We start from the raw sequence: 144,179 nt of genomic DNA, 5'->3' as shown, positions 1-144,179 counted from the left end.
GTGCACTAGAAAAAAAATTGGAAGCCAAGATTCTAGACATACTGGAAATAAGGACCATCTCAACAATGAAGATCTGTAATCTGTACCTTGTACAATTCAAGAGATGGTCAACAAGCCAAAATATATGGATGAAGTGGGCAAAGGACTGTTTATTAAGAAAGTGTAGAGGCATTAACCCAACAGAGGTAAGTTATCTCCAACCTGGGAAAAGGCTGCCAAAGCCATGGGGATGATATCACAACAGCAAATTTGGTTTAAGAGAGAAGCAAAAATTGGTCAAATAATATTCATCTTTCAAAATAAAAATGGTCAAATAAATCTGAATATGGTATGCCATTCTAATGTCGACTGATGTAGGCTTTTGGGCCCTTTTTCTTGGGATGTAAGAAGGATCTTTTTGGTTCATTTAGGACCATTTTGGGGAATATCACAAATGGTTTGTTAAAATCTGCAGAAATTAGAACCCGGCAATCCATGCAATTGAGGAAGAGATCACGCCTCTCTGTTTGAATGCCTAAGTCCTACTGGCCCAAGGAAGGTGAGCTAACCCCATACTCATTTGTTAGAAGCCCACCTACATCAAAATTCTCAGTGTCCCCTATGTACCTCCTATCAACATCAATTTCCAACAGCCTAGAAGAGGGGGCTTCGAAAGAGAAACCTCAGTGGAAGGTTGCTGAAAGTCATATACGACCAAGTTTCCACTCATGAAGAAGGTCCAAAACAGGGATCCACTTAAAAGGCTTTTGAACCATAATCACTTCTATTACCAATTTGGTAGCTTTTTTAAAAGAGGGCTAGAGGAGTGTTTGTACTAGCATTGGAATGGTATGATAAAAGTTAATGTAACCTCAGACATGGACATATACATCCTTTTCAAACTCACACATGATGTATTAGACTCAGTGACAGTGGAAAATATGAGAAGCTATAGTGCCTTTACAGTCACATGATAATACCAAAAGATATGTGATTATATAGTATCAAGTTCATAAATCATAGGATATACTAGATAAAGTTTAAAAACTCAACTCAACTCACTCAAGACGACTCGATTCGATTAGATTTCATCGAGAATAAAACAAACTCGATTTGGTAAAACTTGGTCAAGACTCAAGAAAAACTGGACTCTACTTGACAAAACTCGGAAGAAAAAGAACCCAAAAAAACTCAATGAAAATCAACAAAGTTTGGCTCTCCAAGCCTCTACCATATTTGTATTATATTTCAAACATTTAAATCCTCACCGAGTCATGGTGTTCACGACTCGAAAAAATCAACAAAGTTACTCAACCCAACTTGCCTTCACAGATCCTTGAGTTTCAAAATGTTAAACCATGAGATAAATAGATGTACATCTATAAACAATACCAAAATGCAAGAAAGGGATTCTTTTTCTTTCTTTTCTTTCTTCTTCTTCTTTTTTTTTTTTCTTTTTCTTTTTTTTTTTCTTTTTCTTTTTTTCCTTTTTTTGCTATGTTCATGTCAAAGTGCATCTAACATGCTTGACCACAAAACTTTCATCTATCAATGTTGTCAAAATCGTTATCGTATAGCAAATCGTAGAAGGGGTTGAATCATATCGAATTGCAAATCGTATTGTAAGTCGTAAGATTTTTTGCTGATTTTAAAAATATACATATAAAAAACAAACGAAAAATTATAAGTAAATCAGAAAAGATTAAAAAACTCATTAATCACCCATTTCCCATCAACATGTACCAAAAAAGTAATACATATTATGACATTATCAATTGAGAAAATGTATATGGTATACATATCATGATATTGAAGGATTCTTGTCTCTCTTCTTTATTTTCTTTTGTTGTCTTTCGAAAAATTTTACCTTTAAAGACATACAAGAGGCCTTTAATAATTTTATTCTTTTACCTCTCTCTCTCTCTCTCTCTCTCTCTCTCTCTCTCTCTCTCTCTCTCTCAAAAGAAAAAAAAAAAAGAGGATATATTTAATTATAATAGGGGAGGCTTCTTCATGTTTTATGAGCAAAAGGGTACAAAGAAAGAAGAATAAAATGAATAAAAATTTAAAAAATATTTTTGGAACCATTTATGTAATCTACGATTATCTTACGATTCGATACGATTATCTTATGATTCGATACGATTATCATACGATTATTTGGGATTTGCGATTTGGGTTTATGATTCAAATCGTACACCCATACAATACGATATGAATTTGAATCATAAGATTTTGATAGCATCGAGTATACCTCAAGATATAGATAGAGAACATCACTACTTACCATATTCCTTTAGAACTCTCACTGCAAGTGCACTGAATCCACATTGAGGGGCATTAGGAACTCCTTTCATATAAATCATGACGGGGTTTTCCTTGACATCCTACACCATAACCTAACCACAATTATTAACTGAGGAACAATGAGAATGTGAGAATTTTCCTTGCTGCCAGCCAGACAAGGCAGAGCTCAAACATATACTCAACTGAGACTATGACACTGTACAACTACTTCTCACTAACAGATAACAACCATAACCTGCTCAACGACATCATGTGTGGAAAGGCCGGAACTCGCAAGTTTGTTGGTGGGTTGAAAATCTTCATGAGTTTCAGGATCACCAGTCACCGTTGTTGAATGTCCCATGCCATGTTGGTAATATGGTCCTGATATTACCTATTTCGACAATTTAGATCAGACCAAAAGAAAGATCATTTACATTGTTGAAAAGTTAAATATTACAGCACATTGACAAAATGTAGATACCAGAAAACATAGGAACCAGAATCCAATTTTTTTAAAAAAATAGCAAAGGAATCATAATAAACAGATGACTTTGAAGGTGGCTACTCGTCTTCTGATGTCCTTAGGAGGGCTATTTTGTTAGTTCGGGATCAGGGTCCTTGATTGTGGGGGTTTCTTTTTCTTTGTTCTTTTTTCTTTTTCTTTTTCTTTCTTTTCTTTGCTGCTTGTGTGTGATGTTCTTTGGCTTCTGTTCCTGTTCTTAATAAAGTTATTTGCCTTTCAAAAAAGAATGAAGCTTATTGTAAGAAATCGATTAACTATTGGATTCAAATCTGAGTGAATAAGAGAATCAGTATTTTCAATTTTTTTTCCTGGGGGGATTTAGCCTAACATGTGTAGAGAGGGAAGGATTCAGTGGCCCATGTGCAGTGGCTTCCTCCATGTTTTTGGCACCACTTGGCCATTAAGGGAAAGCTAAGGGAGATATTGATCAGTTGGGGAATGGCCTGTTCAAGGAAAGAGGAAAGGTCCTATATTAATTACTCTCCTCCATGCTTTGTTAGGAGATTTGGAAGGAAAGGAACAATAAAACTTTCAAGGATGAATCCACATCAACTATCAGATTCCATGAAAAAAATCAAGGTAAGTATCATTATTAGTGTCCTCAGTTCCCCAATTTTCAGGGGCATTATTAGCACTTCCAACTGATGCAGAGAGCGATCAAATATTGCGATGATCATGGAGATTTAATTTTGCTGGGAACTCAATTGGCAATCCCTGCCTGAAGGTGTTGATCATGTGGCAGAAGGCGGAAGTTCTGTTGTTAAGGGAACCTTTTTGTACCTTTGACAGAAAGTTCCAACAACAGTTTATTGTGGAAGGAGAGACATCAAATGTCAAAAAGCAGGCAAAAGAAGCAAGAATGGAACCTTGGGATTTTCTAATGAAATAAGATCTCTTGCCTCTAGGCGAAACATACCATCTAGTCATGTGGGGAGAGGCCAATTCTATTGCCAATGGGTGGGCTGAGGGTGTGAGCCATTTATCTTTGTGTATTGGCAATTCCATTTCCTCGGGCCTGTTTGAGAAGGTGGAAACTGTGGAAAAAGAATACTAATTCCCCTGATGTGACAGTTTCCTCAGTTTGAGAGACCAAAAATTGATTTCTCTTTCCTAGCTTTTCCTCGAAAAATGAGTAAAGCCATTTCCCAAAAGAAAAAAACCTGTTAAAGGTAGATTTCCATGGTTACAAAAGACAACTATCCCCATTTGAACCTTGGCCTTTTAACATTTCCATAGAAAACAGCACTCTAAACCAAGCAATGGAATACCATTGGATTCTGCAGTTTTCCATTTCTTGACGATTCCATAGGTGTTTTCCATGTCCACATTTTGGATTCTCCCAATCTGAACATGCCCTAGTTTAATTATTGTTTGATAAATAAAAAATTATTGCTTGATTAAAAATAAATAAATAAATTTGTTTTCTTCTCCAGAAAACACTGCCAAGAGAGGGGGAAAATAGTTGTTTGGGTGAGCAATCGCGAAAAGAGGATGAATCTCAGACTCCGCTCGTCGTTTTTGGACACTCCTATCTCCATATTCTAAATCTAATTTTGATCAATCTCCTCGATTGTCTCCTGCATGTTCGCAGAATGGTGAGAAAATGCTGAGAAAAACAACTGAAATGTGCAGAGTAAGCAATCTCATTCAATGATTTTTTTCGACATAGATAGGTTCTTATACCACTAATATTGGCAAAAAAACAGGCCAGCGAAGGCATCTTCACGTGATGCCGTGTTTTCACTCTTGTTCCAGCAGTAGTAGAAGGCTTCCTTCCACTGCCTTCCTTTCATTTGGTGAAGAATCAGACTAATTACACAAGTAAGATCGAACCAGCTCAGAAAAAAAAAAGGTTTTAGTTCCACAAAGTAGTAACATATTCACACAGGAGAGGAAGTGCACATCCAAAGTGTGATTCATTGCGGCAGCAGGACCTGGTTAGAAGGATTGCACAACTAAGAAAAAGCCATCCATAGACGATAGGATAGCTATCCCATAGGCCATAGCTACCAGTTTAGAACCTTCTTCCTGTCTCAATCTCATCTCCTGACCCTCACTCAAGAGTACCATAGTTCAAAAACCCAAAAACTCCACTCGACTCCATGTTCATCCAGGTTTGGTCAGCTCAGGCTCCGACTCGAATCTACTTAATATTTAATTATGATAAATTAAGACAAACTAGGTAGGACAATAAATATTTCAAACAGTTATAGTTAGGATGAGTAATAAAAGATAGAAAGCTAAGAGCACCACAACGCTTGCCTTGCAGGAAATCTGGTGTTTGAATCTCGCTAGTCACTACGGCGGCCAATTTATATATTTTTAAAAAACAACTTCACAATGCAAGTGACTCTTTTGAATCAAGTCAAGATGCATCGAGTCAACTTGACACGATGTCTATTCCAGTAAGTCTCCTAGTGACTCGGATCAAAATCTCACCAAGTCGGTGAGTTATAGAAATATAACTGCATCTTCTTCCCAACCCTAGGAATGGTAAGAGAGAAAATTCGCCTGGCCCATTAACAACCCTAATGCGGACAATATGGTCCCTGTGTTGGTATGGTAATGGGAGAGACATGAGTGAATGGGCCTTTTCTAACTTTGGGGCCGAGCCTTCATGGCCCAGGCCTTCATTTGCAAGCCCAAATGCACGGTCATATTAAAACACAGCCAATGGGCCTTTTTCGAAGCTGATAGTGGTGGTGGTGATATTTAATTTTTTATCCATCTCTAAAATGGGATAGTGTTTTTTTTTGTTTTTTTTTTTTTTTGGTTGACCTTTTTTTTTGTCTTCTTCTTTTTTTATTTTCTTTTTTTCCTTTTTTTTTTAATTTTCTTTTTTTACTTGCTTGTTATCTAGATAGAGATGTGTTGTTCTAAGCAGTGTTCGAAATATCGGTATCGCACAATGTATCGCACCCTTGGGATACAGATACGTATCGGTTATCGCACGGGATATATCGTTTGTATCGCATAGTTTATCACACTTTTTGGGAAATATGGGGAAACATCGGGAAAATGGTTGAATTTTTTAATGAAACTTTGGGGATTGTTAAAAAAGACCTCCATACACACTTTTAAATCATAAAATCTCAAAAAAGAATGGCACATAATAGGTTTCCTTTGTAGAGGGTCCTAAGCTCTGCGCTGTCCGATTGAACTAAGACAACTATATCCAGTATCCACCCCGTCTATCTATTTTTCTATATCATTTTAGGAGATTTTGCAAAAAATTAAGTAGATCCAATAATCAGGTAGACCATATCATAGGAAACAATGGTGATTGACCATTAGTGGGCCACTTGAACTTTGGATATGCTTCACTTTTTGGGCTAAAATCATAAAATTATATGGTAAAATGGATGGATGGAGCGGATAAAATACATGAATTATAGTGGCCCCACAAAGTTTACTCACTACGTCGTTCCCACCCCACGCACGTGGATCTCCTGCGAAAGCCTTTCGCATGGAGTTCCTGCGCTGGGAACCCAGATGGGGCCCACTGTGATGTTCGTGAGAAATCCTCCCCTTCCATCAGTTTTGTGAGTTCATTTCAAAACAATATGCCAAAAATGAACCAAGCTTGAGTGGGCCGTGCTAACGGAAAATGTGGTTAGGGAAGTTCCTACCGTTGAAACCTACCTGAGTTCGACAGTGATGTTTACGTGCCATCCATACCATTAATAACTTCATTCCAACATGGATGAAATGAAATCACAAATATTAGCATGATTCAAAACTTTTATAGCCCATGAATATTTCAATTGTGGACATTCAATTATCATGTTTTCGGCCCACTTGAGCATTGGAAACGGTTCATTTTTGGCATCGTGTCCTAAAATAAACTCACAAAACGGATGAACGGATAAGATTTCTCACAAACATCACAATGGGTCCCACCTGAGTTCCCAGTGCAGGAACTTAATGCGAAAGTCTTTTGCATGAAATGTGCGTTCGTCGCAGGCACTCCTCCCGCTCAGGTTGTCTGAACGATTCAAAGTGAAATGGGCCCCACAGTAATGTATTTATTATCTATATTGTTCATGCATATGGAGAGATCATTTTAGATCAAATGAGTAATATCCAAAGCTCAAGTGGACCACACCATAAATAATTGTGGGGACTGATTCTCACCGTTAAAACATTTGTAGGGCCCACCATAACGCCCACCATAACGTTTATTTTTCATCCAATTCATTCATTAGGTCACACAAATCTGGATAATGAGGAAAAATAAATATCATATCGATCAAAAATTTTGTGACCCCAAAAGGGTTTCAATGGTAGACCTTTAATCTTCCACTGCTTTTTTCAGTGTGGTCCACTTGATCTTTGGAACTGTCTTATTTTGTGGCTCAAGTCTTACGACGAGCTCACCAAATGGACGAACGGTTTGGATATAACGCATACCTCATGATGGGACCCACAAAATTGGGTGACGACGTCAACACACCCGTGGTGGTGTGCGGTACGGAAGCAGATTGCGTACTGAGCAACTCTGTACGCTAAGCGTACTGAGTAAATTCTGTGGGGCCCACTGTCATTTTTGCATTGTATCAACTCCGTACATCCACCTTGTTATATAAATTTAGGGCTTTCAACCAAAATTTAATCATATCCAAAGTTTAAGTGGACCACACCACTTGAAATGATGTGAATTGAAGTCTACCGTTGAAAAGTTCTTGGGGCCCACAGAAGTTTTAGATCAAGATGATTTTTGTTTTTTCCATTCATCCATGTCTATGTGATCTTATGAACGGTTTGGATGACAAATAAACATCACTGGGGGCCTTAGAAATGTTTCAACGGTGGAAATCAATATTTCCATTGTTTCCTTTGGTATGTTCTACTTGAGCTTTTGATATACTTCGGTTTTGGGCTCAACCCCTAAAATGATCCGGAAAAACGTATGGACGGCGTGGATAGACCACATACATTCAAGGTGGGCCCAACTGAGTTTACTCAGTACGATAAGAGTGCACCGAGTAACTCAGTACGCAATCCGATTTCATGCGGACACCACCCAATTCAAAAACCAGGGCCGGACGCCCTTTTTTTTCTAAGCAGAGAGGGTTCCGGCCCCAAAATCTTCGGATTCCGACCCCCAGATCTCCCAAATCTTCGGATTCCGGCGAAGATTCTCCAGATTTTGACGAGGATTTCCCCCGATGTCGCCCAAATACCCGGATTTCTTCGGATTTTGACGGATTTCTCTCCCAAATCGAAGATTTTGCTTGCACTAATCTACGAAAGAAGCTTCGATTGGAATGGCCCACCAAATAGAAGCTTTCGATGATGACGATCTCTTGTACAGGTACCGAAATCCAGTTTCTTGTTTTTTTTTTTTCGATTTTTTCGGATAATTATAGTTTCGATTTTTTTTTTCAATTTTTTTGAGGAAATCGCGCGATATCGTCAAAATATCGTGCGATATCGACGATATATCGGCCGACATTTGAAATTGGGATTTTTTGGTATCTTCCAGGGGTTATCGGGGGTGTATCGTCTCGCATGGGTGCGATAACGATAATATCGGCCGATATATCGGCCGATAGTATCGATATTTCGAACACTGGTTCTAAGGAATCAATCATTGTTTTTGCTATTAGGCTTTATCTATAGCACAACAAATCACCTATGTCTAGGGGATGGTCATGGAAGGAATTGTCATATTTCCAAAGGTGGATCCTAATGTGGTTTTGATTAACATTCGAATAAGATGGATGTTAGTGAAGGGCATCCATTATAATGGTTTAAACTTTAAAGAAGTGTCAGCTATAACCTCAGCAATGGAATGAACCCAGGCCAGTAAGAATTTTCAACAGCATTAAAAAGTCCTACTGAACATGCCTAGCATGTATAGAATCCAAAAGCTTAAGAGCGATATCAAGGAAATCTTTGACAAACAGGTTTGCCCAACATGCTTAGTTACTAGAGAAGGTACTGCCTGATAATCTTAATCTGTTGGAAGATACGTTCTACTATTGCAGAGACTACAATCTCTCGATTTGGCTTGAGATGCTTTGAGCTTGTGATCAGTTGTGGTTATCATTTGATCGTTGAAGGTGTCTCCCTCAACGTCATTCAGTGGGCCAAGGGGATGAACATTCCTTAAGAGGACTGCTGAGGAAATTGTTGAAACATTGCTACACATTATCAGGTGATTCATGATGATTAGACTGTTTATATCTCAAGATAAGCTTATTCTTCAAGCAATATTTTGACTAATCCTGGGGTCAGGCATCCTCACTGGAAGAAAGAAGGCATTGCATTGGGAGTTGGGATTTGGGACTAAATTCTTAGTTCAGAAAACAAGATTATAGTCATGTACAATTTAATGAATGTAATGACTTGTCAGGAAATAGAAGGATAAAGATACAAGCATTGAAGTCCTTGTTCTTACCGTTGTTCTCAAAGAACGAGTGGCTGGCAATCCTGCTATGCCCTTCAAGATTATATTGGATAATGACCTGGCCATGCTATTAGAGATGGCAAACCAACGTGCTTTAGGGTCACAGTTATGAGAACATGAAAAATCTATCAAAGAAATTTCAGCAGCATAATGTAACCAATACAGAGTGACTATGTGAGTTACCAAGAAAAGATATTACAGAAAAAAGCTAGCAAGTCAGTGGTGGAAGAATATAGATGTGTTTAGAAGGGCTTTCCGGTCAAGTCTTTCTATTCGGTCCTCCAAAATGTGTCTGAGCCACAAGCCAAGGATCCTACTCATCACATTTGGAAATATCCGGGACCTTTGTGGGTGGTGGCCTTCACTTGGGGCGTAACAACAAAATTCTTACTCTTGAGTCTTGACAACTTGAGGAAGAAGCATATGATTATGATCCTTTTTTAACAGATGTGTCTTCTTCTTTTTTCTTTTCTTTCTTTTTCTTTTTCTTTGTTTTTTTTTTTTTTTTCTTTTTCCTTTTTCTTTTTTGTGAACTTTCTTAACAGATTTGTCTTGTGCTTGCATGATGAGGAAACAATGGACCATCTTTTCATAAACTATGAATTTACCAGGGGATGTGGGAGAAACTCTCACATTGTTTGATGCCTCAAGAAGTGGGGGGTCATTTAGCTATGGTTATGTGGCATTTTGCTTGGTCGGCAAGGAAGAAGTAATTGCCATTCTATGGGCAACATGGCTAGAATGCAACAACAGGACTTTTTAAGGACAAGTCATGTCTCCAGAGCAGGTGTTCCACATGGCTAGATGGCTAGTTGAGGAATGGGCCAGAGCTACAAATGGATCTAACTGTAGCCCTGTGGAGTTATTTTAGGGTAGCTAGGGGATCTTTCTTCTTTACATTAGCTGGATGTTTCCTCATCATCCTTTTTGCATCTTTGTTTAAAATTTTGAGTTACATTCATAAAAAAATGCTAGATCATATAAAAAACACCAACTATTTTAGTAGTCATGCTCATTAAAAGCAACCACTTACCACTGTGAGTGATAAAGGCGACATTAACCTAAAATTTTGCAGTTTCTTGCAAACCATCTGAAACTATTATTGGAAAAAAAACAAAAAAAAAAAACGGAAAACAAAAAGAAACCCACACCTTTAACTGCAAACACGTAATGGTCCATCTAACTTTGAGAGAAAGAAAACATTAGTTCAAATATTAGATTGAGAATTCATTACCTTCCAATCAATAATCAATAAGTATGGTGGCATGAAAGCATCCTGGTCTTTATTTAGAGATTATGTCTCGTCATTATCCCCTCACATAGGATGACCACTTATAAAGTAACAACCACAGGTTCGTCCTACTACCTACTAGGTGGCCGTGGTATAACAAGGTACTAAGATCCATGACCCACAACTCTCCCTTGGTCAGTGACCATTGTGTGCACTTCCAAGTGCACAAGGACAACCAAAGGAATCCCACTCTTTAAACCAATGTTTACATAAAAAATATGGCAAAATCATATGTCCATCTATGACCCACAGTCATCATGATCTAAAGTCAAGATCATCAATATCATTGGATATCATCCATGCCATCAATGGATAAAATTCACATTGGATTCCAAGGGCACAACTCCAACACGGGATGTATTCGGGCAGACCTCTTTCAAAAGTCTCTCTCCATTTTCTCTCCCCTGCTCTCTTAACTGCATTACGTGACATGCCCCTAGTTTTAATCATAATTATGTATTTAGAGATTAATTTTTGGGTAGGGGTTAAAAATGTAACCAGCAATTTATATAAACTATTCTCCCTAATACGTAATTGTTGTTAACACAAATGAGTTGAATCCATTTTCAAGTGGCAACCAAACATGCCCCAAGAGAATTGCCGTTTGGCTTTTTACACTAATTACAATTCAATTGGTTAGAGAATCCACACACACCCCAAGTATAGAAGCAAGATGGTAGTCTCCAAACACATAATGAAGCAGACCAAAATCATTTGTAACGCCTATTTTATGCAGAGCATACAACAATAAAGCTATGTGGGCCCATCATGTTGTCTGTGGGACGTCCACTCCATCCACCAGGTGTTCCCCCTCAATGCTAGGCCCCGAGGACAAAAACAGCAGGATTCATAGCACAGGTGGAACACACTATAGGGAACAATGGGTATGGGACATGAACTATAGGTTTGTGTGAGGAGCTAGTCTGCCCAACCCAGCCCAGGTGATCTGGCCCTGAAGGACCAGGGCTTGGCCCAATAAATTTTGCTCGAGGGTTCGTGGTGGGCTAGGCCAAGGCCAATGATAAATAACCCGGCCCGGTCCAACCCTTTTCCTGAGAGCATACTATGTAGTACATAGGTATTGGAATTTGGAAGTGAATCGCCTAGTGACCTAATCACGAGGAATATCTCTGGCAACCCGATGTCTTGGGATTTGATTGTTAACGTGTCACAGTGAGAGATGGGCCATGCAAAGCATGTTTGAAAGTTGTTCACTGAGTAAGAACTCAACTAAGAGCATTTCTGACTCAAAACAATGAAGAACACTGCATAGATTCTATTTTGGTGGGCCGATTTGCATAGATTCCAACTTCGTCTTCTAATCATATCAAGAAGAAAAAAAAATGTTTATCACTCACAACTTGCAAATGCAAAATAAACACTCTTCCAAGGCACCCCACCTTTCTCCTCTTCCATGTATGGGTGTCTACTGATAGCCTCTAATGTAGAACTGAAGAATGAAGATAGTCTCCTATGGATTTCACTATCTATCAGAAGATCATGGTTAAATACACAATGAAAGATATTCTATATATCTCCATGCTTGCATATTACAATAGAAAAAAAAAAAAGGTTCATTCATAGATAATGGAAGGGTTTTGTTAACCTTCACTCATCAATGAATGTGCCCATCGAGCATTGATCCAGGCCATCCATTACAATGGCCACCTCTTGGATAGGTCATCAGCTCTTTAAGCTATATCTAATCCTATCTTTTCATTAAAAACTCAAATAACACAATCACAATCATCGGCTCCTTGAGCTATCTAATTCTAACTCCTTGTTTGCAAATACCGACTGCATCATTGATTCGCTCAGCCAACACTGCAAGAATATGAGCATCAGGCTTCAATTCTCCCTTGATCATCTCATTATAAAGGGAAACAGCTCTTCCTACATTCCCATTTTCACAATGGCTCGTAATCAACCAATCGTAAATGTGCATGGATGGCGTCAATGATCGATCTTCCATAGCAGTTAAAAATTTCTCTGCTTCCTTCACTTTCCCACAATGGCACATGCTTCTGATTAATGATGTATAAGCCATCACTCCTGGAGTGGGTCCCTTGAATTCCATTTCATGATACAACTTGATAACTTCCTGAGCATTGCCTTCTTTCCCATATCCATCAATGAGATGAGAGTATGTTGCTTCATTGGGGAGGAATCCTTTATCCAAAAGAACGGTCAAGATGCTATTGGCCTTCTCTACATGGCCCACTTCACAGAGCTTATTCATCATCTCATTGCAAGCAAGGTAACTAGGCAAAAATCCTCCACCAAGCATTTTGTCAAAAAAGATCAAGCCATCATCTAATCTCCCTGTTTTGGAGCACCCCACTATCAGAAAATCATACGTCTCATCGTACGGTTTCAAGCCATCAAGCAGCATTTCTTCCATCAACCTCTTCGCTTCCTCGATCTTCCCCTCCTTACAGTGTAAACCGATAAACAAAGTGTAAAGGAATGAATTCGCATGGTACCCTCTCTTAAGCATATCATCATATGACTCACGGGCCGACTCAAAATTCCCTGTCCTGCAATGACCATGAACAATCAGAGAATAAGCGATGTCGTCGAGAATCATGTTCTTCTGCAATATCCGCTTCAACAACATAATCCCTTCTTCGATTCTCTCATCTTCGAAGATCCTATAAACCAGCGATGTATTAACGATGACTGCAGGAGCGCATCTCTTCCCGTGAATTCTATCCAGAATATCTACGAATTTCTTCAAAGTCCCCTCCTTGCACAATGAGCTTATCATGGTTTGGACTGTAATTGCATTTGGGTACGTTCTCCTTTCAATCATATACTCGTATATCTTCCAGACGAACGAATTCCTATCGGATTTTTGGACGACATGGATCAGAGTATTGAAACTGATAAGACTAGAAGAGAATCCATGCTCTTCCAAGTACCGACAAACATCGAACGCCATATCGAACATCCTCAATTTCGCGTATGTCTGTATCAAGAAATCAAACAAAAAAGGGCCTGATTGAGTGCTTGTATACGTGCTTAGAAGCGAATCTACGACCATGAATTTCGAAGAACCAGCATCGGCATTCTTTCTGATAACTGATTCCATCAATGCTCGGGCATGTTCAAGCATCCGGGCTTGAACGAGGATTTGAACCATTATACAGTAAGATCGGACTCCATGTCCAGAATTCTTCTGGCGGGCTGACCAGTGGAAGAAACTGAGAGCCCGCTTCGCGTCGATTGGGTCCGTTAATTCGAGCAGAACTTCATCGATGAGCGAATCGGTTAACTCGACAGAATCTAGATCGGCGCTCAAACTATCCCAATTGCCGTCTCTCCTCAACAAGTCGCGGATCGCGATCTCAGCCGTTGATGCATTTGTGTGGACCATGCGTAGTATGTGATCTTGGATGTATGTAGTCCTAAGATGGTGTTCTCGAATGGGATTTTTGCCGAGCAGCCAGCGGACATGAAAACGATGGAAGGCGGAAAGAATGAGAGCCGGGCCGCTGCTTCGAAGGAGAAGGCCCATGCAGGGCACGTCTTTGGAAGGTACGATGATCACCGAGATCTGGACCAGGCCATTAACTCCAGCCATTTGAAGATGGTTGGCGGGAATCTAGAAGCATTTCGAAGTTGGAACTTCCAAAAGTCCATTTTGAAGTGCACGGTAAGTTTCGCACCGGCCGTTTCCGGATTTTGGGAGTGTGCGCACCGACCCCAAAGAAAATCACGAATTGTTTATTTCAACTTTATCGGGCTAGCAATTGAAATACAATTCGATAGTGCATCAAAACGCGCCCTAAGATTAGACGCAAGATTACAGTCTCCAAACAGCAAACAGATACGAATAACGGGAAAACAACAGTATGAAACGTAGAAACGGATCCGACATGACTCGAATTTGAACCGCAAAACGGAGAGTTGGGTTTCGGGCAGCGACTTACAGTGGATTTCGATATTAGCAGTGGATTGAAACAAACGATCTGGCGGTGTATGGTGAGAGAGAGCGAGGTGGCGTTTGGAGCTGCAGGTTTTTAGCGTTTGGAAATGGGGAGGAGAGACGCGAGCAGCAACCACCTATATAGCTGATGCAGGTACGTGTCGTGCGAAGACGAGCGCTTACGCTCCTCGAGCTGCGAGTTGTACGAACGGTTCAAAGGAGATCAAAGTTACATGGGACCCACAATGATGTATTTATTATATCCACACCGTTCATACATTTTTAGAGATCATTTTAGAGCACTACCAAAATAATTAATTATATCCAAGGGACCACACCAAAAATAGCAGCGGAGATTTTCACCGTTAAAATTTTTGGTGGGGCCTACCATAACGTTTATTTTCCATCCAATCGGTTAATCAGGTCACAGAGACACCTGGATGAGGAAAAACAAATTTCATATTGATCTAAAACTTCCGTGAACCCGAAAAGGTTTCAATGGTAGATGTTCAATCCCCTACTGCTTTTTGCAACGTGGTCGACTTGATCCTTATATCTGTCTTATTTTTCGTCTCCTACCTTAAGAGGATCTCTCAAAATGGATGGACGGTTTAGATATAACACATACCTCATGATGGGACCCACAGATCTTGCTAACGTCAATACATTAGCTATACAGCTAGTGTCTGGTACGTCAGCCAATCCGATTGTAACCTCTTCTTTCATGCGGAGTTATTCCTTACTCTACCCGACTATGACGCTTGATACGCAGGCACTCAGAACTTGAGCACGTAGGACTTATTAACTCAAATCAAACACGATTAAGTTGTAGAAGCCACTTCCTATCATTTACAGGCCCAAAATCATGTTGTTTGGGTGATCTAAATTTCTGATACGTGGACGCTTGTTTGTTGAAATATGACATTTGATATTTTTTATTTTTAAACTATCCACTAAATGTCCACCAATCTGATAGCGAGATAATCAAATGCCCTGATTTTTTATTCAGAGCAGGTCTAAAATGGAACTCGTAATTTGGACAGTTTGAATTGAATAACAATTCAAATAGCATGCGATCGTATGCAAAGTCTCCGTGCCTTTCTACCATCTTTCACACTCTTGGGAAGTTTTGCTCCTCTTTTGTAGTGATCTTAGCAGCATATAGTTTGCGGATCTGCCAAGGGGTTCTTCCTTGTTCCAAACCGTTCGGCTCTTGTATCCAGCGTCGTTAGACTGGACCGTCGGCTGGTAATGGTCTTAAGATCGGTGGCTCAAAATGCAACGTCCTGGGGAACCATCTTTTGCGTTGGGAGATAGAACTTCTCAACCACATGCACAATAATATCAAAATCAAAAGAAAATATTTAAAAAAAAGGTAAACTACAGTACATGAATTTATGTGATTTTCTTTTAGTACATTTACAAAGTCATACCAACCCACTATACTCAAAAGTAGAAAACTGAAAAAATAGTTATTGATACCATAACAGTTATTTCTCTCTTACGACGAAACATATATTATCCTCAAACTAGGGTTTACAAAAAAAAAATAATTGTGAAATTATGAATTAACCTTTGTATGAACAAGCTCCATAAATCCCAACACATCCACGGTGGCACTCAACCAACCATCCAATTAGATTACAAAACCATGAGCCCTTTTGAAATTTGAAGGCTAAATGCTAAAAAAACAATACTATTAAGAGTGTTTGGACATTGTTTGCTCCACTAGATACGCGAGCATGCCATAGTTGAAATTACGGCTTCAATTCAAACTGAACAATAATGACCTCAAGCACCAAGATAGGTAGACACATGGTGTATGACAAAGATCTAAAGAGATTGGTCGCCTATTCAGCTACTCACTTAATGGTGTAAAATCAAATCAGACGATATTCAGAGGATGTAGTCCATCCTCTGATGATAGTTTGCACATTTGCTTTTCATACCAAATGAATTTTCAATACAGACATAATGGAATGGAAAAGAAATTCTTATAGTCGATTGCGAAGAACAACTGCAAAACAATCTTTTGATTGAAGAACCGAGTCCAGCGTACGAGCAGAAACTTAAATTACAATTACAACTACACATTATTAGTTACTCGATTACCACTATGAATTACACTACGGGATATAAAACAATAGGCTTGGAAAGTAAACATTACACTATAAAATGTAAATTGCTCAATACGATAAGTAAAAGATTACATTATGTAACGTAAAATGATAGAACAATTGAAATAATAATTGAAAGATAAGCTTGGTTTGTTTGGATTGGCATGAGACGATCTTCCTTCTTGCTTTGCTTGGTTATTTATAGCTTTAATCCAATCATTCTGGATCATTCTCACGTCCTGACGGTTACCATCATCGTTCTCCATTTGTTGTTATATGAATGCTTCCCACGTTCTCTGGTTCCTTTGCTTCTTCCCTTACACCTGTCATGTAATTGTTCAAGCACGATCGTTTCTCCATCGGCCGCTCAAGTAGTACACGGCACGTCCCGGACACTTATCGAGAAATCTCATTCGTACACATGTGTAAATTTTCAAATACTCTATGCATATCTGTGCAGATCATACATAACTTCATCTAATTGGTCGTGGCAGAGTATGGTGATAATGGTGATGAATGGAGAATACCCCGACAAGGTGATATTGCAGCCCCTCTAAAACTACCAAACAAGTGCTCGAATCGCTTTTAACAATTATATATTGAAACCTTTTTCCCTGTGGAGAACTAGCCCCTCCAAAAGAGCACAAAATTCAGCATTAGAATTGGGAGCATATCTCAAAATAAGCAGAAAATATTGCAACTCATTCACATCTATCGCTCCTCACGGTGTTGCCACCACAAACCGAGCCTGGGTTATCTTATGATGCACTATTAATATTTAGCTTGAGTGTATTAGCACACGGTTTCTCTGACCCTATGATGATGATGATTTTTATACTACTGTGAGACTGAAAGAACTAACCTCGTCAAACTTCATTTTTGTTCAAATCCATGACCACTCGCCTCTTTCAGCGTTTCCCAAGAAAGAAAGCCTGGCACGAGCATGGTTTTAAGAATAAGGCAACTTTGATGCAAGGTTTTAAGACTAGAACGACTCTGATGCAACTAAGTCGAACTGCACACCATTGGACCAGTTCAATTTGATACCACGAGTCACCCTCCCAAACACCATTTGATTCGGGTGAGTCATGACTTGACTTAGGCCCGGATGAATTGGGTTGAGCCACTGAGTCTTTAAAACATGGGCTTGAGGCTCGGTGTGATTGGTGTCCCTATTCATCTTTACAAGAATTCGCTCGTGGAGTACGTATAAGACTGCACAATGAAAATATATAAGTTGTGAAAGCAAATCCTAACTTATTTCGTGATTATTTTATGAAGGATTTTCTTGCATCTCTTTGTCAATGTATAACTCGATAATGAAAACAAGCTCAGCAAGTTTAAAATATTGTATGAATGCCATCATCTTCTTCCTTTTTTCACACACCCACACCACATGTGTATTCGATCTCATGATCTCAGTATTGAAACAGAGTGTTTCTAACACTTATCCATGGAGTCGGACCTAATATGAATGCCACTTTGTAACTTATGGATTTGGTACACTTCAAACACATCCACACAAGTAATGGATTGATGACCTACCTAAGTCAAATGAGACTCGTTTGAGTCAACTTGAACTCGGTAGTCCAATCCAATTCACATGCACCGTGAATTAGTATCGAAAATAGGCCAAATGTGACTTAGATTAAACAAAATACTGATGTAGAGCAGGTCGCAGACAGTTACATGGCCAAGATGGATCAGAAAAGGCCCGGTCGACGAAAAAAGTGATCCGGACCATCGAACCTTAAATCGGGCGTATCTTGCAATCCGGAATGAGTTATCTGACGTAAAATATATGATTTTGGGGTAAAACGAGCTACTGAAGCCAACCAACCCGGCTATGCCGGGTTGCGCAGCCCGGAATTGCGAAAAACCCCTGGATCGATGGTCGTTTCACCGTTTTAATTTCGCTTTTACTATAAATAGTAAGTTTTAGTTTGATTATAACTCTTCATCCGTCGGGCTTTAGGAGTTGCGCCCAACGTGAAAAGAGCTTAGAATAATTAGGAGAAGGGTTTGGTGAAGCCAAATAGGACACTTACTATTTTTGGCCGAAAACCTTACGCACTAGTAGACGTCACGACCGTCTATAAATAGTAAGTTTACTATTTATAGTAAGTCGCGGATTCTAAGAGTTTGAGTTGTAGTTTGATTCTGATTTCTTTCTCATTGCTTGGTACCCCTATTTAAAGGGTTGTGAACTCGTTTTTATTCATCAATTAATCAATTTCGAATTTATTAGAATTTATTTCTATTTTCTGCTTTCTTTCCTCGTGGATTCGAGAAGTCTCTGTGAGGAGTCCAGAGAAGCTCCGTGGATTCGGAGTAATTATCCCCATCACGTTCATCCCTGCGTCAATTGGTATCAGAGCGAGGATTTCCCTCGGGCCGATGGCAAACAACGAAGGTATGAATCAAAATCCTGTGGACGGTGATCCAGGGATTCGTTATCTTTCGAAAAGAATGGAAGCTTTCCACCGGGAGAGTCAGTTGACCATGCAAGGGCTGCAGGCAACTCTCGACCGTCTTGCGGATGCGCTACTTCCGCCCCGAGCCCTAGGCGGTGCTCCACCACCCATGGTGGCTCCACCACCCATGGTTGCTGTACGACACAACCCCGATTTTCATAGAGCACTACCAGTGGCAAACTGTAAGGCTACACCAGATGATTCAAGTTCTAGCGATGAGGACCTTAATGAGGGTTTTGCTCGACGACCAATCCATGGAGGTGATCATCTGGATCGCACTGAAAGAGACTATCGAGGTATGGCTGAACTTCCTAGTTTTAACGGTTTATTACGTATAGAAAATTTTCTCGATTGGCTAGTCGAAGTATAGAGATATTTTGATTACATGGATGTGCCAGATCATAAAAGGGTAAAATTAGTAGCATTTAAATTAAAATCTGGTGCTTCTGCATGGTGGGAACAATTACAACTCTCACGAGTCCGCCAGAACAAGGCACCCATCTCATCATAGCCACGGATGAGACGTCTTCTTCGATCACGATTTCTCCCCAGTGATTATGAGCAGATATTATTCCAAGAATATCAAAATTACAGGTGCAAGAAAATCGAGATCACAGATTATCGAAGAATTCCAACGGTGGCCACACGAAACGATCTGTCAGAATCGGTCACAGAAGGTGGCGCGATTTATAGGTGGGTTACGACCGACAATTCAGACCGAGTTCGAGATGTACCCGATCGGGAATGTGGATGAAGCGATTCGATTGGCGGGTAGGGCGAAATACAACTTGCAAGAGCTCCTGCTCGTCCATATCCTTCAACTCGACCTCCCATGACGGGTTCCACGCAGAATCAGTTCTGCCACGAGGAAAAGACCCGACCTCAACTTCCTACAACCGCAAACCGTGATACGGGAGCGACTCATCCAGGCCTCAACGTACAACACCTACAACAGAGTCCGAGTAGGATTCCAAATCCTTATGCTCGGTCAAGATCGAACAATTGTTACCGCTGTGGCCAACCAGGCCACTTATCAAACACTTGTCCTCAACGTCCTGCAACACACTTGACTATAAACGAAGGGGGCACTGAAGATGAGGCCACCGAAGACGATCGCTTTGATGAAAATGAACAAACCATTGAAGAAATAGCAGGTGGCGATGAAATGACGGGTGAGGATCGTTGCAAATTTCTAGTTGTGAGGCGATTGTTGTATGCCCCACGAAAGGAATTACATCCACAACGACACAATATATTTCGTACTCGGTGCACCGTCAATGGAAAGGTCTGTGATGTGATCATAGACAGTGGTAGTAGCGAGAACATCGTTTCAAGAGTGATGGTGGACAAGTTGCGGCTACCAACGATGAAACATCCTTCCCCGTACTCAATTGGCTGGATAAAAAAGGTGAATGAAACCAAGGTGACTGAACAATGCACTATCTCATTTTCAATTGGCAAAAATTATAAAGATCAAATACTTTGTGACGTGGTCGATATGGAAGCTTGTCATATGTTACTCGGTCGACCCTGGCAGTCAGACCGTGATGCGACCCATCGGGGACGAGATAATGTTTACGTATTTGTCAAGGATAGTCGAAAAATAATCCTTGCCCCTATGGCACCAGAGAACCACCCTGAAGCCTCTAAAGTGGAGGGGAGTTCCCTCTTAACCATTCGGGATTTTATGGAAGAATCCAAGGAAACCGGCGAGGTATACGCTGTAGTGGTGAAAGGCGAGAAAGAGGAACCCTCAAACATCCCTCCAAGTTTAAGACTGTTGCTAAACGAATTCAAAGAAGTCTGGCCTGAGGATTTACCTGATGGATTGCCCCCCATGAGGGACATCCAACATCACATAGACCTCGTCCCTGGGGCTAGCCTGCCCAATCGCCCTCATTATCGGATGAGTCCGAAGGAGTGTGAGATACTTCAGGGGCAAGTGGAGGAATTGATCCGTAAGGGTCTCTTGAGAGAGAGCATGAGCCCATGTGCCGTACCAGCATTATTAACGCCAAAAAAAGATGGAAGCTGGCGCATGTGTGTCGACAGCCGAGCAATCAACAAAATTACCATCAAATATCGGTTCCCAATACCACGGTTGGACGACATGCTCGATATGTTAGAAGGGGCCAAGGTGTTCTCTAAACTAGATCTAAGGAGCGGGTACCATCAGATTCGTATTCGACCCGGTGATGAGTGGAAAACGGTACTCACGACCAAGGAATGCCTGTATGACAGGTCATGACATTCGGCCTCCCGAACGCACCAAGTACTTTTATGCGTTTGATGAATCAAGTTCTAAAACCGTTCACTTGCCGATTTGTTGTAGTATATTTTGATGACATATTGATAAATAGCCAGGATGAAGTGGAGCATAGGAAACATCTCAGGCAGGTGCTGCAAGTCCTACAAATTAACAAGTTGTACCTCAACTTGAAGAAGTGTAGTTTTTTAATTGACAGTCTGTTGTTTCTAGGATTTATTGTAACGTCCACAGGCATTCGTGTGGACGATGAAAAGGTGCGAGCTATTAGGGAATGGTCAATCCCAACAAACATTCATGAGGTAAGGAGTTTTCACGGGTTGGCGACTTTCTATCGTTGATTTATGCGAGATTTTAGCACCATAGTCGCACCTATAACAGATTACGTGAAAAAAGGACCGTTCCAGTGGACCGATAAAGCTGACAAGAGCTTTCATGAGATCAAGCATCGTTTGTCTACAACACCGGTCTTGGTGCTCCCTAATTTCGACAAATTGTTTGAAGTTGAGTGTGACGCTTCATATGTCGGAATTGGAGGAGTATTATTACAGGAAGGCAGCGGTAGCCTTCTACAATGAGAAGTTCAGAGGCCCGAAAGAAGTGGTCGACTTATGAGCTTGAGTTGTACGCAGTTGTTCGAGCGTTGCGACATTGGTGACATTATCTCGATTCAAAGAGAGTTTGTTTTGTACATCGACCATCAAGCATTAAAGTTTATTAATAGTCGACTAACGTGAATCGTGTGCATGCTAGATGGGTTGCGTTTTACAGAATTCACGTTCGCTCAAGCACAAGTCGGGCGCAGAACAAGGTGGCTGATGCACTTAGCCGTCGTGCATCACTACTAGTAACAATGAGCAACGAGGTAGTCGGCTTCGACTGTCTCAAGGAGCTGTATGCCGAGGATGAGGACTTCAAAGATTCTTGGATGAAGTGTCAAGAAGGTCACCCCAGTGACCTTCATATACAGGACGATTTTCTCTTCAAAGGGAATTGATTGTGCATCCCCCAAAGTTCTCTGAGGGAGCAGATTATTCAAGAGCTACATGGAGGTGGCCTCAGTGGACACCTTGAGCGAGACAAGACGTGAGCTCTTGTGGAAGAGCGGTATTCCTGCAATTAGCACGCGATGTGGGAAAAGCCGTACAACGTTGTCATGTTTGTCAGACCTCCAAGGGGCAATCTCAGAATACGGGCCTCTACACCCCGTTACCTGTGCCTAACGGTCCTTGGGAGGATTTATCAATGGACTTCGTACTTGGTCTCCCACGAACACAACGCGGCATGGATTCGGTGTTCGTGGTGGTAGATCGTTTCTCAAAGATGGCGCACTTTATCCCATGCAAGAAGACCCTCGATGCAACACACGTGGCGAATTTATTCTTCAAGGATGTCGTACGGCTACACGGGGTCCCCAAGACCATTACTTCTGATCGTGACACGAAGTTCATTAGCCACTTTTGGTGGACTTTGTGGACTCGATTCGATACACGACTTTAATTTACAGTGCTTACCACCTACAAACTGATGGGCAAACCAAAATTGTGAATAACACATTGGGAAACCTCCTTCGCTATATTTCAAGAGAAAAATCGAAGTAGCGGGATTTGACCTTGTCTCAAGCAGAGTTTGCATTCAACAACATGGTGAACCGCTCGACAGGGAGATCACCGTTCCAGATTATCTACGGACAAGTGCCTCGCCACACACTTGACTTGGTCCCTCTGCCCAAGCACCCAGGCACGAGCATTGCAGCAGAACATATGGCAGACAAGATCATGGGCATCCATGCAGAAGTGCAGACCAAGCTACATGCCTCGAACGAGAAGTACAAGGAACAAGCGGACAAGCATCGGCGACAAAAGTGTTCGAGGTGGGCGACCGCGTTATGGTCCATCTGCGCAAAGAGAGATTTCCGACCGGGACGTACAACAAGTTGAAAAATAAGAAGATTGGACCGGTACCAATCATCCGAAAGATCAATGACAACGCTTATGTTGTTGATCTCCCAGATGACATGGCCATCTCACGGACTTTCAATGTCACGGACCTAACCGAGTATCATGAACCAGAGCATGACGAGAACTCGAGGACGAGTTCTTTTGAAGTGGAGGAGACTGATGTAGAGCAGGTCGCGGACAGTTACATGGCCAAGATGGATCAGAAAAGGCCCGGTCGACGACAAAAGTGATCCGGACCATCGAACCTTAAATCGGGCGTATCTTGCAATCCGGAATGAGTTATCTGACGTAAAATATATGATTTTGGGGTAGAACGAGCTACTGAAGCCAACCAACCCCGGGTTGCGCAGCCCGGAATTGCGAAAAACCCCTGGATCGATGGTCGTTTCACCGTTTTAATTTCGCTTTTACTATAAATAGTAAGTTTTAGTTTGATTATAACTCTTCATCCGTCGGGCTTTAGGAGTTGCGCCCAACGTGAAAAGAGCTTAGAATAATTAGGAGAAGGGTTTGGTGAAGCCAAATAGGACACTTACTATTTTTGGCCGAAAACCTTGCGCACTAGTAGACATCACGACCGTCTATAAATAGTAAGTTTACTATTTATAGTAAGTCGCGGATTCTAAGAGTTTGAGTTGTAGTTTGATTCTGATTTCTTTCTCATTGCTTGGTACCCCTATTTAAAGGGTTGTGAACTCGTTTTTATTCATCAATTAATCAATTTCGAATTTATTAGAATTTATTTCTATTTTCTGCTTTCTTTCCTCGTGGATTCGAGAAGTCTCTGTGAGGAGTCTAGAGAAGCTCTGTGGATTCGGAGTAATTATCCCCATCACGTTCATCCCTGCGTCAAATACTCCCTCACTTGTTTGATCACAACTTCGCTCAAGATTAAGCAAGTTAATTATACTCATTGAGTCTTTAAACCATGCACCCAACGTAATTATTTATGCGTTTATTTTTTTTAATTTTTTTTTTCACCACTAGACATCGCCCTCTTGGCGCCATATACAACTTTGAGGTTATCTGGAGCACCATGCAGAAATGTTGATCATATTATCTTTAATTTTTTTTTTAGAATTTGCAATCCATCAAACCATTATTGACACGTGTGCATACCTATTCAATGAATTTTAATAAGGCTTTTCAATGTTTGAAATATATATGGATGTAATCGTTTCATGATAATGTATGCACATACATATTTGGATTGACCATTGTAATGCGATGTGAAGGTATGCATGATAAGAGTGATGCATATTGAGGTGCATGCACATATGAGAGATACCTTTGCCTTATTTTATGAGATGATCATGATGAGATCTCACACAAATTAACATATTGACTCTTTATCCAATCAAATCATGTAAGCACGCACAAACATGCACACACATATATATTGCACCAAGGATGGAGTGTTGGTCAATCGAATGAATCCTTCGTGATGATCGTGTTGATGATGAAACTTGATAATTCGCAAGGTATAAATCAAGTTATATATGCTGTGAGACTAATTACTACAAGCAACATATCGATTTTAATTCAGTTGTTGCATAAGTATGCTAATCTCATGTGTGATTTTCATGTCCTCATTACTTTATGCTAAACAAAGTCACGATGAGGTGACACTGCTTTGGTATGCATTCTCAAAGCCATGCACATATAGTTTCAGCTTGGTCAGAAATATGCTGAGAAAGTGACTAAATCAAGACTGTGGGCTAGATGAAGATTATAAATGATTACGCAATGATACGATGCACATGAGACTTATCTAAAGTGTCAGATCAAATGGACTATTGGATCTTATTGTAATATTTTTTGAAAAACATTTATATGTTATTATATTAATATTTTCAACATGCTTTGATCTATCAAACTCGTTTAGTTTCAAGAGTAGATAAGCATGCACCACAATTAGGGCATTGAATTTGCGTGTGTACATATATTGAATCAAAGCACGGCTCGAATTGTAAGCCCCGTATCCTATACCGTACCATTCCGTAGACTTCTGCGGTCTTCCCGGTCGAATTCCGGCAACCTTCGACCCTTAACCGGTCTTTGCGCGACCCTGATTCACATGCCATTAACCCGAGTCGACTCAACCCAAGACCTTTACCATAGCGACCGCGCCGTCGCCGCAGTTCCGATGCCGCGACTCGCGTGCCGAGGTGATACCCTGGTCGGGAGATGTGGGCCAGCATTCAGTGCGAGGAAAACGCCGCGCGTTGCAAAATCCAAGAGAATCTCTACGACTTATCACATTAATCAATCCCATCATGTCAAGTGCATGTCAAGTATACATCACCTTTCATCCATTCTTAAGCAACCACAAAAGTCAAAAAGTTCTTACAAGCCCATACCTTTCTTACACCATTTGCCACAAAAGTCAAAAATCTCTTACACACCCATCACTCACCACATCCATCACTCCATCACCCATCACTCTCTCTCCCTTTACAAGTCTCTCTCTCATTTTCAAACTCATTCCCAAGCAAGAGAGAAAACACCATACGTCCAAGCCCTTTCCAAGCATTCTCAAGCAACAAGTGTGGCCCACCTTCCCACCCTCTCATCTCCCATCTCAACCATCCAAACCTTATCTCTTCCGTTGGAATCAAAGCTAAGGAGCTAAGGAAGCCTACGGAGCAAGAAGGAACGGTGGGTGATCTTAGATTTTATTGTTCATTCTTTTTTTCTTTTTTTTAAAATTTAAGGGTCCATGTATGTGGGACCCACCTTGATGTATGTTGGTATGCAAGAGGGGCCCATAGTGGCGGGGCCCCTCCATACTTGCCGATGTCTCTCTCTCTCTCTCTCCCTCTCTCTCTCTCTCTTATGTATGATGGTTGTGGCCCACCTTGATGCAAAGGATCATCTGCCCTGTCCACCCATCCAAAACAGTGTGACCCACCTTGATCATGCCATTTAATCGGCGCCATTCACCCGTTTTATCTAGGCCATCCGATGGGCCTAGAGGGTAAGAAACACAGGTATTAAGATTAAGTGGGCCACGTCTATGTGGAACCCACCTTGATTTATAGGTGAACCTAATCCGTCCAGCGTCCCTGGACGCTGGACGTGTTCACGAAGTGTAGCCGACAGTGAGGTATACTCACAACAGCCATTTAATTTTTTTGGCTTTTGGGTGGCCCATTGGTACAGGCCCCACTCTGATGTGAAGACTCAATCCATGCCATTCATCCTTTTTCCCAACTCATTTTAGGTGTTGAGCCGAAAAATGAAGTTGGTCTGCTAAACAGGCGGGCCATACCATAGAAAACTACGTTTCCTACCACTCAAGGTTAGTAGGACCCACCTTTATGTTTCTACACGCCAGACATGCCGAACATTGGACTTGTTGGGCGTGTTTTGGGCCCTAGAATCCATTGAACGGAGTGGATTCTCAAGAAGTGGGCCCCACATGTGAAATATCGTGGAACAAAAATAAATAAATAAAAGGGATGCAGCAGCAGCTGTGTCAAAAGGCAGCAGGCACTGCTGTGTAGCAGCGGACGAACGGACCGAGCAGCGACCCACGGCCCCAGCCGTGGCCCCACCATGATGTCTATTTTGCATCTACACCGTTCACGAGGTGGGCCACTCCCTGAAGTGGGCCCACTCCAAAAATTAGCTTAATCTAGCACTCAGGTGGCCCACATCATAGGAAATAGTGGGAATAAACGTCTGCCCTTAGAACCCTTTTTTGGGCCACAGAAGTTTTGGATCTAGCTGAGATTTGTTCTTCCTATTCATTTGGGTCCGTGGGACCTTATCAACGGATTGGATGGTATGTAAACATTATGGTGGGCCCCACGTGGAGCCCACAGTGATTTATGTGTTTTACTCCCACCGTTTAGGCGGACGGTGGAGCCCACTGTGATATTTGTGTTCTATCCCCATCGTCCAGGGGACGGTGGGTGTGTGCGTGTGCGTGTGTGTTTGTGTGTGTGTATATATATATATAGTTATATAAAATATTATATTATATATAATATTGTATATGCTATATATAAATTATATATAATATACTGGGTGGTGGGCCTTCATGTGGACCCCCCCCCCCAACCATGATGCAAGTGTTGCATCCAAAACCGTCCAACTATCTTAGAAGCTCGTTTTATGGCATGAGCTAAGGAATGAGTCAAATCTATAGATCAAGTGGACCCCACCTTGTTATATGTATGGGGCCCATCTTGAGTTAATTGTGGCCACCCATTGGGACCCCACCTTGATATATGTATGAGGCCCATCTCAGTTTATTTGTGGCCCATTGAATGTGCATGGGGCCTAATTGGTGCGGCTCATTTGATATACATAAGGCCCATGTGATTAGGCCCATTGTGATGTATTTTTAGGCCCATGGGCTATGGCCCATTGCAATGTACATAAGGCTCGTTGGTGAGGCCCATTAATGCGGCCCATTTGATGAATGTAAGGCCGATGTGATACGACCCATTTGATATATTGAAGGCCCAATGGGATGTACCTAAGGTTCATTGCAATGTGTGATCCCAACATAGTTTATGCAATGATGTTTACGACAGGCTATGCCTTAAGAGTAATGTTGGTTTGACGTCCACATTGCAAGTATAGTGTTGGTTAAATGTTCACATTATGACTCTCCCTAGGGCTCATTATAGGCCCGTACATGTAATGTGTAGGCCGTCTAAACCCATCTTCGTTATGAACTACATCCATTACCATATAACATGCTTAGTATAGTTCCATGATTCACGATCATATGCATCATATATATGCTTGATATGAAAAGTGACTGATCATAGCATATGCCCTCGGGCAGATTGTTTATGGGCTCCCGGATAGGCGGTGCTGCCCTACATGAGCGCACGATACGCGCAGGACTGCTGCATGACTGGATAGTATGATTCATGCATTCGCATTGTGTGATATGGTATTATACGCCCTAGCGACATCAGGGCCGTAGCCTCTACAGGCATATCGTGGTTGGCAGGATTGGATACCGAAAATCTTGTTCTATATGGGGTGCTATAGATATCCCTGAGCGAGGTTGTTCTAAACCCTTATGGTACCAAGAGGTTGTTCCAACGTCTAGACCGAATGGGTGCATGAGCGCTGAGTGCCGATTACCAGACGGTTGCGCTTTCCACTATTCATGGTTGGTTGGAAGGGGGTGCGGCCTTACCCCCCGAGAGGAGGGGGCAAAGCTAGGCTGAGTTTGACCAGCTCGAGGCATGGGTCTACTATTGACGAGCTGAGCCCGATATTGGCAGGCAGATAGTGAGGTTTCTTCCACTCACCTTATTGCACGCGATGGGGTGACAATCTGGTTGGAGTGTACTAGACCTCGGTGATATTCCAGATTTGAGCTGTATTGATATGTGGACTTAGATGAGGATTTGTATGCTTGAGTTGCATTTCGCATTGTATGGCCTTGGTATGACCGACATCATTCATGCTTTGCACCGCATGGCCTTGGTATGGCTAATGGTATTCTTGATTTTCATCAGCATGTTCCGCATTACTCTGATACTGTATAACTGCATTACCACATTGAACACACACTTTCACTACCCTCTAAGCTTTCTATAAGCTTATGCACGACCGTTGCGTGCAGGTGATGTTGGATCGCAGCAGCGCTGAGGCTTGAGCACGTGGCAGATTATTTTGGAGTTTTGTTCATCATCATTGTATTTCCCTTTATGCTCATTGTACTTGTAAAGTTTTTTATCATAGTGGAAATGTGATGGAGTTTTTGGTTGTTTTTTGTGGGTTATGCCTTTGGTTATGCTTATTACGAATCAAACTGATGTTGAAAATCCTCCTCGTAGCATCCCAGGATCGGAACTTGGCGAATGAGCGCTGAAAGCCGAGAATGGGGTTCTACGGAGGTTGTCGGCGCCGGATTCGGCAATAGAAAATTTTGTGAGCCCGGTTTCCGAGTTTGGGGCGTGACACGAATGTAATGAGATCAACAAGTTATGATAGAGTGGTTAGAGATTGGGACAAATCATATATAGTTAACTTCTTGATTTATATGGTGTCATCCCCTGGGGAGGATTATATTCTTAGAGGTCTCGTACCAGATCGATATGAGTAAAGGGTGTAATTTGAATATTCTAATTAGGATGGAGCGTGATGATTCCACATATCATGTTATCACCATAACTTAAAAGATGTTAGTCTCTAATTGGGATAAGGTTTTATAAATATATGTGCAAGGCTTCAGCTAGAAATATGTCTCTTTTCTCGTAGCCTTATTCATAAAGAAATTCCTTTCATCTTATAAATTCCAGTTTTCAAAATCTACCACAAGATCCAAATATCCTATAGTGTTTATAGTGTTGTATTTTACTGGTGTATGAAAATCAACATACCTGATGGGTCTTCCTTGGTTTCCATATTGATTTTATTGTAGCAAAAAAAGATCTTAGTCAAGTATCTAAGGTAATTTTCTTCATGAAAAATTCAAATTGACATAATTTGTGCGTGTTTATGCTTATAGAATTACACATGGCACAATGATCTATGATGGATGCTAGTATTGTGTTTGTCGCCACATGGATTCACTGAGGTAGAAATACCTCATTGACCGGATGACTTTAAACATCACATTGCTTCTTACAAATGGTGAAAAAGAATACTAACAATGGTTACTATCCAAGATCATCCATGAAAGAAGAAGCCGGATCCTGATTCATTGCTTGCTGCAATGTGATTGGTCCACATCATCACTGACATTACAATGTGATTGGTCTGCGTCAAATGACCTAGCATTGTTGCATTAAATGCAGTTAGTGGTAATGTGGCCCAATCACATTGCCACAAATAGGAAATTCCTCATTTTGGCAAGCAGAGGATCCAAACTCTTGAACGAATTATCTAACTACGATGGGCCTTACAAGATGAATGGCGCAGAGCAGGTTTCTCATGCGGCTACAACAAAAGGGTCAGGCCTGGGCCTCAAAGAGGTCCATGGTTAGGTATAGAACTGATTTGAAGCCTGAATAATAAACAGGCCAAGCTTGGGCTTTTGTGAAAATTTCTATTAAGGCCCAAATTGGGCCTGAAAACTGCTCTATTTCTAATGTTAGAGACATAGGGATTAGGCCAGCAAAATCAAAGGCATGATCACTAAATGGGCTAGGCCCAAGCTGATTTTAAGCTCAGCTAATAATCGGGTTAGTCTCGGCCTAGAGGTGCTACGCACGTAGGGCTAAACCTGAAACTTACTGGCCCAACTACATTTTAGGTGTTGGGTGTTGGGCTTGTTTTGAGCCCTTGGGCAACCTAACTCAACTTGAACCCAGCCTCATATACATACATGAATTATAACTAGCATACATGTATATAAACTAAGGTTCATAGCCATCCAACCATCCATAGAAATGTGGTCCATGATTGGAATAAGGTGTTACTTATTTTAATAATAAGATATTTTATTTTTTTTATGTATTATTTTATAAGTTGTAGAGTTTTAGAATGATTCGAACCGACGTAATCTGACCTAATTCAGATTATATCGGGGTTGATTACCCAACATCTGTGGTTAGGCTTGGATTGGGATAGGGCCTGCTCTTCACCTGCGTAATATGAGCCCAACCGCACTGGCTCGGTCTTGGTCGGACGTTCGCAAGCCTCCACGGAGCAGAAGCGCTGACGAGGGAACGAAAAACCACTCGCGGCGGCATACGTGCTAACGTGGCATACTTGCGAGAGATCCACACCAGTTTCCAGCTGTCGCCCACTTTGGGCATGCCGCGAACCAAAGTCAGCCGTCCTTTTACCTGGTGGGCCACGTTAAGAAAAAGACGGCAGTTCTCCACACCAAGCATGCACGTCACTCCATCGGATGAGTGAGCGGCCTTGATATGTGGGCCAGGTCAAGTTCATGGTGGTCTCATGTGAAGAGTGGCTCCAATCTCTCGCATGCGTGTAATACCGAAACGCATCCGGGTGATCGTTTCTTCGCTCGGATGCGGATTGCGTCCTACCCCGCCCGTATCTGGCCACGAACGGACAGTTCTTCTGGCGGGCCCACCGTGATGTATCTGTTTATCCACGCCGTCCATCCGTTCTCTCGTATCATTTTAAGATATGAGCACAAAAATGAGGCAGATCAAACGGTCAAGTGTACCATGCTACATACGACTCTTGCATTTAATGCAACCTGCATTCAACCAAGTTTATTATTTGGTGTGGTCCAATTGAGCGTTGGATCTGTCTCATTTTAGTGTACATGCTTTAAAATGATATGATAGAAGGGATGGACGGCGTTTATAAATAGATAAATCACGGTGGGCCCACCCGCAGAATTGCCCGTTCGTGGCTAGAGACAGGCGGGGTAGGACGCAATCCGCGTCCTCTTCACTCTTACCGTACTTGATTCAGTGTACAAGTGCCAAGGTGGCATACGTGTTGGATCCGAACCACTCATTGGGCGAGGGGAAAGATGGCCAAAACGAAAAACGTCCAGTCACCAGAAACGTGTAGTATCAAACCGTCGATCATTTCTTCCCATCTGGCACACGCCAGCACGTGCGCACGCGATCCGCAAGTGCCCTCACTGTTATCTCCTCGCGCGAATCGCTCTAATGCTGCCGTTCTAGGGATCCTCGCTCTTGAGAGAAGCAAGGGGGCGAGAGAGAAAGAGAAGCAGCAGACCAGAAAACGCAGAGAAAGAAAAGAAAACAGAAACCAAAACACGAGAGAGGGAAGAAGAAGAAGAATTTAAGGACGGAATAGGTGCATCCCAGCCGTCGAAACAAGATGACTGAATTCATGGATCTCGAAACCCAAGACGGCATACGGATGCCCTGGAACGTGATCCCAGGATCGAAGCAAGAAGCCTCCAACTGCGTCGTCCCTGTCTCTGCCATCTACACCCCTCTCAAACCCAACAATTCCAACCCTGTCCTCCCCTACGCTCCTCTCCGCTGCCGCACGTGCCGATCCGTCCTCAACCCATTTTCCACCGTCGATTACCTGGCCAAGATCTGGATCTGCCCCTTCTGCTTCCAGCGCAACCATTTCCCCCCTCACTACTCCTCCATGGCCGAGGACAATCTCCCAGCCGAGCTCTTCCCTCAGTACACCACCATCGAATACTGCTCTCCCGTAGAGGCACCGATTCCCACGGTCCCGCCCGTCTTCCTATTCGTCGTCGATACCTGCATCATCGAGGAGGAGCTGGCATTCCTGAAGTCCGCCCTCTCCCAGGCCATCGATCTCCTCCCTGACAACTCTCTCGTCGGTCTCGTCACCTTCGGGACCTTCGTCCAGGTCCACGAGCTTGGCTTCGGACAGATCCCCAAATCCTACGTCTTCAAGGGCTCCAAGGAGATGACCAAGGACCAGATCCTCGATCAGATGGGCTTCTTCTCAAAGAAGCCAAAGCCCGCCATTGGCATCGTTGCGGGCCTGCGGGATGGGCTCTCGAGCGAGAGCATCTCCCGTTTCCTCCTTCCGGCCTCCGAGTGCGAATTCATCTTGAGTTCGGTAGTTTCCCTTTCTCCATCTTGAATTTCGAGATTCATTGCCAGTCTTTTTCATATGGAGCTGAGATGGAAATTTATGGGTTTTGTGGGTTGTGGTTTTAGGTATTGGAGGAGCTGCAGAAAGATCCATGGGCAGTCCCGACGGATCAGCGATCCACGAGGTGTACCAGCACTGCACTGAGTGTTGCGGCTAGTCTATTGGGGGCTTGTGTACCGGGCTCTGGTGCGAGGATCATGGCCTTCATTGGTGGGCCATCGACAGAAGGACCGGCGGCTGTAAGTTAGTCTTTCATTATTGTTCAGTATTTATTTTCCTGCATTTGACCATATGACATTCATAAAGGGCACGTTTTGGTCTCCCAAATCCCAATTGAGCGGATCCAGGGATTTTTCTCAAATTCTAATTTAAATAAGAAAAATGTCTGTTTGTCTGGGGTGACATGCTTCTCTGAATTTGAGGGAAAAAGGAAAAGAATATTGAAGAATGAAGAATGCATTTCCCACTTGAATCCATAGCTTCTGTTTTAGGTGGAAACATCTGGTCTACCTGTTTCATGTCAGCTCACATGTTCTCTAATTGAACTAGTGGGAACCGGGTTTCTTACTTATTTTCCTAAGTTCTTCTTAATATTGTCCATTCAATAGAGAGTATCAAGTGCAAGTCCTTCCGAGCTTGTTGCTATTCCAAACTGTTGTCTTGATCACAATGACAAATGCACAGGGATTTCAATGTCTTGATCTTTACCTGACATGCTCTTAATGTAATGAAATGATTGCAGATCGTGTCAAAGAATTTATCTGATCCAATTCGTTCTCACAAGGACCTAGATAAAGATTCTGCTCCCCATTATCATAAAGCTGTTAAGTTCTATGATGGGCTTTCAAAGCAGCTAGTGAATCAAGGGCATGTGCTGGATTTGTTCGCCTGTGCTCTTGACCAGGTTTTTCTCTCCTTATATGCTGATATACTCCTATTTGATGTTTTTTTTTTTCTTTGAAAGATTCCTTTTTAATGTTTATCTATCCTTTCAAAGAACAAGACTTATATTTAGTAGTTCTCAATGAATGTGGGTATTGGTACTTTCAGGTAGGTGTTGCAGAACTTAAAGTTGCAGTCGAAAGGAGTGGGGGGTTGGTTGTGCTGGCGGAAAGCTTTGGCCATTCTGTTTTTAAGGATTCTCTCAAACACATTTTTCAGTCCACTGACTATGACCTTGGTCTATCATTTAAGTAAGGCATTGTCTCATAGTGAATTCATATTCCTGATTGTAACTTAGCATTTGTTGTTATCTGGTATCTGTACTAGTTTTATTTTTTCTGATTCTGTAAGGAATCACATCTTGCTGTGTGATATAGTTTCTCCAAATGCATCCTAACATAAGCCTGGCATTGGTAGTTTTGAAGAAAATTTCTATTATTTGTAGATTGGCTAGATTTCATTAGCATTAAACAAAAGTATTTATGTAATTCTCAAAAAAAAAAAAAGAAAAAAGTATTTATGCATTTCTTTTCTTTTTACTTCATGGGGCATTTCATCTCACTTCAGCAGTTAGTCACCTGTGGTGTGCGGTCAAATCTTTATTTTCTACTGCCCTTTCTTAATACAGAAATTGTCAAATTCTTGTCTGCAGTATTTGAATTCAAAGACAGCTGTTGGTCTAGAACTGATTTGTGAATTGCCTGTAAGAAACTCTGAGTATTGGCTGATAATCCCTACCTTATGTAAGAACTTTGAAGTTGTTAGCATTTATTCTTTCATCATTTAAATTCAGAAGCATTGATCAACTTGACTGATGGAGGTTGAAGATTTTAAAAATAAAGTTAATATATGGTTGGAAGCACAATTGACTATGCCATTTCTGTTATAGTAGTTACTGATGTAATGTTGGTCACCGTCGCACATTTGTGCATTATTTAAGTTTCACCTGTCACATAAGATGTTCTATTTGGCACTTTTCAAACTTGTATTGCATAGCCACTCACTGAAATATCCTTTTCATTTTTATCGTTTTAAAACTTTCTCCAAGGAGATAAAGAGGGCATTTGTGGATCTATAATGAAAGGGCGGACAATGAAAAGGTGGAAGATAAAGAGGGCATTTGTGAATCTATAATCAGTTTCTATTATGATCTATGAGCTTATTGGTTCATGGGTGGAACAGGCTGAGATTAGATGATCTCCCTTTTGATCAAATTGAAGTGTTGGAACTTTGGAAGCTGCTTGGTAGGAGAGGACTTTGAGGAAGTCTTTGAAGCAAGTACTAGCCTTGGCCAAGATAGGGCCCCCAGTCCAGATGGTTTCCCCATGGTGGTCTTCTTGACATATTGGGAGGTGCTAAAGGTTGACCCAATGGCGTATGTGGTGGAATTTCAGGAGCGCGGAAGATTATCCAAGGACTTGGGAGAGTTTCATTGTGGTAATCGTAATCCCCCCAAAAAGAAGGTATTGAGAGTGTAAAGGACTTCCATCCTATAGGTCTGATAGGGGGTCCCTAGAAAATCCTAGCTGAAGTTTTCGCTTCCAAGATTAACAAAGTTCCAAGCAACATCATTTCCGAATCACAAGGGACTTTTGTGTATGGGAGGCAAATTCTGGATGGAGCTTTGATTGCTCATGAATGTATTGACTCGTAATACAAAGAAGGGAAGTCGGGTATAATTTGCAAATGGACTTGAGGAGGAGCCTATGATCATGTGGATTGGAGTTTCCGTTGTTATTTGATGGCCGAATGGGATTCAGTCCAAGGTGGTGCAATGGATCTGGGAGTGCATTAGCACAACTCACTTCTCGGTTTTGGTGAATGGTTCACCCAAAGGTTTCTTCAGAAATTTGAGAGGTTTGAGGCAAGGCAATCCCCTTTTCCTTCCTATTTGTGATAGTGGCATAAGCTTTAAGCACAATGATCAAGGCAGCTAACAATCACAGCTTGATTAATGGCTTTGAGTTTGATAGAGAGGGTATTTGCATCTAGTATCGGCAGTTTGCTAAAGATATTACTCTTTTCTATGATGTAGGTTGGGTCAAGTTGATAATTTAAGAAAAGTTGTCCAATGCTTTGCGGTGTCTGGGCTGAAAATTAACTTTTATAAAAGCGAGCTGCTCAGCGTTGAATAAATGAGGAAAAGGTGAGGTCTGCCTTGGAATCAGATGCAAATTGGGCAGTCTCCCTTCGACTTAGGCATCCCTCTCTGCATTTGGCAAGGCAACCAAGCATTTATGGGATGCGGCATTGAAAAGAATGGAGCAAAAATTGTCTCGGTGGAAAAGTAGGTATTTGTTTATGCTCATTAAACCTGCTCTCGCTAGCATGCCAATTTATTTATGTCAATGTTTCAGTGCCCGATGAGTATAATAGTTAAAATAGAAAAGATCGAGAGGGACATTTTATGGCAATCTCAGAGTCCAAGAGCAAGTTTCATCTAGTCAGCTTGTATGAAGAGTGCAAGCCTAAAGAGGATGGCAGGTTGGGTATAAGAAATTTGAAGTCGCTGAATTCTGCTCTCTCATGCAATGGCTTTGGAGGTTTGGGGAAGAGGAAGGGTGATTATGGAATAGTGATGTTTGTAGTAAATATGGGGGCTTTATACCTGGGGAGGGAACTCAAGTTCGGTTCTAGATTGACTGATAGTGTGGGGATCAACCTCTTCCATTATCTTTGCTGAGGCTTTTCACGGCTACTTATGTGTGTGTGTGTGTGTGTGTGAGAGAGAGAGAGAGAGAGAGAGAGAGAGAGAGAGAGATCTTGTGTAGTTGGATCGGGATTTGAGAATGTGGAATGCAGGTGTGTCTCGTTCTACTTGGCCATAGTAGGAAGGAGTCCTGAGCTCCCCGTAAACCTCATTTCCTGCATTTAGAAGTACAAATGCCCCCTTGGGTCCTCGCGTTCTCTTGTTTGGTGAGTGAAATGAAGTTTCTAACCATTGACAACCTTAGGAAGAGGGGGTTGCGTGCTACAAATGGGTGCATCATGTGCTTGAAGGGCGGAATCAGTGGGTCATCTGCTCTTTCACTGCCCCTTTGCATCTGATATATGGGAAAGTTTCTCTCTTTTTGAGATATTGTGGACAATGCCATAAATGTGGGAGAGCTTATGGAAGCCTGGGATGGGGGCAGAAAGGGAAGCAAAAGAATATTGGAAGTTTGGCATATGGCTTTGGTAGCTATCCTGTGGAGGTCTGGTTGGAGCTCAGTAACTGGATTTTTCGAAACAAGATGAGCTACCATAATGCTGTTTTTCTTAGAGCCAAATGCCTTGCAATGAATGGGCAAATGTTTTTAAGGTTGATTTATATTTAAGGGGTGGTTGTAAGGGGCTCTTTGAGTGCTGTGTTTTCTCCTAACGGGGAATGGATGACACCTTGTCGTACTTATGTTTTGTTTAACAAAATTCTGTTATCCTTCACACACACACACACACAAACTGCAAAGAGTGATTCATTTTATTGGCTTTGGAACAAAAGTCATCATGGCTTCTCAATGTTAGTGTACCTGCAAGAGCTTGTATTGGTTTTCAAGTGGACCCTGGACAGCATTATTAGAGAGGCTTAGATGATTTAAATATAGGAGATATCGCATATGCTTATGTTTCATGCTGGGATGACAAGTAAATTAAAATATTGGAACCTTGATTCTAGGTCTAGGAGTGAGTGAATTGAATCATTTGTCCCTGTGCAAGTTTTTAGAGTCATGGGTGCATGGTCTGTTGTTTTTTTGTGTCACATGCCCAAATATATGATTTCTGAAACCAAAGAACACTTGTTAGCTGTCTGATTAACCTTGTTTTGCAGTGGTATATTCGAGATTAATTGCTCAAAGGATGTCAAAGTTCAGGGCATTATTGGTCCTTGCGCATCTCTTGAGAAGGTATTCTGCATTGCATGTCAGTCTTTTGAACTTTTCAACCCCAATTTCCCATATTCACTTATTGGTGATTTTGAATGCACAGAAAGGTCCTCTGTGCTCTGAAACAGTCGTTGGCCAGGGAAATACATGTGCCTGGAAGATGTGCGGTCTTGACAAAGCAACAACTTTGTGTTTAATATTTGATATTGTGAAAAAGGACAGCCCAGATGCCATCGGTCAGCCCACGAGCAATCAATATTATTTCCAGTTTTTAACTTAGTATGGACTCTTGGCCTGTATTATCTTGAATTCCTGCCATAAGTAATGTGCACTATATTATCATGTGGTGTCTGCCACATATGGATTTCATCTTACAGGTTACAGATATTGTGCTGCAGTTATCAGCATAGTGATGGTCAAATGAGACTTCGTGCCACAACACTTTCCAGAAGATCTGTGGTTGGACCAGGATGCATGCAGGCAAGTCTGTGCTGTCCAATTTTGTAGCATATAATACCATGCCATTTGGACACTGTTCATTAATGACATCCTTCTTTCAGCACAGTTCCTTTTCATGGTTTGGTGTTCTTCAAAATCCATTTTGACACGTATACCATAAATGGTCCTTTTAACTGTAGGATTTAGTAGCTGGATTTGATCAAGAAGCAGCTGCCGTAGTCATGGCACGATTAGTTTCTTTCAAAATGGAATCTGAGGTACAATTCCTTTGTTCTACATTGTTTCTTAATCTAGTCATTTAGAATTATTGAGGGATTAATATTTGAGACTGGGAAATATGGACTAGTATATCATATCCGAGTTATGTTACAAAATAAAAGCAAATGGCATTTCTATTGAGTTCTTGATCCCTACTACAGTAATCCTTCATCACTTGAGAATGCGATGCTTGTTTGTGATAAGAGTGATATGGCATATGTGCAGGCTGAATTCGACCCAATCAGATGGCTTGATAGGTCATTAATACGCTTATGTTCTCGGTTTGGAGATTACCAAAAAGATAGTCCGTCGTCTTTTGGCTTGTCTCCACGTTTCTCAATCTTTCCTCAATTTATGTTCCATTTGCGACGGTCTCAGTTTGTCCAGGTATGATGCTGTGAAGTTTTTTATTGGCTTCATAAGTTGAGATTCGTTGGAAGAATTAATTCACAATTTGGCGTATCACTTTTTTTTTTTTTTCAATATTTACCGTATGTAACTTTGCCGACAGGTTTTTAACAACAGTCCAGATGAAACTGCATACTATAGGATGATCCTGAATCGAGAGAACGTAAGCAATTCAGTTGTGATGATTCAACCTTCATTGATATCTTACTCCTTCCATTCTATCCCAGAACCCGTTCTACTAGATGTGGCGGCTATTGCTTCTGACAGGATCCTCCTTTTGGATGCCTATTTTACGGTTGTCGTATTTCATGGGGTTACTATTGCTCAATGGAGAAATGCTGGGTACCAAAATCAAGCAGATCATGAGGTAATTTTTGCATGCCTATGCAGCATATATTGATGATGAACTTTCACACTTTCTTGACAAAAGATGCACCAGTCTTAAAGTCATTTCTGTTCTGCCTTTTACCTAGAATGTTGAATCATTAGCCATGCTACTTATTAAATAAAAACGTGAGCTTGAACTTAGGTTTCTATTATTGATGTCTTATATTTTATATTTTTGATCCAGTTTTTATTTTTAGCATTGACCGTACACCATTCTTATCATAGCTTTGTCCCAGCTGTTTGGAGTCAACTTCAGAAATCCTGTTTCACCAATTGCAATATTCAAAATATAAATTCTGATGATTGCTTGGCAGAAGTTCAATGACTGGCTGCCTACCTTACATCAGCCGCCAGGTGATATGGCACATGTAATGCATGCAAAGAGAGCGGAAGTAGCTTGCAAGACATGGGATAGAGGGGAGGAGAAGCGGATGTAAAAAGCAAGTCTCTTTGATGGAGAGCTTCACTTAGCATACTGTTTCATCTCGTAAATCATGTGAAGGCCCATTATTGTGGTTTAAAGTCCTGTCTTTTCATAATTGGTTTTAAACCCTTATGCATGCTTTCTCCAAATCTAAAAACCATGTCTAGATTCTTCATCTTATGAAATTGAAAAACCAATTGTGTGCAAGCTTTTGGCCTTGGCAAGTCTCATTATATGTGGTAGAGATCATCAGTGACTGAAGATTATGAACAGAAAGGAAAGACACCAGTAACTGTGAGATCATTGTTGAATACTATGATCGAGATTCAAACTAACATATGGAGAAATTTGATCTTACAACCATATTCTCAATTCTAGAAACCCTAAATCATAAATCTCTTAAACCCAAAATCTAAAATCCTAACCTGAAACCTCCCAAAACCTCAACCCTAATGTTCCAAACCCTAATTCTTCTAAGTCTAGATATCCCAAACCGATTTCCCACATTCCCTAGCCTTTAAACAGCCCTAACACGTCAAAACTCTTACAAGAGACATGATTTTCATTGAATTCAGATCTAACCCTATGCTAGGATGGGGGTTCTATCTCCCATAGGTCCTAGTTAATCAGTAATTTATGAGATTCACATTGCGGGATTGTCGTGGGCTTGAATTTGGACATGCCATGAATATGAAATTTCTGAATTTATGATAAATTAGGTTTATTTTATCGTTCCATTGCTCGAGTTAATCTATCTTTTAATTTCATAGCATCATATTAGGTTAGATCATTCCATCCTGCATCACTGTATCAGCCCATTACTGCCCCTTATTGCGTAACAGGGTCCACTGTTACCGTTACGCAACGGTCATTTCTTAACCCTTTTTTAATACCATGGATGTAAATCATATAATAGTTTATCGTTAAATAATCACACAGACATTGATGAGTTGGACACTTAAAAGCCATGTCTGATATCCCCGACTCATGCCTGACACCAATAAATGTTTCCGTCTCCAAGTAACAAAATTTGGAATTTGTCAACAGAGGAATTTCTTTGTATGCTCTGATGCAGACCTAGACCACAGGTTACAGTCAGTACCTGTGCAATGTGATACCTGTTTGTGCTTTTGGCTGAAGGGAGTGATCGTTGTGATCTAGTCCACAGCCATGCCTTATCATCTTCTCATTTCAATATGAAAAGGCTGCTCAGATTTGAACCTCATACATTTTAAGTAACATGTGGATCACCAGTAGGGTTGAGTTACCAACACGCTTGTAGTTTTTCAAGAAACTGCAAGAATCACTTGCTTTTGAAATTAAACAAAATAGTTTTCTCTGGTTGGCGAAAATGAGTAACGGACCAACCATCGACTTGAAACATCACAGTTACGTGTAGGTACAACTTTTTGTTGAACTGTTCAAATCATATAGTTTGTTTTGTGATGGTTTTATAGAGTTTCCACGTAAAGGATGATTGCTGATCATCATCATCTTCATCATCGAAGCCTTATACCAATTAATTGGGTTCAGCTACACGAATCCTGTTCTGCTGTGTCAGGATCCATCATAGAAGTGGCATAAGTTTCATGCTAACCGCCAACCTGAAGCAACCCCCCTCTGTCTGGCTGTGAGCAGCAATGAGAGCACAAAAATCCCACAGGCGTTATTTGCATGGACTGGCAATGTAGGATGGATGAAAAAGAAAATAAGAAGAGGAAAACGGATTCTTGAACACACTACACAATCCAAATGGGTTGATTTTTTATAGGGTTTCCTTTGTCAGCAGGAGAATGCTTGCTCCATAAACTCATGCTTTTTTTTTTTTTCCAACCTTCATTCATCAACTCTATCCCATGCTTATGGCCTTAGAAGTCTTTATATGTGCGCAAATACAAAAGATAAAGACGTAAATAGATCTTTCAAATCTAGACTTTACTAATTTTAGATCTAGACCATATCCTAAAGAATGACACCTAAATTAAAATCTTAAAAAAAAAGGAGAATTAACAAAAGGAAAAATACTCTAGTGCTATCAGAGGACTATAAGTTGTGTTCATAGTTACATTAGTTCACTTGGAGAGTCAAATGGATCAATCTAAACTGTTTAGTAAAGTGTAGAACACATTTCCTGAACTGCTGTGCAAAAAATTGAATTGATTGGCTGATCCAACTCATCCTTGATTTGGCCTATTTTCTATTCCAACCCATAGATGGGATTGGCTACAATTTCCTAGGAAACGTGATTCTTTAGAAAATCATAAACAATCCATGATGGGCCCCATTGAATAGATGGAACAAAAAGTTGAATGGACCTATGTTCGTGTAAACAATCATCACCACCACCACCACCATCACCATCTAAGCCTTATCCCAATTAATGGTGGTCGGCTATATAGATCCTATTCTGTCATTCCACTCTATCAAGGGCCAGACCTTCAGTTAGACCATAGGTCATGAAGTCTTTTCTTCTACTTCCATCCTTGTCCTTTTAGCCTTCTCCGTACTCTTTTAGAGCCTTCAACTTGTACCAACTCACTCCCAACCGGCATGGTTCTTGGTATCTGTTGCACATGACTAAACCATCGAAGTATAGTTTCATCTTATCACCGAGTGACACTGCTACTAAGTTCCCTCAAATGCATTCATTTCTAGTTCTATCCTTTCTCCTCTTGTCAATCACCATCTCAACATCCACATTTTAGCTACATTCGTCCTATGAACACATTGATCCTTAACTGCCATCCGACAGTTGGCTCTAAGCTTACGTAAACAATCTTGATTGATGATATTAAAGGCGACTGGTCAAATGGTTAATATTTGTCAGATTGGTTTGATGTTTGCATGGTAGCCCATGAAATGTGTGTTGGACCTAATCAACAGTCTGGATCAATGGATTAGACTATTTAAGTGTTCCAATGCAACTAGCACAAACAGTTCTCTTTAAAAATATTCTGAATCTTAAAACATCATTCCAAAATAGAAAACTAATAATGTCTTAGTGGTACATAAGTTCACTTTTAAAGATTCTCGAAGACGCAAATCTGGATAACAAAAGTATCCTTAGTGTGGGGTATTTTACATGCAACCCCACAATCAAAGTCAGTCCATCTGATGGTGATGGATGGCTGGGATGCATCAATTGGCCAACATGGCTCTCTTTAGCCTAGAGCTACATATTAATACCATTGATCAATTTATGTTTCTTTTCCTCTTTATTTATTTATTCTGAAATCAGGATTCCTGTATTTACGAGATTTTGGCTTTGCTAGTTGTTTTTGCTAATTTCTGTATTGAGGTGCAAATTGTTTTGCTGGATTTCTTTACTTGCTCCTAACTTGAGAATGTGTTTCCAACTGAAACTTGATGTTGATGTGTGCCCTATTGCCAGGCGTTTGCCCAGTTGCTGCGTGCTCCTCGTGATGACTCAGATGCAATAATCAAGGAGCGTTTTCCTGTTCCTCGCTTAGTCATTTGCGATCAATATGGCTCGCAGGTCATTACCATTTCACTAGGGCTTGTCTTGCATCATTCAAAATTGACATCTCCTTGAATTCTTGAAATAAAGATATGCTGTTGTGTTTGCAAAATATTGCTGACAGTTCGATGAGTGGAAGTCCATGCTGTATATGCCAATACGTATGCGCTTGGAAGAAAGTAGTGTTTTTTTTTCTTTCCCTGTTCTGGGGTTTAGATGACACTGCTGATTACCTGAGTCCATGTTGTGATTGATGCAGGCCCGTTTCCTCTTGGCAAAATTGAACCCGTCAGCCACCTACAACTCTGACGCTCCACCACCTGGAGGGGATGTCATCTTCACCGACGACGTAAGTTTTCAGGTCTTCATGGATCATCTCCAGAGGCTGGTGGTTCAGTAATTGGTATGACACCGACCCCAATTTTGTAAAATTTCATTCCTTTTCCTGTACAATGAGGTGTACGTTTGTTCTTGTTTGCCATAATTGTGTCCTCCATTTTCACTTGTTATTTTATTTTTTCCTATTTAGGCTCCATCCATCTTTATCTTGTACAAAAAAGGCTCATATTTACCGGAACTAGCATGCTTATATCGATAATAATTATGTTCTAGTTTTGTGCCACCATCAAGGGGGTTGCAGACACTTTAAATTCTCATTTTCACCCACAAAATTCACCGGTGAACCCTATTAAAAGCTAGAATAAATCTCATGAGATACATATCTAGAAGTCAGTAATCTGGAAGATCTTTATGTTAACCAGTGTAATTCACTGTTTCTGGTAAAATCTACATGTAGATGTTTAAGAGGAATAACATCAGAACAGTGAAAGGACAGAGAAAGAGGTAAGGAGTGCTAGTTAGGGGGTGGCAACGGGTGAGTGGCTTTCTTGGCTGGGCTTTGGACGTATTAACCCTGCCTGTGGGCTTGGGTGTATTTTTTGGGTTGGGCATAGGTCACGTTAGCCCGTCTCAATGCGTACTGGCTGTATTTGCCCGTTACATGGGCAATAAGACCCCATGTAGGCAAAAAAGAAGAAAAAAAAAGGCAGAGAATAAGAGTATCTACAGTGTTTGAAAATAATCTGGGCCATGATTTCTATGGTTAGAAAGGAAAAGAAATTCAAAGCCACAAATGGTAACACAGGAAGACAGCTACCAGCGGCCAGTATCATTTGCCTTGTCCCTGTCACGTAATAGGGAGGAAACTTGTACCTGGTCCACACCGTCTATCAAGTGCGCCACTTTGTTTTAACCATAGATCCAAATATCAAGACCAACTAAAATCCAGTTGGTTCACACCATGTGAAACAATTGGCACTGGGATGCCAGCGCGGCTTGGCTGACTGTGGGCCCCACCGAGATGTACGTTCCCATTGTGACAGCTCATTTTAGGTCGTAATCCAAAAAATGAAGCACATCAAAATCTCAGCCGGACCACACCACAGGAAAAGGTGGTGATTGACCATTAAAGACTTCCTATGGGCCACAAGTTTTGGATCAAGCTGATATTTGTGTGCGCTCTTCATCCAATTATTTTTTTAACCTTATCAATATTCAACAGGTAAGATGGAAAATAACCATTCCGGTGGCCCCCAAGAAGTTTTCAATGGTGGGTATTCAATCACCACTGTTTTCTGGTGTGGTTCACCTGAGATTTGGATCTGATTCATTTCTAGAATCATGCCCTAAAGTGAGCTAACAAATAGATGGACGTTGCGGATTTAAGGAACACATAAATGAGGGACCCACAGTCAGGGATCCACATACCTCGGTGGATCCTGGGATCCACGGAAGCCACGCCCCCGGGATGCGTACATTAGTTGTATTTGGCTGCGGATTTCCTGCGACCCTCACAGGAAGGTACTGCGCAAGGAATCTCGAGATCATTTTAGGAAACGAGACCAAAAATAAGGTTGGATCCAAAACTCAAATGGGCCACGCCAAAGGAAAAAGTGGGGATTTAGTGACTACCGTTGAAATATTTATATGGCCACAAAAGTTTTGTTTCGGTCTAAGTTTTTGGTGTTTTCACTTCATCCCAGTGAAAATGACCTTATAAACGGTTTGGATGGCAATTAAAGATCAGGGAGGAGCCTAGGAGGGTTTCAACGGTAGGCATTGCTTTCCCCACTGTTTCATCTCGTATGGCCCACTTGAGTTTTGGATCCTTCTCATTTTTGGTCGCATCTCCTAAAATGAGTTCTAAAAATGGATGGACGGGTTGGATTTCTCACAAACATCGCAGTGGGCCCCATCCAGAATCCTTGCGCAGGAGAAATTGGCGTCCGTTGTGTTTGGGGTTCGTGTTTGCATGTCATCCAATCAGTTCATTTATGCGCCCTATCAGGATCAAATCCTAAAATTATTCCCTGCAAAAGTTAAGGTGGTCCGCAAAAATTAGGCCATTCAAAAGTTAAGGCAGGCGGGCCCCATGTTTCATTCCGGATCCTGAAGTATTTGTTATGGTTTGGTTTGCATGAGTTCTTGATCGATCCAGTTTTTGGAATCGGGACCAAATATAAGGCGGCCGATCTGATGAACGGATTGGATCTCATGCATATAAGTCTTTGCCCAGCGTGGGAGGTGGGCAAACCCACCCACCACCATACTCTACAGCCCATACACCGTACACTTTGCATTACTCATTTGAATAGACGCTATTGCCTGATCAGATGATATTGGGGCCACATGCAATCCACGATAATGCCCTCCTATCCAATGGTACACCGTGAACATAGTTGGGTCCACTTGGGCTCCACGTAGGTAGGTAGATTTCAAAAGAGAAACTTTGATACTCTAGCGGAGTGTGACGGATGATACACGGGCTCTTAAAAATTGTGTGCGTCTCATACAAGTCAAATGTAACTGTCCAAGTTATGGTTGTTGGTTCAGATGTATCGTGAACCAGAAATCACGCTTATGTGTTGATCTGACTACCTGGTTGGTGGAGAGTCATTGGACGGTTGAAAATGAATAAAAAAATTTCCAATGGTCCTATTTCAACATAAGAGCGTTAACAGATCAGAGGTTACGATTGTTCAACAATTTAGTCGGTTTCAAACTTTCAATTAGACTTCTTATATGACACGTGTACCTTTTTTTTTCTTTTTTTTTGGTGAATTCAGTAATAGCTTTCAGTGCTGTTACTGACATCACTAAATCATGGGCAGGTGAGATTCAGCACAGTTAGAAATATTCGTTGAGGAATTATATGATACTCTGGCTACGTATGGCGGTTGATACGCAGGCACTCAGAAATTGTATACGTGGCATATATCGATTAAAATAAAACCAAACAGAATGTGTAGCCCACAATCACCAAGTCACAAACCCAATATCAAATTTGTTGAAGAATCCTAACCTGTGATTCGTGGACACTTGTTTGTGTAAATATGCCATTGGATATTTTTCATTTTTATATATCCAATAAATATCCATCAATCTGGTAGTCAGATAATAAAAAAAAGCTTGAGTTTTGGTTAATGATACATCTACGCTTAGTACCAGCATTTGAAATGTCTAATTTGACAACTTTTGATACACGTTTTTAATTTTAAAATAATTTTTAATTGCCTGCATATCATCCATCATACTCTGCCCGAGTATCAAAGTTTTTTGTAATGTTCGTATGAAATTCACGAATTTCAATCCTCTTTGCCCCAAATCAAAATTTATTATTAAGCTGAACATGACTGCACCATCACGGTATCCTAACGGTACAAGTAACTGACGTGGACGAGATCCGACCATTCATTACTTGGACCCAACAGTGGATGAGCCATAGACAAAACTTCGGGGTCAAACTGACCGGATGATCTAGAGCAATCTAACCCTTTAGTGCATATGGCTGTTAAGAGCAGATTCTCGCAACGGTAGGTATTCAAGTTAATTGATGGACGAGGGCCCATCACAGAGAATCAATGGTGGATCTGACGTAATGGTTGGCTAGGATCATCATACACCTACCACAGGTATGGGTGCATTGAGGTGCACGCTAATTGAAACATGGGATCAGTAGTAGATCTCAGTGCTTTATTATAAGGTTGTGGTGTCTCATCTCCAAACACATTGCATCCATTACCACAATCCAGACCGTCCAAACTGTGGATCTCATCAAGAATAGAGAGGAGCCCACAATTCTGGGTGATTGAGCGATCTTAACCATCCAATTTCTCTCGCAAGTGAACATTTTATGTCAACGGTCAAAGGGTTAAGATCATTCGGTCACTATGAATTTCGATCTTTGCTGGGTCTGAAATTTGGATGGTCTGGATTAAAGTTCAGGTATCCCATCCTTGCAGCGGATAGAATAGCTCACCTTTTTAAAAACGAGCTATATGATACTCGGGCAGTGTATTAAGCGAGATACTTATGCGTTCAAAAATTGTATACGTGGCATACATGAATATAAATAAAACATGGAAATCACTGTCTCCGGATCACATTCCCAAGATTAGATTGTTTGAGTGACCTCTGATTCCTTAAAAAAAGACCATCGGATGTTTTTCTTCTTTAACCGTCCAATAAATATAATCAAATCCTATAGTCAGATGATGACATAAGAATACTTTTTGGTCCATGAAACGTCTAATCTGGGGCCCGTATTTTGAACAGTTTAAATTTGTTCATTTGTGTTCCATTTATGCAATTTATCAGCGCATGCGTATCATATACAACACTCTACCGTAGTATCAAAGTTTTTCTCTCATAAAAATGGCAGTTAGGTGGGAAAAAATAGTTTTTTTCTTTTTTATTTATATATATATTAGTCCTCGTTGAATCAGTATTTACAAAAAAGTACCTAATTAAATCAAGTTTTCATGAAGATACCTCACTAATTAAGCTTTTCTTCTAATTAAGCTTTTCTTCATCCAGGTACCTGCCCTTAATTTCTCTAACACTCTTGTGTTGAGTAGGCCTTTTCTACGTGGAGGATGAATATAGCCCTCTATATAAAACAACTACAAATTCCTTTTTTCTCCGCACAAATAAAGCTAGTTGAGATGGTTGAGAGAATACGTTCAGATCTCAAGGGATGCAAACCTCAAAACAAGCCAATTTATGACTTAGGTGGGCCACAACAAAGATAATACAAGGCTTAATGATATGTGGTTTAGATATCTAGTCTCTTCATTGTGTGTGTTGCGTTTAGAGCTAGGCAGAATCCAACCCAATTCGGTGAATCCAACCTAATCCGGTGAATCTGACTTGATCCGGGCCGAACCGAAGGCCTGGATCTATGCGGATTGAGTAGGACCACTTCTATCCGATCGTACATCAGATCAAGTTCAGATCGTGGTCAATTCGGACCAATCCGATCCGAATTCTAAACGAACCCTAGCCCCTCTTTCTTTACCTAAAGGAGGCGCCGCACCCACCCATCTCTCCTCACTTCTCTCCCGATTTCCTTCCTCTCATTCCTTCTCTCATCCTTTCTCTCCTTCTTTCTCTCCCGATTTCTCACATCTCCTTCTTTCTCTTCTCCTTTCTCTCCCTCTCTCTCTCCCTAGACTCAACTCGATCCGACTCGATTCGGTTTCCCAGACCAAGTCGGACTCGATTCAGGTCAGGCTAGCAAGGACTCGGATCGGATCGAGTCATCCCTGCTGGACTCGGTCCTGGATCGGATCGAGTTCGGGTCAGGTTCTTAAAAAATCGAATCGAGTCAAGTTGGACCTAATCTGGTCCGACTCAACTCGATGCCCGCCTCTAGTTGCGCTTGGACGAAAGTCCCTAAAATTTCATGCCATTCCAAAACTCATATAGGCCCTAATTAGTGCTTTTAGATGTTTTAAGCATTATTTCACATATTTTCAGATGATGTAATCACTAATTTTTGGGACACTCATAGCTTAAAGGGAGCACACCTAATGTATGGATGTATGGTGTAGATGTCCCACATAAGTTTCTGAGTGCATGTGTATCAGTCATTGTACTCTGTCAGAGTATAGAAGTCTTTCCAAACGTAGACACCTACTACTTGAGACTAGAGGTGTACACGAGTCGAGCCGAACCGAGCTTTGCCTAGCTCGTGCTTGGCTCGGTCTGCTCGAGCCCCAGCTCGTACTCGGCTCGGCTCAGGCTTCGAGCTTGGAGTAGTAGCTCGTGCTCAGCTCGGCCGAGTTCGAGCAGATTTCGATCCGATTATCCGGTGATGTTGGTGAAGCCGATGGAGAGAGGCCCACCAGTGAGCTCTAAGCTTCCGAGCCTGCCTAGGCAGAGGAAATTTATAGCAGTGATTGGCAGAACCATGCTCTAGAGATCTTTCAGCTTCTCTACAACCAGAAAACAAAGGAAATGGAAAACACCAAGATGAGATTTTCATGCGGTGATCATGACCATTGGTGAGGTGGACCATCACCTAGAATTCTTTATCAACTTTTCACTTGAAAATAGACAGTAACAGTATTGCTATTCTGATACCTGAGGATAAACTGATGTGCTCGGGTGGAATAAATGAGGGTTTTTAGTGATTTTACCTGAGCCAGGGAAGGGTATTGTCACATTGAATTAGGTTCTTTTTCTGCCATTGATGCAAGAAAGAGAAGAAAAGACTCGAAAGGGAGAAGCAGGGTGGGATTCGAAGAGATTTTTTAAAAGGTTTTATAGGGAGAGAAGAAGACCCTTTGTCACTTTCAATGACCTAGGTCGAGTATATCTTTTGAGGTTTTATACTTTGTACCGAGTTACCGAGTCGAGCCGAGTTTGAGCAGTATTCAAGTCGAGTCAAGTCGAGTAGAGGCAAGCTTGAACTCGGCTCGAAATCATTTCGAGATCCAAAAATCAGCTCGAACTCGGCTCGAGTCAAGCTTTTTCGAGCCAAGTTGAGCGAGCTACCGAGCTTTTGCTGCTCGTGTACAGCTCTACTTGAAATGTTGACAAGAGATTGCATTTATCCTTATAAAAAGAAAAGGAAAAAGAGAGAGACGCGTGATCGTTCATACTCATCCATTCACATATTACAAACATGGAAGACATAAAATTCGAATCCAGCCGTCCAGCACTTTGTACAATATAATTAACTAACATGTACCATGAGAGATTGTAGATCACGGAAGCGTAGAGCTGTACACAAACTGAGTTATCTCGGTTAGCTCGCTCGACTCGACTTGAAAAAGCTCAATTCGAGTCAGTTTGAAACTGAGTTCAAGCCGAGTTAATCTGATTTTTTGAGCTTGAAAAATTTCGAGCCGAGTTCGAATGTGTCGGAGCTCGACTTGACTCAACTTAGATCGAACCCCAATTCGAATCAAACTCGATGACTTGGTTATTTTGATATTGATGTTGCTCACCAAGTATTTGATGAAATGACTCAATGAAGTGTCGACTGGTGGTGAGAAAAGTATGGAAATGAAATAAATACCCTTTGTATCTTAATTTTTATGTTGCCTACGAAGTGTTTGATAAAATACCTGTAAACTACAACTGGTATTTTACATACCGTAAAAAATTGAAGGTGCACTATATGCGTTTGAGAAAATGCCGTAGAGGCTTGATTTTGTGTAACGTCTTGGATTTTTGGTATTTTCAATTTTCAAAAACTCTTAAAATTTTTCATTATGATTAACTTATGTTGTCACTTACTAATCATTAACACTTAATGTTAGCTTATACATGGGAAGTACCAATAAAGAACTGTAACTAAATAAAGACATGCCAAAAGCTAAGACAACTAGGGGTCAAATCTTAATTAACAAACTAAATCAATCCAGTTACTCATTTAGCCTAAGAATTAATGGCTTAGACTGACTTTAACTAAATCATCATTTTTCCTAATTGTGAATGGGCCACACTACAAATTTAACTAATCCAAACCCTAATAATTGCACAAAGAAATCTAGATACCTAATTCATTCCAAAAATGCCTTGATTATCCAAACAAGTCTAAACCGCTCGTTAATGGCTCACTAAACCCGAAACGATAAAATAATGTCTATCTCACTGGGCTTGACGCCCATCATAGGTGGTAAACCAAGATAGTGCCCAAAATTACTCAACTTGGTTTGGAATTTAAGTACTTCAAATGCGTGAATCCCCTAGGTTGAAATCTGAAACTTAAGTGAAACTAGTTACTTTGTTCTTTCACAAAGTTGTGATTTTCATACCGTCGATTCATGGCCAAAGTCGGGGTACCGATTAAAGATATTTCTCCAAACATATTCGTATAGCCGCGGCCTCGATCGATCATCAATGACCGTTGAACAGACTTATAATCATATCCATCGATCAGCGCATCCAAATGGCGAGTCAATCATATCCATACATAGATCATTATTATGACTAACTATCATACGGTATATATCAACCCCTACACCCCATAGTGAGTCTCAAATGTTAGAAACAACCCCCTCAAGGGTTAATATAATAAATAAAGGGCTATTAGGGCCATATGCATCAAATCTGATGCTATAAATATGGCATTTGGGGGCCTCCTTTGCTTCCATACGAATTTCATACCTTATGAGAGAAAGAGAAAAATGAAAAGAGAAAGAGAAGAAGAGAGAAAGAGGAAGAGAGATTGTGAGAGAGAGGGAAGGACCTTGGCTTGGGGGTTAGTAGCTCATCGATCAAACCCTTTAACTTACCGAATCCTTTGCCGAATCTGCCGCCACTTGCAAGTAGATGTAAGATTTACTTTCGACCCTTCAATTTCACAACTTATATCTACTTTACTTGTGATTAACAATACTTTCTTGCTTTATATTAGGAATTTGTGATTTTTCCAAAATTTTTAATCTTAGGAGCTCAAGGATTGGAAATCCCCTCTTAAGATACGGACCATTATGCTCAGGTTTCCATTTATCGACACTTGAGGGTCTCAATTAATGATTTCTTATGGTGAATAATTTGTAAATAACTAGTATGTTCATATTTTGTATTTGATTATAATATGTGTCATTACTTGTTTATGTATGCTCACATGTTTGATAAAATGCCTAAGTGATTAAACGTGTTATTCTAATGATGCTCACATGCTAGATTGAATGCTAGATTGAATGTGTTGATTTGTTGATGCTCATGTGTTTGATAAAATGCTTCAGTGAATGTATTACTCTATTGAGGCTCACATGTTTGATGAAATGTCCAAGTGTTTACATTGTTGAATCTATGATTCTCATGAAACCTCGCAATGATTGCATGATGAGTTGCTAGGTCCGTAGTGATATTAGAATTGCTTACGATATTGGGTCAGTCGGCTAACCGTCTAATTTAAGGGGAGGCTCGAGTTAGGTTGGCCACCATAGGCTTGTTTGGTTGATTTGGGTCGAGCATGGACAATCAACAGTAGCTGGACTACATAGGATGCTCGCACCCAATGTCGATTCACCGGAGTTCTCCAAGTCAATCGAATTAACTCAATAGTCGATTGATCATGTGTGATCACAATGTATGACAACGACAAATAGAATCTATGATACTCACATTCCCATTGAATGAGTTTACTTATAACCATTAGTGATACGATCCATAAGACTCATGGGCTGGGCATGGTGGTATGGGACACCATGTCCGAGTTGCCGGCCTACGCTGGGGTGACAAGCCTCTCCGTAATGACCAATGAGCAACCAAAAAGGCTATGAGCTTAGTACATCAAACTTTAATGATGCAACGATCGCTCCACATTTGTATTTGGGTGACAACTCTTATATCATTTGTAAGCGCCCTCCACCTGTCGATGGGCCACCTAACCTTGTGTGTCCGAACTGTGTCATTCGAGTCCTTGATATGGGATCGGCCAGGCCAGTTGGTCGAGCTCGTGTTAGCCTCGCATTGATTGGGGAGTTCTCATCTGGGTAGTAAATCCACCTGTTAATGGGCCGCCTAACTTTGTGCATCCAGACTGTGTCATCCAGGTCCTTGATGTGGGATTGGTCGGACCAGTGTTAGCCTCACATTAATTAGAGAGTCGTCATTTGGGTAGTAAACCCGAATATGGATCAAGTGACACAGGTGAGGAGTCGCTTCGGCTGCCCCAAGCCTATTGATTTAGTTAAGACCACGATAAAATAAGGGTACCTTAGCTTCCCTAATATGCTGGATGAATGAAACTTAATAATTACTGGACTAATATAAACATTCATCACATTAGTTTAGGTTAGCGACTCAGCAATCGAGGTCACATTGAGGGAGTGTTGGTCATACGCGAACGTATAAATGGAGTCGCTTGAGGGAGTGTTGTTTGAAAAGAGCATGCATCATGTCATATCTTCATATGCGCATTTAACAAGAGTATTTAAGAAATGCTTGTTTGGTTATTTATCATTAATTGCACTGATTGGGTTGATAACACGTGTAACTTAGAACTAAATGAACCATTGAGTTAGCTACTCACTCCCACCTAAGACGGTGTTTTAAAACACCAACCAGGCGTATCATTGATGCAGGTACCAGTGAGACCTCGAAAAGGTAGGCTTATATCAGGTTGTGCCAATGTCGTTATGTTTAGGAGAATTGAACATAAATTGAAAGCTTTACACTTTAACCATCTTGGGTATATATATTGTGGATTGTGGCTTGTATATTCTCATTTTGGGTGATCATCACTATTGGAATTGTATTTTTGACTCTTAGCCCTATATCTCTGAATCTTTTGTTATTTCTACCTTGCTTTAGGTCCGCTAAGTGAATTATGTTACTCTGATTATCCGTGCACGGAATGAATGTGAATTTAAATGAGGTCACATGTGCATTCTCATTAAGTTAATACCCGAGAACTCGGGATTAAGGTCTTTGTACTCAGGTGTCGATTTTCGGGACATTACATCTTAGCTCGAACTCGACTCCAACTCGCCCGAGCTGCTAATCAAAATGAGACGAGTTGGCTAGTTAAGCTTGAGGATCGAGCTGAGTTGAGTTGTACCAAGCTTGACTTGGTTCAACTAGTGTACAGCTCATGGATTGTATCTTATCCCTGGATTGTGTCCTATCCCAATCCGGTCTCTAGCCATGAGTGGGCAAATCTACGCGGTGGCCCACCGTAATGTACCTGTTTATCCATGCCGTCCATCCATTTTCTTAGATCACTCTAAAGAATGAGCCCAAAAATGAGGCATATCTAATGCTTAAGTAGACCACAAGAAGGACAACTCTTGCATTTAATGTTTTATGCATTTAATGCAACCAAAGCTTACTATTTGGTGTGGCCCACTTGAGCGGTGGATCTACCTATTTTTTGGGCCAATACTTAAAATGATATAAGAAAATGGATGGACGGCCTGGATAAAAAAAATACTTCACGGTGGACTACCCCACATATCTTCTTGTTCGTGGCTAGAGACCGGCTAGGGTAGGACATGTTATACTCTTTCACAGTACCTTCGTGATTCCACCATACGTTTGTTACAGTAAATACCCACCAACTCCATGGTCACGAAAGACTTGTAGCCAATGGTACTAAAAATAATTAATGTTATCACAGACTTTTCTAAAATCTCCAGATAATACTTTTATTGGTAAATAAGTTAACTAATATAGGTTATCCTGAGAGAAATTTACGACCGTGGACCCCACCTTTTATCCATTGGATATTCTTGAAGCAATACAAACTTAACATACGCACTTAGACCTCCTCGTACGGGCAACAAATTCCATGACGAAAATACCCCTCCTTTTCACGGAAACGGATTGGGTACTCCCCCTGCCACCCACCAATGACGGATCGTTGGTGGTCTGTGGGCCCCACCATGATGTATGCTTTTCATCCATGTTGTCCATATATTTTTCCAGATCATTTTATGGTATGAGACCAAAAATGAGGTATATCCAAATCTCAAGATACCACATTACAAGAAACAGTGTTGAATGAGTGACAACCATTAGAAACTCAGGTGGGGCCCACTGTGATGTTTGTGAGAAATCCTCCGCATCTAAGTTCATCCATAGGGTCACAAAGACCTGAATGAAGAGGAAAAACACCATGCATTCTATTTGTTATCACTTTATGATATCATGGCCAAAGGAAGGTTCAATCTAGAGTTTGATTGAAGTCTGTTTTCTGGAATTCAGAAGTTTTACCATTGCTGTTTAGTGAATAATCATCTTCTCATTTCTATGGCTATCTCATATTTTTATTGGTTGAACTGCTATTGAATCCTCACGTCAAGTCTAGATTTAGCTATAGTACTGATATTTATAATTTTCCTGTTTCATTGAAGCGTGATACTAGATATTTCTTTGGTGCATTTTCCTTCAGGGCTTGTTTGGATTCATGGAAAAACAAAAGGAAGAATGTTTTTTTTTTTTAATTTTTTATTGAGTGATACCAGATTGTAGTTTCCTTCCTTGGCATTCTTATTTAGGATGGGTTTTTGAATCCTTATATTACTTTGAGTGTTCTTCCTTTCTTTCATTGAGTGTTTTGAGTTTGTCGATTGAATAGGCACTATCCTTAGATTTTTTGAGTTTAATTTATCATTTCCTTTGTTTGAAACAGGCACTATCATCGCAACAATCATAATGCCTAAGGATAAAAGAAAAAAGGCTATGGTTGGAGAGTCATTTAGGGGGGATTGTACGAAACTCCGATCAAGACATAGATCGGAAGGGGTAGAGGAACGGACTTCATTGACTGAATCGCCGGCTAGGCGAGCTCGTACTCAAAGGAGTGCTCAAATTCAGGAACCCCCTCCACCAATTCAACCACAACAATTGATCCCACAGGCTCCTCCTCCTCCTGCGAACATGTACGATAAATATCGCAGCCGAAAAATAGTATATAAGAAAAAGGTCGATCGAGCGTCATCCAGCAATTTGGGATTCCACAGATTTTGGAGAATGTTGGGTGGAGTAACCTCTTAGAATTTGGAGGGACGGTTAGAAATGAAAAAGTAATCATATTTCTATCATACTGTCACTAGCCGGTAATGCATCCTCCTTCATTCCAGGTGACCATTGGAGAGACCTTCACCACCATTAATATTGGGGTAGTTGCACAACTTTTAGGGATTCCAGCCACAACTCGAGGCTTAATTGATCATGACATTGATAACCCAGATGTACAGATAGAAATGACGAAGTATTTTTGTAACGGACAGAATGTTCCGTGGCATAAGGGTAACGCACTAAGAGCAACGCACCTAGAAGACAAGTAGAAGGTGCTACACAATATCTTCTACTTGAATGTTTACCCGAGGGACACGAACAGGTTTGACATTACTTTGTATATGTTAGACATTCTATACAGCATCTATCATGGTATTCCTCTGTGTCTACCCACCATCATTACTCAATTAATTGCCGACTGCATAGTGACCACGAGAAGCATGGCCATTCCATTCCCACACCTATTATGTTTACTCTCCCACCATGTTGGCCTGATGCCCACCACTGACCGACCCAGACCCGTGAAAATGTTTACACAAAACAACATCAAGCGCATGAAACTGGGGATGAAAGGGGCATCGGCATCAGTGAGGCGCAGTGAAGTTTCGATGGGAGAGACAGAAGCAAAGGTAGCGGAGTCAGAGGCTGCAGAGACGGACGCGGTTGAGACAGAGGCAGCCGACACCTATTATCCTATGGAGGGGAGTAGCATGAGGTGCCACCACCCTCATATGGTCATACTAGTCGAAGGATGCCATACCGCAACCGCAGGGCATATATTGTTAGGCATATGGATGAGCAGGATAGATGACTAACACGACTGAAGCGGCTTTCTGAGGCCATCCAGAATGGTATCGATCGGGTTGAGCGTAAAATTGACAACCTTATTGTCACAATCACCTATCGGCGTGATGATGTCGCTCCACCGGTTGGCGATCCGTCCAGCTAGACTGGATTTAGTCATGTCTGTTTGCTTGTGCACCAAGTATCTTTTGGGGATGTCAAGCTTATAGGATATTATTTTCGAACTGTTTCTTTAGATCATGGGGTGAATTTTACTTTGACTAATGAAGGGGTCATTGATTTTAGTGCCCAAACTTGGGATACTTATTTTGATTACAGTATGTGGTGTTATTCTAAAATTTATTTATGCACTTCATGTTATGTTGCATGTTCTCAATTTCGTTTACCTTTCAAATGTTGATGGATTTCAATGGTGTGCATTACGTCACGGCAAGCTCGCACCCAGATTGAGCGATATGACGTGATGATGAAACCTGATTGATTAAGTTTTTCTAAGTTTGTATAATATGATTTAATTAGACAGTTTTGCAGTTTTCTCATTGAAAAATTGTTGAACTAGGGGTGTTGAATTTGCAGTTTTGCAGTTTGTTGGAAATTACTCATAAATTGAATATGTGGCACAATTACAAACTACGTATCATCCAAAGTACATAAATTACACGATATGCTATACACTGGGTATGAAAAACTTGCACGATTGGTGATTATGCCTGGTTTGTTTGCATCGCCCACACTTGACTATTTTCAATTCCTCTCCAAGTGATGAAATTCTAAGCTTTTTGGGTCTTCCAGCTGACCTCCTCTACCTTGGGGGTTTAATCTGTACACAATACTCCTTCATCCTCACTGAAATTTTTCACTTGCTATTGTCGCATACTGGATACACCGATTCGCTATACGTGGCCAGGTAATTATGCGCCGTGTAGAATGGGGAGTAGTATGAGTAGTGAGGAAGATTGTAATTTATGCAGGCTGACAGGACATGCATATAAGGGTAGCCCTTCACGCCAAACTCACGATATGTACATGAAAACTCACTGAGCTTCACCGTATCGTTATAATCTCCAACAACATAGTACTCATATCGAGAAATAGCATGGCAACAAAGATCTCGAGCCTTCTACACGATATCCTTTAACTGTTTCTCTGTCCATGGTGTCAATGGACCAATAAATGATGCCGCAGATTCTCGTCTCTTGTAAAACAATTTCTGTATCTTTAACATTATAGCCTCTATCAATTTCGTAATGGGGTATTCGCGTGCTTCTTTGAAAAGGGTATTAACGCACTCAGAAATGTTTATTGTGACCAAGTTGAATCTTCGGTCTGAAAAGTGCGAAGATGCCCATCTCTCGTACCCGATTTCTATCAGCCATGCATGTACTGGGGGATTGGCTTCTCCGATATCATGCATAATTTTTTCAAATTCAGCCCTCGTGCAAGTCTTCATAGCCCTCCAGTAATACATCTCCAATGACTTGTCCTTAAAAGTGTCCACCAAGTTTCTGTAGATGTGGTACGGGCAATACTCATGGATTGCACACGGGAAGACTTGGGAAATCTCTTTCATTAGACCTTTATGTTGGTTGGATATAATGACAAGACCCTCCACAGACCCTAACACATCGTTAAGGTAGGTAAGGAACCAATTCCAACTACTGCTATTCCCCGATGCCAAACACAACTGGAAATATATGATTGTCCCCATTTAAAGCCGTGGCGATGAATAGTACACCCTTGTATTTGCCCTTTAAGTGTGCTGTCAATGGCCAATACCCTCCACAGTGATTTTTGAAAACTTCGAATGCATTCTCCAAGAGCTATAAAATATCTCTCGAACCTGCAAGTATGTTGGTTAACAAGCACGACAGTAACTGTCCCTGGGTTGGCCCTTCTCAACTCATGCAAATACAACGGGAGTTGATTGTAGGAGTCTTCGTAAGACCCCATCACGTGATTAATTGCAAGCTCCCTAGCTTTCCATGCCTTCCAATAACTGATATGAATATTATATTTCTCTTGCATGGCGAGGATAATATCACGTGGCCTCAACCCTACACGTTGTTCAATGCGGCTAATAACCAGATCACACGCTAGCTTACTGCTGGCTTGCCGGTGATTGCTCTTCATTCATGCCATGCCGCACGTGTGTTTTGATGTATAAGTCCATATTTTGAATATACCTGTATCATTCACCCAAGATGCATGAACCCTCCATTCGCATGCATCTTCAAAGCACACCACAGTAAATCTCCTAGAATTTGAGTATATTACTCTATACTGGAAATTATTCCGAATTGCAAATTGGCTCAACACATACTGGCACCGACTCATCCTTAAATGTTTGCCCAACAGCTATATCGATCGGTCTGCATAACAAATCAGTATATTCCAGCATTTTTGCATTGGTGAATGCATCATCATCAAACAGCATGATAACTTGACGAGTCATGAGGTTTGATGTTTCGGGAAGGTCTGGAAGCGGAATGTCGCTTACACGCACAGATGAGATGGTGCATGATGATGGTAGATCTGCTGTTGATGCTAACGGCAGTGTCTTGTATTCATAATTACTGTTATTGTCAAGTGCACCACTGACTTGGCTAGTCACGATGTTTGATGTTTGCGGCGGCTCGGGCAATTGATCATAGCTTACTACCACTTGTAATGGAGAAGGATTGTATTTGAATTCCACGCCATACTCCTTAGCCACACTGTCTACATATGTTATGGTGTTGATGTGTTGCATTGTTTCGATGACTAACGGGATGAATTTTTCTGAATGCTCAAACTGGTAAGACAAGAACTCTCTGACGTCATCGTCATCTTTAATTTCAATTGGAGGCATTGATTTGTTAGTGCAAGGATTCAATATTTTTATCCTAATATCACAATCTTCTGGTCTGCTCTTAATAATCTTGTAAATTTTAGATCGAAGCTCCTCGTACGTAGTCTCCAGACATAGCGTCATTTGTTTTGATGTTCCACCCATGTACGAGTATCACTTGTTTTCAAATTCTAACTCCCCACCAAAAGAGCACATGATTCTTGCAGCAATTATGTGAAAACCAATACAATGACACATTATCAGTGAATCATAAATCAATGGAACCTTACCATATGACAAAACTCAATTAAATAATGAAGGACCAACAACTCAGTTTCTATTATAAATGAGGATGATAAAGAGCTTAAGGAAATGAACAGTAAGCTACGTGTTTATATTTCAAAAAAAACAACCAGATCTTATACAGATTAGGCCTTCGTCGTTAACGAATGGTTTCAAGTGGTATTGAGTTGGGCAAACGATAAATTGAGCGAGCATATCATGATATTGATGTGGGCAAACAATATTTCAAGCGAGCATAGCGCGATATTGAGTTGGGCAAACATTTCTTCGAGCGAGCATAACATGATATTGAGCGGGGCAAATGATAAATTGAGCGAGCATTGCATGGATATTGAATGGGCAAACTGTAAATTGAGCAAGATAGGATAATATTGATCTAGGTAAACAATAAATTGAGCAATCTTAGCATGAAATTTATTGAGGCAAACATTAAATTGACATTATCTACCATGAAATTAAGCTGGACAAACATTAAATTGAGTGATCCTTGCATGAAATTTATCGAGTGGGGCAAACTGGAAATTGAGCGGGGCAAACTGGAAATTCAGCAGGGCAAACATGAAATTGAGCGGGCCAAATATGAAATTGAGCGGGGCAAACTGAAAATTGAGCGGGGCAAACATGAAAATGAGTGGGGCAAATATGAAATTCAGCGGGGCAAGCATGAAATTGAGCAGGGCAAACAGGAAATTGAGTAGGGCAAACATGAAATTCAGCGGGGCAAGCATGAAATTGAGCAGGGCAAACTGGAAATTGAGCGGGGCAAACATGAAATTCAGCGGGACAAGCGTGAAATTAGAAGTGAATGGTGACCTCAAGATGGGCCAAATGAATGAACAAATGTATAATTGTACAATTGGAACATCTGAAATTCAAAGGAATGACGAAAACAACTGATTTACTAATCATTGTACTTTTTCCATATTGCTTCAACATGTTGTCATCCACTTGTTGGAGCGGGGCAAACAGGAAATTGAACATGTTGTCATCCACTTGTTCCAGCTGAATTACCTAAAAAGTAAAAAGTGTTATTTGGGCAATTTGTTCTTTAAGAGAATATTTTTAATACCCTATATGATAAATTCTACTAATTACTAGTCCTTACAATTGCAGCTGCATTGAATCACAGAGACATGGATGATTTTCTTGCTTTGAGAATGATTCTCTGTGGAATTCCTCTTGATGAACCGTATTTGAAAGCTCACTTGTCAGTGCTAATGAGAGAAGAATTGAAAAGTCTCAAGGGAGGAAGGCTTCCTGCCAGTGAGTGTTACTATTTTATGGGAACTGCAGATCCAACTGAAATGCTAAAAGCTATTGAAGTTTGTGTTAATTTGTTTGTAATTTTGTTGTTATATTACTCTGTTTATGTGATTCCTCTGATTGTTTTAGACTAATGTGATATGTTTGCATTTGTTACCTAATTAACATTTCCATGCTTTATTTCTCACTAAAATACTGAGAGAATCGGCAAATCTCAGGAAATATATTTGTATACAAGGCTCCTGGACTACACTTTAGAGATATCCATGTTGTCACTGCGACTTACATCGGGGATTTGATAAATGTTGTTGGAAATTCTAAATATGCTATTTTCTTTCCAACCAAAGGGCCGCGATCATTGGCAGATGAGATGGCGAATAGTGATTTTAATGGGGACATGTACTGGGTGTCAAGAAATCTAGAGGTTCGTAACCATTCCCTATTAGTTTATTAAGTAACATATGTTAGCACAAGTCTTTCTCAATATCACTCATTTTGGCACTTGATTTTTTCATGTCAATTAATTGGTGGACATGAACATGTTATTTCATTAACAATTACATGAGTTCCTCACTATATTAGTAAAATATTAAGTTTCCTCATATGTCTTAGATAAAAAATGCCCAATTGTTCTGGTCTCAAGTGTATTATTTAGGAATCTTTTTTCTTTGGAAGGATTTTCACAAGAATTAAGACAAGATCTCGGCTAACATAAAGGAGCGGGGCAAACATGAAATTGAGCGGGACAAGAATGAAATTAAGCGGGACAAACTAGAAATTGAGCGGGGCAAACATGAAATTCAGCAGGGCAAACTAAAAAATTAGCGGGGCAACCTAGAAAATCAGCGGGGGAAACATGAAATTAAGCGGGGCAAACTAGAAATTCTGCTAGGGAAACATTAAATTGAGCAGGGCAAACTAGAAATTTAGCAGGGAAAACTAGAAATTCAGCGGGGCAAACTAGAATTTTAGCGAGGGAAACTTGAATTTGAGCGGGGCAAACTTGAAATTCAGCGGGGTAAACTTGAATTTAAGAGGGCAAAATAGAAATTCAGCGGGGCAAACAAGAAATTCAGCTGGAGAAACTTGCATTTGAGCGGGGCAAACTACAAAATCAGCGGGGTAAACTAGAAAATTAGCAAGGCAAACATGAAATTGAGCGGGGGAAATATGAAATTAAGAGGGGCAAACAAGAAAATCAGCGATGCAAATTTAACAGATAATTTTATGGATTGAGCCCAAAAAACTAAACATATCCAATGTTCAAATGGACCACACTACATGAAAATTTTGAATTGAACTTCTCATGTTAATCATTTCTTAGGGGCCACAGAAGTTTTTGATCAAGCTTATAATTGGGTTTTCTATTAATCCATGTCTATATGATCTCATGAATATGTTTGATAACAAACAAACATTGAAAAAGAAGTCCTGATAACTAAGTACCTTACATTATGTGAAAAGCATGATAAGAAATGTTAAACAAATCTTGAAGCATTGATCTCAATGAGGCCTAAGTAGAGAAAAGAGGGAGAGCTAGTCTCAGCCCCAGAAGAAAAGCTCCAAATGGTTTTAGTTTCCCAGGAGATACCCCAAAAGCTGGACTCTTCTCCAAATGGTTTTAGATAGCTGAAATCATTTAGTTGTTTGCAATCTAATTTTGTTTTGTGAGTCTTTTTTAAAATTGGTATAATGCTGTTTGGTTTGTGCTTGGTGTTTTTACGCTGGGTTTATGGGGATGGGACGGTTTGAGTGAGGGTCATTGTCAAAAGCCATCTATTTTGGTTGTTGATTCTGAATCTGATTTCTTCGGTGGGCGTGTTTTAGAAATGTTATTTCATATTGGGTTTGTTTGGTTTTTGATATGGGATAATTCTTTTGATTGCTAGGGACAAGCAAATTGAGTCATGTTTTCCATTTCTACATTCTGAATTTAAGGTCTTCTATCTTTCTAGTCTCTCTTCTTTTGGGTTGTCTTTGGTTGCATTATCCAATTGGATTGCAACCATCTGTCAAATAAAGTGGAAATAACTAGATTGTAGTTTCCTTCCTTGGCATTCTTGTTTAGGATGGGTTTTTGAATCCTTATATTACTTTCAAGCTAGACATGATAGGGACAACTACAATTTGAGGGTCATTTCCCCATATGAATACCATGAGAAGCAATTAACTTTCCCATTCATCTTGATTAAATTGAAGGCTCGCAATTCAATTCTATTATGCATCTAAATGAAGCCTCAGCTCAATCAGTATGTCTGGAATATGTTAGTTGACTATGGCAAGGTTTCTTGTTGGGGTTCCAAGATGATTAGTTCTTCTGTTATTACTTTCTTTTATTGAGTGTTTTGAGTTTGTCGATTGATGTCGGGAGTTGGGACAAATATTAAAATGATTTGCATGATGAGAGCTGTTTGGACTTGAGGTTTTTATTAACGAGGCTTAACTGAGATGTCCTTTACTGTTTCTGACTGAAAGATGTCCTTTGCATTATAATGTGCATGGACAGAAGAAACTGAGCTACTGAGATTGCAAAAAGGGGACATGCATCAAGCATGACTCTTAATAATTTTCAATGAGACTGCTAGATTCATTTTATGCTTGTGTGAATAGATGTGAATGGAGCTGATTTCATATAGAAGTGGCATGTTCGTATGAAGTATGGTATGGTACCACAAGTTGTGCTACAATTGCCCATGCAGAGTTCTTCACTCAATCGTTAGATGATTTATATAGATACATTAGTTCACTGTTCAATGATAAATCATGAATTGGTTAGATATATATAGATTTTTCGAGTTTAGTTTATCATTTCCTTTGTTTGAAACAGGCACTATCATCGCAACAGTCATAATGCCTAAGGATAAAGGAAAAAAGGCTATGGTTGGAGAGTTATCCAGGGGGGATCGTACGAAACTTCGATCAAGACATAGATCGGAATGGGCAAAGGAACAGACTTCTCCGACTGGGGCAAACATGAAATTGAGCGGGGCAAGCATGAAATTGAGCGGGGAAAACATGAAATTCAACGAGGCAAGCATGAAATTGAGCAGGGAAAACTGAAAATTGAGCAGGGCAAGCATGAAATTGAGTAGGGCAAGTATGAAATTGAGCGGGGCAAACATGAAATTTAGCGGGGCTAACATGAAAATTGAGCGGGGCAAACTAGAAAATTCATCGGAAAAATTCGAAACATTAGCGCGGCAAGCATGAAATTGAATGGTGCAAACTGAAAATTGAGTGGGACAAACTATAAATTCAACTATGCAAGCAAACATTAAATCGATAGAGCATATCATGATATTGAGCTGGGCAAACAATAAATCAAGCGAGCATATCATGATATTGATGTGGGCAAACGATATTTCGAGCGAGCATAGCGTGATATTGAGTTGGGCAAACATTTCTTCGAGCGAGCATAGCATAGCATGATATTAAGCGGGGCAAACATTAAATTAAGCGAGCATTGCATGTATATTGAATGGGTAAATTGTAAATTGAGCGAGTATAGGATAATATTGAGCTAGACAAACATTAAATTGAGCGATCCTTGCATGAAATTTATCGAGACAAACATTAAATTGACCTTATCTACCATGAAATTAAGCTGGGCAAACATTAAATTGAGCGATCCTGCCATGAAATTTATCGAGGCAAACATTAAATTGACCTTATTTACCATGAACTTAAGCTGGGCAAACATTAAATTGAGCGATTGTAGCATGATATTTATCAAGACAAACATTAAATTGACCTTATCTACCATGAAATTAAGCTAGGTAAACATAAACATGGAATTCAGTGAGCCTAGCATGAGATCAAGTTAGCCCTAACATGGAATTGAGTGAGCTTCAAATTGAATTGAGCGAGTTTGACATGGATTTGATCGATTAATGCATAAAATTGACTAAGCCTAACGCATGAAATTGACTAAGCCTAACGCATGGAATTGATCGAACTTCGCATGGTTGTACAAGTGTATCATTTTTTTTCAAGATCTTTACCTCTGACTACCGCAGTATCGGTCAAATGCAGGTTGAAGAGAGGTGCTTTAGAGTGAGAGAATATTTTGAACCTTTTCAAGGAGATGCAACCAGCTCATGGAATTTCACGTAACCCTAGTCAAGATGAAAAATGACAAATGTAGAATGATGATATCTAGATGATTCATGGAGTTATCAATCACGAAAATGAGAAGAAAACCCTTCGTACTTCAGTTCTTAGTTCCAAGAGAGTTTAGGTCCAGAAGCACCTGTTGTTTTGTTGAGGGGAGTGAAAGCAATGCAAAAAGCAATGCGGTGAAAGGAGTATGTAAAAAGAAGGGATATTTTCATCTTGAAATGTAGTCTCCGCACGTGAAGGTCTAAGTTGCAAAACAAGGTTTGTCTTCTTTCATAAAAACAGCTGGATAAAAGGTGGGGTTTATAGTCCTAAATTTCTCACACCTAATCCCCTCCCTTGAGTCGACTGGTATCTGCATTTCCCCTTCTCAAATGGTGGCGACTCTTCCACTGTACACTTGGATTACATCTACTTAAATCGGGACCGTCCGAAATGTGTAACCGAATTAGAATGAGCATGCCAAAAAAATGATCACTGATTTTTAATCATATGATGTTGGTATTGAATTTGGATGGTTAGATCGTTGATGAATTTAATTTCTCCCTTCATGGTGGGAGCTGGAGGCGGGGCATTTTGGTGCCTCCACGTGGTTTCTTAACACTTGGCATATATGAACGAGATCTAAACCGTTGATTTAGTTTTTCCCATAATGGTGGCCCTTGGTCGAAAAAATCACAATGTTTAGATGATCCTAGATGGTAAATCCCATTGATGTGAGAAAACCATTTGTTGGATGTTTACGAAAGCCAAATTAAAGCAATTTTGGTATTGGGCCAATCAACGGTGGACCCCACGGGACGCCTTGTTCGGATCATCGAACGCATGTGCCACGTATATGGTACAGAAATTGGATGCACGAAAATGCGTGCCTCGAGAGGCAGGGAATCCGCTTCATACACAATCCGGGCCATTCATATGGACGTACAAGTGTGCCGCGTGTACGGTAGATGAGTCACCAGCGTCGAAAACTGCAACTGCAGATGCACACGTAGTAACGCAGCAATCTCCTCTACCTACTGCACATGCTCGTAGGAATGAGCTCATGCTAACGCCAGCACATAACGGAGCCGGGTAGACAGGTCAAATATCCAAGCCATCTATCTACCAGAAATTGCCATTCCGTATAATCCGCGCGCGGGATCCGAGGTGGGTGGATCACTGTCTGTGGGGCCCAACGTGATGTATGTGCCTTACATCCATGCCGTCCATCCGTTTTGATAGCTCATTTTACGGCATGATCCCAAAGTTGAAGAAGATACAGATCACAGGTGGACCATACCACAGGAAACAGTGGTTATTTACTATTAAAAACTTATTGTGGGTCACAAAAGTTTTGGATCAATCCGATCTTTGTGTGGTCCCTTCATCCAGGCGTTTTCATCTTATCAAAAGGTTGGATGGAAAATCAACGTTCTGGTTTCCCAAGAAGTTTTTAATGGTGGGTATTCAATTATCACTGTTTCCTCTAAGATGGTCCACTGAATATTTGGATTTGCTTCATTGCCTAAAACGAGCTGTCAAAACTTTTGGACAGGGTGGATGTGAGGCACATACATCATGGTGGACCCCACAGTCAGGTGCCCACCGAAGCCGCGCGGGGTAGATTCCCTGCGGAAAGAATAGGGACGGTCGACTAGATAGGCGGGCCGAGAAAGGATTGGCTACTCCCCCCAAGCCCCGTGGCTGGTGGTCGGTGATCTTTGAGACCCACCATGATGTATGTGTTTCATTAAAGATTATTTTAGGCCATATATCAAAATTGAGAGGGATATAAATCTCAGGTGGACGACTACAATAGTGATGGGATATCCACCATTAAAATCCTCCTACTGGCCACTGTACTGTTTATTTGAAATCCAATCCGTTAATTAGCTCATACAGGCACAGATTAAGGGAAAAAACAAATATCAGATTTATCCGAAACTTATATGGCCCCCAAGAGGTTTTTAATGGCAAACGCTCATTGAACACTGTTTCCTGTAATGTGGTCCAATTGAGATTGGTATATACCTCAGTTTTGGATTTATACCATAAAATGATATGGAAAAATAGATGGACGGCAAACTCGTAAATCATGTAGGGGGAGTAGCCAATCCGCGCCCAGGCGGGCCACACTAACCTAACAAAAGCTGTACTACGGTTGTGAAAAAAAACTAATAAAAAATCAGCAAAAGCTTTATAATCCTTTAACTTGTACTTTTAATGTCAGGGCACACCTAACGTCCTTTATCTCTGAGCGGTAACAACTGCACGGTGAGGTCCACCTGATGGATGGCTGGTATATTTCACGATTCTGCGAGGGCATATGTGGTGGCGGACGCAGATTGCCTGTGCCTTGCGGTCGGAAGTTATGTACAGCTCACAGAGATGCCCGTGAGAAATCCAGTCCGTCCATTAGTTTCTCAACCTCATGTTAGAGTAGGACTCCAAAACTCAAGCAGATCTAAAACTCATGTTGGCCTTACGACAGGAAACAGTTTGGATTAAACGGCTACCATTGGAAACTCTTGGGCACAGAAATTTTGAATCAGGGTGATATTTGTGCCTAGAGTTTATCACAGTGTTAATAACATTATGATAAGTTTGGATGGCATATAAGCATCATGATGGGTTTCAAGAAGTTTCAACGTTTGTGTTTTCCTTGCGTCATGGTATAGGTGACTTTATGAACAGGTTGGATGGAAGATAAACATCACGGTGGGCCCTAGGAAGGTTTCGACGGTGGCATCATCGTCACTACTGCTTCATCTGGTGTGGTCCACTTGACCATTGGATCTGATTATTATTTGGAAATATCTCTTAAAATAATATGAAAAAAATAAATGGACGGTATGGATAAAAATACATACATCACGGTGGACCTCTCAGAGCCGCAGACTGTGCCGAGTCCGGTACAGCAGGGTAGTGCGGAACCCGCATCCCTGAACGCGAAAATACAGCGCACTAAAGTTACAGCGCACGCTGCACTGCACGATGTAGTGGTGACTTCTTTTGCTCCACTGCCTTTCATAAATTTTGATATTTTATTATATTCGCGCGCATGTGTACGTTCGGATGCCAGCTCCTATCCATTTCTATGGCCCCACGGAAGCTTATATGCCATACCACATGAATTCAGATGTTTTAGGCATAAATCTTTTGAGGTGACCAATCTGAGTTTTTGATTATCCTGATTTTTGGGACCAGGGGTCAACAAGAGGTGGGGTACGTGATGGACGGCGTGGATTTCATGCACTTTAAGTCGTTTCTTCGACATTTGAGAAACCCCGGTAGGTACCTAGCGTGAGGTACCCAAGTGTTTTCCGGCAGGAATCGCCTTATGAACAAACGGATTGGATGGCATATAAACATCACGGTGGGCCATGAAGATTTCGACGGTGGGCGTTTCCATCCCAACTGAGATTTGAATCTTTTTTATTTTTTGAATTGAGTCTATAGTCGTGCGGCAAAACGGATGCGCGGAGTGGATATCGCATGCACATCTCGGTGGGCCCTACAGATGGAGTCGCATCCTGCCTCCTCTCTCTCTCTCTCTATATATATATATTATATATATATATGTGTGTGTGTGTGTGATCAGAGAGAGAGAGAGAGAGAGAGAGAGAGATAATGGGAAAGAAGAGCAAGGTTCTTGTAGTAGGGGGAACGGGGTACATTGGGAAAAGGATCGTTAAGGCAAGCTTAGCCGAAGGTCATGTTACATACGTCCTCTACCGGCCGGAGATCGGCACGGACATAGAGAAACTTCAGATGCTCCTTTCCTTCAAGGATCAAGGGGCCCACCTCATCAAAGGGTCATTCTCCGATCACCAAAGCCTCGTTGATGCCGTCAAACAAGTCGACGTGGTCATCTGTACCATCTCGGGCGTCCATCTCAGGAGCCACCAGATCCTCCTCCAGCTTAAGCTCGTAGACGCCATCAGAGAAGCTGGAAATGTAAAGGTACGCACCTACTCACCTCTCTCTATATGCGTACGCTAACTTACGCTAATTTGCGTAATGAACAAATGCTTGGATTCTACTACCTCCCTCAACAAACCTCGAATTTGCGTGGGGACTGTAAATGGTATTACTGTTTGAGCCGGGTTCTTCTACAAGAATTAGCTTATACTATAGGTACATGTGTGGGGTCCACCGTGATGGAGGCCCCACATCCAGATCCAATCAGCCCATAAGGTGCGCCCGTTCAAGTTCACCAATGGATTTTCTTACCCATGGTAATCAGAGGATCCGGATTCATGTCCGACATATCAAATCGATCCAAAAAAGAAAAACAGGCGTATCTGACCTGACCCGACCCGGAGCGGGTAGTCGGGTAGTATAATTACTATTTTTACTCTAAACCTTAACCCACTCAAAATCGTTTTTACCCGCTCTTTTCTTACTCTACCATCTCCTACCCCAACTAACGAGCGCTGCCCTGCCTGCCTATCTTCTTTCTCTCCTTTTCTTGTTGTGTCTCTTAGCTGCGTCACGATTTCGTCGATATCTCGCGCCAATTCCTCCCAAAACTCCTTTAGCCAGGTGTCATCATCTAGGACCTTAGATCTCCTTCTCCGTCCTCGCATCGACGAAGATCCGCAGAGAAGAGATTTGGTAAGGACATTTTATCTCTCTAATTAAATTAGGCGGAAGCGGCACCGTCCCCTGAATCTAGCAGGAGAAATGATCAGATGCAGTGCCTGTACCATTAGATATGGTAAAGTCATTATTTTCCGCCAATATGTCTTATAGACAGACTATCTTATCCGTAGAAAAGGTGAGCCACATTATCGTCATTGGTCCTTTGTAAGGTAATCTGATAGAAACTTATGGTGGGACACATAATTGCTGCAGACCATTGATATCGATCATTTCATGTGCTGATGTGGCGTACCCAATACATATATAGTTCTGATTTTCACGGGAGAAAATCATAGTACTGTTTCTCATTTTTGTACGGATTTGATATTTATATCAATAATCACCTGATGACGAAAAGATGGATGTATCTTAGGTTACAATAAGGCCACCGTATCTTGATCATTTCTGTATGTCTTCTGTAATACCACTCACAAGTTTCCTCTTCGGTTTTTAGCCTAGACTTTATATGCTCCTCGGGAGGACCGAAACCTTATATGCTTCAACGATCAATATTCGTCCGATGCCCTGCACGCCTTGTGAGCCACACGCGAAACCTGAGAGATAATAGGGAGAGCTATTACATCTGGACCGATCCGTACCATGCCAATTCGATCCGTACCGTTTTTTCGACCGAGTCAGACTCGGATCGGATCAGGTTCGAGTAACGTGGCCCAAACTCGGTGTACGGACCAGGTGAATGACATTTCTGATAGGATCGGGTTGGACCTAATCCGATCCGACTCGTCGGATGCCCAGCCCGGTGACTCCACATGCCATTAAAATCTTCTAAACGTAGTGTGCGGCCTACCGTGTTTTTTAAATGCCATCCAAACCATTCATTATGCGCCCCACTAGGATTAATATGGACATTTAAAATATCAGTCCATTCTTAAACCCAGGAATGCATGACATCCACTCCTTCCATCATGTGGGACCGCTAGTGTTCTCCTTTCATCATGTGCATGGATCCCCCCCTTCTATTCAATCTTATCATAAGATGCGACCCACCAGGATGAATGTACGGCTTGAAAATCAGGCCATTCCAAAACCTAGGTGATCCATGCTGCATGATTAAAGTGTGGCCCACCTGAATTTTGGATGGTCATGAATTTTGGTCTGCGAGGAGAACAGTAGGGGGTAGACATGTTGGACGGCGTGGATATCATACATACATCAGGGTGGTCCCTTTATTTCGTGGTAAACGTAGGCCATTTGTATGATGGGATCCTGATTCCTGACAATCTATTTCCACGTATACGGTACAGTGTGCATTAGGTACAATTCACACTCGCTAGGTGGGGAACGGATTGGCTACTCCCTGCCACCTGCCAATCGCTAGGTGGGCCCCACCATGATGTATATATTTCATCCATGCCGTCCATATATTTTTCCAGATCATTTTATGCTATGAGACCAAAAATTAGATATATCCTAATGTCAAGTGGGCCACATTACAAGAAACAGTGTTGAATGAGCGTAGATAATTAAAAACTTTTTGGGGGCCATAAAAGTTTTGGATCAAGCTGACATTTGTTTTTTCCCTTCATCTGGGCCTGTATGACCCAATCAACATATTGGATGTCAAATAAACAGTACAGTGGGCCTTAGGAGGATTTTAGTGGTGGATATCCAATCACTATTGTTTTCCTGTGGTGTGGTCCACATGAGATTTATATCCATCTCATTTTTGGGATCAGACCCTAAAATGATCTGTAAAAATGTATGAAAGGAATGGATGAAATACATACATCATGGTGGGGCCCACAGAGCAGGGGGAGTAGCCAATCCGTTTCCCGCTAGGTGATGCCAAATCATCCACCGTACAACTGGCATTCATGTATTCCTATTCCAACCGTTCAGCTCCTATGCCCCATTGTGTATGGTGCATGGCCACGAATCGTGTTGACTGGAAGATCTTAACCATAGGGTGTCTTGATCACGACCATTTTCTTTCTGACCATTCGTTTGATAATGACCACAAATCAGTTGGTTAAATCATCTAATTGGTTTAATATTCTGCATTAACGATCCTGACCGTTCATTTTTAAGGTTATTATCGGATGTTTACAATCCAACCACTCTGTCTGATATTTGCAAGGTAATTAACGGCTGAAATGTAGCCGGTCTGGATTGGATAGTTTGAGAATGGACGTACGCGTGACACGCTTCACATGTAACGGCAGCACCGCCTCTCCAAAATCCAATCCATGCATCCATTAGGAATCATCAAGACAATGGAACGAACCAAAACTCATGCTAAGAAATACACAGGTGGGCCATAAGACGTGAACTCAAGAATTTGAAAGCATGATTTTATACCACTCTCAGTGGTGTGGCCCACCTGAGTTATGGATCATCTAGATTTTTGAAATCAACTCCAAAACAGAGTTTCACGCCTGATGGACGATATGGATTGAATTTACATAAACTAGCTCCCCCCTAAATTAGCAGTAGGTACGCCCCATATGTACCTAGGGCAGGTACGCTCGCTCGTGTTTAAAAAATAAAGAAACATGTGCACGCTGAAAAACAAAAGAGAAGTCGTCGCGTAAAGTCACAAGTCGGTTGAGTCTTGTCCATTTTAATATTAGAATGTTAAAGAAATAATAAACAGTAGTGGAAAATAAAATATGTAATCTACTACATAAATAAAATCATCAATCCAATTGTTTATTATTTATTTTATTTTTATATAAAAAAAAAATTGTAGCGGTTCTTGCCTTCGGAATTCGGGATGGACCCGGCACAAATGGTAGATGCAATGGAACCTGGAAGAGTGACATTCGACGACAAGATTATAGTTAGGAAGGCCATCGAGGACGCCAACATTCCCTTCACTTACGTCTCCGCCAATTGCTTCGCTGGCTATTTCGTTGGCGGTTTATGCCAACCTGGCCATATCACCCCTTCAATGGATACCGTCAGCTTCTTAGGCAACGGTAATCCCAAAGGTATAATCTCTCTCTCTCTCTCTCTCTCTCTCAATCATACCCGTTTGAATTCATGATCAGATGGTGATTCTATTTCAGGATTAAGGTCGAGATGGCAATGGGCCGGCTCATGAATGAATCGGTTAGGCCCGGTCCAGCCAGACACTATAGATTCGAGACCCGAACCAGCAGCCTTTCACACCAAGACCAAATACCAGCCCCAAAAAAATAAAAATAAAAATGGTTGGGTCCGGGCTGAACCCGAGTAACCCAAGAAATTGATTAATTCCTATTTTGAAAGTAAGATGTTCCTAGTATATTCCTCACTTAGGTGGGCCACATATTAACAAATAAAAAGAAAATGAAAACCATGGTTTACATGTATTTTGCATGTGTATATGAAAAAAAAAAACACATGTAGATATGAAGTTGGGCGAGGCCCGGCTAAAATGGAATCTGGTAGATAGAAGGTGTTTCAACATTGGGGTCATGAGTTCGAGTGCCCATGGGGGATTGTGTGAAAAAAAAGGTTGCGTTAAAGCATCCTAACCCCAACTTAGCTCAAAAAGACAAGCACAGAAGCCTGGCCTGTCATTTGGCCCAGGCCCACTTAGGATGGGGTCTAAGGTCATTTGGCTTCCACAGCTCTCTACTTACAATCTTTCTGTATTCTATGTCAGCTATTTATGTGGATGAAGATAACATTGCAACGTACACCATCAAAGCAATCGACGATCCACGTACGCTGAATAAAACGCTATACCTACGGCCACCAGAAAACATCTTGTCGCAGAGAGAGGTGGTCGGAATCTGGGAGAAACTCATCGGGAAAGAACTCGAAAAGTCTACAATCTCAGCAGAGGACTTCCTTACAACCGTGAAAGGTAATGCCAGACAGGATGGTTCACCCATATTTTAACTAAGGGGCTGAGCCCAAGGGCTAGACGGCCCGCTAAAATGATGATATTGTGGGCTTCAGCCCAGCCAACTGACAGTCCTACATAGAACTTGTACAAGCACCTACAGACCTAAAACGAAATAGTGTCCTGACGTGTCCAGTACGTACAGGTGGGTCCGATGGGTTTGCCATACATGGGCTGATGGGCCCCACAGTGGATTGGGGATGCCTCCAACTTCTCCCGGTTGGGAGATCCAAACCCTTCAATTCAGGATGGTTAAATGATAGATATTGGAACGGCTTGGCAAGGAAGCCAAGAATTGGAAGTCCAGGATCATTTTGATCCGACAGATTTTTGGGTAATTCCCCATCCACTGCTGGAGCCATCCGATCAACGATCTAGATCATGAAACCATGGGTCCCACTTGTACCAACCAGGCGTATCACCAACAACTGGTTGGAAAATAATGGGTTGTAGGTGATCAATTCTCTTCAAGGAATGAGACCTACAACCAGTTGTATGGTATCATCCAATTTTCTTTGCCTACTCAATTTTTTATTTCCACTTTGTCCCTGCATATTTTCATAGGCAAAAGTTAGCCTACAAACAGTAGCTGGTCGGTTGTAGGGCGACCGTCCATCTAGTTTCCTGCAGTGTGGATGGCAAATGGGTCAATATATATATATCCTTCAGATGTTCCTAGCATCTGGTCACTGGCCTTCAAAGAGACGGTGGTAGTAAACAGTAGCAGTTTATGGTGGGCAGAAAAAGGAAGCAAACTGACGGATAGGATTGTTTAAGTTGTGTAAATACTGCAAAATAGACCATCCATGCCAGTTATCATGAGATGAACAGCTTCGATTGATTCATCACCGTGCCCTTTGTAATGTAGATGACTCCATCGGGCCCACATGCAGAAATGGTCAGGTGATCACGACCGTCCATGTTTTAGGTGTCACCCAAGAGGGCTTAAAAATAAAACTTTTAAGCTGAATTGATGATTTGGCCATTGATATGTGTAGTTAAATGCTGACCATTGGCTCACATTCACCTCCACACATCATCAACGGTGGGGACCATTTTTTTCAGAGCGATTAGTTGATTTCAAAAGAAATAATAATAATAATAATAATAATAATAAAGAAAGAAGAACAAGGAAAAAAAAGGCACGGAGAGGATAGGTGCTTATCATCATCCAATCATCTTTGCATGTGGGGCCTACGCAGCAACCAATGAAATACAAAAAGGTCCTTGTTTTTCAACCGTTTATTTTTATGACAGGGATGGACTACGGACAGCAGGTAGGGTTAACCCACTACTACCATATTTTCTACGAGGGCTGCCTCGCGAATTTCGAGATCGGGGAAAACGGAGAAGAGGCGTCGGAGCTGTATCCAGAGGTTAGGTACACTCGAGTGGAGGAATATCTCAGGCGCTACCTGTAGAAATATTTCTAAGCTTCGGTTTGCGATTGGACGGTTTGGATCGTATGCATGTTGCTAAGGGTCCATTTAACTTTGCTAAAATAAGTGATTTTAGACAATTTTATTTTTCAAAAGCCGTTAATTAATTGTTCAATACGTTTTGATGGCCCCACAAAAGTTATGAACATTTCTCAGTTTCCTTGAGAGGGGTTGAGCTTCAAGTCCCGGTGGGGGTTTGATCACAGCGTCCATAGGGTCGTGTCGGTCCCAACGTAATGTGTTTTTGAAATCTACTCCGTTCATAACTTACGGCCCTTCATGTCCATCTTACATCCAAAATAAATAAATAAATAAATCAGGCCAGTCCATTACTCAGGTGGGCCAAGCCATAGTGAGCAATGTAAAATCATGCATAAACCTCAAAATTCATATGATGTGGCCCATCTGAGCATTGGAATGACCTTATTTTTGGTGTACCACTTCATCCCTGTGGACGCCTCTGATGAATGGTTGGATGGCATATAACACCATAGTGGGCCCCAAACACTAACTGGAAGGTTTTAATGGGTCCACCTGCATCCCCTCCCAGCTATTCCATGCATCATTGCCCACCTGAGCTTCCAATCGGCCTGATTTTGGACTCCATAGGATGGCACTCTTGGTGGTCGGTGGTTGTCATGCATTCATCACGGTGGGCCCCATTTGTCATATTAATATTATGTTAAAACAAATTTAAAGCTCTGGATTTGCAAACCATTGTGGGGATTACCTGGGTCTCCACCATGAATGGTCAGGATCATGAGACCATCATGGCCATTGATCCAACAGACGTGACCCAACTCAAAAACATGTGATTATTATTGTTCAATCCAAAACCAACCCAACTCCATTCAGGTGAATTTTCTAACCAGAACCGAAACCAAGGGACCTTGACTACTCTATCGAAACTCAGGTTGGGTCAGTGTGGATCAGGTTGACCCAAACCCAAGTTGCAGCCCCACGGGAACCTTGCCTGTATGTAAAAGAAACCATTTCACTTTACACAGTTTAGTTCTGGGTGTCCAGCCTAGAAAACTAACTCATGGTACTTGTTGATGCTGAAATCCGGGAAGCCTCCTTGGACTGCCTGTAGACCTACAAAAAAAACAAGAAAGGAGACCCAACCACCACTGGGGACCCTCGGATGCCAAAGGCTACAGTAGACTAGGTTAAGTAGAACATAGGGTTCCTGGTACATATTTGTGCATACTTTTCACCGTAAGCCAGGTTCTTATTTATAGTGGTTGGGTGACAGTGACGTATATGGTTATCTCTCTATTTGATGGGTACATATTGTAGAGGGAATCTCCCTACGAGCATATCACAGCTGTCTTCTAAGATCCTTGGTAGAGATTTGGAGAAATCTCGAATTTCTTCGATAAGATCTCTACGTGATCGGGATTCAAGAAGATCGAGGTAGGTGGCCGATGTGGATCTCAGGGTCACAGGGCCGAGGCCGTCCTGCAGATCGGAGGGTCGAGATCGATCTTCCAGAGTCGAACTGTCAATCGTGGTCAAACCTTCTTTCGAGGTAGGACGGGTCGTTCCTCACGGTAGTTCGTTGGTAAAGATAGGCAAGAGATCGACTAGAGCTGAGCCCTTCGTTAAGTAGTCGGTTCGCAGAGTCATGGTCGGATATTGGAACCAACTATTTTCCTTGAAAATACTTTTATGTTTATTCCTCGTTATGATCACTCCTGGTCAGTTCATTCTCACACATAACAGTACTTAAACAAAATAATTCATGATTGAAAGCCTTCATCTTCCAAAGGATTCACTCATAGTGTTGGAGCCTAGTAATTCGGACCCAGAAGCCACAGATGAAAGACATCCAGAATTGCCTTCTGGGGTCCGAGTTTACAAACTCTACTAGAGAGGTCTTTAATTTGTAAGAGGTTAGGGCAGCCTTTACCACTTGTTGGTGTTTCTTTTTCTGATGCCTGGCTTTTCTTCACCTCTCCAATGCCATTGGCTTACACATAATGAGAAAATGCAGAACCTTCCCTAACAAAGCCGGATTTAATTATTCTATTAGCCCGATTGTCATGTCTAAGCAATAAGAATAGGTTACCTCCGGATGGAGCTGGACTGCCACACGATCTGCTAACAAGGTCTTAACTCCCACACACTAGTGGTTCCTTTCCATTTCATGTTTATCTTTGGATTCTTGCACCGAAATCATTTACTGTTTCCTAATCTCCTAGGAATCCATTCCCTCTGTGCCTCGGAATTTATATATGGGCATGCGTCGATTTACACGAATGAGGAATAAGTCAAGCAAGCATCCCCATGATCTCATTAAAAACACCTGAAATGAACGATCGAAAGAAGGTTACTATGGCAATTTATCAGCACCGTAGTGACATAACAGTCTAGTTCATAGGTATGCACTAGGATTTATTAGCAGTGCAACTATCTTAAACCTATAAATTAAAAGAAGTGAATGAGACAATTTCAAAGCTCAATTGGGCAGTGGGGATTGAACAAACTACTGTTGAAATCTTCGTAGGGCTAATCGTGAGGTTTATTTGCCATCTAACCTATTCATAATGTCACACCGACCCGGATTAAGGTACAAATATCAGCTTGATCAGAGCCTTCCGTGGCCCCAGGAAGTTTTCAACAATAGGAGTCCAATTTCTATTGTTTGGTGTGGTGTGGTCCACTTGATATACGGATCAACCTTGTTTTTGGGCTCATATCCTAAAATGATTTGATAAAAAGGAAAGGACGGTTTGACAACCTAAGAAATACATCATGGTCTGGCACGTAAATTTCACACGTTAAGATGTTCCGTTGATGGCTGTGCAGCACATTCGGGGAAGAGAGGAGAACAGGAAGTGTAAGCATGTAGAATTTTCATGGGCCCTAACATGATGTGTGTGTGTCAAATCCACACCGTCCATCCATTTTTCCATATAATTTTTGAGTATGAGACCAAATATGAGGTGGATCCTGGTCTCAAGTGGGCCACACTACAGGAAACAGTGGAAATTGGATGTTATTGTTGAAAACTTTTTAGGGACATAGAAGGCTATGATCAAGCTGATATTTATATTTTCCTTTCATCCAGGTCCGTCTATCCTTATGAAAAGGTTAGATGGTAAATAATCGTTACGATGGACCCTAGAAAGGTTTCAATGGTAGTTGTTCAGTCCGCACTGCTTCATGTGGTGTGATCCATTTGAACTTTGGATGTGTCTCATTTTTAGGCTCATCCTCTATGTGATCCGGACAAATTAATGCAGTGTGATCTGGATGCGGATTGTGTCCTACCCCCGCCTGTCTCTAGCCACGAATGGGCAGTCCTGTGGGCGGGCCCACCATGATGTATCTGTTTATCAACACTGTCCATCTCTTCTCTCATATCATTTTAAGGTAGGTGCACAAAAACAGTGGGATTGGACGCTTGGCCGTGAAAGAAGTATTGTATCAGTATGATATTTGTTCCGAAGTTTATCTGAGTGGTAATAGTTCTATGAACGGTTTGGATGGCATATAAACATAATGGTCAGCTCCAGGAAGATTTCAACGGTGTACATTGCTGTTCCCACTGTTTTGTAGGTGTTGCCCACATGAGTTTTGGATATTCCTTATTTTTAGAATACTGCCCTATTGAGGTCTTTAAAAACAGATGGACGGAGTGGATTTGTCACCGACATCTCTATGGACCCCACACAGCCACATGCAATCCGCTCCCTCCTACAACACAAACGATCAGCGCTCTCAGGAAATGAGCTGTGCAAAGGATAAGCCTGTTAATTTAAATATTTTAAGGTGGGCCATTATAGGTTGATAGCCATAAAGGCAGGCGGTTATATGGAAAAACCTTTCAAAAAAAGTGGCTGAAGGAAGGAAAATGTCCATATCTGAGGAAAACCGTGAAAACAAATCTTAAAGGAAATCTGATGAAAAGGAAATTGATTTCCACCGTACTCTTGTCTTTTTCAAACAATTGAAACCGTCTCGTATGAAGAAATCAATTTCCTTACCTCAGTCACTTTTTTATTTCCATCAATCCAAACAGGCCCTATGTGAGAACTAGTATGAGAAATGATAATGAGGATCACCTTGATGTTTTGATAGGGCCGTAGACATACTTGAAGAAAAATAGAATTTCATCCAACTCCCATACAGAACACAGCACATATTTGTTGGGAAGCGCGGAAGGTGAGCCCTCAAGATCTGACGGTCTACACGATGTTTGAAACCTTTACAAAGCAGAAGAACGGTACTCTAACGGCCCGCCTATCTACTACTGGAGCAGATGGAACTATTCACACTTCTGATCCTACGGTATATAGTAGTCCCGGATTGCGATCTATGGATCAGATCATCCCAAGGAGAAGCTAAGATGGACAGACTCTCGTGCACAATGTTTCTCTCTCCGTATACTCTTAGTATTTTGTATATTTCATTATGCGAGAGAGAGTGCATGCCTTTTTATGAGAAAGGAAGGGAGTTTGGATGAGACCATATCATCCGGTCTTATCCCTATCTCCTATCATAAATCAAATTTAATTTTGAATTTGAAATATAACAGAAAAGAAGAAAGGCCGGAAGATTCCTAAATATGTGGGACCCATCCACTAGTGATTGTTCACCAGTGGGCCCCACCGGCCTACGTCCAACAATATTATGGGCTGCTGCAGTCTGCAGATGAAATAACAATCTAAATCAAAGTTGTTTGGACGAAGAAAATGATAACTTCTTCCAATACAAATTCATAAACATTGTGATTAAAGATTTAGAAAAATCTATAGGGGCCATTTGGCAGCTTAGATTTGGAATCCCTGAGATTTTCATATTCTGTCAGTTGCGTTTGGCAACCTAAAATTTCAATCTACGGAACTTAGAACTTGTGCTTTGCAACTTGGATTTGGAGGTGTGGAGAAGGCATGTGCTCTCTTTAATTAACCAAATTGAAAAATATGAATGTTAGAGAAGATTTCAAAATGCTCGGATTTTGCAAGCCAACTTTTAAATAGGAAATGAAAAGTGGACATATTTAGGATTTCAACCCCCAAATTCCTGGGTGCCAAACACAATATTTTGGCCTGGATTTGAATTCCAATTCGAAATGCCCAAAAATCCAAGCTGCCAACAGCCCCTACAAGTTCAAAGATTGGAATGCTTGTAGGAATTCTTGTTAAGAGTCTCACCTTAGGCCATCAATCAAATACTTCCGTCCTGTTTCATTGTTGAAGGACCTCCAACCATACTTGAATGAAACCCTGTAGAAAAGAACTATGTATGAACAAAGAGAAGCTACATGCAATAAAACAGTGTAAATAGATAAAAGATGCAAGTAATGACTTGGTGAAGTGAAAAGGAACATCACCGCATCATTCTGAACAACGAACATGAGTTCAGTTGAATGGAGACTAGAATCTACAATTTAGGTCTGACAGATATCTTAGAATGAGAGACGGGGAACACCAGCTTCAGTCATGCTAGGAGTCGTTCAAAGCATATTTTTTGGGTGGGAATGTAACCAGCTTCCCTCATCTGCCAGCGCAGTTCCCCTAACATTCCATATATCTCATTCGTTTCCTGATGTGATCTATCTTTGACTAAAAATACATGGACCTTGTCCCTGATCTCGATCCAGCTCTGACCAGGATGCTTCCTCACACCCCTGCTTTTCATCAGTTTCCTCAGCCTCTCAGCATCATCCCAATTTCCTGTCAAAGGATAGATATTACAGAGCAAGACATGAGCTGCTGAATTGGAAGGGTCCAACTGCAAGATATTTTCCGCTGCTCGCTTTCCAAGCTCCAGATCTCCATGTGTCCTACAAGCAGAAAGGAGTCTTCCACATTACAATATCAGGATCACATGGCATTTAATTAATAAATCTTTCAGCTTCTCTTAAGCGACCAGCACGGGCAAGCAAATCAACCATGCACGAACAATGCTCCCTCGTCGGTACCATGCCATGTTCAGCCTCCATGGTTTTGCAGTAACAGAAGCCTTCATCTAACAAACCCACACGGCTACAAGTGGAAAGAACCCCAACAAAGGTCACATGATTAGACATAATGCCTAAATATCGCATATCACTAAAGAGTTCTAGAGCTTCATTCCCATACCCAAAATGAGCATACGCCATAATCAAACTGTTCCATGAGATAACATCTGGATTACTCATCAGTTTAAACATTTTCTGAGCATTCTTGAGGCTCCTGCATTTTGCATACATGTCAATCAAATCATTCGTGACTGAAAGGTCAACCTCAAGCCCCATTTTCACAGCACAGACATGAACTTGATTCCCCATTTCTAGAGTAGCCAAGTGGGCGCAAGCACCACAGATGTCATCGAATAGCAATATCTAAAACAGTCCAGCAATCAACTAAGTTTCTTTTTTTTTTTGTTCAAATTTTCTTGATGAGATCGAACATTTATCGATGGCATCAACATTTACTTGATGGGAACGAATGGTTTGTCAATAGTATCAACATACTCTGTTACAGAAAAATTCAGGACATCAGACAACAGTGAGCACCACTAATCTCCACTTCACTACCTTTTAAGAAAAAAAAGAAGAGGACATTTAGTGATTTCCTCCAATGCATTTTCATGGAATTTCTAATCTCGCTCATGTGATAAGATACAATTCCTAAGGAATTTTGTGGTAAAGATCTCTAATTACTATGAGATTTTTAATAGATTGGTAAATATTAACTATAGTAAGAGATTGATTAATTAAAGTGCTTAATTAAGATTACATAGTAAAGAAAAATAGATTAATTATGGTAAGAGACTGATTAATTAAAATATTAAGTTTAAGGAGAAAGAAGAGAAGGAAAAAAAGAAATAAAGAAAAAAGAATAGCTTGATACTATAGCGAACTGTGATGGATGATACACAGGCGGTAAAAAGTTCTAAAAAATAAAATAAAATTGAACACGGGCATACAAATGGTCAAACTAAATTATGAAAACTATGATTTGCAGTTTAGATTATCATAAATAAGAAATCACTCCTTATTAAAGACATCCAACAGCCTAACTGGCTAAACCGTAAAAAAATAAAAATAAAAAAATCGTCGCCTGAGAGATTCGAACTCTCGCGGGGAAACCCCATGTACTTAGCAGGCACACGCCTTAACCACTCGGCCAAAGCGACTGAGATGTTTATGTTTCTCTAAATTCTAGTATGTGTATATAATCAAGGTAATTCAATTCTCAGCCTTTCCCAAATAAGCTGTGGCACTGACTTGTTACATGTGTAGGATATCTCAGCCATCAAAATGAGAGACTTCCAAGGTGATGAACCCTGATTTCCTATAGCTGTTGTAGGGAGCCCGTGCAAGAAAAAAGCTCCGAGGGCCTACCATGTAAGTATATACTCAGCTGGCAATGCTGGGAAAGGGAGGCCCACCACTGAAACCTTCTTTAGCCCACCAAAAGTTTTGGATAAGGCTGATATTTGATTTCCTATGGTACTTATCTAATGAACTAGTTCGATGGCATGTAAAACATCAAGAAGGTTTCTATGGCGAGCACATCCCCACCGTTCCCTGTGGTGTGGCTCACTATCTTGATTTAGCTAGTGTAAATGATGAACGAAGTAGATGTCTCACACATATCACAATGGGCATTGCATAGGGTTTTTTTTTGTTTTTTCGCAAGGGCTCGTAAGAAATTTTTTTGCCATTGTCATTGTCACCTGTCTAGACAGTGAGGCCGATGTATTCATTGGTTGGGAGGGAGACATCTGAAGGTTTGAGTCCTGCCATTGGTTGTCTCCTTCTTCTTCTTCTTATTTATTCATTTACTTTCAAAACTGTGGGGCCTGCCTATGAATCTATGGGCCTGATTTTCCAATGGTTAACATCCAACAGACATGATCCCAACGCGGCCCATTGGATTTTATTTCCAGAGTTCATTTTGCCTCTGTCAGGACTCAGTATCCAGCATGTGTGCCGTCGGCCATTGGGCCCACATGCTAAAGTGGCCCATATGGTTTGAAACACACAACACGGTGGACCATCATAAAATAAAACCCTCAGCATGGATCTAGTCTCCCAACCATTCAGCATGTGGGCCGAAGTATGCCTAAAAACATGCTTGTTCCTACCCATGTGTTTTTGCAAACATCAAGGATGCCACTGCATGGTGGAGATCTTCACATCAATAGTTTGTATTAAATCCTAGTCCCTACTTCCTAGGGAATAGGGTTACTTATATGGGCCAGATCCCGGTAGGTATGAGGTATATAATCAACATGGCTCTCAGAAGTGGAATCCTCTACAAATCGCAGCATGTTTTGTGCGGCACTTAAAAAAACCCAATTTCTGTGCGGCTTACCACATTCATTTGGTACATGGGACAAAATATCTTTGATGTAAGAGTTAGATAATCTCCTGTAATTCCTTATTTGATTGACTAAAAAGATGATATATGCCCATGAAAAATGAAAAGGAAGATATATGCGCGTGAAAATTGAAAAAGATAACCCTGTAAATAACCCACTCATGTGTCCTTTTTTTAATTAGGCCACGTCTGTAGTTAAAGACAACTCCCATTCAAATACTAGCTAGATACATGAGTCTCAATTGCTCTTGATGTGTCCTACTAAACAGCCTCACATGCAGCAATCAAATATGGGATGTGGGATCTCTAGTAGAAAGGGACACAAATCATGTGGTGTGGTTACCTGACCCTATGGAGCCCACAGCGATGTATTTGTTTTATACAGGTGGTCCATCCATTTTTGCGAGTTTATTTTCGAGCATGAGGCAGATCCAAAGCAACAGTGGGGATTGAACGTTTACCATTGAAAGCTTCTTCGGGCCATTATGTTTGTGTTTTTCAATCTTCCAGGTCTGGTTGACCTTTTAACCAGGTTGGATGGCAAATAAATATCATGGGGTGCCTAGGATAGGATAGTTTCAACGGTGATCGGCCATTGTCCCCATCGTTTCCTGTTGTGTGGGCCACGACAGAGTCCAGTCTCAGCCCAAACCCAGTCCAAACCGCGAGGCTCCTGTTGCCTGGACCTAGAGTAAACCATTCGAACCACGTGTGGCGGGAAGCCGGTAGAAAGTTTAAATTCGTAGACTCCCAACGGATAACGCGGATTTTCGTTCGCTCTCGTATGCTCCTCCGCATCTTGAATCCCCCAATAGAACGAGCCATGGCGTTTTCTTCTACCACGATTTCTCCAGTTTCCACCGTAAATCCCCAACATCTGCCTTTCGTTCTCCACAGGCTAGAATCCTGCAAATCCATGGATGAGCTCAAGCAAATTCACGCCTCCGTCGTCAAGACCAGACTCCTCCAAACCCAACTCGTCCTCAGCAAAATCCTCTCTTTCTGCGCTCTCTCCCCCTCCGGAAACCTCGACTATGCCCGCTCCGTCTTCACCCACATCGAAAACCCGAATCTGTACCTCTACAATGCGATCATCCGAGGCGTCTCGCATTGCAAGAGAAACCCGGAAGATTCCATATTGTTTTATCGAGAAATGTTCGACAAGGGGCTGTTTCCTGACAACTTCACCCTCCCTTTTCTTTTCAAGGCCTGTGCGCAGTCTCAGGCGTTGAGAGAAGGGGAGGAGATCCATGTCCATGCGATTAAGGCCGGGCTTGAATCGGATGTGTATGTGAAGAATACTTTGATGAGGATGTATGCTGTTTGTGGAGAAATCACCGCTGCGCAGAAGCTGTTCGATAGGATTCCTGGTCGGGATTTAGTTTCTTGGACTACATTGATTTCTGGGTATGCCAAGTTGGGTTTCTCAGGGGAAGCAATCCGGGTGTTCCTTGAGATGGTTGACGCGGATTTCAGAGCGGATGAAGTGACTATGGTGATAGTGCTTTCTGCTTGTGCTAAACTGGGAGATTTAGATTTGGGTAGGAGAATTCACAGGTATATTGATGATAATAACGTGAATTCGGATGTGTTTGTAGGGAATGCGTTGGTGGACATGTATCTGAAGTGTGGGGATGTCGATTTTGCGTATAAGGTGTTTGGAGATATGCCTGAAAGAAATGTGGTTTCTTGGAATTCTATGATCTTGGGACTAGTCCAGCAGGGAGAGTTCAAGGAGGCGTTGTCTGTGTTCCGACAGATGCAAGGGAGAGGTGTCAAACCAGATGATGTTACTTTAGTCGGCGTTCTCAACTCCTGTTCTCATATAGGGGCGCTCGAATTGGGTAAGTGGGTCCACATCTATATTGATAGGAATCGCATCAAGGCAGATGGCTTCATAGGAAATGCATTGGTAGATATGTATGCGAAGTGTGGGAGCATTGATCAAGCCTTGGGAGTATTTAATGGCATGAAATGCAGAGATGTCTACTCGTACACGGCTATGATAGTGGGGTTCGCTATGCATGGGAAAGGAGAGAGGGCATTGGATCTCTTCTGTGAGATGTCCAAGGTTGGGATAAAACCAGACGGGGTAACATTCGTTGGTGTCCTGTCAGCGTGTAGCCATGTGGGGTTAGTGGATGAGGGCCGTCAGCATTTTCAGGACATGTCCAGATTGTACAATCTTAGGCCACAGATTGAGCACTACGGATGTATGGTTGATCTACTGGGTCGAATAGGTCTAGTAGAAGAGGCGTATGAGTTTATTAGGACCATGCCGATTGAGCCAGATGCCTTTGTTTGGGGAGCTTTGTTAGGGGCGTGCAGGATCCATGGAAGAGTTCAGCTGGGTGAAAGCATTGCGAAACGACTCTTGGAATTAGAGCCAGAGCGTGATGGGGCATATGTACTAATGTCAAACATATACGCATCAGCCAACCGTTGGCGGGATGCAGTAAATGTGAGGAAGGTGATGAAGATGCAAAAGGTGAAGAAGACTCCTGGGTGCAGTATGATAGAACTGGACGGTGTGGTTCATGAATTCCGCATGGGAGACAAGTCACACTCTAGAACGAGAGAGATATACCAGATGTTGGATGAGATTGCTAGCCGTTTGAAAAATGAGGGTTATGTAGCGCATACAATGGATGTATTTCAGGATGTGGCCGCCGAGGAGAAGGAACTTGCATTGTGTCAGCATAGCGAGAGGTTGGCAATTGCCTTTGGATTAATCAGCACTAGCCCTGGGACACCATTGCGGATTGTGAAGAATCTTCGTATGTGTAGCGATTGCCACTCTGTAACGAAGTTCATCTCGAAGATTTTCGGCAGAGAAATAGTTGTAAGGGACCGCAATCGCTTCCATCATTTTAGAGGAGGATCATGTTCATGTGGAGATTTTTGGTGATGGTACAAGCTTCTTATGAGTCCTGACTGGACATAGCATGGCAAGTGATTTGTGAAAAGAGGGCAGCTGGTGCCATCCAAGCCATTGGACATGTAGCACTAGTGTAGCAATCTAGACCATTGATCTGGTAGGCCACCACGGTGATAGATCATACCCAAAAGGCCAAAAGGGATGGCATTGGACTATTCTAATAATCTGATCTATGGACTTGAAAAGGAGGGTTAGCTCAAAACCGCGCAACAGTCTACGTTCAACCAGCAAAACTCATAGCTAGATGGTCCAATCACTTTTAAAATTTCACCTTTATCAAATCCACCATATGGCCCACAAAATCGACAGTCTGGATCACTCAAAATGTCTCCCATAAACAGATATCAAGGGAAATAGGATTGCGTACTGAGTTGCTCCCTAGGCTTTGATCGTACTGAGTAAACTCTATTGGGCCCATCGTGAATGTATGCGGTTTATCGACGCTGCCTATCTGGTTTTTCACTTCAGTGTAAGGGTCAAGCCCAAAATTGAAGCATATCCAAGCTCAAGTAGACCACACCATACAAAAAAGTGGGAATAATGATTTTCACTGTTGAAACCTTGCAAAGGCCCATGGTGATGTTTATTTGTCATCCAACTTGTTCATAAGATCAGACAGACGTGAGTGAATGAAGGGAAACACAAATATAAGCTTGATCCAAAACTTGTGTGGCCCTCAAGAATTTCTCAACGGTAGATGTTCAATTCACACCATTTTCCTATAGTTTGGTCCACTTGAGCTTTGGATATGCTTCATTTTTGGGCTCAAGGCCTAAAATTATCCGTTAAAATGAATGGACAGGAGTGGATAAAATACATAAATCAAGGTGGAACCCAAAGAGTTTACTCAGCACGCAATCCAAATCTATATCCCACTCCTGATATGGTGATTTGCGAAAATTGCCTAAAGCTTGTTTTTTTTTTTGGGCAGTTTTGGTCCAAACTCCTCTCACACGTAACTAGATGCTATGTGGTGGTAGTACAACTAATAATCTGCACGCCGTCCACCTATCCAACAAGTTGGCCCTACCATGACAAAAATCGGGCCAATCAACATCACGTGGACCATGCATGGAGTGGTCTACATGATGATTGGTTGGAATTATGTTTGCAGTACACATTCTTCAAGGTGGGACTAATATTTCGGACAGGTTGGTTCAGTACCAGTCTTTTGCCAGCCCTACGGTTTAAACCGGGTCCGATCCAACCGCCCAGTTAGCTGTGTACATCCCTGCTATCCAAACCCACCTTGTAAGTGCATGAATAGTGCTATCAACTGCTGGGCCAAGGCCGACTGACCCCAGCTAGCAAAGTATCACAGAGGCCTGAGTCAGGCCTGCTTTTGTGTGAGATCTGGGTTGTTCATTGGGTGCACCGTTCATTGCTGAAATCGATAAATCTGCCTTTGAATCCTCAAATGGGCTGGACTGATAGGTTTTTAGGTAAAAGTCCTAGCCTAGAACTATAAAAATGGACCTAACTTTTATGATCTGACTTGACTCTTGGGCCTTATATTTCAACCCAAGCCCGAAACCTGACAGGCTAGCCCTGCCCTGGTTCCCACTGGCAGCCCTCTCAGCAACTGCCAGAAGTCGTTGTATATCTATATTCAATTATTTGGAATGGTCTACCTGAGATGTTGATCTGTTTGATTTTTGCGCTCATCACTTAAAATGATCTGGAAAAACGGATGGACGGCATGGATATAGCATACATACATCATGGGGGTCTCAGGAGATCTGATTTTGAGGTGTCCCACCTGGGTAGGCCTGATTTTTACATCAACTAATAATCATACTGGTTCTAACCTTTTGCACGGCTCAGATATACTGCAAATGTGACAAATTGGCGGGAAAAAAAATGCAGTATGGTAAGTTTATGTTACTGAGCCGCTCCTTATCCTTGTTTTTGTATCTTCTTTCGTGGAAGCGGATTTCCTAGTCACCGAATCACCATGATATCCCAGGTGACCTCATGCGGCCGGATTTGATTGGGGTACATCACGCGGTTGAGATGTCCCAGTGAGTACGTCCTAGATGGAACAAGTTTCAAACGTGGACAAACCAAAATCCCCCACGCCCACCAGCAATCTGCTACCCTCTTGAATTCGTGCGATCGGAGGCATTACAAAACAATACATCGCAACTCATTCCTTTGAATTTGGATAATCTTTCAGTGATCCGAACCGTTTATATGATAAGTACGTGGATGTGCAACAAATAAATTCTTTCGATTTTAATATTTGAAACCTTCCATAATTTCTCTCCTTTACTTTGAACATGGACGATCATGATATAAATCAAGTGGACAAAATATTTATTCAGAGAGGATTTTTATACATCCTATATCTAAGTTGAGTCCTGTCAAATGAACGGTTTGGATCCTTTAAATAAGAAAGTTCCAACTACAACTGATGGATTCCCCAACACGTCGGATGTGATGTATCATACCTCACAAGGTAGTATATGATCATCGTCGGGAGGATAGATGTTTGCAATCCTCATCGTACTCGATCCTAAAAAAATATTCTCCATCGTACGATCCTAACCGTTAGATAGGATGGCTGCGCGATTCTCTTAAAGATGCTGGGCGCTACATTCGTTCAAGTGGAATAAACAGCTTCATGTGGGTGAAATCCACCACGTACATCAAGCGCTCCACCCAGCGTAATTGAGTCCAAAAATCAGTCTGATCCAACACTCAGCTGTGCTAAACCACGGGAAACAGTAGAGATGGGAAGTCCCACCTTTAAAATCATCCAGTTGTTTGTGTGTTTCGTGTGTACATGCCGTCTAAAATGTACTTTGTGGTGTGGACCACATAACCGTTGTATTTGACTTACTCTTTAAGATCAATAATGAAAATATGACAGACCACCTAATGGACAGAGTGGATCTGATGCATCTTGGTACCAGTTAGCAATTAGCCTGTGGAAGTCAGCCCACGCAAAGGAGCCTTGCGCAGCCCTAAATGCTGGGGTAATGTCCATCCACGCTGCGTCCTATCATGTAGGCCTGTACTATTCAAATCAGTGGGCCGCGTCAAAAAGTTGCGTGGGGAGGGATTGGGTACTACCTTACCCAGTACCTGGCCAGAGAACGAACGGCCCTGTTAAGGGATCTATTGGTCCCACTGTCATGTATGTGTTTTATCTAAGCCATCCATCCAATTTGAAAAATCATTTTAGTTGATTATCTTAAAAATTGAGACAAATCGGATTCTCAAGTCGACCACACCAAAGTAAACCATAATGATTGAATGTCTATTGCTTTAAACCTCTTAAGGGCTACGGAAGTTTTGGATCAAGTTGATATTTATATTTTCATTCATCTATGCCTAATGTGATCTTATGAACAGGTTCGATGGAAAATAAACATTCCGGTGGGCTCGGGAAAGGTTTTAACGGTGGGGATCAATGAAACCACTGCTTCCCGTGATGTGATCCCGACGAGCCTATAACATTCCCGTGGGCTGTAGGAAGGTTATATCTTCTTTCTTTGTGGCCAACGCCCAAAAATGATTTTTCAAAATGGAAGCACGTCTTTGGATATGACACATATAATGCGGTGTGACTCATGGAGTCTCTGTCAGGACCGTCCGTCTGGACGCGGATTGCGTACTACCCCCGCCCGTCCCTAGCTCCGAACGGGCAGTTCTTTGGGCAGGCCCACCGTGATGTATCTTTACATCCAAGCCGTCTATCCCTTTTCTTAGATTATTTTAAGGCATGAGCAAAAAAATGAGACAGATCCAATGCTCAAGTGGACCACACCACAGATGACTCTTACATTTAATGCTTGTGGATTTTAATGCAACTAAGCTTGTTATTTGGTGTGGTCGACTTGAGGTTGGATCTGCCTCATTTTTGTGCTCATGCCTGAAAATAATCTGAGGAAACGGATTAACGGCTTAGATGTACAGATACATCACGGTGGGCCCGCCCACAGAACTGCCCGTTCGGAGCTAGGGACGGGCGGGGGTAATACGCAATCCGCGTCCCGTCCGTCTCCACTCAGGTTCATGCCTAATCCGCGCCGAGCTCCGTGGCGTGCCACACAGCACCCACATCGGTGATGTGTTTACGTCACCAAGTTAAGTGCCCCTACGTGATGGATTTATTATATCCCAACCTACCGTTCATTGCAAGAGATTGTTTCAGCGCTCGAATCCAAAAACAGTCGGATAGAAAGCTAAAGCAGGCTAGACTACATAAATCAGTGAAGATTGAACCTCTACCGTTGGAAGCTTATTAGAGTTACGGAAGTTTTGAATTAATCTGATATTTGTTTAATACAATCTGATGCAAGTCTGTGTGACCTTATGAGCAGAATCGATGGCAAATAAAGGTCACGGTGGATTCTAGGAAAGTTTCAACTGTGATAATCATTGTCCCTACTGATTTACATGGTGAGGCTCTTGAGCTTTATAGGTCTCTCGGTTTTTTATCACATCTTAAAATGATCTCTCGAAATGAATGGGCGGTGTACATAACATATACATCAGTGTGCGCCCCGTAGATATTGGCGATGTAAACAGACCACGTGTTGTGTGGCACGCTCCGTCTTAAAAAGGAGTCGGGATCCACTGTCATCAGGTCAACAGAGAATTCCTGTTACCCTATGGCGTCCGAAGCTGTTTTTTAATTTTTTTATTTTTTTAGTGAGTGGTGACGTGGACCAATGAGAATTAGGGTATCAGGATTTCTCTCCTGAGCTGATAACAGAGGATCCGGACTCCTTAAAAAGTGAAAGCCGAGGATGGATTACATGTCCTCGTCAGAGGATCATATAAATTCTTCGGCAAAATCTACCCAATCAAAGCTGACATCCGTGGCGTGAAAAAAAGAAGATAAAGCAGTGGATGCCGAGGCGGATATCCAATGTCCTTATCTGTTTATGTAAGAAAAACGTGTAGCAGATTAGCTATGGCTCCCTCCTGTCCTAAGATATTTTGATTGTATATACACGCCGTCCATTTCTACATCATTTAGGGCCTGTTTGGCCGGGCAGATTGGATGGGATTGGATGGTATTAGAGTGGATTGTACGGATTTCAAATTAATGATAGCTGCGTCGGTGAATTAGTGCAAGATATATGGGATTGTTATATCGGGTCTGTTTGGCAACCCCCCTAATCCTGGGATTAAACCTTCGAATTCCTTTCAATCCTTAGAACCAAACAAGTCCCAGGCAATTTTGAAGAGAGTAGGGTAGATTGGATAAAGGTAACGATGGTGATGTCAGTGGATTATCTTAACATCCATGGGATTGCTATATCCCAAGATGGATCCCGTGTCTGTTTGTCACGCCTGCCAATCCCATGATCTATCTTCTAATCCCATCCAATCTGCCCGGCCAAACAGGCCCTTAAGTACATGGTACCAAAGATGTAGCATATACAAACCTGAGTTCACCGTGCTATAAAAAAAAATGGTGGCTCAACGCTACTCCTGAAAAAACTTCCTATGTGCTACAGTAATGTTTATTTGTCATCTAACCTATTCATAAGACATAAACTTCTATTAATAGAAAAAACAAATATTAGATTGCTCAAAAACATTTTATGGCACGGAAAAAGACTTTAGTTCCCAATATTTACAATTTCCTATAATATGGTTCACCAAATTTTCGAATATGCTTCATTTTTTTGCTGATGTTCTAAAATGTGATTTGGCAAAACGAATCTACAACATAAATATAGAATATATATATATACATGTCGGTCCGATGGTAGGAGCCGCACCTTAATGGATGCATTTTGGCCACCGACTACACCTGGTTGGCAGGCACCAGAAATAGCTGTCTTCGCACTATTTTAAGTCTAATTAAACTGACAAAAACTTGGAAACCACCTGCACAGTTGATTTGAATCAAGTTTTGAAACTTTCATAGGCTTAATTTAATTTTATTTTTCAACAAAAGCACTTACACCACTGTGGGATTTTACTCAGCCAGAGTGTTGAAATTCTTGTGAGTCTACCACGGGGCATTAACAAGGACCAGACGTTATTTCTTACCACTTTGGCCTCGTTGGAGAAAACGTAGACAGTAAAAAGAACCGTGTGGGTTAACATGGTAACCTGTGGGAGTATCGGTTTTTCCAAATAAATAATTTTATAATTATAAAATAATAAATAAATAACTACTAATAAAATACAACTAACTCAAATCGTGGACATTTACTGGACGGTTGAAAACACAAACATTCAATGATCCTAATTTAACATGCATCCGCAAATCAAAAGATAAGGTTGCTCAAACAATATCATTTTAGAGATGAAATTTACGGTTGGAGGGTTCCACAATCTAATTAGCTTAACTGGTATTAATATATGCCACGTGTAGAATTTTAAAGGGATACGGATTGCCTATTGTTTATGCTTTGATTTGACTCCGTGGAATGAGTCAAATCATGATTTCACGTTGCAAAGAAATTTTGATGAGAAACAAACAAAAAATTTCTTCAACCGTCCTGACATGGGAAGAAAATTAGAATTCTAAAAATTATGAGCAACCCAAAACAGATAAATCTAGCTAGCTACAACAATGATACATGTGTCATGTATCTCACACATGTAGCAAATCTAACTAATTATTTGAACAACGCAGACATGGCTTAAAATTAGTCAAATTAAACCGTCAAAATTTTGGTAATCAATGTAAATGAAATATGAACAAAGAATTAGGATTATTTGATTATCCAAGAGTCGGATTGATGAACATACATTATATGGTTGAAGGTGACACTAAAGTAATGCCATGATTCGACCGATTTTTTAAACGGCGCGCTGAAGAGAAATTTAGGGATTCAATTAGGAATTCAGATAAGTTATTGCATTCAGTTTGAATAAGTCCTAGTCTTTAGGGTACTTGCTTAGTGTTTCTAGTTGCACTTATCACGTTGATTAGTTATAAATGTGAGCTATTTTCTCTCATTCTGTTAAACTTGTAAAGGCTATTATAAGCCTAGAATGCTCAATAAGATTATGTCATTTCCAGAACTGTTGTGTATTATTAATTTCTGTATTTCGATTCTTAACACATGCGTCACGGTGTCAAATGAAAACTTGGGAAAATTTGCCCAAGTTGTGTTAGGCTTTCAACCCAGTACGTCTACACCAGTTTTGGCTACGTGCAACTCGAAAAACAGGTAGACTGGAGCCAGTCCCGAGTTGACCAGGACGAGTCAGCCAACCTGCTAAAACACGTTTCATACAGCTGCATACAACACACAAGCTTTATGGTGCCCACCATGTTCTATATATTAATCTGCTCCGTCCATCAAGTGGAAATGATGCTTGTGTTAACTACAGATACAAAAGATAAGCCTGATGAACGTTAATTTCAGACCAGGCTGATTTTTGTATTTTTTATATTTCATATATATTTTTTTTTTATATTCACTTCATCGTGGTGAAATATAATTCAAAAGATGCGCTGCGGTTACCCCCCACAAACATGTGGTTAGCATTCTATGACCATTGTTCTCCTGGTGTGTGGGCCACTTTAGTTGGAGATCTGACTGATTTTTAGTCACAGGATGTAGAATCGATAGAGAACCTGACTGGTTTTTTACACGTAAAACTAGTGGGGCCCATAAAACTCGGGTGTTTTACATGGTGTTGCAGAGGATTCCGTCCGTTTGGTTGTTAGATTTTATATTTCTTGATTCCACAATACTCAGTTATCCACAGCACAAGTGGCAGACAGATGCCTCGATTAGGGCTGTCCATCCCTCTCTCATGTTTTGAAAATCACACCTATCACACAACCAAATCCGTCGTCGTCTGTCCTCACTTACTCTTGCAGAATCTCTGACCTCTGTACTGTATCTACTTTGTAGGACGCCACTGATAAGATCTTTATTTTGAACTACTTTCCATTTACAGTAATGTCACGAAGACGGACAGTACAAAATGATATATATACCCCGGGAACTTGTGATCAACCGTATTCCACTACATTGCCCTAGTACATTATGTTACTGATCATCTAGCTTTCTATCATACACAAACGAGGTCCATTGTGAAAGCCACCACACTACGCCAAAATTGCGACTTTACGACGGACCAAAGCCGTCGTAAAACCAAATATACGACGGATTTCGTCCGTCGCTTGGTCCGTCGCTGTTTACTGGGTCGTTTTTCTTTTTCGACGGATAAAATCCGTCGTCTAATATGCGACGGATAAGGTCCGTCGCATCGTAGCGACGGATAAGATCCGTCGTAAAAAATAAAAATGTCACAAAAAATGAAAAAAGAAAGCGTCGTAATTAAAAATATTTACGTCGTAATTAAAAATATTTACGACGGATAAGGTCCGTCGCTAATATGAGGAGAACGACGGACCCACATCCGTCGTTGATTTTCAACTCGTTTAGAAATTTGCGACGGATTTGGTCCGTCGCTAAAATATCTGTAAATTAAAAAAAATCAATTAAATAAAAATATCATCAAATTTGTTTTTGGAATCTTACACCTGATAGTCATTCAAAAATAATTCATGCGATTGTTTAATAAGAATTTTATTCACAAAATAAATCCTATTCATCAAACTAAAAGGTCCAGTCATACTGAAAATAGACTCCCAAAGCATTATATGATACCTCATGTGAAAAATATATGCACATAAATGGAATCATATTTGGAATCCACTAAATATGATACCTCATATAACAACATATAACCATTGACTTGCAAAAGCCTGCAACTCCCTAATGAAATTTAATATATACTTGCATACTTCTAGGAGATAGGAGCTTTTGATGGGACGCTTCTTTCTTCTAGCTTGAATCCATAGCTTTGTCTACCATGGGAACATATTCATCAAACTCTGAGAACCCTGCCCTTCCAAATTAGAGAAGCATGTCAAAAACAACTGCTAGACATTGTCACAGTATTTCTAGAAGACGGAACATTAATTGCTTAAATACAAATAGAAGAACAGCCTCATTGAGAGTACATGAATCTTTGAAGTGGTTTTTCTATCGATAAAAGACTACACTGTCCTCCACAGCAACCTAAAACCAGGGCCAGCATTGATGATAAACATTCGGCACAATGTCTGTACAAGAGCAAGTCCAATGTTACAGGCAAGCACTATCTAGATGCACATTTCCATTAACAACTCGAATTCCTATTTAATTTCTGGTCTGAACCAAATAATGATTATAAGTGACATCAGGACTCCATACTCAATTAAGACTGCAATTTCTAATACAATTCTGCTTTATAAAACAATGTATATGGAAAGATGTTGGGCAAATCAAGACATACAGATTTCTTTTCTCGGCAATATCTGTTGGTGACTTCCTGAAAGCATGCCAAGGCCTACACAAATACAATTCTAGCAAATCAATCATGGTGGGTGTACATATCAATTCCCAAACAAGAATTAGGAACAGAGCACAACAGAGAAAATCAAGATTGGAAAACCTGAAGTCTCGTCTGTCTGAGATGTCCGACATCTGAGACTGTAAGTTACTGAAATTTAGACTCCCAAGCCTTGAAGTAGACTCTGATTCTGCAACTAAAATCAATAGAAGATAAAAGAATAAGAGGAAAATTTTGGATGGGATAAAGACAAATAGGAAGAAAAATCAATGAAATCAATGCATACCAGATAAGCTTTTTCTGAAGGATGGTGGGGTAGCTGAAGAAGTCAAGGTTCTCTCAAATTCCACTGTTATTTCTTGCAAGAAAGAAATACTAGATATAAGAGGGAAAGCTTGGATGAGGATAAAGACACAAACTTCATCCAAAATCACCCCAAGTTTCTTGGGTGGGGTTATCAAATCCAGAAGTTGCTCAGGCTTTAGATACCATGTGTGTGGAACCCACAGTTGAGCGATCCAAACTGTTGATATGATGGGCTGCTCTTTCATCCCCCATCTCCCAAAAAGTCTTCAAGATTGGAAGACCCTATCCACCCAATCTTTGGCTCTCTTTTCCATTGAAACTGGTCCTATATTTTTTTCTCAACTGTTCATCTCTAGGCAATCAACTGATTTTTACTATCTTAAAAGGTGGAAGATTTTTGGGAGCATGGTCCATCCACTGCAGGCTCAACATCTCAATGGCCTAGATCACCAGACAACAGGCCCACACACAAGGAATTGAAATCCTCAGTAAAATCCACATTTCCTGAGGCTCAACATTCCATAATTCCTCACATAAAATGCCATTCTTACATCCCAAGTTAAAGCTTAAAAGGACATTAATTCCTCACATAAAATGCCATTCTTACATCCCAAGTTAAAGCTTAAAAGGATATTGAATTACCTAAGTTCAAAAAGCTATCTACAATATTCTCCTTTGTTGTTTTCATTTACAATGGGTAGTTATTTTTTTAGTGTTGTCTTTTTCTCTGTTCGTTTCCTTGAATATGAAGTCTCAGCTAAAAGAAATGGGCTGCAATAAATTGATATTGGGACCATCTTGGCAGCATTGACATAGATTTCTCATAAAGATATTCCGTATGAGTTGAGTGAGTAGTTCTTGTGCCATCTGTTTTGACAGAGAAATTCAGATGTCTCTATCTTCCATTGAAATACCTTATCCACCACTAAAAATCAATGCAATTTTTAAATTCTCGAATTAATAAATCATTAGGTAAACTTGCCCGAAAAAATTTCAAATGTTGGGTACTGATTTCCTTAGAAAACCAACATGAATTATGGATCTAGCAGAGGGGCATTTGGAAAATTTAGCGCATTCTTGAATTGAAGGGAAAAGGCAGTTTTGTAATCTGCAAGAGAGCTTGGTAATTTCTGCGAAATACAAAATAAAGCATGCAGTAAAAAATTTAAAAAAAAAAAATTGGTAAAAGGATTTAAGAGATTTGGTTGGATTTAAAAGGTAAAGAGATGCTTATTACTTACCGGAAGAATCGAATGAATCTTCGTCGGTTTGGCTTATGGTCTTCTCTTTGGATGAAAATATTCTTGGAAGAAAAGACTGCAAGCATCATGTATAAAAAAAATAATTAATTAAAAAAAAAACCCACTGTTTCAAAATGAAAATAAAAGAAGCAGACGAGATTCTTCTTCCACCAACCAAGAAATGTTCCAGAAAATTGGATTCTCAGGAATTAGAATCTAAGAAAAACAAAAGCCCTCTGAAATTAGAATCTAACAAACAATAGAGGATATACCTTCCTGAAGGTCATCTCTAAAATCTCTCCTCCTTTCAATGGAGAATGAAAAGTCTAAACTTTAAATACAAACAGACACCCCAAAACTTGAAACCTGCTATTCATGCATAGAAGATTCAGAAGAAGAATTTCCAATGAAGAGATGGGAATTGGAGAACACCCAATTTGAACAAGTTACTTCTAACTGGAAAATACGAGAAAAAAGAAAGGGAATCCTTTCAGTGCCTCTAGATTACAAGCCCTGCAACCACAAGGCATTAAGAGGAAAAAAAACCATTCAAAAAGACCAAATAAAATTATAAATGCAATAGATTTCACAAACTTCACAGCATAGACAACAACTCAAACCAATTACATAAAGTAGGAAAATGATGTGTATATATACATTCATGAAAGAAAATCCAGTTCCACCAATCATAAAATGCTCCAAACTGCTTATTTTGAAATGGATAAACAATTTTGGAAGATGTGGTTGGCTGGTTGCAACTGGATATTTGGTGCAGATTCTGTTTGGTAGTTTATGGAGCTATTACTTTATATAAATAAACTAGTAAAATGCATGTGTTGCACATGTGAGTATATCTTCATAATTACATGGACTAATGTTGTTGATTAGCTTAATACCGACAATTAAAAAAATCAATTCAATGTAATAATATGTAGAGTACTAATGGGAAGGGGAAGAGCTCGTCCACCGCTCAAGTGATGTACATGTGCAGAAATTTAGAGCTTATAATTGTTGACTCCATTTTGAATAGAGATTGCATTAACTCCAATCAAATAAACTTCAGTCATAGAATTTAGACCTTCACCATTTTAACTTGAACCATTCTTTTGACAATGAGCACTAACTGAAAGAAATGACTAAAATTATTCAAACCAAAAATAGAACATAACGAGCCCCATGGGGACATTAAATGGAAAAAGGAAAATTCCATACACGAGCCTGATTTTTCTTCATTTTTCCTCGAGACATCGCAGCACCATCTCTGCAAAGATTTGTTGCCTGAAAATGTGAAACAATAGTGCTATGATATTGCCAATGTTTTTGTATTAGATTGTCATGTTGCTGGTATGCTAAACTCAAGAGTCAAGACCTTCCTTTTCTTCATAAGTTGTATGATAAGCTTTATATCTATTAGATTTTCCAAGGCCACAGGCATGTATAGGAGAGCCATCTACAAGCTGGGGACACATGTAAAGACTACACATGGTGAACAACCAAGCTGACCATCTGGTGTGCCCCACTGCATAACCACCATCTCCTAAAAATCAGACCGGTCCACTCATCCAGTAACAGGGTATGAAATGAATAGATAGCTGAAAGAACTTGTTTCAGAAGTCCATTTGTTTTGTACACTGGCCCACCTGATGAATTCACTGGCCTCATTATTGGGCCCTGGGAATCCATGCCATGGGCCTACCTGAGAGACGGGTCAGATCTTGCAGTGTTCCACCATGGGCAGGGCTATACACCCCAAACCTCTATATTCAACTAAAATCAGGTAGGCCATGACTGTCCATGCCAGATCCTCTATAGGTTTTTAAGAGAAAAAGATACATCTAACATACTTTTGTTCGGTGTGTTTTGGACCAGGACAAGAGTATTTCAGATATCCATCCCAAGGGACCTTTTTAAGACCAGCTCGAATAGATATTATGTCCCTGACTGCAACAAGAGCCATTTTATCAGACAAAAGGTTATTCCAATTGCAAGAAAGAACCAACATAGACTTTCTTTTAGAGATTAGAACAAAGAGTGACAAATGCCCAGGATCATCTCATAGGAATTGCAAGGCAGTAAAAATTACCTTTCTGCAAATTCTATTGGCGTCTTGCCAGGTTTTAGATTTTGAAGTTCCAAGTAGCACACATCACAAACAACAGCCCATGATATCATAAGATGGAGCAAATGCATTGTAAATGATTGCCTGCAAACAAATAGCTCAATGAAAGACAATAAGAATGCAGAATATAGATTTAACATGGACAACCTAAATAACTGCTTGTTCGGCTAATTTCATTGATCCTTGTGTTTTGAAGATCCATACCTATTTGGTTTTGAAAATCAGTTACAGTATAGCCGCATTGGCCATGCCCATTATGTAATGTAGCATTTAACCAGTCCATTTCAAAAACAATGGGCCCATATCAATGCCGACCGGAACCATGGCCCAATGAGAAGAAAAGAGAGAGCAATGACAGATGGAATGGATTTTGGAATAAAAACAGGGATTTTGAGAGAAGCTCACCCACGGCATGCCTGAAATCCTTCAAAGATTCGGAGCTCACCCACCGGCGGAAGAAGAAAATGAAAAACCAAGCAGAGGGGATTTGGAAAACCCTCTTCTGAAATGAGATATTTGTTTCAAATCCGCAAACTGTGAGTTTTCCATAATTTAACACATCAATTACATTAATACCCATACATTTAAGGGACCGTTTAATGAATGATTAATATAATTTTATATACAAAAAAAGTATAAATATTAACCATTAACAACTAGACCCATTATTTAGATGGTCTGGATAATTCTATAGCATTACCACTATTAATATGAATGAGTCACCACTGTTTTACATCAAACACAAAACTCACATATTGTCTCAGTAGATATGTAACGTCACTTGGGCTTTCCATCTGATAGTGCTCTACGGCCCCCACCATGATTTATATATTTTAATCCATGCCGTCCATCCACTTCTCCATATCATTTTAGGGTTAATCCCAAAAAATGAGATCGATATAAATCTCAAGTGGACCACACCACGGGAAAACAATTAAGATTGAATGTCCGCCATTAAAAGCCAGACCTTTGGCTACGTCCACCAACAAATGAGCTCCATATAAATCTGTGTTATATCCACACCGTCCATCCATTTTGAGATATCATTTTAAGTCATGAGCCAAAGAATTAGGCAGATAAAAATCTGTAGTGGACCCCACCACAGAAAACAGCAGGGAGAGTGATTCCCACCGTTGAAACTATATTAAGGCCCATCATAATGTTTATTTAAAATCCAACCTGTTCAAATGTTTTTAAAAAAAAGAAGAAAAAAAAAGAAGACATGAAATAAGGGAAAACACAAATATTAGCTTCATCTAAAACTTTTGTGGCCTTTAGAAGTTTTTAACAGTGGGCATCACTGTCCCACAGTTTTTTTGTGTTGGGGTCCACTGGAGCTTTGGATTTAACTCATTCTTTAAATATTGCACTAAAATGATCTCTCCAAATGGATGGAAGGTGTGGATACAAAACATACATCATGGTGGGACCCACGGAACTTGCTGACATCACTTTTGTAGCTAGTCTCACTACTCCCCCCTGTGGGCCCCACCATGATGTATGTATTTTATCCATTATGTTCATCCATTTTTAAAGATCATTTTAGGGATTTATTCCAAAAATGAGAGGTATATGAATCTCAGGTGGACCACACCACATGAAAACAATAGTGATTGGATATTCATCATTAAAATCCTCCTAAGGCCCACTGTACTATTTATTTGACATCCAATCTGTTTATTAGGTCATATAGGCGTAGATGAAGGGGGAAAATAAAAATCATCTCGATTCAAAACTTTTATGGCCCCCAAAATGTTTTTAATGGTTGACGCTCATTCAACACTGTTTCCTGTATTGTGGTCCATTTCATATTAGGATATACCTCATTTTTTTTTGTCTCATGTTGTAAGATGATCTTTTAAAATAGATGGACGGCATGGATAAAACACATACAACATGATGGGACCCACAGAGCACCAACCGCCAGCCATTAGTTGGTGTTAGGAGTAGCAGCTAATCCGTTCTCCTTGTTTATGGTGTGGTCCATTTAATCTTTGGATATGATTCATTTTTTAGATAATTCTCTAAAATGATCTTGAAAAATTGATGAACGGTGTGGGTTGATCCCAAATTTTCGATAAATCCAAAACTCAAGTGGACCATGCCATATAAAACAATGGGGAATAATGATTTCCATTGTTATACCTACCTTGAGCCTACAATAATGTTTATTTGCCATCCAACCTGTTCATAATATTAAAAAGATATGAATGAAGAGAAAATACAAACATCAACTTGAACTAAAAGTACTTCTATGGCCTCCAAGAATTTTTCAATGGTAGAGGTTCAATCACACTAATTCCTGTGGTGTGGTCCGCTTGAGCTTTAGATATGCTTCCTTTTGGTTCTTTAGACCTCAAATTATCTGTTAACATGGATGAAAGGAGTGGATAAAATAAATAAATAACGGTGGACCTCACAGAGTTTACTCAGTATGCTAAGGGTAATTAGTAACTCACCTAAATGGAATAGAGAGGGGATTCCTTAAAACATTTATAATCATATATTGGGCTTACCTAAATTTGATTCATATATCCAACCCACTAATTATGTGTATTCCACTTGGATGAGGGGTCAGACCAAGTTTCAGCCGCATCCAAAACTCATGTGGGCCCCACCAAGTGTTTTTAGATTTTTTAGGATGTCTTCACATAGTTTTAGATGATATGGCCCACCTGAGTTTCGTATACGGATGATTTTTGAGATATCTCGTAACCTAAAAGGGACACATCAAATGCACGGTGTTGATGTTCGACACACATCATGATGGGCCCCACAACTTACTAACATTAATTCTTAGGTTATCGCGAGGTCAATAAGTTGGGTCACAAATTTGACCAGAATATTTAGCCTATTTTATATGTTTGGTCTATTTAATCTATTTTACTGATCAATAGCCTCAATTTGACTAGTTACTCGCTCTGATCAAGTTATATATTTTTTTCACAGATAAATTTTAATTTCCATTTAAAAATAACATTGTTTTCAAAATGTATATTTTTTATGCTTAATTTTTCTTTGAAAACTTTTAACAAAATATTAATTTTATTATAAAATATTAAAAAAATAAAAACAAATTCTGAATTTTTATTTCCAAAATCTCAAAAAATTTCTCAAAATTTATTTTTTTCTCAAAAATTCCATAATGCCGATTTTTTTCCTTCAAAAGCATATCATTTTGTTTCAACTTTTTAATTTTCCTTTTTAAAATGATATTTTTTTCTTTCAAAATCTCGTGTTTTTATAAAAACTTTTCCTTTTAATTTCAAAATTTTAACATGTCCATTATTTTTTAAATTCACAAACTTTTCCAACTTCTTTATTTTTTGTTTCAAAATGTTTGTCTTTTTTAAAGTATCGATTCTTTATTACTGTTTAATTTTAAAATTTTCAATTCTTTCTAACTCCATTTTTTTTAAAAGCATTTATTTTCGAATTTCTCAAATTTATCTTATTTTTCAAAAAACAAACTCTCATTTTCTGTTTCAAAATATTTTCATTTTTCAACATTGTCAAATTTTTCACATTTTTTGAAATCTTTTTAATTTTCTTTTCAGGATATTATTCTTTTCTCGAAATCAATTTTTTTTTTTTTCAAAATTATCAACTTTAATCAATATTCTTTTCTTTCCCACAAAATAGATTTTTTTTAAAATCACGATTTTTATTTTTTTCAAAATCTCATTTTTTTCTTAAACATTGTTAAATTTTTTTAACTTCTCAATATTTTTTTTTCTTGTCATATTACAAATCATTTAAATATTAGTTTTAAATTTTTAAAAATTAATAATTTCCACTCATTTGATATAAAAACAAATTTTATTTATTTAATTTTGTTTTTTTTGCATTCAATCAATTATTAAAAAATAATATTAGATACAAATATGTACAATTAAACCACTGAATTTGTATTAAAAAATAATGTTTAGGCAAAAGTCCTTTTACGACGGACCATGATCCGTCGCAAAAGCGACTGAAAAGCGTTGCCGTTTGGTATTTTGGGCGGGAATTTGCGACTATATAATTTCCGTCGCAAAATCAAAATTGGCGACGGATTTAATCCGTCGCTAATATACGACAGACCAAAATCCGTCGTAAATACGTCGTAAATCAGATTTTAGCGACGGATTTCAATCCGTCGCGAAATTCCGCGACGTTTGGACTACGGATTTTTGAGAAAGATGGGTGTAGCGACGGACTTTTTCCGTTAGCGACGGATTAAATCCGTCGTTAAACCAAGCAATTTTTGCGACGGACGAAATCCGTCGCAAAAATAGGTCGTAAATCGGCAGTTTTGGCGTAGCCACGAGGCCAGGCTACGTCTCATCATGTCATACCGCTGAGTGAGGCCCCCATGCAAAGATTTTCCAATAACCGTAGCCGTCCGTAATTCCTGGTTGCCACGCTGAAAAGAGTGTGGATCGTTTGTGCTGAAGGCACGGGGAAATTCTGGGCCAGAGAACTTCCAAACGTTAAAAAGGTTGGGTTGGATCTTTTGTGCTTAAGGCACAGGGAAATTACTGGGCCATAGAAATTCCAAACGTTAAAAGTTGTGTTGGTCCTGAAGGCACAGGGAAATTCTGGGCTAGAGAACTTTCAGACGTTTAAAAGTTGTATTGTGTAGTGCACAATCTATTTGGAAGAGAAAATCGGCTTTGTTTGTAAGCTGGTGTGATAGACAACGTTATGTAGCAACGAGAATTGACAGCGCAGGCATTCCCTGTGCCTTGGTCAATCGAGTTGGAGGGGCCTGAACCCAAGTTGCAGGCTTGGTGATAATCCTGAATGACAAACACACGCTTCACAGTTCACAACAATGTTCAAAAGTCCGTGTTTTTAACAGTGTAGCATGTACAATGTTCGTTTTCATCCCCTCGGTTACTTGCTACTTTGGATTAGCAAATCTGGCCGCACGAAGTGCACATGCAGAAATGCTCGTATAATCTGAAACGTCCCTCTTCTCAGCGATATTCTTAATTCCCCATGTTCTATTAATACACAAAAGGTCAAAAATTTCACATATGCCAGATGATCCAAGGCATCCATTCGATGACCCTAGAAGCAACTGACGGAGAATGAAATCATCAACGTCCAACATTCACCATCAGAAAGTGAAGAAGACAGACGGGTAGGTAACTGATTAACGCACCACCTACCACGTCTACTGTAGCGGACGATCTCTACCGTATTTCTGTGCTTCCCGTTGGAAATTGCAGCTACCGTGCATGTAACCAGCCAAACAGCCCTATTTCTTCCACAAATTTAGGAAAATACGTAGTCGTCTAAAAGACAAACGGACCAAAGCAAGATACGTACATATACGAATATTTCTGACACGATAAAGCTGCGTACATATAGCAGCGGTAGGAGAAATGGAGTCCAGTATCATCATAGAGATTGTGGGCCCCACTTCCTCCACGGAAGCTACCCAACGCTGTTTTCGTCCTTTTTAGGCGGGGTGGGGCTTGTCAACGTCCTCGAGCGGACGGAACCAGGCCTTCTCCTCCAGGACCGAACCATCCACAGGCGGTGGGCGGTGGTCCCCACCGGCACGTCCGTTTTGCTCGATGGGCGCAAACACTCCAGTCTTGGGGTGAGGGGCCCAGTACTTGTCGGACTCGGGCTGTATCACATCGTCCGGTACAACGGTCGGACGTACCTGATCGTCCGGGTTCTTGTCGTCGGCTGAGCATTGCGCACCTCTCCTGTCAACACAACTACAAAACGACGGACGTTATCGAAAGTGGAAAATATCCTGGGGAAAATATGCTCCAGTGCGATGAGAGCACAATAGTAACAGTGCATCTAGTTGCATTGGTTTAATTAAATAGTTTAATCTATCAATCTGAACCGTCCAATAAGTCCAAAATAAATTTCATGTCCCACCATGCAAAAATAGCACGGACCATATCATCCAATCCATCCTTGATTTGGTCTTGTTTCAATGGCCATGATTTTTCCAAGCCCTTGACAGCATGGTTACGATTTCCTGAGAAAAATGATTCTTTAGAATCCTAAGCAATCCATGATCGGTCCAATCAATGGATAGATCAAGTTGTGTAAATGATCTTGATCATCCATATAAAACGCTATTGATTAAATGGTTATATTTGTTGAGACTGATCTTTGCATGGCAGCCCACGAAATGTGTGTTGGACCTAATCAACGTTCTAGATCAATGGACTAGACAGTCTCTCCATCCCGAACACTGTAATTTGTAATTCTATGGGGGGTGTTTGGCTCATGGTATTGGGAAGGATTAGGTGGGATGGGATTATTAAAAAAAAAAATGTAATTATTACATATGGTAGGGATTTTCCTCTCTTAGTATGGGATAAGCTTAATTCCATGCTATGTTTGTAATACGGTGGTACATTAAATGGAAATACCCACCATCATTTGAAACTATTGAGGTGGTACATTAAATGGATATACCCACCATCATTTAAAACTATTGAGAATAACACATGTTATATCTAAACCGTTCATCTACTTTGTAACCTCATTTCATGGCATGGGCCTAAAAATGAGGTAGATCCAAAACTTATGTGGCCCTAAAGAAGTTTTCAACAATAAGTATTCAATCCCCACTGCTTTCTATGGTGGGTTTACTTGAGCTTCAGATCTACCTGATTTTTTGGCCCATGCTCTAAAATGATATGGGTGGACAGTGTGGATATAGCCCACACATCATGGTAGGACCCACACAACTTGCTAACATTGAGTAGAATTGGCACGGACCCACGCTCGGCCAATCCCGGGATTATCCCATCCCTTCCAATCCATCAAACCAAACACGTCAAATTTGAACCGATTAGGGTGGATTGGATGGGATTTAAAGGTAATGATGGTGTTGTCAGTGGATTGTCTTAAGATTCATGGGATTGGGATCAGATCACCGACTCTGTTTGGCACGCACACTCGCCAATCCTGGGATTTAACTCCCAATCCCTTCTAATACAATCCAATCCGACCGGCCAAACGGCCCGTTAGAGAAATTGGCACGGGACTAGATGCAATTCCATCCCACCTAATCCCATCTAATACCATGCGCCAAACACCCCCCCAGAGTTTGTAATCTCACGGCACCACAATTGACAGTGTTCCTGCTTGCATCATCTTGGATAGTTCCATCAACCCATCCGTACTGTCTTCTAACGCGCAAAAGTCATACTGACCAGGCAAATCCATCAGCAGAAGCATCTCGTTGTATCACAGCCATCGTGCTTGACGCAGAAGCCTGATCTGCCGCAGAGGTTGCTCCTCGTGTGCCTTGACCATGCAGAGGCTCGGGATTCTGAGGATTGGCTGATGCAGAAGCGCCGGAATGATTGACATTGTTTGCTGTCCTCTCAAGAAAACTAGAAACCCGGGCACTTATGGCAGCAAATCCATCGGCACTGGGGAGGCTATAAAGAGCAAATCGGTGCCAAAAATCAATTCTATCACGCAAAAGGGCACTTCCGTGCCCTGCATGAGTCCCGTCGACATGTGAATTACCATTCTGGGAGCTACCAGGATCGGTGGCATTTCTAGATGAGCCACTAGCCCCCGATTTCAACCCATTTTCTGAACTCCCCTCCCTCTGGAACTGCTGAGCACCCATCAGCTTAGTGGGCACCCTACGATTAAGACCATCGAATATTCCAGGCCGACTTGACTCTTCGCCATCCAATCTATTTCCGTTCCGTTTCTCTTCGCCATCCAATTTTCTTGAAAGCGGCCTGGGATGCCGTTGCCTCGAACTCTCGAACCTATGCCCATGGGGTCTTGGGGGCACCTTCAAACTCGAATCCCCATCTTCCCCGCCCTTCTTCTTGGCCGCGGTTTCAGTACTCCCCCGGCCATAAATAGGCGTGATATTCGACTCTGTTACCTCCCCTTTGCACACCGGGCATTCTTTATGATCACAGTGGACATGCAGCCTCTGATACAAACACGGCCAACAGAATAAATGACCACAAGAAGTGACAACTGGATCCCTAGCCATATCCAAACAAACATTGCACTCAAAGTTAGCCGCAGCCCTACCCTGCTCCTCCTTTTCCTCTTCTGAATCCTTAGCAATAAGACTCTCAACACTCACTTTATGAGTCGCAGAGGTTCCCACGGATCTGTCAGTGGTCATGATGTCTTGCAGAAGGCGATCCTCCATTGCTAAGGAAGATATGCCGAAATCAGGTTCAGCCCTGTATGGAACTGTTGATCTGAACCTCCTACTTGGCCAACGACGACTAGACTCAATCAATCTCCGCAACCGAACTTCTGGGTATCGAAAGAGCTCCCGTTGCGAAGGACCATCCTGGGACAAAGGTTCACCTGTTTGCATGGTTGCTTCATAGAGACTGGCGGCAACAGCAGGCAGCAGGCTTCCACCACTGGGGCGATCATTGTGGAGTTGTTGGGTTAAGGACACCGGAACATACGGTGGAGAGTATGGTACATGTGAATCACCATCCTCGACGACCAAAGCATCAACAGCTTGTGAGGATGGCAATGCCCCCGGCGACATTGGAGCATATGGTGGCGAGTATGGCACGTGCTCAACACGGTTGCTACCTCCCTCTATGAGAGGCCCGATGATGTCTTCCGCAGCTGGTGAGACAGGAGGATACGATGGAGAGTACGGGGCATGCCCAACTGGGTCACTAGCATCAGGGCCCCGAGGTTCAACCCCAGTTCGATCTGGGGTTGGGGAGACGGGAATGTAAGATGGCAAGTGCGGGCAGTACTCAAGACGGGAGCTACCGTTGGGTTCTGGACTGTTCTGCGCCAACGATGGTGGGACCAACCTATAGAACGGAAGGGATGGAGTGTATGGCGCATGGTCAAAACGGGGAATTTGAGGTTCCTCAGTGGGGTCCAAAGGTTCGATCGGTGGCAAGTTGGGTGTATACGAAGCATGGGTGGGCGAGTACGGAGCATGAGAATCCGACGCAGGCATAAAACCAGACATCTGGTTTGAACCGGTTTCTTCAGCTGACAACGGTATCAAAGCTAGGGCGAGATCTGAGCCGAGGTCTGACCCGCGGCGAATCGGGGAGCGTGGCAAACCTAGGTATAGATTCAGATCCATTCTCTTCCTTCTTTTTTCATTCTAGAAAACCCTAATTCATCATGAAATCAAGACCCAAGTTAGGGTTTCAGTTCTTTTTTCCTTTTTAAGGATTGCTGGTTTCACAAACCTAGTGATAGATTTCACGGTTATGATGTATCATGATCTGAAATCTAGGGTTTTGGGTTTTCTTGGGTAGCTTTAGAGAGTGGGAAAATGAAAATGGAAACTGTAACTTAAATCAAACCCAATTCAATAAAAGATCTGATGAAGGAAATAATATCTGTTTGAGGATTCAAATACCTGAGGAAAGATCATCGCGAGATGATTCTGTGTATTTTCAGAGGCTCTGATGCATCCTCCCGTCGTTGGAGAGAGAGAAAGAGAGAGAGATATTAGATGCCCAAAACGAGGGATACAGTCTGCATATAGAAAATTGTATGGTACGCGTCCCACGACTTTGCAAGTATACACGCGTTCGCGTTTCTGACAAATAAGAGCCACGTGTCGGAAATCCAGACCATTGATCTTCTGTGAACGCCGTCAAAAGAAAGGGAACTGCCCACATGCTTCTGTACGATCCCAATGAGGACCTCTTTTATTTGAATGTGAACAATCTTTGTATTTTTCTTCTTAACCGTCTATCAGTGGACCAGAAATCCAAATGCTAATTAGTCTTATAAGGAAGATATATGATTGATATTCCATCTGAAGTTGTATAAAATAATCCAATGGTCTGAAAACCTAACCATGGGCCCCACTTATCCTATCAGTTAGGCGCGTGTGCACTTTATAAAGATACGTACCACGTATATCATTACTCGGATTTCTCCTACTGTACGACTCACTTATGAGCCAGTCACCTTACAAGGCCCTCTTTAGGCCCGTTTGGCCGGGAGGATTCAGCGAGATTAGGAGGGATTGGGTCGTTAAATCCATCGTAGTCCCATCCCTTTCCTGTTTGTACAGAGATGAATTTCAGTCATGCCAGTTCCATCGTTTGGATCTTAGGAGGATACGGAGGGAAATCCCTCCCAATCTCATCCCTTACCTTTGCTCTCTCTCCTTTTATCTAAAAATCAAAATCCTCTCCTCACCTTTACCTCTTTTCCTTTTCTTTCTCTATACCCGCATCGAAATTGTAGCTGCCGATGCTTTTTTGGCTTCCTTTTTTGGGTTAAAGGACGAAAAGAGTCGCCGATTCTGCCATTTCAGGCCTGAAGCTGAGAATCTTCTGTATTAAAAAATATATATATAAATAAAATAAAGAAGAAAGAGAAAGCTTCGAATTTATATATATATATATATATATATATATATATATATATATATATGATAAAATTCTCGGTTTCTAGTTTTTCTCGGCTGATAGAGCAGAAAAATAAGGAGATTCGAGGCATTTTGTTTCTGCGTCAAAATATTAAAAAAGTCAAAATATTAAAAAAAAAACACCTAACCTTTGATGAGAAAAATCGCCCCCTCTTTTTGTTTTTTTTTTTTTCTCTGATGGAGGAAATGTAACAAAGTTCATGGCCGTTACAAGCCGAGGATTTTTTTATTGAGATCTAAAGTGTCTTCGATTTCGAATGGCAGGACAGTTTTGCCCCAATGGATTAGTCCAATCCCCTCCCACATCAAAACACCTTCACTCCCGTTGTCCCAGGATATTCGGAATAACCCAAACAAACCTCCCCAGCTTCTCCCGGGATGTAGCAATCCCATGTATGTTAAACCAATCCACTGACACCACCGTCTTTACCTTAAAATTCATCCCATCCCTCCTAATCCCTTTGTACGGACGCACACATATTGGACCAAAATGCCCTGCTTTAACAGAAATGTGATTATTAAATGTTGGGATTTCCTATGGCTACAGATTATAACCGTACTATAATAGAAGCGCTTGCTTAATCATAAATGTGTTTTCTAAAAGGTGGGGTTTCCTTAGCCACGGATTATAACCGTAGCCAATGAAAAGTGGGCTGCGTCGGCCTATGCACTTTCTTCTTCTTCTGCTTCTTCTTAACATGGAAAACTTTATTCTACCGGCATTTTTCTCTATTACATATTTATATAAATATGTATACAAGCATATAAAGTTTTTTTTTCCCTCTCTTTTTATTCATTTCTTTCATTATTTATTTAACAAGCATATCTCATAAACTAGAATGAGTTACTTGACGTACCATTTATGATTTTGGGGTAGGAGAAGCTAGTTTAGCTAGCCAACCTGGTTATTTTTCAAGATTTCAGCAGGTCGATGGTTGAAAATCCATTTCATTCACTTCACGGTCAATTTCAATCAGTTCGCGGCCAATTTCATTTAGTTCGCGGTCAATTTCATTCACTTCGCATTCAATTTGATTCAGTTCGCGGTGAATTTCATTAACTTTGCAGTGAAATTCATTTACTTCACGGCCAATTTCGTTCACTTCGCGGTCAATTCCGTTCACTTCGCGATCAATTTTATTCACTTCGTGGTCAATTTCAATCAGTTCGCGGTGAATTTCATTCACTTTGCTGTCAATTTCACTCACTTCGTGGTTAATTTCATTTACTTTGCGGTTAAGTACAATCAGTTCGTAGTGAATTTCATTCACTTCGCGATCAATTTCATTCACTTCGTGGTTAATTTCAATCAGTTCTCGCGATGAATTTCATTCACTATGCGGTGAACTTTACTCTTTTCACAATCAGTTTTAATCAATTTGCAGTGAATTTCATTCACTTTGCGGTCAATTTCAATCAGTTCACAATCAATTTCACTCACTTCATAGTCAATTTCGTTCACTTCGCGGTCAATTTCACTCACTTTGTGATCAATTTCACTCACTTCGTGGTCAATTTCGTTCATTTCACAGTCAATTTCACCCACTTCGAGTCGAGTGCGGGTTGGGTCAGGTTAAGAGCAGACTAGACTCTACTCGGGGTAAGTTCGCCTTGACTCGATCCACTAGTTTACCTCGAGCTCGACTCGAAAGGTTTGGCAAACAAGTCAAGCTCCAATGGTAAGCTCGAGGCCGAGCTTAAACTCAAGCTCGAACTCAAGGAGAGTACGAACGAGCCAAAACAAGCTTGACCCACCTTAACTCGACTCAATTAGATGTACAGCCCTACCGCGAAGTGAAGGAAACTCACCGTGAATTGAATGAAGTGAAGAAAATTCACCACGAAGTGAATGGAATTGACTGAGAAGTAGATGAATTAAATGGAATTCACTATGAAGTGAAGGAAATTCACCGCGAATTGAATGTAATTGACCGCAAAGTGAAGAAAATTCATCACAAGTGAAGGGAATTCACAACGAAGTGAACAAAATTCACTGCATAATGAAGGAAATTCCATTCGCGGTCAATTCCATTCAATTTGCGGTGAATTGCCTTCACTTCGCGGTCAATTTCATGCATTTCGAAGTAAATTCCATGCATTTCGCGGTGAATTCCATTCACTTCGCGGTCAGTTTCATTCATTTCGTGGTGAATTTCATTCATTTCGCAGTCAATTCCATGCATTTCATGGTCACTTCCATTCATTTCGCGGTCAATTCCATTCACTTCCTTCACTTCACGGTCAAATTCCTTCACTTCGCGGTCAATTTCATTCACTTCGCGATCAATTCCATGCATTTCACGGTGAATTTCATTCACTTCGCAGTCAATTCTATTTACTTCCATTCATTTCGCAGTCAATTGCATTCAATTCGTAGTGAATTGCCTTCACTTTGCAGTCAATTCCATGCATTTCGCGGTGAATTCCATTTACTTCGTAGTCAATTCCATGCATTTCGCGGTCAATTCCATTCATTTTACGATGAATTTCATACACTTCACTTCACGGTCAAATTCCTTCACTTTGCGATCAATTCCATGCATTTCGCGGTGAATTCCATTCACTTCGTGGTCAATTTCATTCACTTCCATTGAATTCGCGATCAATTTCATTCAATTTGCAGTGAATTGCCTTTACATTGCCTTCAATTACATACATTTCGCAGTGAATTTCATTCACTTCGTGGTCAATTCCATGCATTTCACGATCAATTCCATTCACTTTGCGGTCAATTCCATTCATTTCATGGTGAATTCCATTCACTTCCTTCACTTCACGGTCAAATTCCTTCACTTCGCGGTCAATTCCATTCATTTCACGCTTAATTCCATACATTTCGCGGTGAATTCCATTCACTTCGCGGTCAATTCCATGCATTTCGCGGCCAATTTCATTCACTTTCATTCATTTTGCGGTCAATTCCATTCAATTCATGGTGAATTGCCTTCACTTCGCGGTCAATTCCATGTATTTTGCGGTCACTTGCATTCTTTTCGCGGTCAATACGATTCAATTCGCGGTGAATTACCTTCACTTTATGGTTAATTCTATGTATTTCGCAGTGAATTCCATTCACTTCGCTGTTAATTCCATGCATTTCACGATCAATTCCATTCACTTCACGGTCAATTCCACACATTTCGCAGTGAATTCCATTCACTTCGCAGTCAATTCCATTTATTTTGCGGTCAATTTCATTCACTTCCTTCACTTCACGGTCAAATTCCTGCACTTCGCGAACAATTTCATTCATTTCACAGTCAATTTCATGCATTTCGCAGTGAATTCCATTCGCTTTGCAGTCAATTCCATACATTTCTCAATCAATCCAATTCAATTCGTGGTGAATTGCCTTCACTTCGCGGTCAATTCCATGCATTTTGTGGTGAATTTCATTCCATTCACTTCGTGGTCAATTTCATGCATTTCACGGTCAATTTCATCACTTGCATTCATTTCGTGGTCAATTCCATTCATTTCGCGGTGAATTGCCTTCACTTCGCGGTGAATTCCATGCATTTCGTGATCAATTCCATTCATTTCGTGGTGAATTCCATTCACTTCACTTCACGGTTAAATTCCTTCACTTCGCAGTGAATTCAATTTACTTCACGGTCAATTCCATGCATTTCGTGATCAATTCCATTCATTTCGTGGTGAATTCCGTTCACTTCACTTCACGGTTAAATTCCTTCACTTCGCAGTGAATTCCATTTACTTCACGGTCAATTCCATGCATTTCGTGGTGAATTCCATTCACTTCGCGGTCAATTCCATGCATTTCGTGGTCAATTCCATTCAATTCGCAGTCAATTCAATTCGTGGTGAATTGCCTTCACTTCGCAGTCAATTCTATGCATTTCGCGGTGAATTCCATTAACTTCGAGGTCAATTTCATGTATTTCGCGGTGAATTCCATTCACTTCGCAGTCAATTCCATTTATTTCGTTATCAATTCCATTCACTTCCTTCACTTCACGGTCAAATTCCTTTACTTCACAGTCAATTCCATTCACTTCACGGTCAATTCTATGCTTTTCGCGGTGAATTACATTCACTTCAGGGTCAATTTCATTCACTTTCATTCAATTCGTGGTCAATTCCATTCAATTCGTGGTGAATTGCCATCACTTTGCTGTCAATTCCATGCATTTCAGGGTGAATTCCATTTACTTCACGGTTAATTCCATTCATTTCGCGGCGAATTTCATTCACTTCCTTCACTTCACGGTCAAATTCCTTCACTTCACAGTCAATTCCATTCACTTCACGATCAATTTCATGCATTTTGTGGTGAATTCCATTCACTTTGAGGTCAATTCCATGCATTTCGCGATCAATTTCATTCACTTCCATTCAATTCGCGGTGAATTGCCTTCACTTCACGGTCAATTCCATCCATTTCGTAGTCAATTCCATTCACTTTATGGTCAATTCCATTCATTTCACGGTGAATTCCATTCACTTCCTTGACTTTATGGTCAAATTCCTTCACATTGCGGTCAATTCCATTCACTTTACGATCAATTTCATGCATTTTACGGTGAATTTCCTTCACTTTTCAGTGAATTCTCTTCACTTCATGGTTAATTACATTCACTTCCTTTACTTCACGGTCAAATTCCTTCATTTTGCGGTCAATTTCATTCACTTCACGGTTGATTCCATGCATTTCACGGTCAACTCCATTCACTTTGCGGTTAATTCGATTTACTTCGTGGTGAATTGCCTTCATTTCATGGTCAATTCCATTCACTTCGCGGTCAATTTCATTCATTTTGTGGTGAATTCTATTCAATTCCTTCACTTTACAGTCAAATTCCTTAACTTCGTGGTCAATTCCATTCACTTCACGGTAAATTCCATGCATTTCGTGGTGAATTCCCTTCACTTTGCAGTGAATTCCATTCACTTCGTTTACTTCACAGTCAAATTCCTTCATTTCGCGGTCAATTTCATTCACTCAATTCACTTCGCGTTCAATTCAATTTACTTCGCGGTGAATTGCCTTCATTTCGTGGTCAATTCCATTCACTTCACAGTCAATTCCATGCATTTTGCGGTTAATTCCATTCATTCGGCGGTTAATTCCATAAAGAAAATTCACCGCGAAGTGAAGGAAATTAACCACAAAGCGAAAGAAATTGACTGCGAAGTGAATGAAGTGAATGAAATTTACTGCGAACTGATTGAAATTGACCACAAAGTTAATGAAATTGACCGTGAAGTGAATGAAATTAACCACGAACTGATTGAAATTGACCGCGAAGTGAATGAAATTGACCGCGAAGTGAATGAAATTGACTGTGAACTGATTGAAATTGACCGCGAAGTGAATGAAATGGATTTTTAACCATTAACCTGATGGGATCTTGGAAAATAACCAGGTTGGTTGGCTAAAGTAGCTTCTCCTACCCTAAAATCATATATGTTACGTCAAGTAACTCATTTTTGGTTAGGATATATGCTTGTTAAATGAATAAAGAAAGAAACGAATAAAAGGAGAGAGAAATTTTATATGCTTATATATACATATTTATATAAATATATGTATTAGAGAAAAATGTAGGGGGGAAAAGTTCTCCATGTAAAAATAAATAAATAAATAAAAATAAAAATTGCATGATTGCCACGACCCTCCTGCCAGTACAGCGGTACTGGCATGACAGACTTTCAGTTTGTTTTTTTTTCCCCTCAGGTGTAATCCCCCATTGCTTTTGTGGGTCCCATCATGAGGTATGTGTTACATCCAAACCGTCCATCTATTTGGTGAGCTCGTAATAAAGCTTGAGACGAAAAATAAGACAGATCTAACTATCAAGTGGACCACACTGTAAAAGGTAGTGAGGGATTGAACGTCTACCATTGAAACCCTTTTATGAAATTTGGATCATTATGAAATTTGTTTTTCCTCTTCATCCAGGTCTTTGTGATCTTATGAATAGAAAATAAATGTTATGGTGCTATTTGTGGTGTGGTCCAGTTGATCTTTGGATATGATTCTTATATATATATATATATATATATATATATATATATATATATATATATATATATATATATATATATATATATATATATATATATATATATATATATAAAATGCTCCGAAATGACCCCGAAATATGGATGAACGTTGTGGATGATAACTGTGGGGGCCCATGTAACTTTGATCTCTTTTGAACCATTCATACAACTCGGAGTTTGAGGAGTATCAACGCTCGTCTTCACATACCAGCCAATCCACTTCTGGAAGGAATGGCGAGTATTTTGGTCCGGTAGGAAGTCGCCCATACACCAGGGGCTTAGTTTGGTATAGTAAGTTTGGATGGGCGTGATGAGGTTGCTGGCTTAAAGGTAAGGAGTACATTAGGAAAAAACTCTGTCCGTATACATTTTACTTTTGTCAGGATTGTTATTTACACCCCGATTCAATCTTCATAGACAATTGTACTACAACTGTTGGGGTGGGACTAACAACTTCAAGGGTGGGAATTACATATTCGGCTCCTCATGTGTCGAATCATATGATACACTAGCCGCTTCATTGCACTGTTTAAGTGGGTTTTCAATTATCGTAACCGAACCCAATATCCGATAATCCAAATCATTGTTATGTTATGGCCCACCGTGGATGGGCCTTGACTTAAAAACCCACCGAATTGGAAGATTCCATCTGCCAATCTATGAATTTTTCAGTTGAATTAGACTGTTGTTGTATTTCTCTTCTTAATCGTCAAATCTGCCAGACTCAAATCAAATGTCTGCGATTGTCTTATTTAATTTTATTTTTATTTTTTTAATTTTTCAGTCCATCCATGGTGGAATGTATGGAAGGGTATGGATTACTTAAATCATCTACCTAACTTTCCAAATTTTGGAAACCCATGTAGACTGTTCAAGACTCAGGTCGCGTATTATACGATTCTTTTTCCTTCTTGACTTCCATTTTGGAGGGTACCTACAATGGTAAGTCTATACATATAAGTCTTCGACATGATTATTTCAAACAATTGATTCGAGATAGAGTCATTGTTATTTCTTATGTGAAATCAAACAATAACCTATTAGATTCTTTTATTAAACCTCTACCGAGAGAAGTAGTAAAGGCAACATTTAGAGGGATGGGGTTGAAACTCTTCAACCAAATTTTCACTAGTGATGGTAACCCAACCTAAAATCAGAAAATTTCTAAATTCAGGTTTAATGGGTAAAAACAAGTTACTGATATGTGGAAAGTTTTCAGCACTAAATAATTTAAGACATCATCCATAATAGATGAGTGTCGAGCGTTACGAAAGAGGGTTGAGTCTTAGAATTCTTAATGAAGTCTAGTCTAAAAGACAAATGTCTTATAGTAACAAAGACACTGGAAGGATTTCACCTCTATGAATGTAGAGATAGTGCCGTCTCTTATGAGAGTTAGAGTTTTCTCTCAAGATTGTTTACAAAGTGGGATGAGCACATGACCATAAAATGTGCTGAGTAAGATCGTGGGAACTTTAATATACATATAGTAAATATGTGTATAATTTTTCTGGCTCTGTTATTTATGAATAACTGGTTTAACGCTACGGCTACCAATCATTTCGATAAAGCTCTGAGATACTTACACTAAGAGAATATTCAAATCGAAATATATCTTTCTTTATACATATAAGTTACTTATTTTGATAGAATTTTTTTTTTGAAATATATATTGTAAAAAATCAAGTGCGGGATTGTTAATATATATTGATTTTTTAATATATTTTAATAAAAATATTATATAATATATAAAAAAATGTTTGCAAAAATACATTTTTCATGAGTTTTAGGAATAGTCTTACATTGGAAAAGGAGAAGAAGATTTTTTAGTTCAAATGAGAATGGTGGAGTATTGTAATGTTTACCCACCTAGTCCAAGGAGAATCGGGCTTGTGTGTTCCAGTGCACCCGGGCTCGAGCACGGGAACGAGCTCGATGCGAGGGTGTGGGCATGTGAGGCAGTGTGACTGTATATGCGCTAGTGACGCACTTTACACTCCGCACGTTCGCATCATGTCTCAGAGGGTCTCTCTTTCGAGAACCGACGCGAGACGTATGGGAGTCGCGGTGCAACTAAGAGGCTAAGGCAGATGGCTGGCTAGAAGACTAGAGGACTGAATAAGGTTCCTAAGTATATATAAAGGCTGAAAATATGACTATTGCAGTGGAGGTGTAACTCCACATGCAATTCATTACAGGCAATGTAGGGTTAACCCAACAGCCAGAAACGGTTAATCAGTATCTCACAATAGTCAGCATGCAACAGCTATTATAGCTCATGCACAACAGCTAGAAATTGCCAATAATGGTTAGTTTCTCCAACAGCTAAAAAACGGCCAATGGAATTTATTTCCTTGGACCATAACCCTCAGCCATCAATGCCTATATAAACAGGGCATGGATGGGTTTCCAATCCATCACAACTCACTCCAGTAGAACTCATACGAACCATAGCCACTCCACTGCTATAGACCACAAATTCCAGCAAGACAGCAGGGTTCATTTGAACTATTGCTTGAAGATCAGACCAGCAGTGTGGTCTAGAACGTTTTATCTGAACCATTAGCTTTAGAACAGACCAGTACAGTGGTCTAATTCACACTTCTCCTTCTTTCTTTACTAAGATTTTTTCTTTATTTTCTGTCAGATACTGTGTAACAGAATTCCATTAGTGAGTCTTTGTGTTTGTTGAACACAAACCCACACCAAGTTTGTTGTATCCTAGAAGTAATTTGCTTGTAACCTTTTCAACATACTCAATTTATTTGAGTAGAAGCAAATCACGCTGTAAGGACAGTGTTCCAAACTTGCTTTAGCCTGTCCTTATTTTCAAATCATTTTGGTTTTTTAATTTCCACATTTTACAAAAAAATATAATTTCTGCATTTTTCTCGGCATTATCTAAAATTAATCGAGTTCGTGAGGATTATTCATGGCTTCGGCCAGAGCCAGAGTCTGGCCTGCTTTTGTGCAAGATCTTGGTTGTTCACTGGGTGCGCCGTTCATGCGTGAAATTGACAAATCTGCCCTTCAAGCCTCAAGGTGCTGCGCTGAGAAGCTCTCAGGAAGAACCCAAACAAAGAACTATAAATATGTTCCTATATTTTATGATCTGACCTGACACTTGGACCTGATTTTTCAATCCAAACCCGAAACCTGACAGCCTAGCCTCTCTGCAACCGCCGAAAGTCTTTGTATATATCCATATTCAATTGTATGGAATGGTCTACCTGAAATTTTGATCAGTTCAATTTTTGCGCTCATGACCTAAAATGATACGGAAAAACGGATGGACGGCATGGATATAGTATACATACATCAAGTGGGGTCTCATGAAATCTGATTTTGATGCATTCAGTAAGTCCGCCAAATCGTTGGCTGTTAATTGATTTTGATGGTGTCCTATCTGGGTAGGTCTGATTTTTACATCAACTAATGCTCATACTGTGTCCATCCTTTTGCACGGCTCAGATTTCCTTCAAATTTGACAAATTAGCGGGAATAAAAAATAAAAATAAAAATGAAGTATGCTAAGTTTATGTTAGTGAGCCGTTCTTTATCCTTGTCTTTTCCCTTCTTTCGTGGAAGTGGATAGCCTGGTAACCGAATCATCTTGGATGTCCCTGGCGCCCTAATGCATCCGGATTTGATTGGCCACATCACGCGGTTGAGATGTCCCAGTGGAGCAGGTATGAGATGTCTCTGCGCAGCCCTACATGTTGGGGTACGGACGTAAGGTCCATCAACGCTACGTCCCATCACGTAGGTCTGTAGTGAAACGGATTGGCTACTCCCCCGCCACCAGCCAATGGTTGGTATTCGGTGCTCTGTGGGCTCCACCATGATGTTTGTATTTCATCAATTCCGTTCATCTAGTTTTTTAGATCATTTTATGGTATTAGACCAAAAATGAGTTATATATCAATTTCAAGTGGATCACATTACACGAAACAGTATTTAATGAATTTTGACCATTAAAATTTTTTTAAGGGTCATAAAAGTTTTGGATCAAGCTGATATTTGTTATTACCCTTCATCTGGGTCTGTATGACCTAATCAACAGATTGGATGTCAAATAAACATAACAGTGGGCCTTAGGAAGATTTTAATTGTGGTAATCCAATCAATATTATTTTCCTGTGGTGTGGTCCACTTGAGATTTATATTCCTCTCGTTTTTGTGATCAAGCCCTGAAATGATCTTTAAAAATAGATGAACGCAATGGAGAAAACAAATACACCATGGTGAGGCCCACAGAGCACTGACCACCAGCCACGGGGCTGGTGGCAGGGGGAGTAGCAAATCCGTTCCCCGTCTGTAGTATTGAAATCAGTGGGCGCCGTCAAAAAGTTGCCCCTACGAGATGGATTTGTTATATCCAAACCTACCGTTCATCTTAAGAGATTGTTTCAGGGCTTGAACCAAAAACAGTCGGATACAAAGCTCAGGCAGACAAGACTACAGAAATCAGTGAAGATTGGACGTCTATCCTTGAAAAGCTTATTAGGGTCACAAAAGTTTTGAATTAATCTGAAATTTTTTTAATTCCATTCTTATGCAGGTATGTGTGACCTTACGAACAGATTGGATGGCAAATAAAGTTCACGGTGGATTATATGAAAGTTTCAACGGTGGTAATCATTGTCCCCACTGATTTACATGGTAAGGTTCTTGAGCTTCGCAGATCTCTCAGTTTGTTTTTTTTTTTTTAAATCACATCTTAAAATGATCTCTCGAAATGGATGAACGGTGTAGATATAACATATACATCATTGTGGCCCCATAGATATTGGTAACGTAAACAGACCACGTGTTTTGCGGCACGCTCCGAGGATGGATTACATGTCCTCGTCGATGGGTTACGTATCCTCGTCAGAGGATCATATGAATTCTTCTGCGAAATCTACCGAATCAAAGCTGACATCAGTGGCGAGAAAGACGAGAAGATAAAGCAATGGATGACGAGGCGGATAGCCACTGTCCTTACCTGTTATGCAGGAAAAACGTGCAGCAGATTAGGTAGGGGCCCGGCCTTTCACAAGATAATGCGGTTCTACCTTGATATTTTGATTGTATACACACGCCGTCCATTTCTAGATCATTTAAGTGCATGATACGGAAAATGAAGCACATACAAATCTGAGTTCACCATACCATATGTATATATATATAGAGTCATGCTCCCCTGCGCACTTACGCACGTGCGCGCCTTTGCACACGTGCCATGGGTGTCTAATCTGAACGGTCCATGTGATGCGGAATCCCATGAAACCCCATGTGACAAATTTTCACTTCGATCTAAAATTTTGGTGGGCCATAGCAAAGATAAATGCAAATCAAGGGAGGAAACTGTTTTCATTTCTAATGGCCCATCAAAGTTTTAGATCAAAGTAAAACTTGGGCCTAGGGGGTTTCACGAGGTGATGCTTCACGTGAACGGTTCAGATTTTGGATCCACACCATGTATGATGGGTTCTTAAAAAAGTTCGTACGTAGCACATACGAACCAGTTGGCAGATGAGCGTTTCCGAGATATATATATATATACTCTTAAAAAACTTCCTATGAGCTACAGTAATGTTTATTTGTCATCCAACCTATTCGTGAGGTTACATAAACTTTTATTTAAAAAAGCAAAAAACATATATTAGATTGCTCAAAAACATTTTATGACACACAAAAAGGCTTTAGTTGTCAGTAATTGTAATATAGTTCACCAAATTTTTTAACATGCTTCATTTTTTTTAGCTCGTGTTCTAAATTGATTTGTCAAAACGAAGCTACAACATAAATATAGAATATATACATAAATGTCAGCCCCGCACCTTAATAGATGCATTTTAAATACAATGGGCACTGACTACGCCTGATTGGAAGGCACCAGAAATCATAGTCTTCGCACTATTTTAACTCTAATTAAACTGACAAAAACTTGGAAACCACATGCGCATAATTTGAACAGTCATTTTGAATTAAGTTCTGAAAATTTTATAGGTATAATTTTATTTTATTTTTTAACAAAAGCACTCACCCCACCGCAGATTTTGCTCAGCTCAAGTGCTGAAATTCTTGTGAGTCTACCGCGAGGCATGAGTAAGGACCAAACGTTATTTCTTACCACTTACACCTCGTTGGAGAAAACCTAGACAGCAAAAAGAACCGTGTGGGTTAAAATGGTAACCTGTGGGAGCAACGCTTTTTCCAAATAAATAATTTTATAATTATAAAATTATAAATAAATAACTAGTTAGAAAATACAACTAACACAAATCGTGTATATTTACTGGACGGTTGAAAACACAAACATTCAATGATCCTAATTTAACGAGCGTCCGCAAATTAAAAGATAAGGTTGCTCCAACAAAATCCTTTTAGAGATGAGATTTACGATTGGAGAGTTCCACAATCTAATTAGCTTAACTGTTAAATATATGCCAGGTGTAGAATTTTAAAGGGATACGGATTGCCTATTGTTTATGCTTTGATTTGACAGTCAAATCATGATTTGATGTTGCAGAGAAATTTTGATGAGAAACAAACAACAAATTTCTTCTACCTTCCTGACATGCGAAGAAAATTAGAATTCCGAAAAATATGAGCAACCTAAAACAGATGAGTCTAGCTGGCTACAATAATGATACATGTGTCGTGCGTATCTCACACATGTAGCAAAGCTGACCAGGACGAGTAAGCCAACCTGCTAAAACACGTTTCATACAGCTGCATGCAAAACACAAGCTTTGCGGTGCCCACCATTTTGTCAATCGAGTTGGGGACCTGAACCCAAGTTGCAGGCTTGTGATATTGATATTCCTAAATCACAAACACACGCTTCCCAGTTAACAACACTGTTCAAAAGTCAGTGTTTTTAACTGTGCAGCATGTACAATGTTCGTTTTCACCCCCTCGGTTACTTGCTACTTTGGATTAGCAAATCTGGCCGCACGAAGTGCACGTGCAGAAATGCTCGTATAATCTGAAACGTCCCTCTTCTCAGCGCTATTCTAAAATCCCCATGTTCTATTAATACACAAAAGGTCACAAATTTCACATATGCCATATGATCCAAGGCATCCATTCGATGACCCTAGAAGCAACTGACGGAGAATGAAATCATCAACGGCCAACATTCACCATCAGAAAGTGAAGAAGACATACGGGTAGGTAACTGATTAACGCACCACCTACCACGTGTTACGTAGCGGACGATCTCTACCGTATTTCTGTGCTTCCTGTTGGAAATTGCAGCTACGGTGCATGTAATCAGCCAAACAGCCCTATTTCTTCCACAAAATTAGGAAAATATGTAGTCGTCTAAAAGACAAACCGACCAAAGCAAGATACGTACATATACGAGTATTTCTGACACGAAAAAGCTGCGTACATATAGCACCGGTAGGAGAAATGGAGTCCAGTACCATCGTAGACATTGTGGGCCCCACTTCCTCCACGGAAGCTACCCAACGCCGTTTTCGTCCTTTTTAGACGGGGTGGGGCTTGTCAACGTCCTCGAGCGGACGGAACCAGGCCTTCTCCTCCAGGACCGAACCATCCACAGGCGGTGGGTGGTGGTCCCCACCGGCACGTCCGTTTTGCTCGCTGGGCGCAAACACTCCAGTCTTGGGGTGTGGGGCCCAGTACTTGTCGGACTCGGGCTGTATCACATCGTCCGGTACAACGGTCGGATGTACCTGATCGTCCGGGTTCTTGTCGTAGGCTGAGCAGTGCGCACCTCTCCTGTCAACACAACTACAAAACGACGGACGTTATCGAAAGTGGAAAATATCCTGGGGAAAATATGCTCCAGTGCGATGAGAGCACAATAAGTAACAGTGCATCTAGTTGCATTGGTTTAAGTAAATAGTTTAATCTATCAATCTGAACCGTCCAATAAGTCCAAAACAAATTTCATGCCCCACCACCATGCAAAAATAGCACGGACCATATCATCCAATCCATCCTTGATTTGGCCTTGTTTCAATGGCCATGATTTTTCCAAGCCCTTGACAGCATGGATACGATTTCCTGAGAAAAAATAATTCCTTAGAATCATAAGCAATCCATGGTCGGCCCAATCAATGGATAGATCAAGTTGTGTAAATGATCTTGATCATCCATATAAAACGCTATTGATTAACTGGATATATTTGTCGAGACTGATCTTTGCATGGCATCCCACGAAATTTGTGTTGGACCTAATTAACGTTCTAGATCAATGGATTAGACAGTCTCTCCGTCCCCGAACACTGTAGTTTGTAATCTCACGGCACCACAATTGACAGTGTTCCTGCTTGCATCCAGGATCCTGTATAGTTCACACCCTCATCTATCCCTCATCTATAAGTGGTAGACCGAGCGAAAGATCCCTCATTTCAACATCGACGTCTTGGTATCGATTCCGTAGTGGGGTGGCTAACGGTGATGTGTGTACTGACAGTGGGTGCATCTTGGATGGTTCGATCAATCCAACCGTACTGTCCTCCCGCGCGCAAAAGTCATACTGACCAGGCAAATCCATTATAATACATTCCCAATCTTTTGACAGCCATCCATTTCACAAGACATTGATGGCATTGCCAGGATTCCATGGTGAATACAATTAATTAATACCCTAAGTGCTAATCCGAACCAGGAACCACAGGGCTCGCCATCAATTGGTCTCCACTGAAAATGGACTAATCTTAACCGTCTAATAAAATTGACCTTTTCCTACCGAATTGGAGCCGTCCCTGATTTCCTTCTTACAGCATTCATTTGAATGGAATAAGATAAAGGGCTAGGAGGGCCCATTTAAGTAATAGATGGGGAAGATCTTTGGTGGAAGGGCCTAATATTAAGAGTTGAACATGTTGGACGGAAGGGATCACACATGCACAACACAATGGGAAGCTCGGGTATTGCCGAGGGTTCAGGTTACCGGTATCCGCTCCCACCTACACTAAGGGCCGGTTCGCTGTAAATCGCTTTAAAAGAGTAATTATTACATTTTTTTTCACTTGTTTAGAAATGAGAAAGTAATTTCACATGGAAAACTGGTCCAAAAATGTTGACTTAAATCCGTGGGCCCCACCATAATGTATATAATATATTTGTGTCGTCCATCTATTTAATTAGAATATTTTGAGGCTTGATCCGAAAATTTTAGGAAGATCTAATGTTCAATTGGCCCACATGAAAGAAAACAATGGACTCAATTTGTCCACCGTTGAAAGTTGATTCTTTTACTGAGCCCACATTGAGGTTTATTCACCATCTAACCCGTTCACAAGGTCATATGGACATGGATAAGTGAAAAATATAAATATAAGCCTGATCTAAAATTTCTAAGAGACTTAACAGGTTTTTAATGGTAGGCATTCAATTCTCATAATTTCGTGTGGTGTGGTCCACTTGACCTTTGGATTTGCCTAATTTTTGGGCTCATGCCTTAAATTCATTTAGCATAAGGAATGGGCGGTGTGGATAAGCCACATACATTATGATGGGCCCCATTTTACAAATTCCTCTGTCTAAGTGTTTAAAAATAAGTGGTCAACTCAGCATCGGGAAAGATGCTGGTAATTATCTTGGTAAATAATGATTACTCATTTACAAGGTAATTAAACTTGAGCCAAAAAACCAAACAGGCCCTATGGTTAGGAGTGGGGACCGAAAGAAAATGACTGAAACTCCATTGAGGATTGGGAGAATATCCCCATAAACGTCGTGAAAATGACAAAAGAAATGCGTCCACATAACGGGTGGGTGAGATGGAGAAATCAGGCTGTGGGGATGTCAAATCATGTGGTATGTCAAAAAAGAAAAGGGCAGAATAGGAAATCCATTCACAATCACTCACCCAGGCAGTCAATTTTCAGTTTTCACACAGGATGCTGCCAGGATAGACCTGATAGGTTAATTTCACAACGGGAGGGTGTCACGTGGGTGTAACTTTTCGTGAGATCCACCCGTCCATCGGACACACTGACCATGGTTAACATGGAACCCAAAGGATCATATCATCATCGTCATTTACCGTAATTAATTTTTCTGGATGGGTGGTTTCAAAACAAAACAAGCAGCGTTTTCTCTTGGTCAGGGCCTGTTTGATTTGCTGTAAAAACAGGTAAGAAAAGGTAAAAGCACGATAATGAATAATGGCAATGGGTTGAAATATGGAAAGCGGATTAGGTGAGACCAGGCCTCACCCAATGCGGTGCCCACCTTGATGTAAATATTATGCATTCGTACCGTCCAGACGAATTAGCCACCTTGATGTAAGTATTATGTATCCGTACCGTCCATACAAATTATTCAAAAAAATGAAGCAAATCCAATTATCGGTAGAGCATACCATGAAAAACAATGGTGATTTACCGTCCTACCATTGAGAACTTTTTAGGGTGCACCTTTTCTTAGCGTTTATTTACCATCCAATATGTTGACAAGGTCACATAAGCCTCAATGAAGGAAAACAAGAAAACAAAAAAACAAATATCAGCCTGATCCAAAACTTGTGTGGCCTATTAATAGTTAATCACCACTGTTTCTTATGAAATGGTCCAATGTTAATTGGATTGGCTTCATTTTTGGAATAATTCCAAAACGATATGAAAAAACGGATGGACAGTGTGAATACATGCTACTTACATCAAGGTGGGCCCCACAATAACCCAAGGTAAGGGCAGCACCGTCTTGGGTGAGGTGGAGGTCTCACCTAATCCACTCTTTAAAATATGGGAGGAATTTCATCTCGAATTTCAAACAATACCAAACATCTCATAAGCAAAAACTGTGAGCTCAAAACTGAGGCAGATCCAGAGCTCAAGTGGATGACACCACAGAAAACAGCAGGTTCAACGGTGAGCATCATTATTCTCACCGCTTCCTTTGGCATGTTCCACTTGAGCTTATCCAAACATGATCTGGCAAAATGAATTAACGGCGGGAATAAAACACATAACATCGCGGTGATGCCAGTAGAGTTTTCCCATGTAAGCGTGTAAATATGTCACGCAAACCGAGTGACAGCTTTAATTGCCGTACCTGTCAACTCTTAATGGATTAAGTACAAAAGTAAATAATTATTACTTATTTACCTTAATTACACAGGAAAAAGATAAAAGTGGAGGTAGTATAAACATTCTATGAAAACCTCTAAAAAAAATAGAAAAAAATTCGTCAATCAGCTTCTCCTCTACTTATCAAGGTGTGATCCATTTTCTGTGTTTTTTTCCCCCCTGATTAAACAATTAGCTCTCAACTATTGCCTTTGGATTGATCTTGTGGGACAACCAAAGCCGTTTTACCATAAGAGATGGGTTGTTTATACCTAAAGGCTACTCTACTGATCTAATCACTGCATATCCATGGGGCAAAACTAGACCTACAACAACCCATTTGTGCTTGACCCTTTACGCTGCAAGGGTATACTGTCAACGTCGTCACTGAAGGTGTGCATCAATCCTCTATGGCAATATGTAGCATTCTCCGATTATCTCCATTGTTCTAAGCCATATGTTAACCAACATTAATTGAGGTCAACTACATGAATCATGTTCCACAATTCTATTCTATTAAAGTCATACTTTCAGTTAAACAATAAACAACAGAGGGCAAAATCAGTGTTTGAAATACATGTGTTACACAACATATCGTTCACCACTGATACTCCTGCGTTTGCCCCACACCAGCCCATATCAAGTTGTTTTGGAACGATATAGTGCTGAATCACCCATTTCACCCGTGAGTGATATTGGGTGATACATAACATCCGTGGTAGACCCACAGCCTGTGTGTGAATTTTACACTCCGTTTTTATGAGTGCATGTTCATGTTCCCTACATCGTGAATGGCCCCGATCTCCGACACGTGTTGATCTCTGACGGTCACCTCACTGAGTGACCGCTCAATATTGAGTCACAAAAACCTATATCAGGGCCAAAAGTAGCTGTGGACAGGACCCACAGGCAAGTTTGTTCAATGCTATTTTCTATGAATTGCTAACGTGCGCCGACGGATTCCGCGGACTCGCCCGCTTTCGATCCGGTTGATCCATCCACCAATCGTGGTGCAACCAAAATGATAGGTTGCCAGCGATGAAATCGATTGGCGGGTCTGACTGTCAGTTCCTACGGCTGAGATTGTCAGGCTCCTGACACACGCCGGACGGATGGAGTGCTCCATTAAAAGAGGGAGATATGCCAAACGCGGAAAAAAAGAAACACGTGTGATGATCACAGCCGCTCATCAGGCTATCCCTCCGAGTATATTATAAAAATCGATGCACACGTGTCTGATTATCTCCTCCGCCTGAGAATACGTGGCATTTTAAGAATTTTCCATATATCGGCTTTGGCATCATACACGTGTTTCTTGCCCCCACGTGTGAGGCGGGTGCATTTCTCCGGTGATGAAACGGAGGAAATCGGATTGCGTACTGAGTCACTCGGTACGCTGACAGTTCGCTAGTAAACTCAGTTGGATCCACGGAATGTGCGTGGTTTATCCACGCCGTTCCATCCGTTTTTCTGGATCATCAGGGTTGGAGCCCAAAATTGAAGATATCCAAAGCTCAAGTGAACCACATCAAAGAAAAGATCGGGAATAATAATTTCCACCGTTGAAACATTTTTAGGGCCACACATCAATATCCAGCGGACATAGATGAAGGGAAAACATAAATATAAGCTTAAACCAAAACTTCTGTGGCCCCAAAGAATATTTCAACGGTAGACATTCAATTCACATTATTTCCTGTTGTGTGGTCCACTTGAGATTTGAATATGCTTCATTTTTAAGTAAATCCCTAACATCATCTGGTAGATTGGATGGACGGAGTGGATAAAATACATAAATCACGATGGACCCCACAGAGTTTACTCAGTACGCTAAGGCCACAGAGTTAGGCCGTGTTTGTTAACGCTGAATTTTTGCACTTAATGCGGAATGGGTAAAATTTTCCATGTTTAGTGGTGTTTGTTAATGCGTTGTTAACGCGGAAGACCGAAAGCGCTAAGTGGTTTTTCACTGAATTCTTTCCGTGATAGGAGTCTGGCTTAATGGTGAACGCAGAATGCGCTCCGTGATTTTTCATTAAACAAAAATTTTTTACTTCCAAAAGTACCATTTTTCAAGTTACTATGAAAATTTTTTCTTTTAAATTATTTGCGCAATACAAAATCAATCTTTAACTTGTGAAATTTCTTTATGCCCCACCATAATTTATATGTTTGATCCACACCGTCCATCAACTTTTTCAAATAATTTAAGGGATTGAGTTCAAAATTGAAGCATATCCAAAGATCAAGTGGATCATACCACAGGAAACAGTGGGGATAATGATTTCCACCGTTGAAACCTTTCTAGGCCCCACATTGATGTTTATTTGTTTTTTGACCTGTTCATTATATCCATACGGGCATGGATTAAGACAAAATACAAATATAAGTTTGCTCCCAAACTTCCATGGCCCCCCAGAAAATTTCAACTGTAGACCTTCAATTCAACTATTTCTTGTGGGTGTGGTCCATTCGAACATTCTGTATACTTCATTTTTGTGCTTAGGTCATAAAATTATATGATATAATTAATGGAAGGAGCGGATCAGATACATAAATCATGGTGGACCTCACAAATTTTAATTACTGCGCAATCTGCTTCCGTCGTACACCAGCCAATCTGCTTCCTGGATGTACGTGAATCTACTTTGAAGGCATTTCGCATGAGGTTCCTGCGAAATCCAATTATCGGTAGAGCATACCATGAAAAACAATGGTGATTTACCGTCCTACCATTGAAAACTTTTTAGGGTGCACCTTTTCTTAGCGTTTATTTACCATCCAATATGTTGACAAGGTCACATAAGCCTCAATGAAGGAAAACAAGAAAACAAAAAAACAAATATCAGCCTGATCCAAAACTTGTGTGGCCTATTAAAAGTTAATCACCACTGTTTCTTATGAAATGGTCCAATGATAATTGGATTGGCTTCATTTTTGGAATAATTCCAAAACGATATGAAAAAACGGATGGACAGTGTGAATACATGATACATACATCAAGGTGGGCCCCACAGTAACCCAAGGTAAGGGCAGCACCGTCTTGGGTGAGGTGGAGGTCACATCTCATAAGCAAAAACTGTGGGGCCCACCATGATGTATGTGTTATATCTATACTATTTATTCATTGTCTCCTTCCCGTTCAGGGCATGAGCTCAAAACTGAGGCAGATCCAGAGCTCAAGTGGATGACACCACATAAAACAGCAGGTTCAACGGTGAGCATCATTATTCTCACCGCTTCCTTTGGCATGTTCCACTTGAGCTTATCCAAACGTGATCTGGCAAAATGAATTAACGGCGGGAATAAAACACATAACATCGCGGTGATGCCAGTAGAGTTTTCCCATGTAAGCGTGTAAATATGTCACGCAAACCGAGTGACAGCTTTAATTGCCGTACCTGTCAACTCTTAATGGATTAAGTACAAAAGTAAATAATTATTACTTATTTACCTTAATTACACAGGAAAAAGATAAAAGTGGAGGAAGTATAAACATTCTATGAAAACCTCTAAAAAAAATAGAAAAAAATAGAAAAAAATTCGTCAATCAGCTTCTCCTCTATTTATCAAGGTGTGATCCATTTTCTCTGTGTTTTTTTCCCCCTGATTAAACAATTAGCTCTCATCTATTGCCTTTGGATTGATCTTGTGGGACAACCAAAGCCGTTTTACCATAAGAGATGGGTTGTTTATACCTAAAGGCTACTCTACAACTAGACCTAAAGACAACAACCCATTTGTGCTTGACCCTTTACGCTGCAAGGGTAAACTGTCAACGTCCTCACTGAAGGTGTGCATCAATCCTCTATGGCAATATGTAGCATTCTCCGATTATCTCCATTGTTCTAAGCCATATGTTAACCAACATTAATTGAGGTCAACTACATGAATCATGTTCCACAATTCTATTCCATTAAAGTCATACTTTCAGTTAAACAATAAACAACAGAGGGCAAAATCAGTGTTTGAAATACATGTGTTACACAACATATCGTTCACCACTGATACTCCTGCGTTTGCCCCACACCAGCCCATATCAAGTTGTTTTGGAACGATATAGTGCTGAATCACCCATTTCACCCGTGAGTGATATTGGGTGATACATAACATCCGTGGTAGACCCACAGCCTGTGTGTGAATTTTACACTCCGTTTTTATGAGTGCATGTTCATGTTCCCTACCTTGTGAATGGCCCCGATCTCCGACACGTGTTGATCTCTGACGGTCACCTCACTGAGTGACCGCTCAATATTAAGTCACAAAAACCTATATCAGGGCCAAAAGTAGCTGTGGACAGGACCCACAGGCAAGTTTGTTCAATGCTATTTTCTATGAATTGCTAACGTGCGCCGACGGATTCCGCAGACTCGCCCGCTTACGATCCGGTTGATCCATCCACCAATCCTGGTGCAACCAAAATGATAGGTTGCCAGCGATGAAATCGATTGGCGGGTCTGACTGTTAGTTCCTACGGCTGAGATTGTCAGGCTCTGACACACGCCGGACGGATGGAGTGCTCCATTAAAAGAGGGAGATATGCCAAACGCGGAAAAAAAGAAACACGTGTGATGATCACAGCCGCTCATCAGGCTATCCCTCCGAATATATTATAAAAATCGATGCACACGTGTCTGATTATCTTCTCCGCCTGAGAATACGTGGCATTTTAAGAATTTTCCATATATCGGCTTTGGCATCATATACGTGTTTCTTGCCCCCACGTGTGAGGCGGGTGCATTTCTCCGGTGATGAAACGGAGGAAATCGGATTGCGTACTGAGTCACTCGGTACGCTGACAGTTCGCTAGTAAACTCAGTTGGATCCACGGAATGTGTGTGGTTTATCCACGCCGTTCCATCCGTTTTTCTGGATCATCAGGGTTGGAGCCCAAAATTGAAGATATCCAAAGCTCAAGTGAACCACATTAAAGGAAAGATCGGGAATAATAATTTCTACCGTTGAAACCTTTTTAGGGCCACACATCAATATCCAGTAGACATAGATGAAGGGAAAACATAAATATAAGCTTAAACCAAAACTTCTGTGGCCCCAAAGAATATTTCAACGGTAGACATTTAATTCACATTATTTCCTGTTGTGTGGTCCACTTGAGATTTGAATATGCTTCATTTTTAAGTAAATCCCTAACATCATCTGGTAAATTGGATGGACGGAGTGGATAAAATACATAAATCACGATGGACCCCACAGAGTTTACTCAGTACGCTAAGGCCACTGAGTTAGGCCGTGTTTGTTAACGCTGAATTTTTGCACTTAATGCGGAATGGGTAAAATTTTCCATGTTTAGTGGTGTTTGTTAATGCGTTGTTAACGCGGAAGACCGAAAGCGCTAAGTGGTTTTTCACTGAATTCTTTCCGTGATAGGAGTCTGGCTTAATGGTGAACGCAGAATGCGCTCCGTGATTTTTCATTAAACAAAAATTTTTTACTTCCAAAAGTACCATTTTTCAAGTTACTATGAAAATTTTTTCTTTTAAATTATTTGCGCAATACAAAATCAATCTTTAACTTGTGAAATTTCTTTATGCCCCACCATAATTTATATGTTTGATCCACACCGTCCATCAACTTTTTCAAATAATTTAAGGGATTGAGTTCAAAATTAAAGCATATCCAAAGATCAAGTGGATCATACCACAGGAAACAGTGGGGATAATGATTTCCACCGTTGAAACCTTTCTAGGCCCCACATTGATGTTTATTTGTTTTTTGACCTGTTCATTATATCCATACGGGCATGGATTAAGACAAAATACAAATATAAGTTTGCTCCCAAACTTCCATGGCCCCCCAGAAAATTTCAACTGTAGACCTTCAATTCAACTATTTCTTGTGGGTGTGGTCCATTCGAACATTCTGTATACTTCATTTTTGTGCTTAGGTCATAAAATTATATGATATAATTAATGGAAGGAGCGGATCAGATACATAAATCATGGTGGACCTCACAAATTTTAATTACTGCGCAATCTGCTTCCGTCGTACACCAGCCAATCTGCTTCCTGGATGTACGTGAATCTACTTTGAAGGCATTTCGCATGAGGTTCCTGCGAAACCTAGCTGGGGCTCAATGTGATGTTTGTGAGAAATCCACCCCGTCCATACATTTTATCAGCCTATTTTAGAATTTTATACCAAAAGTGAGTAGGATCCAGGACTCAAGTGGGCCCCACTAAAGGAAAAGGTGGGTATGGAAATTTCTACCGTTGAAACCTCCCGGGGGTTAACAGTGATGTTGACATGCCATCCATACCGTTAATAACGTCATTCTTGTTGGGATGAACTGAAAACACAAATATTAAAATATTAATCTGATTCAAAACTTCTTTAGTCCCAAGAATATTTCAACTGTGGACGTGCAATCATCACCTTTCAGGCCAACTTGAATATTTTGATATGGTTCACTTTTGGTCTAATGTCCTAAAATTAGTTCACAAAGGGGATGAACGGGGTAGATTTCTCACAAAAGTCAGGGTGGGCCCTAGATAGGTTTCCAGCTCAGGAAGCCTTTAGTAGGAAATCCACGTCCGAATCTGGACGGGATTGGGAAGCGGATTGGCTGTTGTACCACACACACCAGCTATAGCTGGTGTATTGACGTCAGCAAGTTCTGTGGGTCCCATCATGAGGAGGTATTTGTTATATCCAAACCGTCCATAAATGTTTTGAGTTGGTCGTAAGTCTTGAGCCGAAAAATAAGACAGATCCAAAGATAAAGGGGACCACACTACAAAAAGCAGTGGGGGATTGAATGTCTACCATTGAAACCCTTTTGGGGTCATAGAAGTTTCTGATCAAGCGGATATGATTCATTTTTCAGCTAATATTCTAAAATAATCTCGAAAATTTGATGAACGGTGTAAATATAATAAATACATCATCGTAGGGCCATGTAACTTTGATCTCCTTTGAACCGTTCGTACAGCTCGGAGCGGAGTCGGCGCTATGTCTTCGCACGACAAGTATCCGCACTACCTATATAGCTGGACGCGGATTGCGTCCTACCCCTAATCCGTCCGATCAAGGCTCGGTGGGGCCGACTGTGATGTAAGTGTGTTATCCACGCCGCCATTACTTTTCTCATATCATTTTAATTTCTGATCTTAAAAATCATGTAGGTCCACGGTGGACCACACCAAAGGAAGTTGCAGTGATAATGACACCCATCGTAGACACCTTTCTGAGGGCCACCGTGATGTTTTTTACCATACAACTTATTCATAAGGTCACGTAGTACGTAGTACGCGGATAAAGTTAAAACACAAATATCAGCTTGATCCAAAACTTCTCTAGCTCACAAGAAGTTTTTAATAGTGGACATTCAATCTCCACTTTATCGTTTACATAAGCCTTGGACTTGGCTAATTTTATTTTCATTTAATAAAAATAATTTCTTTATAATGTAAAGCATTTCTAAATAGGAAATAGATAGGGGCAAATGTGCCAAATTAATATATTTCAGACATTTTAGATGTCTGTCAACGTCGTCACTGAAGGTGTGCATCAATCCTCTATGGCAATATGTAGCATTCTCCGATTATCTCCATTGTTCTAAGCCATATGTTAACCAACATTAATTGAGGTCAACTACATGAATCATGTTCCACAATTCTATTCTATTAAAGTCATACTTTCAGTTAAACAATAAACAACAGAGGGCAAAATCAGTGTTTGAAATACATGTGTTACACAACATATCGTTCACCACTGATACTCCTGCGTTTGCCCCACACCAGCCCATATCAAGTTGTTTTGGAACGATATAGTGCTGAATCACCCATTTCACCCGTGAGTGATATTGGGTGATACATAACATCCGTGGTAGACCCACAGCCTGTGTGTGAATTTTACACTCCGTTTTTATGAGTGCATGTTCATGTTCCCTACATCGTGAATGGCCCCGATCTCCGACACGTGTTGATCTCTGACGGTCACCTCACTGAGTGACCGCTCAATATTGAGTCACAAAAACCTATATCAGGGCCAAAAGTAGCTGTGGACAGGACCCACAGGCAAGTTTGTTCAATGCTATTTTCTATGAATTGCTAACGTGCGCCGACGGATTCCGCGGACTCGCCCGCTTTCGATCCGGTTGATCCATCCACCAATCGTGGTGCAACCAAAATGATAGGTTGCCAGCGATGAAATCGATTGGCGGGTCTGACTGTCAGTTCCTACGGCTGAGATTGTCAGGCTCTGACACACGCCGGACGGATGGAGTGCTCCATTAAAAGAGGGAGATATGCCAAACGCGGAAAAAAAGAAACACGTGTGATGATCACAGCCGCTCATCAGGCTATCCCTCCGAGTATATTATAAAAATCGATGCACACGTGTCTGATTATCTCCTCCGCCTGAGAATACGTGGCATTTTAAGAATTTTCCATATATCGGCTTTGGCATCATACACGTGTTTCTTGCCCCCACGTGTGAGGCGGGTGCATTTCTCCGGTGATGAAACGGAGGAAATCGGATTGCGTACTGAGTCACTCGGTACGCTGACAGTTCGCTAGTAAACTCAGTTGGATCCACGGAATGTGCGTGGTTTATCCACGCCGTTCCATCCGTTTTTCTGGATCATCAGGGTTGGAGCCCAAAATTGAAGATATCCAAAGCTCAAGTGAACCACATCAAAGAAAAGATCGGGAATAATAATTTCCACCGTTGAAACATTTTTAGGGCCACACATCAATATCCAGCGGACATAGATGAAGGGAAAACATAAATATAAGCTTAAACCAAAACTTCTGTGGCCCCAAAGAATATTTCAACGGTAGACATTCAATTCACATTATTTCCTGTTGTGTGGTCCACTTGAGATTTGAATATGCTTCATTTTTAAGTAAATCCCTAACATCATCTGGTAGATTGGATGGACGGAGTGGATAAAATACATAAATCACGATGGACCCCACAGAGTTTACTCAGTACGCTAAGGCCACAGAGTTAGGCCGTGTTTGTTAACGCTGAATTTTTGCACTTAATGCGGAATGGGTAAAATTTTCCATGTTTAGTGGTGTTTGTTAATGCGTTGTTAACGCGGAAGACCGAAAGCGCTAAGTGGTTTTTCACTGAATTCTTTCCGTGATAGGAGTCTGGCTTAATGGTGAACGCGGAATGCGCTCCGTGATTTTTCATTAAACAAAAATTTTTTACTTCCAAAAGTACCCTTTTTCAAGTTACTATGGAAATTTTTTTCTTTTAAATTATTTGCGCAATACAAAATCAATCTTTAACTTGTGAAATTTCTTTATGCCCCACCATAATTTATATGTTTGATCCACACCGTCCATCAACTTTTTCAGATAATTTAAGGGATTGAGTTCAAAATTGAAGCATATCCAAAGATCAAGTGGATCATACCACAGGAAACAGTGGGGATAATGATTTCCACCGTTGAAACCTTTCTAGGCCCCACATTGATGTTTATTTGTTTTTTGACCTGTTCATTATATCCATACGGGCATGGATGAAGACAAAATACAAATATAAGTTTGCTCCCAAACTTCCATGGCCCCCCAGAAAATTTCAACTGTAGACCTTCAATTCAACTGTTTCTTGTGGGTGTGGTCCATTCGAACATTCTGTATACTTCATTTTTGTGCTTAGGTCATAAAATTATATGATAAAATTAATGGAAGGAGCGGATCAGATACATAAATCATGGTGGACCTCACAAATTTTAATTACTGCGCAATCTGCTTCCGTCGTACACCAGCCAATCTGCTTCCTGGATGTACGTGGATCTACTTTGAAGGCATTTCGCATGAGGTTCCTGCGAAACCTAGCTGGGGCTCAATGTGATGTTTGTGAGAAATCCACCCCGTCCATACATTTTATCAGCCTATTTTAGAATTTTATACCAAAAGTGAGTAGGATCCAGGACTCAAGTGGGCCCCACTAAAGGAAAAGGTGGGTATGGAAATTTCTACCGTTGAAACCTCCCGGGGGTTAACAGTGATGTTGACATGCCATCCATACCGTTAATAACGTCATTCTTGTTGGGATGAACTGAAAACACAAATATTAAAATATTAATCTGATTCAAAACTTCTTTAGTCCCAAGAATATTTCAACTGTGGACGTGCAATCATCACCTTTCAGGCCAACTTGAATATTTTGATACGGTTCACTTTTGGTCTAATGTCCTAAAATTAGTTCACAAAGGGGATGAACGGGGTAGATTTCTCACAAAAGTCAGGGTGGGCCCTAGATAGGTTTCCAGCTCAGGAAGCCTTTATAAGGAAATCCACGTCCGAATCTGGACGGGATTGGGAAGCGGATTGGCTGTTGTACCACACACACCAGCTATAGCTGGTGTATTGACGTCAGCAAGTTCTGTGGGTCCCATCATGAGGAGGTATTTGTTATATCCAAACCGTCCATAAATGTTTTGAGTTGGTCGTAAGTCTTGAGCCGAAAAATAAGACAGATCCAAAGATAAAGGGGACCACACTACAAAAAGCAGTGGGGGATTGAATGTCTACCATTGAAACCCTTTTGGGGTCATAGAAGTTTCTGATCAAGCGGATATGATTCATTTTTCAGCTAATATTCTAAAATAATCTCGAAAATTTGATGAACGGTGTAAATATAATAAATACATCATCGTAGGGCCATGTAACTTTGATCTCCTTTGAACCGTTCGTACAGCTCGGAGCGGAGTCGGCGCTGTGGCTTCGCACGACAAGTATCCGCACTACCTATATAGCTGGACGCGGATTGCGTCCTACCCCTAATCCGTCCGATCAAGGCTCGGTGGGGCCGACTGTGATGTAAGTGTGTTATCCACGCCGCCATTACTTTTCTCATATCATTTTAATTTCTGATCTTAAAAATCATGTAGGTCCACGGTGGACCACACCAAAGGAAGTTGCAGTGATAATGACACCCATCGTAGACACCTTTCTGAGGGCCACCGTGATGTTTTTTACCATACAACTTATTCATAAGGTCACGTAAGTACGCGGATAAAGTTAAAACACAAATATCAGCTTGATCCAAAACTTCTCTAGCTCACAAGAAGTTTTTAATAGTGGACATTCAATCTCCACTTTATCGTTTACATAAGCCTTGGACTTGGTTAATTTTATTTTCATTTAATAAAAATAATTTCTTTATAATGTAAAGCATTTCTAAATGGGAAATAGATAGGGGCAAATGTGTCAAATTAATATATTTCAGACATTTTAGATGTTTGTTAACAAATAAATTGTTTCAAATTCAGTACTTAATTTTCAGACTTCAGCTATAGTTACCAAACAAGTTTTTTGACTTCAGATTTTAGGTTCAGATTCAGATTTCTAATTCAGTCTTCGGATTTCAGATTCTGGCTTTAGACTTCAGATTTAACAAACGGGGCCTTAGTCAGTACGCAGTCAGCTTCCGAAACGGAGTGCCGAATTAGACAACACAGGAGTCTTGACCAGACCAGGCGCCGGTCAGGGTGCCGCCGCTTTGAGGCATTCCTTTCTAGTAGCGGACTGGCTGGTGTACCACACACCACCGATGTGGGTGGTGTGTTGACGTCACCAAGATCTGTGGATCCCATCACGAGGTATGAGTTATATCTAAACCATCCGTCCACTTGGTGACCTCGTCTAAGGGTCGACCCAAAAAAATAAGACAGATCAAAAAATCAAGTGTACCACACTGTAAAAAGCAGTTGAGGATTGAACGCCAGCCATTGAAACCCTTATGGGGTCACGTAAATTTTGGATCAATATGATATATATTTGTTTTTTCTCTTCATCCATGTCCGCCTGACCTCACGAACAGATTGGATGGAAATTAAACGTTACGGTGGTTACGGTGGATCCTACTAATATTTTAACTGTGAAAATCATTATAAAGCCACGGAAATGATTCATTTCTGGGATCAAGATCTAAAATGGTATCGCTAGATGGATGAACGGTGTAGATTTGGTAATTACAGCCACGGAAATGACTCATTTCTGGGATTAAGATCTAATTGTGGTACACCAGTCAATCCGCTTCCTTTCTCGAGATTCTCGCTCGATAAACTCAGACACACACTCTTTGAAACGAAAAAAAAAGGACAAAAAAGGAGCAATTTATCGCGTAATATCGGAAGGTACCCGTGATAACTTTAATCATCTCGCGAGAATTTAGCTCCTTACAGAGCCATCAGTTCCAAAAATGTTAGAAAATAATGGACGATGAAAAGGGAAAAGAAGAAGAAATAACAGGAATAAATGGCTTGCATTTTATTGAAGATCGCCCAGAAAAAGGTCCGAAAATTAGGCAGAAATTACCAGAAATGGAACGTAAATATACGGAATCAGGAGGATAAGCTATAAAAAACAGTACGATTTCAGCAACTTTTCCAGCAGAAATCGACTTCGAAAGTCAAGAAAACGTCTCGTTTCGGAACTTGGGATACGAGGCAGAAAAATACACAGATCGGAATGTTATAGGCACCAAAACGACTCGCAAAGCTCACGAAAATCAAACGGAAAAATCAAGCGATATATATATATATATATATATATATATATATACACGCTTTGAAAAGTCGAGATATCATCTCGATTCACATCGGCAGAAACAAAATGCAGGATGCTCGATTAAGAACATAAAAGAAGGAACGATCCGCTCGAGAAAGAAATTTCTCTTCAGGATCTGAAAGAACAAAACCCAGGAAAATGAAAACAACAACAGAAATCAAAATCGCTGCAAATAACAGAAAAAATAAAGATCCAGAGAGAGCTAAACTCGCTAGAAATCGAGTATTTTAGAGATTTCATCCAAATCCCCAAAAAAGGGTACAATCAAACGAAATCATCTCCTGAAAAGAGATCCAACAAGAAGTATCGGCATACAGAGAGAGGAATCCTTCAAAGAAAGAGCGTTTTAGAGCTTTCGAATTACCTGAAAGCAGAAATCTTAACTGCAGCAGGATCTCGGAAGCTACCGACCCAGCTTCGTTCGACGAATCGCTTCCCAAAGCTCGCGATTCCTCGCCTCTGCAAATTGGCTGCCATGCAATAGGAGTAATCGCAGTCGGAAAGCTTCTCGATTGGATTTTTAGAAGAGAAAAGTGGCAAAAGCAAGAGATCTCTGAAGACGGAAGATACCAATGTTTCTCCCCTCATCTCCAGCAGAAATCATTTTATACTGTGTGAGCAGTATCCCATCCTCGACCCAAGGATATCAATAACATACACGGCTTTCATCTTGGATAAGTCGGGCCCACATTCTACTGATGGACCACGGCCGGCCATCTCCCACATTGTAAGATCCTAGCCACCAATCTTTTCGTTCTCTTCAATTGGAAACCAGCCGTCCACTTCTATCATTAACCATTTCTTTGTAGGTGTTGCTCGTTGTTTTAGTCAGTTTGGCCGCGAGCGTGCCACAAATTGAATTCACGGCTCAACTAAAACCGAAAAACTATGATCGTATGCTCTGGGATGGGCAGATAGGTAAGGAAACGGATCGGCTACTCACACTGCCACTAGCCGTTGGACGGTGCTCTGTGGGCCCCACCATGATGTTTGTGTTTCATCCATGCCGTCCACCCATTCTTCCGAATCATTTTATGGTATAAGTCCAAAAATGAGGTTGATACAAATCTCAAGTGGACCGCACAGTGTTGATTGAACGCCTACCATTAAAAACTTCTGCTGGCAAAAGTTTTGGATAAGCTGATATATATTTTTTCCCTTAATTCAAGGCTGCATGGCCTAATCAACAGGTTAGATGTCAAATAACCATTGCAATGGCCCTAGGAGGTTTTTAATGGTGGACATTCAATCACAACTGTTTTCCCATGGTGTGGTCCACTTGAGATTTAGATCTACCTCAATTTTGGGATCAAGCCCTAAGATTATCTTTAGGAATGTATGAACGGCGTGGATAAAACACATACATCATGGTGGGTTCCAATAGCACCGACCACTAGCCACCTCGCTGGTGGAAGCCTCACTAGCCAAACCGTGTCCGATAGATGATATAAGAGATGACGTCCGCCACTGACACTCAAAGGGTAAAGTCCTTCCTCTTCCGGTAAATTGCACTTTCGCTTTCATATACAAGGACTTTTTAATTCGGAAAAAAAGAGAAATAGTAAAGTAATCCTTACCGTCGGTTAAGAATAGCAACTATGGATACCTTCTTAAATGAGGAATAGAATTCAACGTCTGCGGGTATACTCAAATTATGGAAAATAAAAAAATACACTAAAAAATGTAATTGACTTATAATTAAAAAGATTTGAAAAAATATATTTAGATTAGATTGGTTTGGTATGAAACTCTCTCTGATATTAAATTTCATTATTACTTATAGCCTTGCCTTGCTATATGATCCTTTTCATGTCTTCAGCGGTTGACCTTGTTTAACCTTTTTTGTCACTTCCCATCTGATTTATCTTGTAACCACTCCTACATGATTGCCCTTTCATTGACCGCCTAAGTAATCTCGTGGCTTCGTTCAATGTACTCTAAATGTACTATCATAGTATCCTCTATGTGTGTCCTCGTAATTCTCAAAATATATCATATGGATCCATTCAAATCTCACGTAACTCATTTCAATTGGTTCAGCAGGAATTAATAATGATAAGGATGAACAATAGGGTAAAGATTAGAGGGTTAGGATTGCCTTGTAGGGGACTTGTTTTCAGTTCTCCGTCCATTAATGGAACATAGAGGTTGACATTCTGGATCAATGGCCCACACCAAACAGGGGGGGCAAATCAGGTGAGACTTGGGACTCACCCAAGAAGGTGTGGTACCCTATCGTGGGGCCCATCTAGATGCGGCATGCATTATATATGTATATTATTTTAGCCCGTTATTTTAAAAATAAAATACATCCAATTACTTATGTGGACTATATTAGAAGAAAATTGCCTATGTTCACCATTAAAAACTTCCCCAGGCCCGCTGGTAATGTTTATCAAACCTGCTGATAAAGTTCAAAAACTTAAAAAGTAACAACCAATATCAACCTGGTAAAAAACGAAAAAAATTAGCACCGTGGACACTTACTTTTTATATGTTTTTTTTTTTTTCTTAATGGCTAAAAACTTACACTATGAAAATAGATTTTTCAGTTACCGAATGAGAGCTTTTGACAAAAATACCCATTGGTTTAAGGTAAAAGCAATAGAAAAAAAAGGCGGTATTTTTATCTTATGGAGTTGTCCATATAAGTAGAGGCCTAAATTGATGAGGTAGGTTTTATTTAGGTTAAAAAATAGAGGTAAATAGAAGGTCCATCCTAGAGCATAAAATTACCCATAAAAAACATGCAACCGGCAGAAAAATTATATCTAGTAGTCAATCTCCAATTTTCCTTTAGCATTGGCCAATGTAGATTTAGATCTTCTTCATTTTTTAACTTATATCTTAAATGAATATATAAAATTAAATAAATAATATAAATATACAATACCTACAACAATGTGGCCCATGGCATGTACCTTCTCGGTGAGGCCGACTGTACTGAATCTGCTCCCAACTAAAAGAGATATTTACCAATGTACGACCCATTTATGTCCCGTTTACCGGATGAAGCCCACCCCATTTTACCTGACCGGAATAAGCCCCGGCTGTACGGACGACTTGTCAAAGATCTAAAATGCCCCTGACCTTCGAGCGGATCGGCTGGTGCTCGTAGACGAGGGCTGACGCTCCTCGAACTCTGTGTTTACGAACGGTTCAAAAAATATCAACGTTACGTGGGCCCCACAGTTATGTATTTATTATATCCACAACGTTCATCTATATTTCGAGATCATTTTGGAGCATTATCCAAAGAAAGAAAAACCATATCCAAAGCTCAACAGGACCACAGCACAAAGAGCAGCGGGAAAATTGATTTTCACCGTTAAAAATTTTGTAGGGCCCACCATAACATTTATTTTCCATCCAATCTATTCATAAGGTCACAAAGACCTGGATGAAGAGAAAAAATAAATTTCATAATGATCCAAAACTTTTGTAACCCCTAAAAGGGTTTCAATGTTAGACGTTTACCCCACTGCCTTTTACAGTGTGGTCCATTTGATAGTTAGATCTGTCTTATTTTTCGTCTCAAGCCTTAATATGAGCTCGTCAAATAGATGGACAGTTTGGATATAACACAAACATCATGATGGGACCCACAAAAATAACAAAAATTTAACAGAAAAAAAATACTTTTAAAAAAAATTCCGATAAGAACTTTTTTCCCTTACATTTTTCTTTAATACATAATTATGTAAATATGTACATTTTTCTTTAATACATAATTATGTAAATATGTACATTTTTCTTTAATACATAATTATGTAAATATGTACATATAAGTATATAAAAATATTTTTTCTATCTTTCAATTCATTTCTTTGCCTATTTATTTAACAAGCATATCTCCTAAATTAGAATGAGTTACTTAACATATCACATATGATTTTTGGGTAGGAGAAGCTAATTTAGCCAACCAACGTAGTTATTTTTCAAGATTCCATTGGGTCGATGGTCAAAAATTCATTTTATTCACTTTGTGGTCAATTTCATTCATTTTATTCACTTCGTGTTCAATTTTATTCACTTCATGGTCAATTTTAATCAGTTCACGGTAAATTTCATTAACTTCACGATCAATTCCATGCATTTCGCGGTGAATTTCGGTGAATTCCCTCCACTTCACGATCAATTTCATGCATTTCACGGTCAATCCCTGTGATTCCCCATTACTTCACAACCAATTCCATGCATTTCACGGTCAATTTCCTTCACATCACGGTCATTTCCCTCCATTTCACAGTAAATTTCGTGCACTTCATGATCAATACCGATGATTCTTCTTCACTTCATGGTCATTTCTATGCATTTCACGGTCAATTCGGTTCACTTCACAGTCAGTTCCATGCATTTCACGGTCATTTCCGGCGATTCTGTTTAGATTCATGGTCATTTCCATGCACTTCACAGTCATTTCCCTTTTATTCACGGTCAGTTCCATGCACTTCACAGTCATTTCCCTTTAATTCATGGTCATTTCCATGCACTTCACGGTCACCGTGAAGTGCATGGAAATGACCATGAACCTAAACGGAATCGTCGAAATGACCGTGACGTGAAGCGAATTGAACGTGAAATACATGGAAATGACCGTGAATCTGAATGGAATCGCTGAAATTGACCATGAAGTGAAGCGAATTGACCGTGAAATGCATGGAAATGAACGTGAAGTGAAGGGGATTAACCGTGAATTGTATCGAAATGACCGTGAATCTAAACGAAATCACCAGAATTGACCATAAGATGCATGGAAATGATCGTGAAGTGAAGCAAAATGACCGTGAAATGCATGAAAATGACCGTGAAGTGAAGGGAATTGACCATGAAGTGCATCGAAATGACCGTGAAATGCATAAAAATGACCATGAAGTGAAGCGAATTGAACGTGAAAT

At 40.6% G+C, this 144,179-nt stretch overlaps 9 protein-coding genes, 1 long non-coding RNA gene and 1 other non-coding gene across 15 annotated transcripts in view; 4 read left to right on the top strand and 7 right to left on the bottom strand.

Annotated features, from left to right (window-relative positions):
* Nucleotides 1–14,584, bottom strand: part of LOC131232465 (monothiol glutaredoxin-S15, mitochondrial-like) — an 18,941-nt gene extending 4,357 nt beyond the window's left edge. Inside the window, exons 1-4 of the mRNA XM_058228700.1 lie at nucleotides 14,427–14,584; nucleotides 9,195–9,270; nucleotides 2,522–2,659; nucleotides 2,267–2,366 (exon numbers count right to left, since the gene is read on the bottom strand). Coding sequence (XP_058084683.1) covers nucleotides 2,267–2,366; nucleotides 2,522–2,659; nucleotides 9,195–9,269 — 313 coding nt within the window. The 5' untranslated portion in view covers nucleotide 9,270; nucleotides 14,427–14,584. The remainder of the gene's footprint in view (nucleotides 1–2,266; nucleotides 2,367–2,521; nucleotides 2,660–9,194; nucleotides 9,271–14,426) is intronic.
* Nucleotides 9,661–14,420, bottom strand: LOC131232464 (pentatricopeptide repeat-containing protein At1g66345, mitochondrial). Its single transcript, XM_058228699.1, has one exon. It carries the CDS (start codon nucleotides 14,075–14,077, stop codon nucleotides 12,257–12,259), a length of 1,821 nt encoding a protein of 606 aa, XP_058084682.1. The 5' UTR covers nucleotides 14,078–14,420; the 3' UTR covers nucleotides 9,661–12,256.
* Nucleotides 14,585–31,822: 17,238 nt separating the features above from the next.
* LOC131232516 (protein transport protein SEC23 C) lies at nucleotides 31,823–43,875 on the top strand. 2 transcript variants are annotated; one of them, XM_058228802.1, is made up of 13 exons: nucleotides 31,823–32,717; nucleotides 32,819–32,992; nucleotides 33,496–33,657; nucleotides 33,804–33,946; nucleotides 37,504–37,579; nucleotides 37,662–37,837; nucleotides 37,957–38,038; nucleotides 38,197–38,274; nucleotides 38,501–38,662; nucleotides 38,787–39,050; nucleotides 42,886–42,990; nucleotides 43,232–43,375; nucleotides 43,769–43,875. In XM_058228802.1, the coding sequence occupies exons 1-12, from the start codon at nucleotides 31,989–31,991 to the stop codon at nucleotides 43,370–43,372; spliced, it is 2,292 nt and encodes a 763-aa protein (XP_058084785.1). In that variant the 5' UTR covers nucleotides 31,823–31,988; the 3' UTR covers nucleotides 43,373–43,375; nucleotides 43,769–43,875. The 2 variants fall into 2 exon arrangements, with proteins under 2 accessions (XP_058084785.1, XP_058084784.1); XM_058228801.1 differs by lacking the exon at nucleotides 43,769–43,875 and adding an exon at nucleotides 43,502–43,594.
* Nucleotides 33,953–37,490, top strand: LOC131232517 (uncharacterized). Its single transcript, XR_009164871.1, has 2 exons — nucleotides 33,953–35,552; nucleotides 35,731–37,490. It is a non-coding gene; the product is annotated as an uncharacterized LOC131232517 (long non-coding RNA).
* A 24,819-nt stretch (nucleotides 43,876–68,694) lies between the features above and the next one.
* LOC131233580 (bifunctional pinoresinol-lariciresinol reductase 2-like) lies at nucleotides 68,695–75,192 on the top strand. Its single transcript, XM_058230350.1, has 4 exons — nucleotides 68,695–69,052; nucleotides 72,444–72,684; nucleotides 73,344–73,547; nucleotides 74,844–75,192. The coding sequence occupies exons 1-4, from the start codon at nucleotides 68,720–68,722 to the stop codon at nucleotides 75,005–75,007; spliced, it is 942 nt and encodes a 313-aa protein (XP_058086333.1). The 5' UTR covers nucleotides 68,695–68,719; the 3' UTR covers nucleotides 75,008–75,192.
* Nucleotides 75,193–82,074: 6,882 nt separating this feature from the next.
* Nucleotides 82,075–82,156, bottom strand: TRNAS-GCU (transfer RNA serine (anticodon GCU)). Its single transcript has one exon. It is a non-coding gene; the product is annotated as a tRNA-Ser (tRNA).
* A 1,848-nt stretch (nucleotides 82,157–84,004) lies between these two features.
* Nucleotides 84,005–86,298, top strand: LOC131233427 (pentatricopeptide repeat-containing protein At1g08070, chloroplastic-like). Its single transcript, XM_058230124.1, has one exon. It carries the CDS (start codon nucleotides 84,131–84,133, stop codon nucleotides 86,252–86,254), a length of 2,124 nt encoding a protein of 707 aa, XP_058086107.1. The 5' UTR covers nucleotides 84,005–84,130; the 3' UTR covers nucleotides 86,255–86,298.
* An 8,782-nt stretch (nucleotides 86,299–95,080) lies between these two features.
* LOC131233435 (uncharacterized) lies at nucleotides 95,081–97,665 on the bottom strand. 2 transcript variants are annotated; one of them, XM_058230141.1, is made up of 6 exons: nucleotides 97,434–97,665; nucleotides 97,162–97,237; nucleotides 95,901–95,963; nucleotides 95,717–95,810; nucleotides 95,286–95,345; nucleotides 95,081–95,183 (listed from the first exon to the last, which is right to left on the bottom strand). In XM_058230141.1, exons 1-6 carry the CDS (start codon nucleotides 97,446–97,448, stop codon nucleotides 95,150–95,152), a joined length of 342 nt encoding a protein of 113 aa, XP_058086124.1. In that variant the 5' UTR covers nucleotides 97,449–97,665; the 3' UTR covers nucleotides 95,081–95,149. The 2 variants fall into 2 exon arrangements, with proteins under 2 accessions (XP_058086124.1, XP_058086125.1); XM_058230142.1 differs by lacking the exon at nucleotides 95,901–95,963.
* Nucleotides 97,666–104,250: 6,585 nt separating this feature from the next.
* LOC131233363 (uncharacterized) lies at nucleotides 104,251–106,976 on the bottom strand. 2 transcript variants are annotated; one of them, XM_058230053.1, is made up of 2 exons: nucleotides 106,459–106,976; nucleotides 104,251–104,997 (listed from the first exon to the last, which is right to left on the bottom strand). In XM_058230053.1, exons 1-2 carry the CDS (start codon nucleotides 106,884–106,886, stop codon nucleotides 104,730–104,732), a joined length of 696 nt encoding a protein of 231 aa, XP_058086036.1. In that variant the 5' UTR covers nucleotides 106,887–106,976; the 3' UTR covers nucleotides 104,251–104,729. The 2 variants fall into 2 exon arrangements, with proteins under 2 accessions (XP_058086036.1, XP_058086037.1); XM_058230054.1 differs by having other exon boundaries at nucleotides 104,251–104,985.
* Nucleotides 106,886–109,484, bottom strand: LOC131233692 (uncharacterized). The gene is made up of 3 exons (XM_058230481.1): nucleotides 108,639–109,484; nucleotides 106,942–108,387; nucleotides 106,886–106,889 (listed from the first exon to the last, which is right to left on the bottom strand). Exons 2-3 carry the CDS (start codon nucleotides 108,354–108,356, stop codon nucleotides 106,886–106,888), a joined length of 1,419 nt encoding a protein of 472 aa, XP_058086464.1. The 5' UTR covers nucleotides 108,357–108,387; nucleotides 108,639–109,484.
* A 13,209-nt stretch (nucleotides 109,485–122,693) lies between these two features.
* On the bottom strand, nucleotides 122,694–140,050 carry LOC131233364 (late embryogenesis abundant protein At5g17165-like). Of its 2 annotated transcripts, none has more exons than XM_058230055.1 (2): nucleotides 139,646–139,884; nucleotides 122,694–123,440 (listed from the first exon to the last, which is right to left on the bottom strand). In XM_058230055.1, exons 1-2 carry the CDS (start codon nucleotides 139,867–139,869, stop codon nucleotides 123,173–123,175), a joined length of 492 nt encoding a protein of 163 aa, XP_058086038.1. In that variant the 5' UTR covers nucleotides 139,870–139,884; the 3' UTR covers nucleotides 122,694–123,172. The 2 variants fall into 2 exon arrangements, with proteins under 2 accessions (XP_058086038.1, XP_058086039.1); XM_058230056.1 differs by lacking the exon at nucleotides 122,694–123,440 and adding an exon at nucleotides 139,375–139,396 and having other exon boundaries at nucleotides 139,646–140,050.
* Nucleotides 140,051–144,179: the final 4,129 nt, after the last annotated feature.

Source organism: Magnolia sinica, chromosome 18 (genome assembly GCF_029962835.1).
Source record: "Magnolia sinica isolate HGM2019 chromosome 18, MsV1, whole genome shotgun sequence".
In the NCBI taxonomy this organism is placed as follows: Eukaryota; Viridiplantae; Streptophyta; class Magnoliopsida; order Magnoliales; family Magnoliaceae; genus Magnolia; species Magnolia sinica.
Note: the sequence above shows the minus strand (reverse complement) of the source record. Positions and strands in the feature narration are given on the sequence as shown.

Excerpts from the sequence above, each read along its gene's own strand:
- LOC131232464 (XM_058228699.1), bottom strand. The coding sequence starts at position 14,077 with ATGGCTGGAGTTAATGGCCTGGTCCAGATCTCGGTGATCATCGTACCT.
- LOC131232516 (XM_058228802.1), top strand. The coding sequence starts at position 31,989 with ATGACTGAATTCATGGATCTCGAAACCCAAGACGGCATACGGATGCCC. Across the intron at positions 33,658-33,803 it reads TCGCCTGTGCTCTTGACCAG|GTAGGTGTTGCAGAACTTAA; the intron begins GTTTTTCTCTCC and ends TGGTACTTTCAG. Across the intron at positions 38,275-38,500 it reads CTTTCAAAATGGAATCTGAG|GCTGAATTCGACCCAATCAG; the intron begins GTACAATTCCTT and ends GCATATGTGCAG.
- LOC131233580 (XM_058230350.1), top strand. The coding sequence starts at position 68,720 with ATGGGAAAGAAGAGCAAGGTTCTTGTAGTAGGGGGAACGGGGTACATT. Across the intron at positions 69,053-72,443 it reads GAGAAGCTGGAAATGTAAAG|CGGTTCTTGCCTTCGGAATT; the intron begins GTACGCACCTAC and ends AAAAAATTGTAG. Across the intron at positions 73,548-74,843 it reads CTTCCTTACAACCGTGAAAG|GGATGGACTACGGACAGCAG; the intron begins GTAATGCCAGAC and ends TTTTTATGACAG.
- LOC131233427 (XM_058230124.1), top strand. The coding sequence starts at position 84,131 with ATGCTCCTCCGCATCTTGAATCCCCCAATAGAACGAGCCATGGCGTTT.
- LOC131233435 (XM_058230141.1), bottom strand. Across the intron at positions 95,811-95,900 it reads CTTCAGAAAAAGCTTATCTG|TTGCAGAATCAGAGTCTACT; the intron begins GTATGCATTGAT and ends TATTGATTTTAG. Across the intron at positions 95,184-95,285 it reads TTAGGTTGCTGTGGAGGACA|AAATACTGTGACAATGTCTA; the intron begins GTGTAGTCTTTT and ends TCCGTCTTCTAG.
- LOC131233363 (XM_058230053.1), bottom strand. The coding sequence starts at position 106,886 with ATGGGTGCTCAGCAGTTCCAGAGGGAGGGGAGTTCAGAAAATGGGTTG. Across the intron at positions 104,998-106,458 it reads TCTGCTGATGGATTTGCCTG|TTGTGTTGACAGGAGAGGTG; the intron begins GTCAGTATGACT and ends GTCGTTTTGTAG.
- LOC131233692 (XM_058230481.1), bottom strand. The coding sequence starts at position 108,356 with ATGGATCTGAATCTATACCTAGGTTTGCCACGCTCCCCGATTCGCCGC.
- LOC131233364 (XM_058230055.1), bottom strand. The coding sequence starts at position 139,869 with ATGAGGGGAGAAACATTGGTATCTTCCGTCTTCAGAGATCTCTTGCTT. Across the intron at positions 123,441-139,645 it reads GTTAAGATTTCTGCTTTCAG|TTGTGTTGACAGGAGAGGTG; the intron begins GTAATTCGAAAG and ends GTCGTTTTGTAG.